At 52.4% G+C, this 142,679-nt stretch overlaps 1 protein-coding gene across 2 annotated transcripts; it reads right to left on the reverse strand.

Annotated features, from left to right (window-relative positions):
- Positions 1 to 2,463: 2,463 nt before the first annotated feature.
- On the reverse strand, positions 2,464 to 46,626 carry CREB3L1 (cAMP responsive element binding protein 3 like 1). Of its 2 annotated transcripts, none has more exons than XM_075545809.1 (12): positions 46,104 to 46,626; positions 21,728 to 21,956; positions 17,744 to 17,928; positions 15,715 to 15,793; positions 13,383 to 13,540; positions 12,366 to 12,515; positions 12,064 to 12,122; positions 11,860 to 11,928; positions 9,743 to 9,842; positions 8,757 to 8,883; positions 3,374 to 3,641; positions 2,464 to 3,156 (listed from the first exon to the last, which is right to left on the reverse strand). In XM_075545809.1, the coding sequence occupies exons 1-12, from the start codon at positions 46,203 to 46,205 to the stop codon at positions 3,120 to 3,122; spliced, it is 1,563 nt and encodes a 520-aa protein (XP_075401924.1). In that variant the 5' UTR covers positions 46,206 to 46,626; the 3' UTR covers positions 2,464 to 3,119. The 2 variants fall into 2 exon arrangements, with proteins under 2 accessions (XP_075401924.1, XP_075401925.1); XM_075545810.1 differs by lacking the exon at positions 46,104 to 46,626 and adding an exon at positions 22,411 to 22,648.
- Positions 46,627 to 142,679: the final 96,053 nt, after the last annotated feature.

Consider the following 142,679-nt stretch of genomic DNA (forward strand, 5'->3'; position numbering starts at 1 on the left):
CTCAAAACATTTGCTTTCTACTTCAGCTCCTCATTTTTCCCTCTCCCTCTCTGCCCCCTTTCCCTCATGAACCCTTGATAATTTATAAATTATTATTATTTTGTCATGTCTTACACTGTCAGATGTCTCGCTTCACCCACTTTTCTGTTGTCTGTCCCCCAGGGAGGGGATTATATGTATACCCTTGTAATCAGTTCCTCCTTTCCACCCACCCTCCCTCCATCCTCCCGGCATCAACACTCTCATCACTGGTCCTGAGGGGCTCCTCTGCCCTGAATTCCCTGTGTTTCCAGTTCCTATCTGTACTAGTGTACATTATTGGGGGCTCTTTCTATTTGAGCCCTTGATATCAGCTCATTTCCCCACTCTCCCACTCTCCCTTTCTCATGAACCCTAGATAGTTTATAATTTTTTTTTCATGTCTTACACTGACTGTTGTCTCCCTTCACCCACTTTTCTGTCATCCATCCCCCTGGGAGGGGGCTATATAAGTCATTGTGATAGGTTCCCCCTTTCTCCCCCCACCTTTCCCTTCCCCTCCTGGTATCGTTACTCTCATTAATGGTCCTGAGGGGGTTATCTGTCCTGGATTCCCTGTGTTTCCATTTCTTATCTGTAGCAGTGTACATGCTCTGGTCTAGCCGGATTGTAAGGTAGAATTGGGATCATGATAGTGGCAGGGAGGAAGCATTAAAGAATTAGAGGAAAGTTGTATGCATCATCGGTGCTATACTGGACCCTGACTGGCTTGTATCTTCCTTGTGACCCTTCTGTTGGGGGGATGTCCAGTTGTCTACAGATGGATCTCCACTCTGCCCTTCCCCTCATTTACATCAATCTGATATTTTGTTCTGGGTCTTTGATGCCTGATACCTGATCCATCGATACCTCATGATCACACAGGCTAGTGTGCTTCTCATGTGGGCTTTGTTGCTTCTCAGCTAGATGGCTGCTTGTTTATCTTCAAGCCTTTAAGACCCCAGATGCTATATCTTGTAATAGCCGAGAACCATCAGCTTTCTTCACCACATTTGCTTATGTACCCATTTGTCTTCAGCGATCATATTGGGAAGGTGAGCATCACAGAATGCCAGGTTATTAGAACAAAGTGTTCTTGTGCTGAGGGAGTACTTGAGCAGAGGCTCAGTGTCTCTGTCTGCTACCTTAATATTTAACATATAAATATATGCACATAAATCTATATCCCTATCCTTATATATAAATATATTTACATATGTACATGCCTGTATTTAGACCTCTATGAATGTCCTTTGTCTCCCAGTTCTTCCCTCTATTTCCTTTCTTCTTGTCCCACTGTCATGTTTGAGTTTCAGTAATTCCTCTCAGCTACATTGCCCTTGATCAAGCTCTCGCAGGCCTCATGTACCTGCCTCAACATTGATTTTAGATCACTTGCTGTTCCCTTGTCCCTGGGACAAGGCTCCCCTCTTCCTTTCCCCTGCCTGCCCCTCTCCCAAGTCCTCTTGGAACTGTCGGTCCTGTTGTTTTTTCCTCTGGATGGTTTAATCCCACTTGTCTTATCTAGATAGACTTGCAGAGATAATAATACACACAAAAACAAGACAGAGCAAAGCAAAACAACAACAACAAAACGACAAAAGAAAAGCCTATAAATAGTTCCAAGTCTGTTTGTTGCCCTTTAGGGATGTTTTCCAGTAAAGCCTGGCCATCATGTTTTCTAAACATTTATCTTTTTATTGAACCCTTAAGATCAGCTCCCCCCACCCCCATGACCCCTTGATAAATTATGTTATTATTATTTTCATATCTCACAAAGACCGCTGTCTGCCTTCCCCCATGGTTTCTGTTGTTGGTCCCCCTGGGCTGGGGGTTGGGGCTGGTTATACATCCATCATTGTGATTGGTTCCCCCTTCCTCCCCTCCGCTAGCCACCTTCCCACTACCATCCTGGTATCGCTACTCTCATTCCTGTTCTTGGGTTCTGGGTGTCCTGTGCTCTTATTTCTTATCTGTACCTGTGTACATGCTCCGGTCTAGCCTGCAGTGAAAGGCAGGGCTGGGGTCATGATAGTGGAGTGAGGAAGCCTCAAGGAACCAGAGGAATATCGTGTGTTTCATCGGTGCTCTACTGAGCCCTGGTTGACCCATCCTTTCCTGGTGACCCTTCTGTGAGGGGAGGTCCCATTGTCTGTAGATGGATTTGGGGTTTCTGTTCAACCCCGCCCCTCCATTCTTAACAGTGTGGTTTTCGGTTTGTTTGGTTTGGATTTTCTGATGCCTGTCACCCGGTCCCAAGGACACCTCATGATCACACAGGTTCTTTGCTGAGTCTGAATTCTGTACCTGGCTGGGTGAGGGAAGCTCAGTAGAGCTACTTTTTCACATATCTCCTGGACGATAACTCCATTTTCCCGCCACAGTCTTCCCTCTCTCAGCCCCCTCCCCCACGCCCCACCGTGAAGAAAGGCTCAAAGTCAGGGGTTGATGCTGCATCTTTTTTTAAAATTTTGCCTTCTGGAAGCATGTGCTGAGCGGATGGATGGAGCGGTTTGGCAAGTAAAAGGGCCCAGCGGCTTGGGCAGCAGCGGGGGGAGGCCAGGGGAGGGGGGGAACCCCTCTTTCCTGGGCCAGGGATCAGCGAAGCCCGCACTAACTTCATAAAATACAAAACCAGGGAGGGGGCGGGGAGGGAGGGAGATTTGTAAAATACAATATCTTAGGGTGGACAATAATAAAAAATAAGGTTCATTATTTACAAACAATTTCTGTTCTTGGTCTCTGTACAGGTGGGAGGTGGGGGAGGGCTGTGTGTGTGTGTGTGGTTGTGTGGTTTGTCTGCATGTCTGAGTGTGTGCCTGGGGCGGGTAGGCAGTGGTGGTGTTGGTCATTGGTGTAGTGGGGCAGGGGGCCCAGGACGTGGTTGGCTGTGGACGGACAATTGTGGAGGGAGAGGTGAGGCAGGAGTGGTTGGTCCAAGGGAACAGTCCGAATGTTGAGTGACAAGGATAGAGATCCCCCTCCTCCTGGGATGGGAACCCCAGGGGGCAGGGGTGCGAGCCGGATCCAGGTTGGTGAGCAAGACAGGGCCTCTTCTGGGTGCCAGGAGGTCTGTGCTGAGTCGTGGGTCGTGGCACGGGTTAGGAGAGTTTGACGGTGGTGTTGGGGCCCAGGTCCCTGGGGAGAGACGAGAAGCCAGGTGAAGTGGGGAAGAAAGAGGGTCATGTAGGGGGGGTGTCCCGATGACCCCCCTTATCCCTCTGCAAGTGGGTCTGGACGTGGGTGGGATGGAGCCTTAAAGGGTGTGGGTGAAATTGGAGAGGGGGGGCACCCACGGTGGGCAAAGGCCAGGTGGAGCCTGGAAGCCCAAGAAGAGAGGAGGCCGCCCACACACCTCTCACGGAGCCAGTCCTTGGGATGGGAGAAGTCAGGGCTTGTGCCGTTGCCCCCGACATCCTCCGGCCAGGCCTCACTCAGGTACTTGGTGGTCTCATGGGTGCTGTCCAGAAGGTCGTGCTGTAGGTGGTCCTGGGATCGTTGCTCAGCTGGCCCCTCGGGCTTGATTTCCCAGCCGTCCGGAGGCTCCACGGGCAGCAGGGCACGGTGGCCGTCCTCCCACGAGCCTGCTCCCTCGTCATAGAACAGGAGGCTGCGGGAGGGCACTGGAGGGGGAGCAAACGGTGAGTTGCTGATGCCAAGGGGCCCCCAGTCTGGCCCCGCTCCTGGCCTAGTAGTTAAGGACGTCAGCCCTGGGATCTCACAGGCCTGGTCTGAATCCCAGCTCACATTTCCCAGCTGTGTGGAGGGTACAGGAGAAGGGTAGGGGCTCTGTTCTGCCCCTGTGAGTCGGACCTGGCTCGATGGCACCTAACAACCACAACATGTGACCTCAGGTCCGCTCTGCATCTCGCTGCCAGCGATCTGAGCTTCCACGTGCTCATCTGTGAAGCAGGGGCACCAGGCCCCACCACCTCTCGAGGGTCCTGAGAATACGAGCGGAGAGGCATGAACTGGTTTCTGGTGAGCACGGCGCCCACGACTCATCTGTTGGTTGGTCTGACTGTGGTGCTTAGAGAGACTGAGACGAGGATGGAGGCGATGTGAGTGGGATTTCAAATGCCAGCAAGGTCCCTCGTGGTGGACTGGTGTCAGCAGAGCTTCTAGACCAGCAGTTCCCAACCTTTGGGGTCGCACGACCCTTTTATAGGGGTCGCCTGATTCATAACAATAGCCAAATGACAGTGGTGAAGTAGCAACAAAAATAATTTTATGGTTGGTGGTGGGGGGGGGTCACCCCGACATGAAGAACTGTATGAAAGGGTCCCAGAGTGAGGAAGCTTGAGAACCACTGCTATAGAGGCTTCTAGACCAAGACAGAGTAGGAGGACGGACGTGGTGACAGCTTCTGAAAAGACTAGCCAGGGAAGAGCTCGTGAATCGCAATAGGCCGTGGATGGATTTAGTGCCAGATTAGCAACCCTTTCGCTTGGAAGGCCCTCCCTTTCCAGCCGGGGAAGCGCCGCCTTCTGAAAGCCAAGCTGGCCTGAACGACAGGGATGGAAGAAAGCTTTCCGGACCTTTGTTTGCTGACGTGGCAGGGCTCAAGAGGAGAAGAAATCAGCTGAGAGCACCCGTGAGTCATCAGCACCTGGAATGTCATGTACAAAGGACAGACCCAGGAACGTTGCATCCTGTAAACAGTGAGACGGACACTTGGAGCTCCACCTGCTAGGTACGAATGAGCTGAAGTGGACAGCCAATCAGATGCTCTCCGTCAGAAATGACACTCTCAAGAGGAAGGGTGTCGAAAGAAGAGTTCAATGTCTCTTCTGAAGTACAACCCTGTCTGGGATAGGATACTGTCCACATCCCTACAAGGAAGATCAGTTTATTAGACAATTCTTCAAATATATGCACCACTTTTATGCACTCAGATGGCCAATGATGACAAAGCTGAGGATTGGTACCAACTTCCCTAGCCTGCGATGGATCAAACATGCACTCGAGGTGCATTGGTAATTACTAGGGATTGGATTGCAAAGGTTGGAAACAAAGAAGGTTCCCCAAACCAAACTCACTGCCTTTGGGTCGACTCTGACTCAGAGCCACCCTATAGGGCAGAATAGAACTGGCCGCGTGGGTTTCTGGGACTGCGATTGGTTTTCGGGAATAGAAGGCCCTGTCTGGCTCCCCGGAAGCAGCTGGTGGTTTGGAACTCCGGACCCTGCGGACGGCCCGCAGCCTAACGTGTAACCACGATGCCCCCAGCGCTCGGCCTAAATGAAGTAAAAGCTAATTAAAAATACGGGAAGGAAGAGACCCAATTGGATGTCAGACGCAACTCTGCAGCGTGCTCTTGAACGCAGAGCCGCTGAAACCAACCGAAGAAATGGTGATGTGAAAGAGCCGACGAGAAGATTTCAAAAGGAAGGCAAAGTACAGGGTTCGGATGAAAGGTGCAAAGACCCAGAGTAAGCAAAACGAAAGGAAGAACAAGCTGGGCATTTCTCAAGCTGAGCGAACTGAAGGGGACCATTCAAGCCTCAAGGCGCGCTACTGCAGCACTCTGGGCAAAATACTGACCGATGCAGGAAGCAGCCCAAGAAGGTGGCAGGAATGCGTGGAATGCAGAGAGAACTGGTCAGAGGTCAACTATTTCAGAAGATGCCCGGGAGCATGTGACCCGGAAGGAAGAAGCCCCAGCAGCATTAAAGGCATTGGTGAAAACCAGGCTGCAGGAACTGGCAGATTATGCATTGAGGCGCTTTGACCAATGGACGCACTGCTAGAATCTCTCGTGCCTTCACGCCAGAAGTTGGGACACAGCTGCCAGGCAACCATGCCAAAGAAAGGTGACTGAACAGAATGTGGACATTTTAAACCAATATCATCGGCACTAAACCCAAGTAAAGTTTGGCGGAAGATAATTCAGGAATGCTGGCAGCAGGGCGTTGATTGCAAACTGTCAGAAATCCAAGGCCGACCCAAAAGAGGCTGGGGAATGAGGACGGTCTCTGCTAAAGCCACATGGCTGTCCAGCACCTTGGACACGTTGTCTGGAGGGGTCAGTCCTTGGAGAAGGACACCAAGCTTGGTAGGGCCACGAGAAAGACCGTCAACCAGATGGGGGACACAGTGGCGGCCACAATGGGCTCAACCATGGTCACAATGGTGGCGATGGCACGGGACCAGGCTGTACGCGGGCAGAGTGTGCGTTGGAATCGACTCAACGGCACCCACCAGGAACAGCCGCCCAGAGAGGGTCCGAGGCGAGGCCAACAGGAGAGCGGACATCTCATCTGACTCACAACACGCACCTCATGGGAGACCCTGAGCGACTCTCTTCCCTGGCTGTGTCCTAGTTCCCCGCTCAAGGAATGAACACAAATAAGCCAGCCCTTGTTGGACATCGACTCTTGGACCAGGCACTGTGCCAGGCAGGCCCTCTAACCTTGATGGTACGGTGACCATCTTAGAGAAACTCCTGGGAAGGAGGCGTTCTTAGCTCCATGGCCACTGAGGTACCAAACCGGGAGAAGGGAGCTGACCCAGGCAAACAATCTAACCAGCTGCCCAGGAGCCGGCTCGAATCGAAGCCAACCCCACGTGTGTCCCAGTAGAACTGCGCCTCCCCCCGCCCCCCACGGTGTCAACAGCTTCTCTGGCAGAAGTAGGTTCCCAGGCCTTTCTTCCTGGGGTGAACTTGAACCTCCATACCCGCAGTTCCCTGCTTGTCCCACCCGGCGCCTCCTGCTCCCTGATGCTAGGGAGCTGTGAGCACTAAGCAGGGCTGCCAATTCGATTCCAACTCATCGCCACCCTACAGGGCAGGGTCGCACTGCCCCAGAGGATTGCCTCAGTTCCGGCTTCTCTCTGTAAGCAGGTGGCTCGGTGTTTTCTCACGTGGAATAGCTGGTGGGTTTGCGACACGGACCTCTCTGTAAGCAGCTGGGTGCCAGCCGCTGCATCATCACCAAGACTCCTCCCCCACGGGACCCATCACTGTCAGTCAGTCCTGACTCATAGCGACCCTACAGGCCGCCTGCTGAGCCACAGGCCGGACAGGGCCTCCCCACCAGGATCCCAAGGCTGTCAATCATCAACAGAACGGGGTGCTCGGTGCCAGGCTATTCGGTCCCTACCCTCCCACTGTCCTACCCCTGACCTCACAGTCTGTGGGAACAGCGCCCCTGAAGTTGTGCGATGCCCCAGCCCTGACCACAGGTACCTCTGTGTACCAACTTATCCCCAAAGTTCTCTCCCAGCTAGGAGGAGCTTCCTCCACCCCCACCCCACCCCCAGTCTAGACACCAGCCAAGCCAGCTGTCGCTGAACTGCCACTGACTCATGGGGGCCCGTCTGGGTGAGAGTAGGATTGGGTACTGTAGGGTTTCAGTGGGTGACTCTATGGGGCTTGATTTCCCTGCCTTTCCTCTGAGGCACCTTTCCGTCAGCAGGCGGACACGTTAACTCCACCCAGGGGCTCCACCTGGCCAGATGTGGGGCCTAAACCTCCTGGCGTTTGCTCTGAGGGGCCCACAAACTTCCTCCTCTCGGCCTTCACAGGGCCCTGGCCCCTCCTGGCCTCCCTCGGGCTCTCTCTGCCTCCATAGGCACTGCTGCCCATCCCCCCTTAGCCACTGTCCTGCTCACACTTTCAGGGAGTGGCCTTCACCCTCCGCCTCTGCTTCCTCTTCCCCTAGCCTCCCACACAAGGGCTTCCGGCCCCTCAAGGTCACCCACATCTCCTTCATCCTCCTGGGTGGGGTCCCTCCGGCTCGATCTTACTCCTCCTTGGTTGCCTCTCGCTGACCTCACATCTGTTTCCTCTTCCTTCTTCTGCTCGGCTCCTGGTCCACGATGGGCAGCCAGGAAGTCCCTCTGCGGGTCTACTTGGAGTCCCTATGAGGTGCCCGCTGAAGCCCACCCTCTTCTAAGAGGGCACCTGCTGGGTGCCTGGCAGCGTGCTCAGAGTTTTGGGTACACGTATGCCTTCGAGACACCCATGGGATGGGGCTTTCTGACTCCGCCGAGTGAGAGCAGAGCTCTAAGGACCAATGAAGAAAACCAAGTATAGAGGGCAGGAGACCCCGACAGGGGTCCTACAGGCAGCGCGTGGCCGCCCCAGGCATGGCTGACCAGTGTGCCTGGCTCTTGACGGTGCCTTGTGAGCCCCTACGTGAGGCCACGGCATCTTCGCTCAGGGCGGGCCAGCGTGGGGACTCACAGAGCTTCAGGCAGCCGCCACCACCTGATCAGAAGCCACCCTCCCGTGGAGGCTCATTTCCTGCCCCTGCTGTCAAATACCCTTGGTGCGTAGGCACTGCCCTCCCACCTCGGGCACACAGGACACAGAACAAGTCCCGAGCATCCTTCTGAGCCCCAAACACTGGCCCCTCCGAGCACCTCAAGCACCCCACACCAAACTCATGGCCACAGATGCCACCCCGACTCACAGAGGGTCGACAGGACGGAGGAGAACTGGCCCTGGCCCTCCCCCAGGCATGGGTTTCCAAGACTGTCACTCTTTACGGGAGTACAAAGCCTCCTCTCTCTATTCTGTGGAGTGGCTGGCGGCTTTGAACCGCTGACCTTGTGGTTAGCAGCCTGACGTCTAGCCCACGATGCCACCAGAGGCTCCTCTAGCTGAACAAAGACAAACCCTCGTCGGGTTTCTGTGCTCCTTCTGCCAACTGAGGTGGTAGGATGTGAAGAGATGATGTCAACCCCACGCAAAAGTTGAGGCTGGGGAGGCTGGGGGCGGGGTAGGTGCTCACTCTGACTGGCCGTGTAGACACTGTCCACAGCGATGGGATCTTCCTTCACAGGCTGGGAGCTGGAGGAGAACTCAGGAAGGCAGGGCACGAGGGAGCCCAGCACCAGGACGAAGCACAAGGCTGCCACCTGTGAGGTGGGAGTGAGAGAGAGCAATGGTCTGATCCACCCTCCTGCTCCTCCCCACAGCCAGCGGGTGCCCAGGCTTCGCACGGCTCCAAGTGCTGTCCTCACCCTCGATGTGAGCTCACTCACCCTCCCTGCAGTGGATGAAGCCTGTGTGCCCCCCGGGACCCCATTGTTGGGGGTCTACCACAAAGCACTGCTGGGGTGACCCATGTGCCTCCCTGCCATGGGCAGCAGGCAGCAGAAGAAAGGGTGGTGAGGGGCGAGGGGTGAGGGAAGGGGGCCCACTGCCCAAGCAGTCCTCAGCAGGCTTCCAAGGGAGCCTGGCCAGCAGGGAGGAGCTGAGATTCCTGGGGTCCAGGTGCCTGCCCCTACCACTGCTCGGCTGCCTGACAGGACAAGAATTGTGCAGGGTCTGGGGTGCCCAGAAGGTAATGGGGGCAACACTCCTTCCAGATCTGGGCTACCCGAGGCTTGAGCCTTGCTGGGCGCTTCTGTGGGTTCTAGGGATTTACTCCACCCTCCCAGCCCCCCTCATTGCTTCCAGAAAGAACTCAGTCCATCCCTCCCAGCAGCTTGCCAAGCCCTTCGCTGCACAGATGTTGGACGTTGCTGCGTCTAGGGGTCCCCCCTTTCCCCCCAGTTCCCTAGCTGGGTTCCTGGAGTCATCGGCTACTGACACCTTGCTAGAGCTGGTCAGGGAGGACAGCGCCCTGGTGCTGGGTGGGACAGGCAGGCAGGCATCCACACCTGGAGCTGGACTGCAGGACCTTGGGACCCCACAGCCTTTTAAACCTCTGCCCACCCCTCGAGGGGGCCGGCCTGAGAAGAGTGGTCCTGGGGTGGTGGGAACAGCACCTACCATGAGGCAGGTCCCCGTTTGGGTGGCGGCCATCTTGTAGGGCCTGGCGATCTTGTTGGTCACCAGCGTCTGGAGTTTCTGCAGCTGCTGGAGCAGGGTCCTGAGGAAGGTACAGCTGTCACCTCAGGCTCTGACCCAGCAGGCACATCAGCCCCGCCCCCACTCAGAGCCCTCCTGGGGGGACCTGGGCTGGCGTGAGACACACGAGGGGACCGTTTCAGTCAGAAGGGAAAGGTCACCTCCTGTGGGGCTCCTCTGTGGAGTGGCTGGGGCACCTGGGGCCCGCCGCAGGCAGGTGACTCTGGACCATCCTGTAGGAACCCAGGGGTGCTCCGTGATGCTCCCGGCCCAAGGGGTGGGGGCCGGTCCGAGGGGGCCAACCACAGTCAGCCCGGGATGTGGTCAGCGGACGGTCTCTTCCCTCCACAAGCCAGAGAGAGAGGATAGCCGTTCCTTTACCCACAACTGCCTGGACCCGTAACAGGGCCGGGGCTGTGGCTGGTGTGGAGTGAGTGCTGCGTTCGAGTTATTATGTTTGTTAATATCATTTTTGTCCCTTTAGTGGTGAATTTCCATGTCATTTTCGTTTGCTGATCGGGAGCACCCTGAGGGCGAGGAGAGCCCTCCCCCCCACACACACTGGAACCCTCGGGGCGCGCAGCTGAAGGCGCTCAGGACAAGCCTGGTGATCAGTGTTTGCTTTAATCAGGTTTGTCCCCCACCCAGTGCGGGCAGGTGGGGCTTGCAGTTCCCAGAACGGACAGCAGGTGGCGAAATAACTCCAAGCGCTTAGCCCTTTTGGGGGCCAAAGAGGTGGGTCCCATTAGGGGCGGGGTCATGCTCCCTCCTTTGCACCGCACCCAGAGACGGGTTTCCAGGTGAATCAGAGCAGCGGCCCGGTCCCCTTGGAGGAGCGGAGGGAGAAGGGAGGAAGAAAAGAGTCTCGCGTTGAGAACCTGCTAAGTACCAGGCTGTTATTTGAAGGACTCCCAGAAAATCGTAATGAAAGACCTACTATCCCGGGCTCAGGGCTGGATACCATCAAGGATTCAGAATTAAATCCCCACCCCCGCCCCGGGAAGAAAGCATGCTCAAATACTAAGCAGCGTGCTGGGCGCTTTACTGTATGGCTTCATTTAATCCTCCCAGTAACCGCCCACACAGCGCTCTGATCACCCCATTGCGCCAAAGACACACACGGCAGAGCCCCCAGAGCTGCTAGGTGCCAGGCACTGGGCTGCCTTCCCTAGGCAGACGTGGGAACGCCAGTCCCCCAAGGGGCTTGTGGACCATGCAGAGCCAACTGCAGTAGGTCGGGGATGTTCAGTCTTTCCCTGGTGACGCCTGATAGGGCGCTGATACACATTAGTGGGTCTCAAACTTTGGGGTGCATCTACAAGACCCGGAGGGCTGATTAAGATACGGATGACTGTGGTACCCCTAGAGCCTCCGAACTGATTAGTCTGGCTGTGGCCCAAGAGGATGCGTTGCTGTCAAGGTCCGGGGTGCTGGAGCTGCTGCCGGTCTGCACCCTCTCATTGAAGTTTCCCCCACGGCCCTGTCTGGCGCCATCCAGTGGCGTCTCCTAGGAAGGGCTGCGTGAGAAGGCCGGGAAGCCGGAGAGAGACGCAGGGCACTACAGGAGGCTGTGGGCTGCAGCAGCCCTGGAGGCTAGGGGTCGCCAGGTGGGCTACCAACCAGAAGATGAGCAGTTCGAAACCACCAGCCACTCGGCAGGAGAAAGACTAGGCTCTCTTCTCCTGTAAACAGTTACAGTCTCCGAAACTCTGAGGGGGGCAGTTCTGCCCTGTCCCATAGGGTCACTGTGAGTTGGCATGGGCTTGATGGCAGGGGGTTTTGGTTAGTTTCGTTTGAGCAGGAAAATGAGTTTTTCTCCGCCTGTAAAGACTTACAGTGTTGGAAACCGGCAAGGCAGGTCTACCCTGTCCTATAAGGTTGCTCTGAGTCGGAATTGAGTCTTTGGCAGTGGGGGTTGGTTTCTGGCAGGCTGCAGGGTCCTGGTCTCAGGGGTCACCGGGAACCCTCTCCTCTGTGTGCCAGAGGGAGGTGCTGCTGAAGGGGGCGGGGCCGGGGGAGGACGGGGTGGCACCACTCACCTGTTGGCATTCTCCAGGGTCTCCACCTTCTTCCACAATTCGTTGTTCTCAGACGTAAACGTCTCCACCCTGTGGGGGTCAAGCAGGCTCAGGACCGGTCCCCAGGCCCCACCCTAGCCCTCCCTGCTCCTGCTGCCCTGGGCCCCATGGCCCCTGCCTCTGGCCCAGACCCCCTGCCCGCCCCTGGCATCTCAGGACGCTTACTTCTTTTCAAGACACTCAACGTACTCCTTCTTCTTGCGGCGGCTTTCCTGGGCCGAGATCTGGAGGGGGAAGCCCCGACATAGGGGTACGACTGTCACACCTCTGCTTGCTGCGACCCCACCACACCCCCCAGGCCCAGGGTTGGCATCACCAAGGCTCAGAGACACCCCCCTCCTCTGAGGAACCCCACAGAAGTGCCGGTCTCTGGCTTTACCTTTTTTTCTTTTTTAAAGATCATTGTATGGGGATTCTTATGACAATCTTGTAACAATCCACACATCGATTGGATCAGAACATTTTACCTTGTTCTTGATTTTCCTCCGGACTCTCTTCAGGGCCTTCTCCTCGGCCTTGGTGAGGGGCAGTTTCGTGGGGATGGGGTACCCCTCTGCGATCAGGGTGCGCTTCTCCTCCTCCGTCAGAAGCAGCGGCCCTGATGTCCCCTGTAATTTCTGCAGGAAGTGGGGGTACACTGATTAGCTGCTGAGTAACCCCGGGCTCAAGTTCAAGCCTGGCCATTTGCTGCCTTCACGGCCTGAGCAGGGCACTCGACTATCAGAGCCTCATGCCCCCTTCTGTAAAAGGGTGGCCAGTGTGAATTAAATCCAATAACAAGTATCCAGGGCACCTTCTGACCCCCAAAACCCAAACCCACTGCCACCGAGTCAGAGTGGCCCCATACGGCAGAGCAGAATGGCCCCTGTGGGTTTCTGAACTGCCGACCTGGAGGCCACAGTCCATGGATGACACACTGTGCTTCCAGGGACCCTCCACTTATGGGAGGCAGTGGTCAATGAAGCCCTCGGCTTCCATCTGAAAGGTTGCTCGTTCAAACCCACCCAGTGGTTCTGAGGGAGAAAGGTCTGGCAGTCTGCTCCTGATGACACCCAGTCACAAGTAGCAAGTGCTTAGGGATGTGCCGGGAGCCCTGCAGGTGGGGCCCATGGGACGGCCCTTTGCAAGCAGGGGTGGTGTCCCTAGAGATCACAGCTTCAAAGAGCACCCCTCAGGTTCCACCCAGGCCTCAGGGTCTAACTCCATGCCTCCTGGGGGCCCCCAGACCGCCTGAGAACAGCCAATAGTGCATCTTACAGGCAGCTTGGGTCACCCCCCACTCCCCCCGCCTCAGGGAATCAAGAATCCTGCCCCTGCCCCCGGTGGGCTTCTCCAGTCTCTCCTTCCTTCCCACTTCCATTTCCTGTCCACCCTCTGGTTCCCTCTGCTAGGGAGCCCTGCCCCAATCCTGCATCCTGTAGGCTCCCTGGTCTATCCCCCTACCCGTTCCCTTGCTCTTTGGTCAGCCGGCCCCAGCTCCTTACATGAGGGGCAGTGAGGAGGGGCGAGGTGGAGATGGCCATGGAGGAGCGGGCCATGGGCTGGACAGGGCTGGACGGGGGCAGAGAGCGGGGGCTCTGGGAGCTGTCGCTGTCACTGCTGTGGCTGCTCGGGGGCGTCGGCGGCATCTGTACCAGGTCCTCTGGGGAGAACGGAGGAGGGCAGGTTAGCAGGGCTGGACCCAATGTTTCCCTGACCCCCGGGTTCAGTTTGGCATGAGCCTGCGGGAGAAGTCAGTGTGGCTGTGTCCTCGATGGTCATACCAGATGCCCCTGTGGTGTCAGAACGATGAGCTGACACCCTAGAAGTCACTTGTCCCCATTTCCAACACCGCTGAGGCTGGGGCCCTGGAAGCCTGGTTCTTTGCTCGGAGTGGCCCCTGGACCCCTGACTTCCCAGGCCCAGGGTCTTTAAGCTTCCCCACAGCGCAGTTTGGACGATTCCAGGAGGCGACTGCAGGCACGGTCCAAAACTAGGTCCAGGGAGCCTGCGTGTGTAGCTGCCGCTGCCCCTGTGCTTCTGTTTCCAGCCTCAGTGGAACAGGGCCCTGGTGCTTCCCCCTTCCCCATGCCCCCCCCCCCCGCAGCCATGGCAGGGGGACAGGAACAGGTGCTGGAGGACCCAGCACCCAGAGGCACCGACATCCGGGTAATTCTGGGGGCCGGGGGCCTGGGCTCTGTAGTACGATGTCACTTGATGTCAATTTGAGACTTAAGAGCGAAGGGGTAGAGTTTAGCCTGTTAATCAGGTTGCAACTTGATGACCTCATTTGGAGGCCGGACCGCGCTCACTCCCTGCGAGACATTCCTGTTGAGAAGCCACATGGAGCTACGCGAGAGCCCTGGAGCTGGAGGAGCCTCGTGGAGACCCCTGCCAGCGCTGAGATGCTTCCACCGCCACTGCATTTGGCGCCATTGCATGTGTTGCGTGAGTCTGAAGAGGAATTTACAGACTGGTATCGGACGTATGGGCTAATATCGGATTTATGGACCTCATCTGGACTGGGCTGGGAAGTCTTCTCAATATTCAACTGCTCTTGCACCTCAAGCTCGCTCCTGTACACATAGGCGTGCCCTCGGATTTATTTCCCGAGTCCACTCGGACTAAGCCAGGCTCTGTGTGCCTCTTCTTCTGATTCCCATTTGCCTCTTTTGGATGGCCTACCATGGGGAGCATTGCACTCTGAGTCTGAGAGACGAGAATTCGAGTCCCACCTGTGTACCCGCTGACTGTGTGACCCCAATTGTATTTACCCGTCTTCTGCAGCCTCACTTCCCTGGTGTGTTGATGCTGGCCGGCAGAAGGTCCATGAGAGGGCGGTGGGTGAAGCAGGTGACAGTGCTTTGCATACGTGGGAGGGGTGTCGGCAGTGTAAGGCTGGGTCCCTTTTTGTCTGTGACCTATCTTATCACCGAGGATCTAGGCACCTTACGGTCGAACATTGGGCCTTTTTCATCTTTCTATGCCCAGGGATGTTTAATCAATGTTTGATGCATTCATGAATTCATGGGTGGGATTGGAGAGATTCAGCTAGCCCCTGACTTTTTGTCCAAGGTTAAGAAGCTTTCTCTGGCTCCTTCTCCCCTGACTAGGCTAGGTGGTCCTAGGAAGCTTCCAATCTTTTCTTCGGGGGCTCTGCTATCTCCTCTTCTGGTGGGGTAGCTGGTTGGTTGTTGGTGGCCTTTGCTTGGGTGTAGGAACTGCCTTCTCTTTCTGCGGCTCCAGTGCTTGGTATTGGGAGCTGTCCACTGGGGGGTGGACGGATGAATGTGTGTGTGTGTGTATGTATGTATCTGTGGGGGTGGGTGGATGGATCCATAGATGGATGGATACTAAGATAGATGGATATGGATGAATGATGGATGGAAAATGGATAGATAGGTATGGATAGATGACTGGATGGATGGATAAGTGGATGGGTGGACAAGGGGTGGGTGGATGGATGAATGAGTGGGTAGGTGGATGGATGGACAGATGGGTAGGCATGTGATGCATGTATGGCTATACAGTGGGCTTCAGTGAGCCAGTGGGTGGCCATGTGGGAAGATGTTGATAATTGGAGTGACAGTTGTAGACTGGGTAAGCAGGGAGTTGGCAGTAGGAGGGGGTATAAGTGGATACAGAATGGGCAAGGGGAGAATAAAGAGAGGCTACACCAGGGGAAGGTGGGAGTGTGTGTGTGTGTGTGTGTGTGTGTGTGTGTGTGTGTGTGTGTGAGGGGTGGGTGGGGGTGGGAGGAGAGGCTTGGCCAAAAGAGAAAGGATGCTCTCTTCCCAAGTCTGGAGAGGAAACAGCCCCTGCCCTGGCCACACTTACCTGGTGTCACTTTGAGGAACTGGTTCACCTCCTGGGGCTCAGCTTTGATCACTGGCAGCTGTGTCATCTCCCCTGGGGCCTGAGGAAGACACAGGCCTAACTTCATCAACTTCCCCCTGGGACTGTTCTCACTCTGTCATTCATCCGGCCCCCCCCCTTCCTCCTAGAGGCGAGTGGGGTGCCCTGCACCATTTGTGGACATGGATGGGCGCAGGGTTCTGGGCACCAGTGTTTGGAGAAGCAACATCATGCCCAAGAGAAGAGAGTGGTGGCCATGTGGCGTTGTTCAGGCTTTCGGGTCTGGGGAGGGTTTCCTGTGGCTGGCTCTGAGAGCACGCCCTTCTTCCTGTGGAACTGGACCCTTCGCTGTGAAGACCAGGTCAGTGTTGGGCTGCCGGTTACCCTAAGTGTACGAGGTAGTGTCTATTATAGCTATCAATGGTACCAATAAATGGTATCAGTGGAATGGTAAAAATGGCTATAATGAATAGCATTAAGAATGGTAACAGAGGAAAGGGAGGCACTGGCTGCATTGAGGGCCCTGAGCAGTTAGAGCAGTGAGTTCTGAAGCCTAAGAAGGAGGCTGGCAGCTCAAGGGGGTTGTGCGTGTGTGCAGGTGGTGAGTGAGGGAAGAGCCACTCCCAGCTGAGGCAGAAAGATGATCGCTTGACCTAGAGGTGGTAGCCTCTCTAGTGTGGCGGGTGGCGGGGGGCAGGTGCTGGCTGGAGTTGTCTGGGAGGAACTGAGCCCAGAGAGACCTAGGCAGGGGGAGATTACCCAGGAAGGAACTTGAAGCCATGGGGAGCCCTTCCTAGATAGAAGCGAGGGGCTGATGGAATGAAGATTTACATTTTTGAACAGCATGGATTTCTACTTATTTCTAAGTCGCTGCTCCAGAAAGGACTTTAAGAACACGCGGCTCCCAACACACATATAAGCGGCGCTCTCCGTGCTGGACTTCAGGGCCATCTCGCCCCATCGGAGAGAGCTCAGGAGATTATGGGATGGCACCCCAGCACCCCAACTGTAGGCAGGTGAGGGAGGACGATAAAGAATCGAGTTGGAAGGGAACTTGGGGACCCTCCGGTCTTGATTCCCGGGAGACACGAGGGGGAAGATGAGGGAACTCGGTCCAGATGGACGACAGCACTCATGTGGGTCACAGCTCCTTACTGACCATGGCAACCCCTGGTCTGTGCTTGCCACTAGGAGGTGGTAGGCTCCCTGGAGAGTGGGCTTTGGGGTGGGGTGGGCACAGCCAGTGGGATTTGGGCCACACCGGCGGATTCCTTCTCTGAGGCACGTGCGGCACATGCCCAACCTCCGAGATCCCCGCTGCTGCCACCCCCTCTATCCCTCCCTCCTGCCCGAGGCATCTTGGAGCTGCTCTTGGGAGATGGTTTCAAAAGCCTGGGCACATTCATAGCCAACCAGGGGCCAGCGGAGCGGCCTGGAGGGGCTGGCCTGTGGTGTGGCCCTCAGGGGGGCGGGGCCAGCCATACGCCATCTCAAAGGAGTTGAAGACAACCCCATCTTGCAGCCTCTTAGGGTGAGGAGCACCTCAAAGTGGGTTCACCCTTCCATTTGACAGAGGGGAGCACTGAGGTTGAAGGGCAGGAACGACAACACGCCCAGAGCACCAGTGAGGGGAAAGAGCTGGGGGTCAGGCGGGGTGGGCAGGACCTCCCCTTCCCAGAAGAACCTTTAGATATCAACTGTGTCTTTATAGCCAAACGCCATTCTCTCTCCATGTGCCCATGGGGGCGCACGGCAGGAGAACAATGAGTTAGCAATATCTGTTTCCCCACTGCAACAATTGACATGCAGTCCGATTGTTTTCTCCAAGGGGTTCTGGGCTTTACACTCAGGCGAGGGTGGCAGGGTTGGCGAATGCCAGGGCCCCCAAGGCCCACACCGCTGCCCGCTCACAGAGTCTCTGGGTGCACAGGCTTTTGGCTATGCCCTCACCAATGACCTGCCTGTCCTCCTCTTCCCCCCCTCAGTCCCCCAAAGCAAGCCCCAGGCTCACCTGGTGAGGGACAGGCAGCCTGGACAGGGGGCTGAGGCCCAGCAGTGGGGTGGTGGCCATGGCGGCGGCGGCAGCCATTGCTGAAGAGGCAGCCAGAGGGTCCATGGGGGGCTCCGGACTTCGCTCCTGCTTCACCATGACGGAGCCCAGCTTGTGGCCCAGCACCCACGCACCATGCTCCACGTCTGCCAGGAGGGGTACGGCCCAGGGTCAGGGGGCTCCAGAGCAGCGGGCTCAGCCCTCTCCAGCCCCAGGCGCTGCTCTGGATGACCCAGAGAGACTCAGGGAGGCACTGGGAGGCGAGGAGGAAAGGGCAGGCTGGGCTGGGGGTGGTGGTGGTGGTGGCGGCTGGGGAGGTGCGGTGAGCTGGGGTGGGAGCCAGTGAGGACATTCTTGCCCTGGGACAGCTTACAGAGTGGGCTCAGCCACCATATCCTCCTGACTGGCTGTGTGTGCTTAAGCAAGCGGATTAACCTCCCTGAGCCTAACTCCTCATCTCTGTACGGGGAAGGAGCCAATCCATCCTGGCGCGTGTGTCGGAGTCTAACGGCGGCTCCGTGGACTTCCCAAAGCAGATCACCAAGGGGGTGGGGGGACAGTGTGCTTCTGTGTGAACTCCAATCCCCTACCTCGCTCAGCGTGTTAACTGCTAGCATCACCAAAGGAGTTTGGGGAAGGGACTCACCCCTGTCGTGGGGTCACTTTCCACTCCTAGCGACCCCATCAGACAGGGTGGAATTGTTGCTTGGGGTTTTGAGACTGTCAATCTTTACAGGAGCCAGCCTCACCTGAACAGTGCCTGATAACAGGTCAGTGTTTACCAACTAGTCTCTCTCTCTCTCTCTCTCTCTCTCTCTCTCTCTCTCTCTCTGCCAGCAAGTTGACACTGACACAACAAACAGGGTAGAATTGCCTTTCTGTTCAGAGGCTGCACACCTTATCCAGTAGAGCGGCAGGTGGTTTTGAACTGTTGGCCTTGCAGTTAAACTCAACCCATGACCCACTGAGCTGTCGTTCAAGCAATCACTGTTTCGCAGAAGCCCTTTGCTGAGCGAGGTGCCGGGCGCCCGAAGCCATCGCAGTCAGTGTGAGTTAGGGAGAGGACGACGGGGTCCGGGACTAGCAGCACGGGCCCAGCTTCGAGGGTGGGATGAGGAGCTGTGATCTGATCCTGGAGTTAATTAGAAGCGGCGTTTCCCAAAGGCCCAGACAGACACTATTAGAAAGATCACTTTGCTGCTATGGAGACTGGGTTGGCTGCAGGCAAGATGGCAGCATGGCGGAGGCCTGCAGGGCTGTTGGCCTCCTTCCAGCAGTGGATGGCGAGGCACGTGGAGAGGGCAGAATCAACAGGACCTGGGGTCCCAGGAGTGAGGGCGGGGTGATAGGGTGTTGGGGGGTGGTGATGGTGGTGACGGTGATGATTGAGGGGGGGGGTGATGGTGATGGTGGGGGTGAGGGTGGGGTGTTGGGGGTGGTGATGGGGGGTAGTGATGGGGAGGTGGTGATCGTGGGGAGGGGTGTTTTGGGTGAGGAGGAGCCCTAGTGGCACAGCGGGTTGGGCGTGGCACTGCTAACTGAAAGGCTGAGGGCCAGGACCCACCAGCTACTCCTCGGGAGAAAGATGCAGCAGTCTGCTCCTGCAGTGGTGGAAGCCTCAGAAACCCTGTTCAGCGGGCCCTGTGGGGTCGCTGTGAGTCTGTGAGTGGACAGCTGGGTGGGGAGAAGGGTCAGCGGCTTGGCTGCCTGATACCACTTCAGAGCCAGGCCCCACCCAGTTGGGAGCCGGAGTGCCCCGGCTGTGGGCCACGGGCTGCCCCTGAGTTCCAGGAACACCCACCATCATCCCAAATTACAGGACCAGGCTGCAGGCCTCCGGGAAGCTGCCCCCTGCAAAGGGCCCACAGACAAATTGCTCTAAAAATAGACTTGGGGTGGCCAGGGAGGAGTCGAGTGGCCGGGCGGCCTGGCCCTGCAGGGGTGGATGGAGAAGCCGCCTGGAGCTGGGGACCTACCCTACATCTATGCCCTTCCCTGCCCACGCCCACCCCAATGCCGGAAGCTTGGCTAAGGCCAAGGCGCCATGGGAGCCCTGGACAGCCACAGCCCTGGGGCTGTTTGAAACCCAGAGGATGTCCTTGCCCTCATGGGGGTGGTGGGGGGTGAGGGTGGGGCTGGACAGGGACCTGCTGTGCCCCTGGGGAATCTCAGAGACCTGGAGAAGCATGTTCACACACACACTCCTGTCCTCCCAGCCACCCTGTGTGGCAGGGACCTCCCTTCTCCCCATTTTTTAGACAAGAAAACCAAGAAACTGTTCAAGAGCTTTATCCTAGGGGTGGTGGTGGGGAGGGATGGGAAATTAAAGCCCTGTCCGTTGTTTTACTGGCTCGTATTGTCAGTACTTGTTGCTGACCTATTGGTCAATAGGTTTTTAGTGAACATTTTCTTGTTGCTGCATGTCCTGGAGTCCATTTTAACCCTGATGGGGCAAGGGCTATGCACTGGCCTGCTAACTGCAAGGCCAGCTGTTCGAAACCACCAGCCGCTCCTTAGGAGAAAGACAAGAAGGCCTCTACTACAGTAAAGAGTTTCCGTCAAGGAAACCCGTGAGGGCAGCTTTACCCTGTCCTGTAGGGTCTCCGGGAGTTAGATCCACTCAATGGCACTGGGTTTTCTGGTTCTCTAGGATAGTCGGGTAAGCTTTCGACCGCTGACCTAACCGAAAGGTTGGCAGTTCAAACCCACCAGCCGCTTTCAGTAGGAGAAAGAGGAGGCTGTCTGCTCTCTGCGTACACATGATCTTCCTTTTGTAGTGGAGGAAGACAGAGGCTCAGAGAGGTTGGGTAACAACTAGGGACACACCATGACCTGCCTGGTTCCAGCCCCAACCGTGGGGCTGTCCCTTGTGGCTGGCACAAGTGGCTGTGGGAACTATGGGAGGCTGAGACTCAGTCCTGCTCTGTCGTTTGCTGCAGTCTGGCCAAGTCAACTTTCAGTGAGGGGGCGTGGTCGTTCCACTTTTCTTGTTGGTTAAAAGGGGATTATGCCCACAGGATGCTCACCTCACACTGGGAGAAATACATGAAACCATGACCTCAAAGGCACTTCGAAACCTGACCCCCCCAAAGCACACCCACTGCTGACGCACAACAACTCAGGATAGGGTTTCTGAGACCGGAAATCTTTATGAACACACACAGCCTCTTCTTTCTCCTGATGAGTGGCTGGTGGGTTTGAACCGCCAACCTTGCGGTTAGCAGCCCAGTGCCTGAACCACTGTGCCACCACCCTGGGGCGTGCTGCAGAAATGCCTTTGTCACTCCCATGGGTAGTTGACAAACTAAGCCTTCCAAGGGTAAAAAGACGGTCCACGCTCCCCCTGAGAGCACATCCATCCAGGACTCCCTGTATTTGAGAAAATGCCCCAAAGGCCATTTCTGGGTGGGATGCAGGCTGGAGTTCTTAAGGACATGAGAGGAGGGACTGAGAGTGGAAGGGGAGGGCAAGGACCTTCAGGGGCAGGGGTCTCCCCCGGGTAACACTGCAGAGGGCGTCCCTGTGTGAGGAGGAGGGGAGGCTGTAGAGTGAATGCAGCTTGTCCACATTTGTTATCCTGTCACCTGGCTGATTCCTCTCAGCCCCTTGGTTCTCAGACCTGAGAGGGGCTGGAGCCTCCTGGCAGGCTGGCCTCCCCCTGGGGGATCCTGGGTGGGACTTGAGAATTCACCATTTCCAACAGTTTCTGCTGGTCTGGGGAACCACACTTGGTAAGCCACTGACCTAAGTCAGCATCGGAAAGTGCTTGTATGGGGCTGATCAGGGGGAACACAAAAAAAGGGCACCGCACTCCATGAAAAGAAGGTGACTCTTTTCGGAGTCTCGGGGAGTCTCAGCCTGGAGGTCCTCCTCAAGGTCCCCTGCGGCCTCTCCCTTCCTGAGCTTCTGGGCCTGTGATGTCTACAGGCCTTGCCCGCCTCGTACCTTGGGTGGCGTCCTCCATCTTGATGGGCACCAGGGGACTGTGAGGCGCCGAGTCACCGCTCAGGGAGTAGCTGTGCTCCGCCTGGATGCCCGGCGTGGGGGCGTCCAGCTCCATGTCCAGGAGAGGGTTCTTCTCATCCAGCACGGGGTCATCAAAGAAGCTGCTGAACAGGTCACTGGAGAAGTCCCCCATGTTCTCTGCAAAGTGGTCCAGGTGTTCCGGGAAGTGCTAGGGAAGGAGGAGTGGCAGGGAGGAGTTGGGATTCATCATCACTGGGAAAGGGGGGCAGTATCACCATGCTTACCACCCCGATACCCCCACTGGGACTCCAACCCCCCCTTACTGTTCCTACTATCGCCATTATCAGCTCTCCTGACTAACATCACCAATCCCCATGACTATGGTGTCTGCCTCTGTTCTTACCATGATCATCACCATGACCTCTCCCACAGCGGCCCCTCCACCCCTGCTCCAACCCCCCACAGCAGCACCAGCCCTGACACCATCCCCTCACCATCTCCACTGTCATCCCCATCACCCCATCCCTCTACAACCTTCAGTATCAACCCCCCCCCCCCCCCCCCCGCCACCGACCGGTCCTCTCCCATCAGCACCACCAGAAGAACTCCTGGACACTGGGCTCTAGTCCCGGGGCTCTGGAACCCCGTTCAAATCCCTTTACCAGCCTGAGGCTGCCTCTTGGTGAGTTCTGCTTTCTTCACAGGCGCGATGGGTGTGAGGGTTAAATAGGAGAGGCATGGTCTGTCTCTACCAGCAAGCACACCCCAAAGGCACTGCCAGGAGCTTGGGCTGGGATGTCAGGGGAAAGGGAGATGGTGGTAGTGGGCTTCTCGGGCCTCTTCCTGCCTCCGTTGCAGCCCCGTCCTGTCGGGACCTCCAGTACCTTCCTTTCCCCGGTCATTGCTGAGGCCAAGACACTCAGCGTTGGAGCTTTTTGCTTGGTTTTGAGTTCTGGCCTTGACACTGCTAGCTATGACTCAGTGCTGTTCAGACGGTGGGTGGTGACTCACTTGGATTGGGAAATCTATCTAGTGGGTCACGACCAGGATTTAAGGGGGGAATAAAAAGCTGAACCAAACAGTGCAAAAAAAGAACACCAGAGTTCACTACACACAGTGAAGTGTAGGCGTTTTATCTCCCTGTGTGTGTGTGTGTGTGTGTGTTGCTAATGATGTAAAATGCATTTCTTATAACGGACAAAGTCTGAAAAACTTGGGATCCTGTGGTCAAGTTAATCAAGCTCTCCCTGCTTCTCAGTTCCTCCCCGCTCTGTGCTGTAGAACGATCGCGGCTTCTGCTGGTTGGGGTTGCTGGGTGGACGGAGCGAGCGAGTTCGTGTGGAGAACCCCAGGCAGTCCCTGACACGCAGTCATCACTCAACACATGCTACCTTCGACTATCAAGGAAAGCACCCGGGGCCGGCACATAGTAGGTGCGTGTACATGATTTCCTCTTACTCTTTTAAGAATATAAACATGCACGGAATGATAGGGCCACTCTGTGTCAGAATCAGATTCCAGCAGCCTTGGAATGAACCTGGTGGCAGGGGGTTTTCAGGAACTCTGGGGGGCAGTGATGAGTCAGAGGTAGAATTCCTTCCTGGAGACCTGGGCTCGATGCCTGCCTGGTGCTCTCTCCTGCAGCCCCCACTTTCTGTCCGTGTGTCGCCATGACTCGGAACGTGTTTCAACTTCCAGACTAGGACCGATTAGAAGGCAAGGCCTGGTAATCTACGTGGGAGCAATCAGCTGGTGACACGAAAGCTCTGTGGTGCACCATGGTCTGAGCTCACTGTCATGGGGTCCCTATTCGTGGGCGAGGAGAGCGGCTATAATCCCCACCAAGGAAGTGTGACCAGCGAGTGTTTCTTATTTGCTGAATGACAAGGAGGGCAAGGGGAGGAATTGCCAGAGGCCCTGGGGGCCCACCTGGTAGGTGCCTAAGGACTTGCTTCTGAAGAATGGCCCAAAGGTCTGACCTGGAGGTGCTTGCTCGCCACAAGGTGGGTAGTTTGAAACCACCCTGGACCAAAGAGGAGGCTTGGCACTCCTGTAAAGAGTTACATTCTCAGAAACCCACAGGGGCAGTTCCACCCTGTAGAACCATAGGGCTTGTGGGGATGGGGGAAGGGTCCCATCCAGCTAAGGCCTTCAGGTGGTGCGGTGGTGAAATGACGGGCAGCTAATGATGGATTGTCAGTTCAAGCCCATCAGCCTCAAGAGGGCGAAAGATGCACTCTGCTCCGGAAAAGCAATTCAGCCTTGAAATCCCGCAGGGCAGTTCTACTCTGCTCTGTAGGGTCACCACGATCTGAAATCGACTTGATGGTTTGTTGTTTTTTTTTTTTTGGTCCCAGCCCAGAAGGGATGGGCAGCGAGGCCTCCTGTCTGGAGACAGAGCTGAGAACTTCTAGATCAGGCAGTGGAGGAACACAAACTTTGGAGTCAGACAGACCTGCCTTCAACCACCAGCTCCTCTAATGACGGAGCTTCGTAACCTTCCTGGGGCTCGGGGCCCTCCTCTGTAAGGCGGGGCCAATACCAGTTCTTGCCTCAGAGGCTTGTCATGAGGATCAACTTTGTGTTCGGTGCTTAGTCGGGACCTCGCTGGATGATGAGGATAAGGGATAGATACGTATCAAACACTTGGAACGGCGCATCCTAGGGAGAATGTGCTCATGCCATTTGTAGTAGCTACATAATTTCACGTCAACTTGATAAAAGAATGAAGGGGTGGAGTCTAGCCTGTCAATCAAGGTCACAGCCTGATGATACCTCCTTGTGAGTGTGGCCTTCTCAGGAGGATTCTGCCATCAGAAGAGGCGGGCCACTCTCTCTGTGCTACACAATCCTGTTGACAAGCCACAAGGAGCCACGCTGATGGCAGCCAGAGCCCTGGAGATGCTTCCACCACCACTGGATCCACAAGGCTTTCCACCCACTGGCCTGTGATCTTCCTGCATTCGGCATCATCACATGGCTGTGTGAGCCTGAAATTTATAGACTGGTATCAGACATCTGGGCTAATATCGGAATTATGGACCTGATTTGGACTGGGCTGGGATATTTTCTCAGTATACAATTGCTCTTTGATATAAAGCTCTTTCTTTCACACACACGAGTCTCTGGATTTGTTTCTCTAGTCAACCCAGTCTAACACGCCATTGTTATTGAGAAAACAAGTCCAAACTCTGAGCCTGAGCCAAAGTCTGGGACTGAAGCAGGGTGGGCGTTTGATGGCTGCTCCCCTCCCCAAGTGACGTGTGAGCAGAAAAGCCAGAACAAGCTAGTTCAGAAACCCATGAGCTCAGGCCTGCCTCCTTCCCAGACACTAGGAATCCTCCTCCTACAAGTGGTCTGAGATCACACGCAGGGAAACAGCAGGCCGCTCACTGCTCACTCTTCTCCCAGCTTTAGCAGAGGCAGGTGAGTCATGGCCTGACACCTCCTGAGGCCATTCATTCACCTGCTGGGTCCCAGGAACTGGCCCATGCTTTAAGCCAAAACAAACCCCAAATGCCCCAGTTCCTGCTGAATCCATTCTAACGCCATTCGGTGCCCTATAGGGCTTTCAGTAGCTGATTCTTGGGGCAATAGATCACCAGGCCTTCCTTTAGAGACACTGCTGGGTGGGCTTGTATGGTGAACCGCTGGGTTAACATCCAAGGGCGCTGGCCATTTGCACGACCCAGGGACACCCTGGCCCCTGATGAAAAGAAAGAAAAACTGACAAAATCCCAAGCCACTGCCTCCAAGTGGACTCCAACCCCCCCGACGAGCCCCTGGGCTATAGAGCAGAACTCCCCCACAAGGTTTTCTTGACTGTCATCTTCACAGAGCGAGGAGCCCTGGCAGCGCAATGGTTAAGCGCTGGGCTGCAAACAGAAAGGTGGGCAGTTCAAACCCACCAAGAGACTCTGTGGGAGAAAGACCTCTCCATCTGTTCCAGTACAGGTCACCAGACCTTTCTTCCGCAGTGCCGCCACCGTGTCCGTTCTAACTCCTAACCTTCTACTTAGTAGAGGAGCTTCAACTTTTCCCACCACCTAGTGATCTTGACACCATAAATATTGGTGTAGGGGCAGGTCTTTGAATCCCAGAGGTCAACGCCTTCAGGATGTCATGCTCAGGTCAGAAGGCCGGCTGAATACATCTCTAAAAACACCTGTAACCCCACGACACCAGTCACCTGGTATAAAGTCCCAGTCCCCTTGAGGACTCAGCCAGGTCTGTGCTAGCCACGCTCTCTGCAGGGCCTGAGCCTACCCAGCTGGGGACACCGGGTCCTCCTGCACTCACTATCTCTGGGCCCCCAAGGCCTGGTGTGAGGCCTGCTGGGAGGGGTGGTGAGATCTCAGTGAGTCAGCTAGGAAGGTATTTCTCCAGCAGCTGCTTCTCAGGCGATAAGGGTTTGTCACGCCTCTTCCTGAGGCCTTGGAGAGAGTGATGCTTCCTCTAGTCAGAGCTGAGGTCCCTGAAGGCTTCTGCTCCCAGCGGATGAACCAGGACCTGCTGAGAGTTCCTATCTGGGGTGTCCACCAGAACCTGCAGAGGGAGTTCAGTTGGCCCCTTTGTGAGCTGCCGGCACCCCACCTGCTGGAAACAGCAGTCAGAGCCCAGCAGGCTGGAGTTCTCAGGTCTTGGGAGCCAAGTGGAAGGGGAGGTTGGCCAAGGGGCAGGCAGGGCGTGGGTGGAGGACGCCAGGCCGCTCTGGGCCTCCTTGCTCAGGCCTTCTTTTGTATTGGGTCAGGTCTGGGGACAATGGCGGCAATGACCTCCCCCAGGTCTGATTCGACCACTGTAAAGGGGCCGCCCCTGGAGTGCTTTGTGGGCCCCCTACCTCCATCTGGAAGGGATTGCAAACAGTTATATGATCAGTGGTTAAGCAAAAGGTGGAGGGTTCCAGTTTCAGTCCACCCATGAGGCACCCTGGAAGAAAGGTCGGGCAGTCTACTTCCAAAAAAGTCAGCCTCCGAAAACCCACTCGACACATGGCTTCCAGGCAGTCAGAGGGGACTCCAGGGCAGTGGGCTGTGTACTTCCATCTGGGGCCTGGCTATCAGGAGCTCGGTTACTGCTGACTTATGTCACCAATTTTGGGACAGATGGCCCCTGCCCTGTCAACCTGATGGCTATTGAGGAAACGGTAGCAGTAGTGAGCTGTTGCTGTCATGGAAGGGGTGTGCCCTGGGGTGTGGGATCTCCTCCTTGTCCTCAAACATAGTTCTCCCTCTACCCATTTCCTCCCCAACGCTGGGCCGCCCACCCTGGACACCTCAGCCCCCTCCCCCCCCAGCTTCCGCCCTCTATCCAGTTCACACACCCAAAGTTCGGATTCGAGCTCAAAACTCCCTGCCATCGAGTCAATTCTGGCCCAGAGCGACCCTATAGAACAGAGGAGACCGGTGGAGAAAGCCTCTTCTGTCTCCCCACGGAGCGGCTGGTGGTTTCGAACGGCTGACCTTGCGATTAGTAGCCCAAATAGTGACCACCATGCCCCCAGGGCTCCCTCAGACTACCCAAGGGGCATGACGTGGGGGTGAGGGAGGTGGCAGCAGTCTACAACGAACAGGGCCTGGTGCGTGGGGCGCTTGGCGGGGCGAGGCTTCCACGGGGGTGAGGGTTCTATGGGGGTGCCATTCCAAGCAACGGGGGTGGGAAGCCAGAAAAGGAAATATTATGATTTGTTTCCCTCCTCGTTAAAGACTTTTTCCTACAGTCGTGCCAATAAAAGCTCTTTTCTCGGCGGCCACGCGGAGCCGGCGCCGGCCCCAGCGCTCCGAGGAGAGTTCCAGGGCCGGCCTCGCCGGCAGACTCCCGCGCCCTCCTCCCGGCGGCCGCTCCCGCCCAGCCCGGCTGCCGTGGCCCGTCGGGGGCGCCCAGCGCGGCTCACCAGAGGTTAACGGCGGCGGGGCGCCCCTCGCCGGAATCCCGCCTGCTCATTGGCGGGAGCCGCAGAGCGCCTGGCCAATGGGAGGAAGCTGCGGGGAGGCCGCGGCGGCAGCGCTGGGGAAGCCAGCGGAGCCGAGGGCGGTTCCAGGGGCTTGGCCTGCAGCGCGCGCGCCCCCGAGGGAGGCGATTTAGGACCCGTCTCAGTGTCCCCTTCGGTGTCATGGGCAGAACAGAGGCAGAAATGACCCTTTGAGGTTCCAGTGTCCGGCTCATGATGTCCGCGCTTCATGAAGATGAATTTCCACCCACCCCACCTCCTGGAGTACCAGGGGCGCGCTGGGGGCGGGGTGAGGGTAGCGGAGAGGTAGTGGGCACCGGCAAGCTCCCTCCAGTCCCCTTCCCCTAGTCCTATTGGGTGGAGAGGAGAGGAGAGAGAGAGAGAGAGAGAGAGAGAGAGAGAGAGAGAGAGAGAGAGAGAGAGAGAGAGAGAGAGCGAGAGAGAGCGAGAGAGCGAGCTAGAGCTAGCTCTGCCATTGGCAGAGTCTGTGATTGGGTAAGAAAGGGAGGAGATCTCAGCCAGCCCCCCCCCCACACACACACAGCTGAGCTTTGGGATGGGCGGGGAGCCTGAACCCGGGTGTTACTTTTCGAGGAGGGGAGGAGAGCTCTTTGACTCATTCCCCAAAGCTGGGCCCACAAACACCCTCCCCCAGCACTGGCCCATACATTCCCGAATGCCTACTTGGTGTTGGGCTCACTAGAAAGTGGCCCCCATTTCAAACTGCAGGGCTACAGGGCTGAGGCACCACTGTGCCCAGAGCAGGGAGCGGTGCTGAGGTCTGGGGAGGTGTCCCTCTGGGTCCCCAGTTGTCCAACAAACCCTCTCTGTCCTTAAGTGCTGCCATGCAGATGGTGGAACCCAGGACTCCCCTTCTCAGAGCTGACCTGTGATGGAGAAAGGGCATTGGACTCAAGACTCCAGAGCCCCTAGTTGAAGGCCCAGCTCTGATGGGTCTCTGGTCTGGTCCAGCCTTGAGGCAGGGCCAGGTTGAAGCCGGTCAGAAAGCGGGCTCTTTTCCTTGGGCCTGGCCTCTCTGTTTCCTGGGAGCACACAGCTTCAACCTCCAGCCTCTCTCCTCGCCCCTGTTCCCTGCAGGTGCAGGGAGTTTTCCCCAAAAGTGTGTGTGTGTACCACAGGCACATGCTCCAGACATGATCTGTGAGGTTACTTCTCTGATACCACACGGGGCGAGGGGTGGGTGGGTTTTACACCCCTATGGACACAGTCAGACCACTCCCTGGTTCATATGTTCCTGCCTGCAGATACCAACCAGAAGCTCTTGAAGACTGATACAGGCAGGCACTAACATAAGCTCAATAAGGACACGCTCATGAGATGTGATCCACACACAAACATGCAGTCACTCTTAGACACACAGATGTCCGCACGTGCTCACAAACATGCAACATCTCCCAGCATCAAAGAAGGGGAAGCTGACTTCATCAAGCCACAGGCTTGAGCTGATTGAGTCATGCCAGGGAGGGAGGCCTGGGAGTCACAATGTGGCCTGGGGTTGGGACTGGAGGACAGGGCAGAGGGAGCATTTAGGTGTGGATGAGGCAAGGAGCCGCGGTGGTGTGACCTGCTAACCATAGTGGTTCGAACCCACTAGCCGCTCCCTGGGAGGCAGATGAGGTTGTCTACTCTTGGAAAGATTTACAGTCTTGGAAATCTAAAGGGGCGATTCTATCCGGTCCTAGGAATTGGAATCGACTCAATAGCAGTGAGTTTATTTCTGTTTTTTAAGTAGGTGAGGTTATTAATGGTTCAAACTTACCAGATGCTCTGAGAGAGCTGAGACTCTGCTCCCATACAGATTGACAGTCTTGGAATTCCCACATAGAGTCACTAGGAGCCTGAGTTACTTTGTGACACAACAGGGAAGGGCATGGAGGTAGGTAGGGGTGGGGTGGGGGAGAAAAGCAGTGCCCAGCTGCCACTATCCATGAGCAATGTCCTGGGGAGGGGGCATAGTCTCTGCAGCCCCCACCCCTGCCTGCCCAACCCTCTAGTTCTCCAGTCTGGCCAGAACCAAAAGGCCTCCAGCAAACAGAGAGTCAGCCTGTAGGGCCCTGGCCAGCAGCTGGCATCTTCTGACCAGCAGCCCCTGAGCTGTGGCCCAACCCAGGAGCGGGCGCCAGGCCCTGTCTGGACAGGAGGAAGCTATGGCAGTGACTGTTGGGCCTGGGATTAGCTGTGACTGGCATCGCTGAGTGACTGGTTGCTAGAGGGAGACCTTGGTCCCCGAGGCAGTGGCTGGAGATCCCTTTGGGGACAGGGCTGGTGCTGGGGGCTCTGGAGAACGAGGGCATCCAGTCACAGTCACTCAGTCTCTCAGTAGTCAGTCTCTACTGAACACCTACCGTGTGTCCCGCCCTGTGGATACAGAGATCAATTTCCTGGCCGCAAAAGGCTTCCTGTCTAATGGAGTGACCACTCTGCCTATGAGGTCAGCTCAAGGCCTGAACTCAGATCCCCTTCAGGGCATCGTGCCCTTGCATCAAGAGGATCTTATACACCAAAAATGACCATGCCACTCCCCTGCTCAATGTCCACCGCAGCCTCCCTGCAGCCTTTAGGACAGAGTTCAAGTTCCTTGGTGCAGCTTGAAATGACACAGCCAGCTGCTGCAGGTCTTGACTGAAGGCAGTCCTCATCTGGAACCCCAAAGCCCAGCAGGGTAGGCGCCCAGCTGTTTGTTGAGTGAGTGGCTCAAATGAGCAGGTGAAGGATGGAGGGTGTCAGCGAGCTGAGCTAGTGGACAGAGGCCCTCATTCTTGTGGCATAGCCTCTAAGAATGGCCGGCCGGCCGGAATTCTGCTCCGGTGCCAGCCTGCTCCTGCTGCAGGCGGAGTTTCCAATTCATCAGGATTCCTTCCTTTGGCCCCTCCCTAGTAGGACTGCCTGTCTCCTGCCCATTCCTTCTCCCCAGCCTTTTCATTCTTAAACCTGAGCCAGAGCAGGCAACCGAGTACCACAGCCTAGCCGCACTCCCTACGGGGAGGGGGACGGAGGAGCCCCCAGGCTCAGGCCAACCCAAGGGTCTGAAAGTAGCCCCGGGGCCAACCTGCTGGGTGCTGCTCCCAGGCTCCAGGCCAGCCGAACGGTCCTGGGCTGGAACCGACCGCCCAGCTCTGGCTGGGATTCTCCTGGCCCTGGCCCCGGCCCTGGCCCTGGCCCCGGCCCTGGCCCTGGCCCCGGCCCTCTCCCTGAGTTCACTCGGCCTGTCTGAGTTGTCCTCAGGCTTTGCTTTTGGACAGTCACCTCTCTCTCATTTACTCTCTTCCTGCAGGGAAGGTGTGGGATCCTTGGGGTCGGCTGGGGATTCGGCAGGGACTCCAGCCCCTGGGAGTGGGGCCTCTGAGATTCCATTGTCACCAGATGCTCCCCAGCCAGATGCCTCTGCCTCCCTCCCCCTCCCAGTGTGTGACTAAAGCCTGCCCCTGTCCTTCTTGAAGAGTCTGACGATGGCCAAAAAAATAATCATGACAATTTTAGAGCCAAAAGGAATTTTGGCATCATTTGGTCCATTGCTTCTCATTTGCCGAGGCAAGATGCTTCAGTGGTTTCAAGCAAGGAGGCAAACAGAGCCGGTTCTAATCCTAGCTCTGCTTAGGGATCGCCTGGGGCAAACTCCTCAACCTCTGGAGCCCTGTCTGTCTCAGCTACTAGGAGCCCTGGTGGCGCTGTCAGGTAACTGGTAGGCGGCTAGGCACCAGGTGAGCAGCTGCTCCGCAGGAGAAAGAGGAGATTGTCTGCTCCCTCACAGATCTATAGCCTTAGGAACCATACATGTAGGGTCCCCCCAGCCAAACCTACTGCCAGGAAGTCCATTCTGACTCAGGACGACCCTGGTTGGGTGGGAACTGACCCGATGGCAGTGGGCTTGGCTGTTACTTACTCGACCAGGTCGTTGCGACATGAAGGAGCATTTGCAAAACTGGTGGCACAGTGGTTACAAACTTGGACTGCTAACTGCAAGGTCAGCAGTTCTAAACCACTCCTCGGGAGAAAGATGGGCTCTCCATGGCTGTAAAGAGCTGCAGTCTTGGAAACCCATGGCGCAGTTGGACCCTGGCCTCTCAGGTCTATCTGAGTCTGCTTAACTGGATGGCAGGGAGTTTGGGTGTTTGTTTCATGCAAGCCAAGATGAATAGCCGGAATGCCTTAAATGCAGCTACTATGATTCTGAGGTGCCCGGTGATGCAACCGTTAAGTGATGCTAATGGTAAAGTTGCGGGTCAAGGTCAAGCCCACCCATCAGCCACTCCAAGGGAGAAAGCCACAGCTATGGCTCAAGATTGCCGCTTAGGGAAACTCCATGGGGCAGTTCTCCTCCGTCCCATAGGGTCACAACGAGTCAGGGAATGGGCTCAAGGGCCCGCAGCAGCAGCATTCTTTTCGGAGTCCCTGGGAGGTGTAGTACACAATGCATCTAATAGCCGCTCTGGTTCCCCTACGATGTTCGGCTGCTCACCCAGAGGTTGGCTATTCGGGGCCATCCAGAGGTGCCGCACCAGAAAGGCCTGGCGATGGGCTTTTGAAAAGTTAGCTGCTTGGGGAGGGAGGCAGGGGAGGGGGGGGGGATGAGGAGCTGATACCAAGGGCTTCAGTAGAAAGAAAATGTTTTCAGAATGATGATGGCAACAGATGTACAAATGTGCTCGACCCAATGGATAGATGGATTGTGATGTACTAGCCTCCAATAAAATGATTTAAAGAAAGACAGAAAAGTTAGCCACTGAAACCCACCCTCCTCCCCCAACCAAAACCAAACAAATCTCTTCCATTTGGACTTAGTTGACATTTCACTTAGATGGCTTTAAAATCCCCCACACTATTTTATCTGACAGGCAGCACCTTCTAATCTCGTCATTCCCCCTTTGCTATAGCACCCTTACCTTCCGTGTTCCCTTCCTGGAGGTGCATCTAGAGCAGGGCATGATAGACGGAGCCAGAGTTCGTAATTGGACCTAGAACTTAGTGTGAGCCCGACACCCATTCCTGGATCTCTCTCTAGACGTGTTTTATCTGCTGCAGAGGCCTCCTTGTTAATTTATGGGAGAGAGTTCTCTACCTGGGGCATAAAGATCTGCCAACATTGTCATTGATTAGTTCCCGGGACTAATTTGTAAAACACTATTGAGAGAGGGATATCGGACCAGCGTAGGCTAGCTACATATGGCTACACCTGGGTTATTAACTTTTACAGAATAAATCCTTATGTGGTGGGATGCTATTTACACAACCAATGGGAGTTGGTTGTCAGGGAAATTTTCCCATAATATTAACTGACAATGCCAATCACAGGTTTCTTGGAATAATATATATCTTAATACAGAATATAGGGAATTGATATACTAAGTCCATCTTTATCTACCTGCTGACCATTCGATACAGTTGGCATCACTGTCTTTTGCTTCATGATCTCTACATTAGCTCCCAATAATGGTTTTGAAGAAAAGACAAGGACAAACTCATTACCATCGAGTCAATTCTGGTTCATGACGACCCTGTAGGGCAGGGTGGAACTGCCCTGCGGGTTTCTGACGCTGCAGCTCCTTATGGGAGTAGAAAGCTTACTCCTTTTCCCCCATGGAGCAGTTAGTGGTTTCAAACTGCTGACCTTGAAATTAGCAGCCAAACTCATAAGGACCACACCAGGAGGACTGTCCGCGGAGCATAGTACTACTCTGACACATGTGGGGTTGTTGTGAGTCAGAATCAACACAGGGCAACTGATGATGCTTACTGACGAAGGAAGCTGAGACCCAGGGAAGGGAGCAGACTCCCAGGATCACACAACTCAAGACAAGCAATCATTTCTGGAGTTCTTTCCTCTGTCGCCATCTCCCAACTCAAGTGGAGGCAGAAGAGGAGAGAGCAGGGAGAGTCATTCCTGAGTGGGATGGGCAGGGCCATGGGCCTTCCCTCCTGCCTCTCATAGCGGTGCACAGCCCACCTCCAGCAAAGGCGACCTTACCCTCCACGCCCTGGAGGCCTGCTACCCACTCAGTCACTGGGGGAGAGGGGTCTGTGCAGACTCCAGCACTCCACTCCAAGGTGGATCCCTGGTCAGTGGGATCCCTCAAAGAGTGGGGGGGGGGGGCGGGGGAGACCCTGGATCCTGACATCACAGAGCAGAGAAGCTGGAGCCACAACCCTGCAGGCCAGCTGGGGGCCTTCCAACCTTCCAGATGGCTACGGAATGTGCTGAGCTGGGGACTACCTCCATTCCCCCCCCCCCTCAACTCCTCCTCTCCTCATGCTTACTCCAAGCTCCACCCTCCCCCCCTCGGCCCTTCTGCTCCTATCTCTCCCAGGGAGGGCCAGTAGTCCACTGGCCTCTGGTCCCAGCATGCTCTCAGACCTCCGAAGGGGCTCTGGCAGCAGGGACCCTCCTCTTCTGCACACACCACGGGCTGATCTTGTGGGATAGGGGAGCTGGGAACCCAAGCTGAGTGGAGGAGAGAGTTCGGAGCTGTGCGTGCCTGCCAGATTCCAATGTGGAGCTGATTAGTGAACCTGGAAGGGAGCGGGGTGAAGTCTTTGGGCAGCAGAGGGCAGGGTTGGGCCTCCTCTCTGGGGGGTGTGGGGGGTGGCTGATGAGGGGGCTCTGGGCCATCCTACCCCAGGGAGGTGGGGTGCCTGGCTGGGCTGGACTGAGGAGGGCTCAGATTCCTTTAGGGTCCAGGGCTTTGCCTGAGAGCAGAAGGCCCTGAGCTAGACAATTGGGGGATGGGGAAATAGTAGGAAACGTTATTAAGGTCCTGGGGTTGGGCCAGGGGGCAGGGCTGGAGTGTCCAGTCCTCATCCCCTACTCCTAAAGAGGGGAAGCCTGACCCAGTGTGGTGGGGATTAGTGCCAGGGGTGAACTGACATCCCTGTCCAGCGTGAGAGCCACATCAGGGCAGAGGAGAGAAGGGGCTGGGACAGGTGGTTCAGGGAGGATCCAGAATGATGTCTTTCCTGTGGGTAGGGGGTCTCTGAGCAAGAGAGAGAGACGTGAGGACCTCCCTACCCCCACCCCATGAACTTCAGACTTCTGAGCACTGAGATAGTTTAGAGGAGGTGGGGAGCCCAACTTTGAATAGCTCCGGACGTGGCTCCCTGCAGTGGCCAGGTGAACATTCCAGCTTCTTCACACCTCTCACTTCCTTCCCACTTCTCTCCGGTGTCACTGGACTGACCCTGCCAGTTCCTTGACCTGCGGTGAGTTCTCCAGGGCCTTTGCTCATGAGGTTCCCTCCGTCTGGGAATGTTCTTGACATTTTAGCTCCTTACTTAGGAGCCCTGGTGGCCTAGGGCATTCCTCACTGACACCACCCGCCACTCCTTGGCCGAAGGACGAGTGAAGGAGAGTCACAGCCTGGGACAACCACAGAGGAAGTTCTACCCTGCCTGATAGGGGACCTTTGATGGCAGTGAGTTTCTAGCATCCTTCAAGGCCAAGGCCAACCCAGCTGCCACTCCCCCCCAGGAAGCTTTCCTACATCAGCAGCCACTCCCCCTCCTACCCTCACACCCTCTCAGAACCTCTTGCAGGCTGCAAGGTCGCTGGCCAGTCCTGCACATGAATTGTACACAGTGGGGTTCAGCTCCCCTTCGGAACTTTGACCTCCTGGAGGGCAGGATCCAGGCCGGATTTATCCTTGAGCCCTCCTCCGTAGGGCTGCACAGGACGCCCAGCAGAGCACGACACTGAATAGCCATGACAATCAGACGGTGACACCGATAGCCGGTATTTACCCGCCAGGCCCGGGTCTAGCTCCTTACAGGCAGTATCTCACTTAAACGCCAGGAGATGAGGCAGAAAGAGTTGTTGTTGGCAGTTTTCATCGTGTGAGGCCCCTGGCTCATAGCCGGCCTGTGCACAACCGAATGGAACGCTGCCCAGTCCCGCGCCATGCCCGAAATGGACTGTGTGTGGGGGGGGGTGGGGGGGGTGTGAGGGAGGCGTGTGTGTGTGTGTGTGTGTGTGTGTGTGAGGTTTCTCACGTTTAGAATTGGTAGACCACCAGGCCTTTCTTTCTGGTCTGCCTTGAGCTGGAAGCGCCGCTGAAGCCAGTTCGGCATCCTGGCAACAAGTGAACAAGCCAGGATTTGAACCTAAGCACGCTGACTGCGCTATCACAGGCACCTGTTCCTGCCGCCCTATCCCAGTCTGGAGCGCAGGGCCAGAGACAGGAAGCATGGGAGCCCCAGCCCCGTGTCCTGGGTCCACATCTAAGGCGCTGCTTTTGCTTCTTCCTTGGCCATCCCTCTCCTGATGCCCACAAATGGAGTCCTGAGAAGGGGCCGTGGGCTTTGGGCATGTATTGAAAGAATAGAGAGAGCAGCCAGGCAGGAAACAGAGTCCCACGGTCAGGGGCAGCACAGGGAGGGCGAAGTGGGGGTGGGCGGCGGCATTTCTCCAAGGGCTGTCCACTGTAGAACCTTCCTTTCAGGCAATGACAACAGTTATCGGAGTCAAACAGCAGCAGGAGTTGTCCTTTGGAGGGGACGTCCTGCGCGACAGGCAATGTACTCCGTCCCCCGCGAGTCACTATCGAGTTAATTTCAACTCATGGCGCCCCTCCAGGTGCCAGAATAGAATTGTGTCCCTTAGGGTCTGCCACGGCTGCTTTGGGGCGGGGGGTGGTGGTGGTGTGGGGTGGTGGTGAGCCATTGCCTCTCTCTCAAGGTGCCTCTGGGGGGACTTGACTCTCCCACCTTTGGGGTAGCCGCCAAGTGTGTTAAGAGTTGTACCACCGCGGAACAGCAAGGGAATGGAGTGGCAAGGTCCCCAGGGAATGCTGAAAGTGGACTTTGGGGCCAGGGCGTGGTGCCCCAACAGACTGGACTGGAAAACACTCCTAAGGGCCAGCAAACGATCCCTGAACTAACTACAAGCTTTTCTCTTGTGAAAAAAAAAAAAAAAAAAGAGTTGTACCACCTAGGGTCTCCCCGGCCTTCTCTGCGAAGCTTCCCTAACCAAATAGATGCAAAGATGGTTCCACTGGAACCCTGCGGTTTAGGGTCATCCCATGGATGGGGAAATAAGAGGCGAAGACGCTCACTCAAGCCTATACGGGTGACAAATGGTGACAGCCAGGGCCAGGGCCCGTGCTTGCTCCTGAGTCTGTGAAGTCCTGGAGCCAACCGGTCATGATCACGCTGCCCCCTCTAGGGCTGGGTCGACAGCCCGGTACTGGTGCGGGAGCCCGTTGTCTCCCTGAGGGCCATGCAGGACTTTCTTGTTCAGGACTTGTCCACCACTGGGTGGTTCCGGGTCTTCAGCATTCCTTTTGCCAGCTCTTGTGGCTCTGGGAGAGCAAGGTAGCGCGGGGTCCGTTTCGTAAGGGATGTGGTGAGTATCCAGGTATCCATTCGCTCATACTTTACAACTCACCCCTATGCATTATGCATATTCTTTTATGAGCACAATCTATTTCATAGCAAACAATGGCCATCAAGGGGACATCGGAGGTAGCTGTGGGGTTCGGCTTAAGATCCATGACTCGGATAGTTCAGTCAGTAAATAAAAGCCACTAAAACAAATCAATGAGAGGTGGAGGTGTCCTTCCTTCTTCTACCCATTCAAGCCCCCCTCACCTCTTCCCTCAGGACCTTTCCTTCCCCACCTTCCAACTCTCCAGCCATACTCCCATTCATCCTCTAGCACCTCCTTTCCAGTCCTCCCTCCCACCCCTTCCAACTACCTAGCCAACCAATAAACAAGCATTTCTTGGACATAGTATGAGCCCCTATCAACGGACCTACTTCAGAATAACAGAAACAATTGCTTATAAGCAAAAAAATGAGTTGAGTTCAGCCAGGCCCAGAATGGGAAGTGATTTGTCCAAGGTCAAACAGAGCAGCAAGTCAGGGTCAAGAGGAGAGGACATTCCAGGCAGAGAGAAGGACCCGGGCGGAGGCTCAGACCTGTCTTAATTCTGCAGCAAGCCCCTGCTACTGGCTTGAAGCTCTTCCTGGTCTCCCTCCACCAGGGCCCAAAGAGCCTGTTGACTCTCGCTTTTGTTGTTCTCTTGGAAGGGGAGGAGGGGCCCAAGCCCTGCTGTCCAGCTGTGATGCTGGACCACACATCCTAGCCCAGATGGGTCAGCCTCTCTGGGATGGGTGAAATGGCTAAGAGCCCAGGCCCCAGGAAACACCATGGGGCTGTGGGGGTGGGGCACAGGGCTCTCTCTGCCCCTCCACCGGTGCCCCCTCTCCCCCTCACAGTAGGGGATCCCGTTTTCGCTCTAGTTCTCAAGTTGTCTGCCCTTGGGGATGACATGGCGTGTCTAGGCCACGGACACCAGGATTTGTGACATTCCCAGGAAACCAATACTTTTGATGTGAGCTATGAGTCAAGCGTTCCAGGCCGCAGCCTGCCCCTTGAGCTTCCCCTGAAACACACTCCCACCCCAACTTTCCCCTGAATTCTGGTCAAAGGTCAAGAAGCTTCCTCTTGTTCTGGCTTCCCCTGGCCTGCTTCAGGAGGTTGCGTGGTGTTCCAGCCAGAGCAGTGCTCAAAGTCTTCTCGATTTAACTCCACCCACATCGTCCTCCTTCCGCCTGCCCTCTGGAGAGTGGAGACTTCCAGAACAGCCTGTTCTCCGGCATTTGGCACTCATTTCTTGAGGGAGACTCGGGCTAACCGGGTCCTGAGAGGGCTGCTCTGGGAGGGTCTCAGCACCAGGACTTGCAGGAGGAGACGGAGGGGTGTCCTTTGTTCTGCCCTCCCCAGACCAGGCACAGACAGACCCTCCTGGGAGCGGCAGAGAAAATCTAAGGGCTAGGCAGGTGGGGAGTAGCAAGCACCTTCAGGCCAGGACGAGGAAAAGATGAGGGTAGGGTGTTGAGAGGCTTCCCTCTTAGCCCAGGCCATGCACTATTCTAGGTAGGGAGCTGACTCTGCACCCACAGGTGCTCAAAGGGTAGCTGTGGGTCAGGACACAGCCAGGGCCTCCTCTGGTCTCCAAGATCCCAAGGGTTCCTTGCGCTGGAGGGCAAAGTTCAAACCAGCATCAGAATGAGATAGAAGTGTTCCCTCCCCTCCTGAAGGACGGCCTGGCCTCTCCTCTCTGTTGAGGTGCCTGCCAGGGACCCCCTTGTTGACTTTGTTGCCGTTGTTAAGGGTTGTCAAGTTGGCCCCTGACGAGCGGTCACCTGTCATTCCCTCACTGTGTCCACCTCTGTGATCAGGCTGGAGATCAGATCATTTGGATCCACAGGGTTTTTCCTTTCTTTCGGCTGAATTTGGAAGAGTCGATATCCAGGCCCGGTGTTTCCTCTAACCCATGCTAATCTGGAAGCTCTGCGGTTCAGGCAATCAGAGTAGGGGTGCATTGGCTGGAAATGGAAAGGAGTCTCCTGCAGGGAAGGGAAGAATTCTATCCCGCAATCACCACCACCCCACACTTTGCCAGCTGGGATGAGGAAGCTTGGCAAGGAAACTACCTCCTTGAGGCTCCATCAGGACGCCAACCTGTGTCCCTGCGGATCCCTCCTTTGTCTGTGAGTACCTGGGCAGGCCCTTCTTCATCCGGGTCACCCTGGCACCAGAGTGGGTGCTCCCCAGGGCCTACATGATGGAGGAAGGAATGTGTGTGTGTGTGTGTGTGTTAAAGCTAGTGAACCCCCAGCTGGTCCAGGGAATCCAGAGGGACCTCAGAGCAGAATAGGGTGCAGACCTCACTTTTGTGGGAACTCGCATCCCCACCAACTCTTGGGCTGGCCAGGCCAGGACCCTGAGACCCGAAGGCCCCTCTTGGAGGTGCAGTACACGCCACGAGCACTCAGGTCTGACTGTTTGGACTGCCCCACTCTAAAGACATGCTCTTTACAAATCCAGTACGTCTTTGACATAGGGAGAAGTTCTCCACAACTTGACTGGCCCTGGTTCTGTCCTAGGCCCAGGCCCAGTAAGATGCACCCACTGCTGTGGCAAGGATTCGGTCTCACGGCCACCCTACAGGACAGAGTAGGGTGACTTCTCAGAGTTTCGGAGGCTGTATATCTTGGCAGGAGCAGATGGCCTCCTTCTTCTTCTAAGCTACTGGTGGGTTTGAACCACCCACCTTGTGGTCAGCAGCCCAGTGCTTTACCCATGACACCACCAGGGCTGCAAAATAAAGGTGGGCATGACTCTTGTCTCTGGCGCAGGCGGAGAAGGGGCCGGCCACTTGGCGCTCCTTTAAGCCTTTCATTGTCGGGTCTGCTGCAGGCAGTCAGGTTTGCCGACGTATTTTCTGTGTGAGGTGTTGCTTTTGTGGGACGGTACAGGCTCACTGGAAATGAGTGTTTCCATTTGTGGAGCTTAACTCCACATCTGTGCCTGAGAACTTTGTCCTGGCTTATCGCATGAGAGCAGAGTTTACGAGCGTGAGGGCCAGTTTGGGTCAAGATACTGCGCTGGTTTATGGCGATGACCAAGGCTGATGTGATGGCTGTTCTTCAGGACCTTCTTTCTTCCTGATGGCAAACAGACAAGGAGCCCTGACAACTGAGGAAAGGGCTCTGAAGGAAGCAAAAGGCAGAAAAAAACAAGGGCCTCCCTCCCTGGGGTCTGGAGTCTCCTCTGAAGAGGTGCCCTCTGAGCTGAAGGCAGAAGGAGGAGATGGAGAGACTCTGGAGGGAAAGCATTCTAGAAAGTAGCCATGGCTGCTGCCAAGGTCCTGCGGCTGGACCAGGAAAGGCCTGGTTTATAGCTGGGTGTGTGTGGATCCGGACATCCCAGAACAAACCGAAGGAAGGGACACTCTGGAAGGTGGATGCCCCTGAGCCAGTGCTCAAGGGGAGACCTGAGTCACCAGTTCACCCCCCACCCCACCCCGCCCCCTGTGAATCAGCACCTCTACAGTGCCCATCCAGGACTGCCCACTGGGAGGAATGACCTTGTAACAACAATTCCTTGGGAAGTCGGCCCAAACCTCCAGAATCCCAGGCCCAGTAGGGTGGCTGGACCCTGATGTCTGGGACGGAGGGGCATGTAAGCCCCTTTCCTCCTCCTCCTCCTCCTTGTGCAGTGTGGTGTCCAGGCCCTCTTTCATCCCATGATGAGGTCTGCTTTGGGTGCTGGGCACTGTCCTAGGTACTAGGGACCGAGTCTGGAAAAGGACAATACCCTTGCCCTCATGGAACTTGGTCCCACAAATCAAAACAGAACCCCCAAATCCCTGGGCTCAAACTGAGTATTTCGGGGGAAGGGGAGGGGTCCTGGGAAGGGTCCCTTCCTGAATAGTGGCTGTCATTCCCCCCCACACCCCATTGGCTCACACAGTTTGTGTCTGACCCCCTCCCCGCTGCTTTCAGTACCCCCTTCCACCCAGGGCTTCAGAAGAAAAGTCTGGCAATCCACTTCCCCCAAACAGGCTGCAGTCCTTGAAAATGATACTCTGTGAGTCGGGGGCCACTCCAGGGTGTCCTCTGTTAGCTCCTTGGAGCTCTGCGGGCAGAGTAGACAGCATGGAGCTGCTAACTGCAAGGGTACCATCGGTCCATCAGTTACACAGCCGGAGAAAGGAGGGGCTTTCTCCTCCCATCGAGAGTGACAGACTCAGAAACTTCCAGGGCGGGTTGCACCCTGTCCTGCAGGGTCTCTCTGGGTTGGCATCAACTGGATGGCAGTGAGTTTGGTTAGTGACTCAGTGCAGATACTACTCTGAGACCTCAGGTCCCTGCCCCCTCTGCCCTCTTCTCTGTGGGTAAGGATTTAAAGAGAAACACGCATGTATATGCGCTTCTCTTCTCAGGGCTGTTAAAGGGCCACACACAGACTCAGGACCATCCAAACACACATACTTCTCTAATCTCCTGAAATTCCCCACAGCCCGGGCTTGGGAGGTGGGGGGTGGGGTGTTCTGCTTCTCTAATTAGCTCAGGGGAGGAGGGGCCTGGGGAGAGGCTTTAGCTCTCACACCTCCCTCCCCTGGGCAGTCCCTGGGTCCCTGTCATGCCACACCTGGCCTCCCAGCTGTTGGGAGGCTGAGGAGTGATCTAGGCAAACATCCTGGCAGTTTCCGGCTGCTCCCTCTGAGACAACACAGCGAGCTGGTCTTCCTCCACCGCCCCCCAGCAACGCCCTCCCAGCTGGGGCTTCTCCAGGCTCCCGAGCCATTTCCCTCCCCCTGGGCCAGAGGAAGAAGGCAAGAAGCAGCCAGACCGCATGTCTCACCCAGCAACATGACCCGTTCTCCCTCTGGTCCTCCATTCCAGTTCTCTGACCAACAGGCCCTCCCTCACAGCTGCCCCAGGGCTGGCGGACCGCAGGTAGAACAGCAGAGGGCTCCTGGGCAACCCTTGGTGGGGCAGCTGGTCCATGCGCTGAGTGGTTCTCCAGGAGGTTGGAGGTGCCTCAGAAGAAAGATCTGGAGGTCCACTTCCAGACAAAGTCAGCCCCTGGGGTCCAGCTCTACTCTGACATGCCTGGGTCACCAGATGTTATGACTGAATGTTTGACAGCTCTTTCTGTTCCCTTCTCCCCAGGACAGCCTTAAAGGAGCTGTGGTGTTGTAGAAGGCTACCTGTTGGGCTTGATACCCAATGGTTAGCAGTTCGAAACCACCAGCTGCACCTCGGGAGAAAGGCTTTCTATGCCCAGAAAGGATTCTCACTGCCATCGAGTTGATGCAAACTCATGATAGAAACTGCCACTGTGAGTTTCTGAGTCGGTCACTGTTTACAGGAGTAGAAAGCCCCATCTTTACGGTGCGGCTGGTGGTTTTGAACTTGGGAACTTGTAACCGCTACACCACTGGGCTCCCCTGGAAGGAGTTAGTCTCAGAAACCCACAGGGGCCGTTCTGCTCTGTCCTATAGGGTTGCTACGAGTCCGCATTGACTGGTTAGCAATTTTTTCCCTCTCCAGTACATTTTTGTCTTCTGTGTCCCCCCACCCCCAGCCCCCATTTTATGGGGAGCGCTACAGATAGTCTAACACTCCGTAGTTCAACTAGAGCAAGTGTGATTGTACAACTGTTGCCATTTTCAAAGCATCACCTCTCTTTGGTACCAGCTCCCAGCAGTGTGTCTTTGAGGACAGTCTGATCAGGGTCTCTGAGACAGTGAGGAGAGTAAAGAAGCCCCCACGGTTCTCAGGAAGGGCACCCCGCAAACCAAATTACAACACCGGAAGGGGTCTTCAGAGAGCAAGATCCCCAAATGCACCCGATGGGGCTGTGCACAGTCACTCTCCTGCCCCTCCCCCGCCCCCCTCTGCCCCAAGAACCCCTTTTCCACAAAGCTGTACACAGTTACAGTCACGGGGTGCCCACAGGGGTCGCTCTGAGTCTGCAGGGTCTAGATGGCAGTGAGTTTGCTTTGGTTTGGTTTTGTATATAAAGTGAGCCCACACTTTACTTATTAGCTAGACACTGAGAAGCAGAGCATGCTCTTCCCCACTGGACGGCGGCCTTTATCAGGATCTTACAGAAGACAGCGATCCCCTCCTGCTTGCCATCTTCCAGAGGAAGAAGTGGCACCTCTGTCACCTCCCTAACCCTGCACAAGGTTTCTCTCAGCTGGTTGCATCAAGAGGAAGCTGAGGGTGGCATTGGCCTGGGATCCCAGGAGGAAGGGACCTCAGACACCCAGATGGACACCCTCTTTCTAGGATGCGAAATAGCCTGCTTTTTCCTTCCTGGAAAAGGGAAAGTGAGTGACTTGGTTTAGGTCACACAGTAACGCCTAGCTGAGCGATCCTCACCACCAAACCAAACTCATTGCTGGAGTAAATTCCAACTCACAGTGATCCTACAGGGCAGAGCAGAAGTGCCCCCCTTGTCCCCGCCCCCCCCCCCCACCAAGTTTCCAAGGCTGCAAATCTTTATGGGAGCCGACTGCTATATTTTTTTCTGGAGAAACAGCTGATGGGTTTGAACCACCAACTTTCAGGGTAGCCACTGACCACTCATCCACTGTGCCACCAGGCCTGTTTTTTACTACTGCCCCCTCATCCAGCCTCTGGGACAAGTGAATAATTATGGACTCAGACTTCAGGAGCCCTGGGGAATAGTGGTTATGCATTGGGCTGTGAACTTCAAGGCCTGCAGTTCAAGCCCATCAGCAGCTCCTTGAGAGAAAGAAGGGGCATTCTACTTCTCTTAATAGTTCAGTCTTGGAAACTCATGGGGGCAGTTCTACCCTGCCCTTATAGGGTTGCTATGAGTTGGCATCAACTTGACGGCAGTGAGTTTTTCAGTGAATTTTTCTGTCAGGCGTCATGATTGGTTCTTTACATTCATATTTCTTGCCAAGTCTCTAACACAGTGGTTCTCAACCTCCCTCATGCCGCGACCCTTTAATACAGCTCCTCATGTTGTGGTGACCTCCCAACCATAAAGTTATTTTCGTTGCTACTTCATAACTGTCATTTTGCTACTGTTATGAATTGGGCACTCCCAAAGGGGTCGTGACCCCCAGGCTGAGAACTGCTGCTCTAACATAACGCTCCGGGGAAGCTTCTAAGAAGCCCATTTTGAAGATGAGGCAAACAGGGCCCCAGGAAGAACTGTCACTTGTCTGCATTGACCTTGCTGGGCCGGTTGCCAGAGTCTCAGGGCAGGGTTTCTTGCTAGCTCCCCTCCGAGGTCCCCCGTCTCCCTCTATCTGGCCTGGCCTCATAGGCACAGGAGGTTCCCCGCCAGGGCTTCCAATCACCAGAGCCCTGGTGCAGGCCACCACCATTTGATTTCCTGCGCTGGACGGGGGCCCAGATGAGCAGCTGGCCGCGCGGAGCTGAAAGGAGGCGAAGGAAGAGGCTGCAGGCTGCAGAGTTCATTCAGAACAAAGTCCCACTCAGAGCTGCTGAGGGCTGAGGGCTTGGGGGGAGGTTGCAGGGGGCTAACCCCAGCTCTTTGACCGTCCTTGTCTGTGACAAATCCCTTCCCTTGGTCCAGTACTTCCCACCAATCCCAGGAGTGTCCGGTCCCCTAGTCCCTGCTGCTTCACTCCTTGGCTCCAGGCCAGACGTGTTCTTAGAGAGACTTGATCCAACTTTCTCCCATTTTACAGACAAAGCAGGTAAGGCCCAGGGAAGTGAGTGGGGGGCCCGGCCCATGCTGGGGAGATGGGGGCAGTGCCCCCTCCACTGTCCATGCCAGTTCTCTCCTTCCTCTTTGACTTGTGGGGAGGAGCCTTCCTCCTGGGAGCAGGGTGACCAGAGCAACTGACCTAATGGAGATCTCACACCCCATGCCTTCCTAACTCAGGTTTGGTCTCCAGCCTCCATTTCCGGATCATCAGTCTAGGGGCCTGGGGCCATTTAAGGTGTCCAGGTCTGCGCTCCTGAACTCTTAGGGACTCTATAGACCTGGTTCTGGTCCCCAAGTTTCCTTTATCCTCAGAAGACAAGAGGTCAGCAGGGAGAGATCCCTGGAATGAACACTGGGGATGAGGGAGACTGATGGCTCCCAGAATAGGGGGCTCCCACCAAAGTCCCCAAGTAGCCTTCTTGTCATGGGGTAGGCCCTCCTGTACTCAAATAGTTCCTCTTTTAAGGAGTCCATGCACGCCCCCTCCCCCCAGGGCCTTAGGGATGAGGCTGAGGAGGGAGGGAGGAGAGAAGGGAGTGGTGGGGGAGAGAAGAAAGAAGCCACGTTTCCTTAGGGAGGGAGGGAGGGAATAAGCCCAAGACAGAGATCATCAGCGCAGCGAGACCTGAGGGGCAGAGACACAGAGCAGGGACCGAGAGACACAGATGAAGAGAGAGGCTTTGGTCCCCTGAATGCCAGTCTGTGCTGCCCTGAGCTGCCGGGGATGAGGGTGGGAGGTACACTCAGGCCCGACTCTGCAGCAGCTTGCGCGCGCGCGCGTGCGCGCGCGCGCACGAGACGACAGCACCCCGAAGTTTCCGGGTCTGGCTCGCTCGGGCCCCCTGGGGCGCTAGGTCCCAGTGCTCGGGAGGCTCCACTGTGCGCCCTCAAGTGGAGAGCCAGACCCGGAGCCCCGCGGTCCTGGAGGGCGCAGGAAAGGGCACGGCCACTGTGTGCCCAAGCTGGTCCCGGAGGCCCCAGGCGAGTGGGGGCACAGCGAGACGAGGGGATGGGGACACTGGGGGTCTCGAGCTCGTATCGCAGGAGTAGAGAACCCCGACGCCTCGACGTCCCTGTACCGTAGTTCGAAGGCTAGGACCAAAGGGTCTCTGGACGGAGCCCTCGGGTGCGGTGCGCTGCGGCCAGTCCCGAGGTTCTGGCCTCGGTGCGGGGTCTCGGCCAGCGCCGGCGGAACTAGTTGTCAGATCTCAGCGCCCGGAGCACGTGTCCCTCCCTCCAAGGCACTCTGCACCCCTAGGCCCTCCAAGGGACCCTCCCTGTCTCCTGCCCGTTGATGTGCAGTCCGGTCCTCCCTGAGGGCCTCGGCGCGCCGCAAAGAGGGGTACCGGGGGGCGGGAGGGGGTGCGCAGAAGCCCCCATCTTACCGCATTGTTGAGGAAATCCGACTCGTTAAGATCACCCAAGTCCAGGAAACTGGATCCCGGGAACATTCGGTCAGCCGGGAAAGGGTCCAGGACGGCGTCCATCGTGGCGGGCTCTAGGGACCCCCTTCGGCCAGGCTCCCCTCACTCCAGGGCGGCGGCGCGCCCCGCTCCGAGCTCCCGCCTGAGCGCTGGCAGGCGGCCGGGGGGCAGGACCCGGGCGAAGCCCCCGGGGAGGGGCGGGCGGAGGCGGGCGGCCCCGACTGGGGGCGCGGGGCGCGGGGCCTCAGGGCAGCGGCGCCGAGCGGGTTGGGCTCAGGGGCCCGGGGCGCACCGCGGGCATCTAGCCGACTCCTCCTCCAGCTGCTCCTCCCGGGGCACAGCTGGCGTCCATGGGGAGACCGGGGCTGGGACTGGGGGTGTGGGGGTCCCCCGAGACTGGGTGGCCCCTGGCACTCGTGCCCGACCTGCTTCTCCCTCTGCACGGCTGCTGTCACTTTCCCCACTGTGAAACCGGGAACCCCAGGCTGGCTAGCCCAGCCGGTCAGGGCGCCACGCCTCCACATCAATATTCACAATAGCTTAATATTCATGAAGGGAGGGCAGGGCTTGAAGGATCAGCCCTCCCCTTTTAAAGAGACATCCGCCGCTTAGTCTCCCTTGCCAATATCAGTTCTTGGAATGGCCTAGGTTTGCCGCAAAGACATCCAGGAGCGAAACGCCGCTCCTGGGACCTTGTTCAGGCCTTGCTAACAGCTCTTCTACACGCTGCGGTGGGAGCTGGCTGCGTTGTTTTTGCTCTGCCAGCTTTATACTAAAGCCTGAACAGAACACCCCCCCACGCTCAACAAGGACCCCTGGTGGGTGGTTAGCACTGGCTGCTAATCTCAAGGTCAGCAGTTTGAAACCACCACCATCTCCATGGGAGAAAGACGAGGCTTTTTACTTCGGTAAAGAGTTACAGTCGCGGAATCTCACAGGACAAGGTAGAGTCACGGAATCTCTACTTTGTCTTATAGGGTCACTGCGAGTTCAGAGTCCACTCTTTGGTCTCTCACCGTAGATCTTGCAACGGGAGACGGGTCCGCTGCTTTTTCTTTTTGGCTAATATTCAAGTTTCTATTTATTTTTTATTAGTTGGGAATTAAGCCATACATATCATTTCATATTTCAATGATGTCAGGGAGAATTGTACCATTGTCACCACAATCATTTTCCAGACATTCTCCTCTACCTGGACTCCTTGACATTGTCTCCCTTTTACACCACGCCCCCCCTCCCCCAACCACCACCACTTGGTCAGTTTCTTAAATAGTATCTTTCATCTCTCAGCTCAGGTGTCTCTACCTCCAAGAAGCCTTCCCTGCCTCCTGGCCGGGGCAGTCAGCACCCCTGCACACTTACAGAAAAGCAGCATGTACTTGCCTTGGTGACACATCTGTTGTGACTTGCTCACGGGTCTCCCAGCATTGGAGTTTGAGAGCCTTCTGGGCAAGGCCTATATCCAACCTCCCTGTGGGTGACAGGGACAGCAGAGAGGAGCAGAAGGCCCCTCCTCTCATCACTCAATCACTAAGTCTCCCTGCTAATTCAGCAGAGCCCCTCCTGGGTGGTGTTAACTGTCAGCTGCTGGACCCCTAGCAAGAAGGCTGGCAGAGGTGGGGGGGGTGGGGGGCAGGGGAGAAGGTTTTAGCAAGCTGCTCCTGAACAGTCACCCCTTGAAACTCAACGGAGCAGTTCTGCCCCGCACACCCAGGGTTGGCATAAGTTGGCATCAATGCAATGAACAAGGACAACAGTGACTGAAGAGCAGAAGGCAGGAGCACGGTGGCTTTGGAGGCTGGAGGAGCCAGGATCCTGGCTGGCTGACTGCACGCTCTAGGGTCACCGGGCCACTCCCATGCCTTCTGGACCCATCAGCTCCTTGGCCTGTTCCGGTGCACAACTAATCTCTTAACAGGGTTGATAAACAATCCCAGGCACCTGAGCAAATGGAGGTGGCATTCCCTCAGAGGGCCGGGCACACCGGCTGCCATCCAAAAGTCATTAATAGGATTAAGTTTGTCCCTCTATGGGGGACTTTTCCTTAATTTTGAAATCCCAATGCCTTTAAGAAGTAGAGATGTCACAGTTAAGCCATGGACGTCACTGAACTCTCTCAGTGCCATGGTGGGAGAAGGGGATGCACTGGGGCTGAGACAGAGGCAGCTTGCTTGCCTGGGGTGTGCCAGTGGTTTTCTCCCATCTTGTGACTAGCGGGCACCGTTCTGGGGCGGTGGTTCTGACCCTCCAGGTTTTACCTTAACAGTGAACTGTGGGTGTCCTGGAGAGCGTGTTCTGAGAAGCTGGGGTTCTAGTTCACCAGCAATGCTACCTTGAAAATTTCAAGATGCTACAAAACCAACCCCACTCCACCACTACCCGCCAAGCATCCTAAAACCGTGTTGATCCTGATGGCAGCTACCTACAACAGCTGCAACAACCTTTACCAAAACCAGTGTTCCGGCCTTTCTTCCATGGGCCTCTCAGTGGTTGTGATCCACCAACCTTTAAGCCGGCAGTCCAGAGTGCAAACCACAGATGTCAGTGACTCCTCACCCACCCACCCCCACCAAACAGCAACAACAAACCCCACCCCCCTCTCAAAACATCGGTGGGCAGAGTTAGGATACAGAGGTTAAACCTGTTTACCCCCTACCCCCACCCCCCTACCCCACGGTATCTCTCAGGGGGACCAACTGAGGACCGTTCAATGTGGCTGATCCTTTTCAGGGTGTGGGGAGTAATCTCTGGCTCAGGGAACAAGCCAGTCTGTCGTGAGTGAGCCTGTGGCAGCAGGTGTCTGGAGTCCTGGCTCCTGAGCCCGCGTCCCCGCAGGCCCCCAGGAGGAACAAAAGTGCCCCTCTGCCCGAGGTGGGCTGGAAATTGTGCCTGTGTTCCTCCCACTCTGCTCTGTAATTAGAGACACAGGCAGCATTTAAGTGATTGGGGAAGATTATATAGTTTTAAATAAATAGGATTAGAGTGTCTTCTCTTTCCTGATCCTTACCCAGGTGAACACCCCAGTAAACCATTGAAAATAACCCTGGGGAGACACTCTGGTTCCGGCACCTCCTGGGGAGTCTGAGAAACAGGAGCTCCCAAGAGGAGCCCTGCGGGGCTGGGCAGGCGCTGCGGAGTCTGGCATGTGCCGGGGAGCATGGTCCATCTCTTCAGGCATGAAGGGACGGTGTGGCTTGGCAGAGATGGGCACGGCAGGGGACTTAGTCATGTGTGCAACAAGTCTTATTCAGCGTCTGTTGGGGACAGTCCCTAGAACAGACACTTGGAGATAGGATAGGATAATGATTTTAGGGTGACAGCGAGGGTGTGGGTGCTGGGGCAAGGGAGGGAAGGATGGGCCAATCATTCTTAAGAAGACAACTTCAGAGAGTGATCACGGGCTCTGAGGAGAAGAGGAGAGTGGGATAGGGCGGTGAGGGTCGGGCAGGCCTCTCTGAAGAGGTGAACTGAGCTGTGAGCTGGAGGAGTTACGTTTGGGGTGAAATGGAGGGAAAAGCATTCGAGAGAGAGCTCAGCACAGCGGAGGGAAGGAGAGAGAAAGGCCTACCGGGGCAGGGCAGGCCGGGCCCTGGGAGTGAGATGTGGAATTTGAAACCCCAGGACCCTACACATACCTTTGGGCGATACTTCTGCGCCAGGTGCGATTCTACACAAGTACTGACAAGGATCCCAAGAAGGGTCCTCTGAGCAGGATGTGGGCAGCCCAGAGGCTGTTTGGGATTTTCCTGGAGGGGAATCTGGTTGGGTTTGGACCCAACATGGAGAGTCCAATCCCATCCCTGGGTCTGGTCCCACCACCCAGCCCCACTCAGGTTCCTTCTAGACGGGAAAAGATAGGGTCTACGGACATCAGACAGCTCCACACCCTCAAACACTCTGGGAGGGGGAGAGAAGCGGGGACCCAGCTCTGGGCTCAGAACACTGGGGCACGCTCTCCAGCAGCTGCACCAGCTGTGAGGCACAGCTTCATGCATAAAGCCACCCCAGCCCAGCCATGACGCAGGGAGCTAAAGGACAGAGATAAGCTTTCTGTCGAAGGCACTGGAGGTCAGGCAGAGAGGCAAGCTGCCAGGCTGGGCTGCCTGAGCCGGGGAGGTTGGGCTGGCGACTGCCACAGGGGTCACTGTCCTTCTCTGGGTCTCAGTTTCCAGTTCAGGACAATGGAAGAGGCGTCCATTCATGACTCCCACATCTTCCCAAGGGGTCCAGACCAGGGCAGGGCACCTCCCAGGGACAGGGTGGGAGACCTGGCATGGCTGGAGGCCAGAGGAGGGTCGGAGGCAGGGTGTTTACACTGGGTAGGCCAGCCCCGGGTGGTGTCCAGAAGGTCGCCCAAAGTAAACCTGCCTTGTTTGCCAGGCCTGTAAAGGAAAAAGCACTTTGGCAGCTCTTACAGGAACTTCTGAGAAATGAAAACGTATTCATCCTGGAGATTAGGCCGGCTTCCGGGGTGCAGACCGGGCCCTTTGTTCCCTCATGGCTCTTGAAAAGTGGGCTGTTCTCCCTATGCCCCCTGCTGGGGTGGCACCCTGCCAAGGGCCGTGTGGGGGCCTGGGGGGTGACCTTCAGACCCCAGGCTTTTCTTTATCCCCTGGCCTGTGGTCCCTTCCCTGCAATATCTAGAGTCGTAAAAAATAGCTGACACTTGTTGAGGACTTGCTTTGTGCCAGGCACTAAACACTTCTATTATCTCGTCTAATTCTTGGGCCGAGTTTGTGAGACAGGGATCGGATTTCACGGATTCGAAGATGTACAGTTCTTTTCACATTTCAACCGCTCTGAAGCCAGACGATGTCTTCCAAGCCGGGGTGTGTCTGAGCTTCATTGGCAACGAGTTGCTTTCCTGCTTAGCGTTTATAAATTCATGGCACATTTTCACGGTGGTAGAAGGTGCTTGGTCGTGCCGTGGTTAAGGAGATCAGCTGTGCTCTCGAATGTCGAGGGTTTAAGCCCACCGACCATTGGCAATCTTGCTCCCATAAGAATAAAGCCTAGGAAACCCAGTGGTCCAGTTCTACTCTGCCCTCTGGGAACACGAGGAGTAGGAAGTGACTCCACAGCACACCACCACCTCTACCACCACCACCTCCACCTCTACCACCACCACCACCTCTACCACCACCACCACCACACCACCACCACCACCTCCACCACCTCCACCACCACCACCTCCACCTCCACCACCACCACCTCCACCTCCACCTCCAACTCCACCTCTACCACCACCACCACCTCCACCACCACCACCACCTCTACCACCACCAACTCCACCTCCACCACCTCCACCTCCACCTCTACCACCACCACCACCTCCACCACCACCTCCACCACCACCACCTCAACCACCACCACCTCTACCACCACCACCACCTCCACCACCACCTCCACCACCACCACCACCTCGACCACCACCACCTCTACCACCACCACCACCTCCACCACCACCACCTCTACCACCACCACCACCACCTCCACCACCACCACCTCCACCTCTACCTCCACCACCACCTCCATCACCACCACCACCTCCACCACCACCTCCACCACCACCACCACCACCATCACCACCTCTATCACCACCACCACCTCCACCACCTCCACCACCACCTCTACCACCACCACCACCACCACCACCACCACCACCTCTACCACCACCTCTACCACCACCACCACCTCTACCACCACCACCTCTACCACCACCACCTCCACCACCTCCACCTCCACCTCCACCACCACCTCTACCACCACCACCTCCACCACCTCCACCTCCACCTCCACCTCCACCACCACCACCACCACCACCACCACCTCCACCTCCACCACCACCTCTATCACCACTACCACCACCACCTCCACCACCTCCACCACCACCACCACCTCTATCACCACCACCACCTCCACCAGCTCCACCACCACCTCTACCACCACCACCTCCACCACCACCTCTACCACCACCACCTCCACCACCACCACCACCACCACCTCTACCACCACCACCACCACCACCACCACCACCACCACCACCACCTCTACCACCACCACCTCTACCACCACCACCACCACCTCTACCACCACCACCACCTCTACCACCACCACTACCTCTACCACCACCACCTCTACCACCACCACCTCTACCACCACCACCTCCACCACCACCTCTACCACCACCACCACCTCTACCACCACCACCTCTACCACCACCACCTCTACCACCACCACCACCACCTCTACCACCACCACCACCTCTACCACCACCACCTCTACCACCACCCCCACCACCTCTACCACCACCACCACCACCACCACCTCCAAAATCACCTCTACCACCACCACCTCCAACATCACCTCTACCACCACCACATGACTGAGGGCACCTGAGAGTCAATGAATCTATCCCCAATGGACAGATGAGAAAACCGAGGCTCTGAGAGTTTCCATGGCATCTTTATTTTACAGACCAGGAAACCGAGGTCGTGCACCACCGGAGGGACGGCTGAGGTGACCCAGCTTCAGTGGGGCCTTCTGCTCCTCATCTGGGGCCCTTTCCATTCACCCCAGATGAACTGGGGCAGCTCACTGGATACAGGCAGGAGCCCAGGGGAGGAGCCTTTCAAGGCCCAGGGCCTTCTGATCACAAGTGAATCACCAGCCGCCCTGCCTGGGAGAAAGGCTTTAAAGATAGATTCCCCCCCCCCCCCTTCTTTCCCTTCTCCAAATTCTCTGAAGCCTGAAGTTCCTTAAGGACTAAGAAAACAGTTGCCTCCCTCTTGCTCCTTTTCCTGGTAATGATTTTAACTTCTCTTTCCCTGAATTTCTGTTCTACTGTCCCCTTTCTGGACTGGAGATGGGCTCGCCCTTGGCCCTCGGTCCATCAGCGCCTGGGGAAGGGCTCCACCCGCTTCCTGCTTGGAGCTCAGCTCTGGGCTCCCAATTCACTCTTCTTTCCAGCGGCTGCATTCACCTGTACCAATTCTGCCTCCAGACGCGCCTGGACTCAAGCCACCCGGCCCTCCCTCAAAGACACGGTCCTGCATCCCCTCTGGCTCCCCAAGTCTGGAGTCAAGGATGAAAACTCCACCGTTCCGGCCTGCCTCAGGGTCCTCATCTTCGTAGGGACATGCCCTGAGAGTCCTGTCCACCTAATGTTGGCAGAACTGGCATTAGGGACTAAGGGGAAAGGCAGGGGCACGGGCATGAGGGGCCCAGCGTAGTCGCTGCCCTTGCAAACTCCTTGCTCACCCGTGCCTCCGTTTCCCTAGCCTCCAACTTTCCAAGGCGGGCACAGCCAGTAGTTTTGTCGCTAGGAAGCAGAGAGGCAGTGTTGGCGGGTAAATCTATGGCTTTGCGAAACTCATCCCGTGTGTGTGGATTTGACTTGCATTGTGCGCCACCGGGTTTCCACTCTGCGGATTTTGTAGAGATCATAGGGCAGAGACTGCCACGCCTTTCTTACAAGGTGCCTCTGGGTAAGCCTTCTGGGAGCAGCCGAGAGCGGCTAACTTTGGTGTTGCCGGTTCAGAGGCCCCTTTGCTAAAATGCAGCTGTTAATTCACAGGGGGCTGACCACAGCCAAGTTGAAGCGCGTGGCTTCAGAGTCTTCCCTGTAAAGTGACCGTTTGGGCCGGCATGACCTTCGATTCCATCCGACCAGCTTCTACAACTGCGATTCGGCTTGCCTTCTGCCCCGAAAGCAAACGTGGGCCTTGTGTGTGTGCGTGCGCGCGCGCGCGAGCCCATGTGTCCTCTGGGCAGCGATTGGCCGGCGTGCGGGGTGGCGAGGCCCTGCGTGCGTGCACACACCAGCCTGACGGAAGACCCGGAGCTGCGGACTCTCTCGGGCCGGCGTCCCACCTCGGCGGCGGCCGGCTGGGGCATGCTTCTGCGGAGAGAGCATGGGCTCCCACCTGGGGCGTGCCCACCCCGCCACCACGAGGAGCCGCCACCGCCGCGGTCCAGCGTGCGGCCGCCAATCTGGTTTTCATCTTCTTCCCGTCGGCAGCGGGAGTGCGGGAGCGGGGGGGCGGGGTGGATGGGATGGGGAGGGCCGGAGTGGAATATTAATTGTACTTTGGCACGTGGTGGTGGGACGCAGCAGCCTGAAGCTATGTGGGGAATGAAGTGGGGAAGCCGCAGGAGCAAGGCTCCCTGGGTGGGGGTGGGGGCGTTTATTGCCTGGCGTGGGAGGGGGCAGAGCCTCCGACTCAAAGGGGGCGGGCAGGGCAAGGATTTGGGGACAGCAGGGAAGAGACCGGGGATTCACACACTGGCCTAAGGAACCTTGTTGGCACACTCGGCCCCTAACGAACAGGTTGGCAGTCCCCACCCCTCCGATGACCATAGAACCATCCCTGTAAACTCTGGTGGTGGAGGGAGTGGGAGGGATGGGGGTGGGGTGGGGGGGCAGTTCTACTCTGGTTCCTATAAGGCAAAATTGACTCCTCGACACCTAAGAACAAGAAGGGGCCCTCAGTCTGTCCGGCGATACAGTAGGTGCCCCACAAGTGGTTGCTGAGGAGCAGGATGGCTGGCACGCATTGTCATGCCCCTTCCCTGGGAGAAGGCAGAGGGTGGGAGGGTGGGTCAGGAAATGGGTCCATAATTCAGCACTTTGCGCACACAGACGCTGAGGTCACGGGCAGGCCTTTTATTTCAATCTCACGAAGACCCTAGCGGAGAGTGTCCGCGCCCTTTTGGGGGGAAGAAACCCTTTCGTTCGCATTCCACTCTGTGCCCCCCCCCACCCCCACCCCAGCCCCCTCTGCTCCGCCCTCTTTCGCTTCTCTTGCCCCTGTAGGACGACTGACTCTTACCTTTGACTACAGGGTCAGAAAATCTGGTTTCCTCTGGGAGATGTTTTTTAAATTCAATGGGACTCCTTCTGAGTTTTGTCGCCTGGAGATGAATTGGCCCAATGGGGTCTCAGCGGGACACAGATGAATCCCATCCCTGCCTCCATCTGGTGTTTTTCATCTCTTTCTCTCCTAAAAATACTCCAAGTTCCTTGTCTTTGGGTTTCCCGAGTGCTTTTAGAGGCGAAACCGGCCTAACATAGGATTTACTTATTTAGGACGAGAAACTTGAAGCTCAGAGAGGTTGTGTTAGCTGCCCAAGGCCACACAGCTACTGAGCAGCAACATTGGAACTTGGGTGTGTTTGAGGAAAACTTTCCACCACCCCAGGCCCTGGCAAGTTTTGTACAGGAACCAAGGGGCGTTCTGGAGAATGGGAAGGAGTCTGTGGCCTCCAGACTCAGCTTTTTGCTCACTCTGGGCCTCACCCAGTCTCCCCTCCCAAAGGAGCAGCCCAAGGTGGTGGGCCCAGGCTGTCCCACGGGCCCAGGTGGGGGACTGCCACCTCTGGCATGCACACAGAAGGGATCCTGGGAACCCCCTGTTCTCAGAGACAGGCCCTGGGCCCTGTGGCTGAGCAGAACAAACAGAAAACCAGCGGGGCTGGCCTTGGCAATCAGCAGTTAGAGCAAATATATATTCCAGATGCGCTGGGGAACGTTTCTGGAGCCCAGAGAACGCAAGGGCGGACCAATTCCCCAGAGAAAAGTAAATGGATGTGGTCCCAGGGGAGCCACATTTCTCATCTCCGTGGACCCCAAGGACCCCCAAGGACCCCAGGCTCAGACAGAAGACTGGGATCATGGTGTGCGTTGTATTCCCTGAGCATTCCTGCACCACCTCGGCCCACCCCCACCCCCAGACATAGGAGTCTCTCTTCCCTGGGGAAGCCACTAGGCAGTGGTTCTCAACCTGTGGGTCGAGACCCCTTTGGGGGTTGAACGACCCTTTCACAGGGGTCACCCAATTCATAACAGTAGCAAAATGACAGTTATGAAGTAGCTAGGAAAATAATTTTATGATGGGGGGGTGTCACCACGATAGGAGGAACTCTATTAAAGGGTCGCAGCATTAGGAAGGTTGAGAACCACGGCACTAGGGTCTGGTGGCTCAGAGGCTCTTTGGTGATGACTTGGGTTCCCAGGACAGGCCTTACACCCACCCACCAGCAAGTTGGTAACTTACAGGGACTGGCACCACACTGGCGCCCTAGCCCCTCAGGAGCCCCCCAGGGGAGGTACCAACAATGAGGGTCACCCAGTGTCACAGGAGCCCAGTCATTCTGGGAGCTGCCAGGGAGGTGTGTGGGGAAGGGGAGTCCCTTAGAACCCAGGGCAGACTATCAGGACCCAGCAGGGGACCCAGTGTGCGCATGAGCCCCGGTATGGGGCTGTCTTCAGACTCAGTCATGGCTGGCCTTGGGGAGAAATAATCATAGAATGATTTTCAAGAGCTACTCTCTCTCCTGGTATCCTCTGCCTATCTCGGTCTTTGGAATCTACAAGGCACACCTGTGAACCAATAAGACTATGAATGCTGGAAAAAAAAAAAGCACAGGCAAAGGCTATGAAGAACGAGAGGCTTCATTTATACAACAGAGCATCTATCATGTCCAGGAATAGTAGGACCCAGGTCCTCGACCGCATCAGGGCTCCACAGAATCGGATTTTGATGTGGAATGTCGAGAAAATTGTACATCAGAGCTGGAACAAAACATCGGAATCTGACCCGACGCACGTGATCTTTGTAAACAAAAGCAGCTCGTGTTTCGATCGCTTGGCGGTAGTTGGCGTTGTTAGTATGTGTTGCTTAAATCTTTTGCAGCTGTGTTCCATCCGTTTTGCTATAATTTTCTTAATTTTTGTGGCTTTTTGTACTGTTTTTAAATTAAAAACATGGGCCTTAAAAAGAGTTTTTTGAAAAGAATCATTATGATAAGGAACTGGTTAACCGTGTCATCGATATTGTTGATGATAATTTAGTAAACCCTTTTAGGAAACAGTTAAGGAAACTCCAATAAGCCACCAGTTGACTTGTGGAAGGGGATTCCTCTTCCACACAGTGACTCCCTATCCCTCCTCTCCACGTCCGTGTCCACAGAGCCAGATCCTCATCAATCTCAAGGTATGGGCCATAGTGTAGTTGTTAAAACTTTTTTAATGCTGTGTTTCTTATTTAAATTATATTATTTAACTCTGAACTTATTTACTTTGAAGTTTCTGGGTAACGTTTTGTTTAAAAAGGCAAGGTTAGGGTAAAAAATTGGTGGTCGAGAACAGATTAATCCAGTTTCAGTTATTTCCTATGGGGAAAATTGATTCAGAACTCGGTGCTCCTTCTAGAAAGGATTATTATTGAGGTCTGGGGTTCTAGTGGACCTGTACTACGCATTTCCTAAATGTTTTCTCCCTATACCCCTTGAGAACAGGCTCGACTCCTACCCAGTTTTACTGTGGTCCAGAGAGATGAAGTACGAACTTGCCCCAAAGCAGTGCCTCTCAACCTGGGGGGGTTGAACGACCCTTTCACAGGGGTTGCCTGATTCATAACAGTAGCAAAATGACAGTTATGAAGTAGCAAGGAAAATAATTTTATGGTTGGGGTCACCACCACATGAGGAACTGTATGAAAGGGTCGGGGCATCAGGATGGTTGAGAACCACTGTCCCAAAGTCTTTCAGGGACTTGGTCTGATTTCATCCCCCAGCTCTTGAGGGGAAGGCAGCTAATAAGGTGGAATCATCTCTACTCAACAGAAACACTCCAGAACACCCCAGTCTCTAGGTGGAGGTGGGTTCTTGTTTTTTATGGAGAGAATTGTTGAATATTCACATGACTTAAAAAAAAAGTCCTATCCCCTAACCACAAAGTTCCCATCCTTTAACCAAGTGAGGAATAATTACTTTTATTACTTTGGGGGTATCCTTCTGTGTATGTGTTTGTGTACATGTATATATGTCAACAGACCTTATATTTTTTTCCTTTTTGACCCAAATAGAGCATATTATACACAACTGTGCTAGTTGTTTTCTTTCACTTAATCTGTTTCGGAGATCTTCCCATGTCAGTCCATAGAGAACCTCCTCATCCTTCTTTTTCTTTCTTTTAATGGCTGCATAGCTACCCATTGTATGAATGTACCAGAATTTATTGACTTATCCCCAACGCATGGACACTTGGCTTGCTTCCAGTCTTTTAGTAGAACAAACCACGCTGTAATGATCGTCTTGGTCTACACCTGTGTGTCTGCGGGATGAATCCGCCCCACGTGGGGTTGCTGCGTCAAAGAGAATTTGGGTTGGTGAGGTGGAGAAAGATCATCCAATATCTGGTGTCCATTGACACCCACTCACCAGCAACATGGGACCTGACTCATTTTCTACAGGGTCTCAGCCAGAGGACGTGGTTGGCTGTGGAATTTTGTCTAAGCAAGTAGGTAGGAAATGGTTCCCCTGCTATGTTTTCTATTTGCCTCTCTCCAATTATGGTCAAGGTGAGCATAATTTTGATGCTTAGCTCTAGAATGGTTCGCCTCGAGTCGGGATCATCTCAAGGACCCTGGATGCTTTCTTTTCTGTAAAGCCTATCCTGACTCTTGGACCTTTTGAAAACTGTCCGTGGGTCATATTGATTCCTCAATGCTCTTTACATAGGAGGGAGACAGTGATCTGAATTGCAAGGGCAGTGGGGCCACAGTTTGCACATCCCACAGTAAAGTCTGTAGAGACAGAGTCCCCACCCTCCTAGCCTCCTGTGGAAGCACAGTTTCGCACTGGCCGGGTTTTTATTGAGTACCTATGTGTGCCAGACTCACTGCCAAGGCTTGAGACCAGAGGTGAATAGAGCCCTTATGTTGCTCACAGCCTGGCTGGGGAACCAGGTGATCAATCAGACACATTGCAGTCCACATGCATGTAGCTCAGGGATTCAGAAGGAGGGCTTGGGGAGCCCGGGGCTGCCACCCCTCCCTGTGGGCTTAGCTGTCAACCACTGGTGGCAGCAATCCTCTGCTCCAAGAAGACGGATCCTAGGGACTTATTTACCACCTGCCCCTTCTCCATGAGCCTGTCTTGTCTATCCTGCCTCTGAGTTGCCACCTTCCCTGTGCTGGCTGGCACCCACCATCTCATTCGACCCCACTTGTGGTTTTCTGGTGTACCTGCTTCCAAGAAGGACCCGTGCCCAGAAGGATCATGACCTCTTTAACAGCAGGAGGGGGGACTTTCTTTTTGGATCCCTTCCCTTAGCCCCTGACGTCTGGTGACTTTCCAGCAGAAGTTTGTTGGCTGATTGATGGGAGGATGTGCTGGTTCTCACTGAGTTGACTCAATTCCTGGTATCCCCGGTGTGCAAGGCAGGACCTCGCCATAGTGGTTCCAAGGCTGGTGCCTTTCAGGGGCTGTTCTCCAGGACTGTCTTCCAAGGTGCCTTTCGGACCCCCAACCCTTCAGCTAGTTGCCAAGGGATCAAACATTTGCACCACCCAGGTTTGATGTTTTACACACACACACACACACACACACACGAAGCTCACTGTCATCGTGTTGATTCTAACTCACCCCAACCCAATACAGGCGGTTGGAGCTGTGGATCTTTACCCAAAATGCACAGCATTGGGCAAATCTGCTGCACAAAACCTCTTTGGAATATTGAAAAGGAAGGATGATGTTCCTTTGAGGAATCAGGTGCGCCCGACCCATGTCGTGGTATTTTCCGTTGCTTCATAGACATGAGAAAGTTGGACGTGGAATAAGGAAGATGGAAGAAGAATCAATGCCTTTGAATTGGGGTGCTGGAGAAAGTATGGGCTGCTAAGAGGACCAACTGATCTGTCTTGGAAGAAGTGTGGCCAAGAGTGCTCCTTAGAGGCAAGGATGGCAGACTTTGTCGCATGTACTTTGGACATCTTGTTTGGAGACACCAGTCCCTGGAGAAGGACAGCATGCCTGGTAGAGGGCAGCGGAGGGCAGGAAGGCCCTCAAGGAGACGGAGGGACGCAGTGGCTGCAACAATGGGCTCAGGCACAGGGACCACTGTGGGGATGGCGCAGGACGGGGCAGTGTTTTGTTCTGTTGGGCGTTAGGTCTCTGTGGGTTGTATCCAGCAACAACAACAACAGTGGGTTTGAACCAGTGACCTTGCAGTCAGCAGTCCAACACTTAGCTAGCAGTGCCACCAGAGCTTGGGATTATATCACAAAAAAACCCCACTCATTGCATTGAGTTAACCCCAATTCACAGGGATCCTAGAGGACAAGGCAGAGCTGCCTATGGGAGTTTCTGAGATGGAAACGCTCTATGGGAGTAGAAAGCCTCTTCTTTCTCTTGAAGAGTGACTGGTGGTTTTGAACTGCTGATGCTGTGGTTAGCTGCCCAGTGTGTAACCACTACACCACCAGTGCACCTCAGGGATAATATTAGGGAGGGCCCAAGCCATAGTCCACTTGGACTGAGGCGTGACAAGCAAGGGCAGGATGGTCCAGATCAGGAATGGGTGGTATGCCAACCTTCAGGGTCCAGCCAGCAAAGAGTTAAGATTGCCCAAGTTTTGTATATGAAATGGCCCCAGAAAAAAAGAAAGAGAGAAAAACTGTGCAGACTAGCAATTGAGCCCTGTCTCATTCTCGTTCAAATGACATTGTCTGAGCTTCCCCAGCCTCGCCTCCTGCACTAATTACAGGCCTTCCCTGCACTGGGAGACTGGGGCTGGGCGGTCCTCATTACAGGCTCCCTTGCTGCACGGAGCAAACCCCACGGACCCAAATGTCTTCAGGAGAGGCCCAGGACTTCCTCTGATGTGCCTCTCTGCTGCTGGCCAGCTGGGAAAGAGTTAAACACCTGACATGACCTGGAGAGCTAGGCCAATATCTAGAATTGGGGGCCCTGCCCAAGCTAAGCTGCCCCCTCAGTGGCTCCCTTTGTGCAGGCCTGGACCCCCCGTCTCTGCTCTTTGCTCCCTGAGATGGCTGCAGCCGGTGCTGTGTCAGGGCCTCCTCACTGTGGTCGCCTGCCTCTCCCTGTGGCCTGTGGAGACAGTGCGTTCCTGAACCTTCCATTTATCTCCAGGCCTCGCCCCTCCGAGCGTGGCTTTGATGTGGGGTCTGCTCAGAGGGGAAATCACGGGGTTCTGAGGCCTGGTCTGGACTCTGCCCACGGTCCCCAGCCCTGGCGGGGCCCAGAGGTCTCCTGGTCACCAGGGCCAGTTCCTGAGGGTGACTTCGCAGACAGGACCAGAGCTTTTGGCCTTGACCTTGGGCAGCTGCCTGGGCTCCCTGGGTGGAGAAGGCTCAGGAGAAAGAGCTTTAGTGTCACTCCGTAAGGATTGTCACATCTGTCTCCACCAGACTGAGGGGAGCAAACATGAGTAATGGTAACAACTGCCAATTCCATGATTCCACGTGACCTAAGCACCAGCTGCCGGGTCAAGCCATCTTCTACATACAACATTACCTCATCCGTCGAGCCGCATGCTGTCACTCGAGACTCATTGCAGTTGGCTGATTCCAGCTCATAGCGACCCTACAGGACAGAGTAGAGCTGCCCCTGTGGGTTTCGGAGGCTGTAACTCTTTACAGGAGCAGAAGGCCTTGTCTTTCTTCAGAGGAATGACTGGTGGTTTTGAACTTCTGACCTTGTGGTTGGCAGCCCAACCTGTAAGGAGAGCTAACAGAGGGGCATCGATCAATGTCTTCATGTAACCCTCACTGCGGGGGCTCCTGCTCTATGGAGACACACCCACTGCAAATCAAGCAAATTCTGACTCCCAGCCACCCTGCACAGAATTTCCAAGGCTGTCAATCTGAACAGGATCAGAGCCTCATCCTCCTCCCTCAGAGCAGTGAGTCGGTTCAAACTGCTGACCTCGTGGTGAGCAGCCCAATGCATGACCAGTTCTGCCAAGGTGATACTAGTGCGCAAAAGGGGCACCTGCCTCCCCCTTACCCCTGAGAGAGGGAGGCGGGTCATATACATCTGGTTGATGCCGTAGACCATATCCTGATGAATGGAAATATAGCTGAGGGGGACAGGGCCCCCCTCCCAGCTACAGCGGTCAGGGATGGCCCCTGCGAGCAAGTGCGTCTTTGGAAGATGCACTTCAGGAGAGACTCCTAACACAGCCAGGAGGACACGGTGGACAGTGGCTGGGTTATGTGGGGCCCTCCCTCCCGGGGAGGGAGTTTGGGTTTTATCCGGATTGGGATCGGACTGGCTGGTGGGTGTGAGCATGAGCATGGCGTGTCGGATCGCTGCCCCAGGGTCGCAGGCCGCTCAGGCTCGCACCTCGGGGATCCGAGGGCGCACACAGGCCCCAAAAGCCTTGAGAAATGGCCCGCTCACCCAGGAGAGGCAGGGAGGGATCATACCTCAGTTTCTTCTGGGAGCAGCAAAGGACCTGGGCAGACTAAAGGCCCAGCTGATTCTGGGAGAGTGGGCGCTCCATTCTGTTTCTTCTGATGACTAGTAGTGGGACGGGGAAAGCCATTTATACCCCCGAGTCCCGGTTTGTTCCTCAAAATAACTGGCAAGAACTAGAGCTGCTTTGTCTGTCAGCCTCTTGTGAGGATCGAGGGAGACCCTGTGTGGGAAAGGACTCTGTGCAGGATCCAGTGCCAGAAGAGGCTGCCACCTCAAGCCACCTGGCCCTGCTCCCCATCATGGCCATTGGCACGACTGCTCAGAGGTACAGTGGCACAAGTGTGTCTTTGTGACCACCTGCCCTGCCCTGTGCAGCAAGGCACGCTCATGTCACTTGTCTTGTGGGTGTAGGTCTGTGTGTTTGGTCACTTGTGCAAACTTGAGCTACAGGGTTTGCAGAGGGGGACTGGAGACCTAGAAACCGTGGGTGCATTCTCTGCCCCACCTCCTTGTGACAGTGTGGGGCTTGTCTCTTCCTGCTGCCTGTGGGCTCTGGGGGCTAGGACGGTTTCTCTTCTCTTGCTTCCTCAGAGCAGCCTGGTGTCTGGCATAGAACTGGCATTTGATTTAATAGATGTAGGAGTGACTCATTCCCCCAGAGTGGTGCTGAGCTGAGGGCATCAGATTCACTTTGCCTGGGACCCCACTTCTCTCTGGGTCCCCACTCCTCTATAAGCAGGGTGATTATTTCCCTTCATTTAGCCAGGCCGAAAGGAGGCACAGGGAGGGCTAGGACTAACCGCCGTGGGCAATGCTAAGTATCCTTCAGGAGGGTACTGAAGTGCCATTGGGGTGTGCCGGGGGAGGGGGACAGGAAGGCATCACAGGGTAGGGGTTCTTGATGTGGACCTTGGAGGATGAATAGGAGTTCGGGAAGAATCATGACAATGTGATCACCCGGTACTTTGGCCACCAGCTGGGTGTGGCGGAAACCCAGTGAGGCAGGGAGGCCAGGTGTCCTATAGGTCTGGAGAGGGTAGCCAAGGGCTAGATCCGCCAGGACCTGGAGGGACCACTGTGACAGGCTCTAACGGTGCTGCTGAGGCAAATGGGCATCGCTGATGGGCAGGAAGGAGAAGGACATGCCCAGGATGGCACTGGGGATCACGTGACCGGTAGAAGGTGAGCGAGAGGCTAAGGCATGAGTCCAACGAGGAGGTTGGTGGTGTGATCCGAGCAGGCTAGGAGAGCCCCGACAGAAAGCGATCATGGCCAACAGGCACAGAGCCCAGGCCATGTGCTAGCCAGGCTCAGCAGGGGCATTAACAGACAGTACTGCATTTTGCCCTCTGACCTGCCCCACGAGGTGGGTGCTAGTCATATCATCACCATTATATCAGAGAATGGGGTGACAAAGGCTCAGTCTCACAGCTGCTAAGTGGCTTCGGCATATACCGATTGACCCATGACAGGCTCTGCTAAGTAGAAAAGAGCCTGTGGCCGTGGATGGTGGGAACAAGGGTTGGCGCCCAGAGCTCTTTAGGAGGTGGGCTCCCCAGGATCCCAATGTAGGAGGAGAGGAGGATGCCTGCCTTTTCGACCCGGTCAGGGGGATCAACAGAGGACCCAAGTGAACGAGTTGGGTTAAGGCCCCTTCCAACTAAAGCTCTGGGCTTCAGGGAAGGTGTCCAAACCAAAGAAGATTCCAGCACTATCATTGTGACTGTTCCCATGGGCCTCCCCCCGGGGTCAGGACTTCATGAGAAGGCTGGACTGAAGCGGGAGCCATCACTTCCGCTACAGCTCCCCTTGACAGAGTTCTGGGGGAAGGGCCCACCCTGCTAGCTTAGGCCCTGGAGGGGCATTTCTGCCTTCTCCCTTGTCTTCCCAGGAGCCAGGTCCACTCAGGCCAATTGGATTCAGATGGAAGGCGGGGGACACAGTGTTACTGTGTGCACGCTGTAGGGTGGATCTGCTCAGCACTGGCCATCTCAGGGCCAAGCCCTGCACTGGCAAAGGTGGCCCATCTCCTTGGGTCCTGAAGACTTCCATATGGGGGTGGGGATGGAGGAGGAGCCGCCCGGAGGGGGAGCTGCTTCCTATGAAGTGGTTTCTAATCTGCAGGTGGTTCCACCCCGTGCTGCCTCTCCTGGATCATGGTTTGAGATGCTGGCCTCCCTGCTCACCTCCCCGGGGGCCAGCTCGTCAGCTGACGTCAGGAGATGACGGGGCAGCTGTGTGCATGCATCTCTGCGGAGTCAGTCCCCAGCCCTGGGCGCCTTGGCCTCCACCTGCAGCTTCGCTTTGTATTCTGCAGGTGGGGTGTTGGTTTTCGTTTTTAATAAACAAAGCTGAACCTGACTCACAACTCCAGAGAGGCCGCCTTGTACGCAAAGCCAGCAGCGTCACCATGGCAACAGAGCCATCCGGAATGCTTGTAAATGTCACTCTACAGCGACCCTGCAGATCCCCCCCTCCCTCCTCCCCTCCTCACCCCCACCCCCAGCACAGCAGCCAGGCCTCCTTGTCTGCCTTGTTTTTTTCAGGGAAGGGTGGCTGGGTCCCACAAAGCAGGGACTGGAGGGTAGGGCCCTGTGGCTGTTCTCACTCATCCTCAGCTCACCTGTGTGCTACTTGCACACCTTTCTGGAAGGAGCCGTGAAAATCTCTTTCATGCCTGACCAGGCACTAGGGGTCGAAGTTGAACTGTCATTTTGGAATCTTGCTATCTGTGAATTCTAGTTGGATGGATAACATTGTGTTGCCTGGAGTTAAAATATATACTTACGCTTGTTGTTAGGAGTCGAGTTGGTTCCAACTCATGGCCCCCTTATTCACAAGGAGGCAAAACACTGCACTGTCCCGCGCCGTCCGCACAACGGTCCTCATGTGTGTACCCATTGTTGCCGCCACTGTTGGTCCATCTCATCACGGGTCTTCCTCTTCATCATTGACCTCTACTCTGCCAAGCGTGACAAATGCCCTTTTCAAGGGACTGGGGTCTCCTGCTTTGGAACCTGAGTGCCACTGTTGGGTAAGTGCCCAAGGCTAAGCATGAGGTCCCTGGTTCAAACTCACCAGGAGGAAGGTGAGCTCCTCTCGGTTCTCCTGAAGATTTGCAAAGCCGCTGAGAGCCTACATACCGTAGCTGTGAGTCAGAATTGACCAGATAGAAGTGGGTGGGTTTCTAGTTTGGTCTATTGTGATAACAAGTTCCAAGTATGTGAAATACACTCTGGCCATCCTCACTTTTTTTTTCTTTCAAATAAGTCATTTTACTGGGGGCTCGTATAACTCTTACAAAATCCATCTATCCATTGTGTCAAGCACATTCTTACATTTGTTGCCATCATCATTCTGAAAACTTTTTCTTTCTACTTGAGCCCTTGGTATCAGTTCCTCATTTCCCCCTCCCTTTCCCACCCTGCCTCCCTCGTGAACCCTTGATAATTTGTAAATGCTTATTATTTTTTCATGTCTTACACCGACTGATGTCGTCCTTCACCCACTTTTTTGTTATCCGTCCCCCAGAGAGGGGGTTTATATATAGATCATTGTGATTGATTTCCCCTCTCCTCTTCCTACCTTTCTCTTGCCCTCCTGGTATCACTACTCTCATTATTGGTCCTGAGGAGTTCCTGGATTCCTTGTGTTTCCAGCTCTTATCTGTACCAGTGTACATGCTCTGGTCTAGCTGGATTTGTCAGGTAGAACTTGGATCATGATAGTCAGGGGGAGGAAGCATTAAAGAACTAGAGGAAAGTTGTATGTTTCATCAGTACTACACCGCACCCTGACTGACTCTTCTCCTCTCCATGACCCTTCTGTAAGGGGATGGCCAGTTGCCTACAGATGGGCTTTGGGTCCCCACTCTACACTCCCCCTCATTCACAATGACATGAATTTTTGTTCTTTGATGCCTGATACCTGATCCTATCAACACCTCGTGATCACACAGGCTGGTGTGCTTCTTCCATGTGGGCTCTGTTGCTTCTGAGCTAAATGGCCGCTTGTTTATCTTCAAGCCTTTAAGACCCCAGACGGTCTATCTTTTGATAGCCGGGCACCATCGGCTTTCTTCACCACATTTGCTTATGCACCCATTTGTCTTCAGCGATCTTCTCAGAAAGGTGAGCATTGTGGAATGCCAATTTAATAGAACAAAGTGTTCTTGCATTGAGGGAGTACTTGAGTAGAGGCCGACTGTCCATCTGTCACCTTAGTACTAAACCTATACATATGTGCACATAGATTGATTTTCCCATCATACATGCCTGCATTTAGACCTCCACAAGTGCCCTTTGCCTCCTAGTCACCCTCACTGTTAAAGAGCGCTCTAGCTGTCCTTCTTTCTGGAGAGACCTGCTTGTTCTTTTGGCTTCCCATGGCACTCTCAATGTTCTTTTCCAGCGCCACACTGCACATGCGTCAATTCTCCATGGGTCTTCCTCAGTATGAGGAAGTTAGTAATAATCACGGTGTTGTTAGTTGCTGTTGGGTTGGCCTCCCTTCGTAACGATCTTACAATACCAGAATGGAATGTGGCCTGGTCCACGGCCATCTTCGTGAATGCTCGGGGTTGATAACAGCGATTGTTGGGGGCTGTAGAATTACCACCTACTGATGCCTGAGTCAGGCAGATGGGGAGATGCTTGACTTGCCCCATTTCTAACTCCTCCTGGAGTTACTTACCGAGACCCAACTTTAATTAAGAAATTAATTTTATTATTTTAATGATACTATCTAGCATTGATTGAGTGCTAGAAACGCTGCTAAAGACTTTAGCATTTAATTTCACACGAGAAGCACTAAGGTCATTCCTATTTTCACAGGTGGGAAGACGAGCTTAAAGGGCACGGGCGTCATTTGAATGGTTTCTCAGCCACCAAGGGATGGAGCTTGGGGTCCAGAGCTGTCTGACAGGTGTCCCATCATTTCCTTATCACCTAAGGCCTTCAGTCAAGGTTCAAACTATTCTGAGATTGACTGCTTTCGGAGACTGCCCCCACCCAAATTTTGATAGTGGTCATCAGGATCAGCTAGCAGATTAAAAAAAAAAGAAATCCAGATCCTAGTCTTAGTTGTTGGTGAAAACAAGTCAGATCCAATTCACAGTGACCCTACCAGGTACAAGAGAACACAGCACTGCCCGGTTCTGGACCATCTTCCCGATTGTTGTACTTGAACCCATCGTTGCATCTCCTGTGTGAAGCCATCTCACTGTGGGTCTTCCTGTGCTTCTCCACTTTACCAAGCACAACGCCCGTTCCCAGGAACTGCTCGCTTTGGGTAGTCTGTTCAAAGTGCGAGAGACAGGCCTTCACCGTCCTCACGTTCACGGAGCGTGGCTTCGTGAGTGCCTCGGGGAGGTCATGGTGTGGTCAGCGTTCTCCGAGACGGTCATGAGATGGTCAAGTGCAGCCATTCTTCTCCAGTCTTCCTTACTCACTGTCCAGCTCTCACGTGCACAGGAAGCAATCAGACCTGCGTGGGATTGTGTCAGACGTCCTCAAAGCGGCATCATTGCTCCTGACACCTCCCAGAGGTGTTGTGAAGCAGATCTGTCCAGTGGAATATGTCTTGAGCTCTTGATGGCTGCTTCATGGCATTGATTGTGGATCCAAGTAAAATGAAATCATTGACCACTTCCGTCTCTTCTCCATTGACAATGGGTTTCTTTAGGGGTATGGTTATACTGTTTTTTAATGTTGAGCCTTCTTCCTTTCCTGATGTCAGTCTTTTTTCACATAGTCTAGTGTGGCAGTTACACAATGTGATGTCAACTTGATACATAAATATAGGGGTGGAGTCTAGTCTGTCAATCAGGTCACAGCCTGATGATGCCTCCCTGTGGGCGTGGACTTTTCATGAGAATTCTGGGAACTCCTCTTTCTCCCTGGAGGCGGGCCACACATTCTCGCTCTGCTTCACTTTCCTGCCGTGGAGCCACTCAGAGAGCTGCTGGAGTCACGCTGAGACCTGAGGACCCTGGAGATGCTTCCACCACCACTGGATCCATACGACTTTGCACCCACTGGGCTGTGATCTTCCTGAATTTTGCATCATTGCATGAGCTGCATGAGACTGAAGAGGAATTTGTAGAGTAATATTGGACTTATTGACTTGTGATGGACTGGGCTAGGATGTTTTCTCAATACAGTTGCTCTTTGGCGTAAAGCTTTCTCTTCCATACTTATGAGTGTCTCTGGACTTGTTTCTCTAGTCAACCTGGACGAGTCAACATCCAGCTTCTCAGGGGATTTGCTTAGCATACAGGTTAAACAGGTATAGGGAAGAGATACAGCCTTGACACACACTTTTCGTGATTTTAATCACGGGATCCCCTTTTCTGTTGGAACAATTGCCTCTTGGATCTATGCACAGGTTCTGCACGAGTACAACAAAGTGTTCTAGAATTCTCACTCTTTGCAATGTTGTCCATGGTTTGTTATGATCCACACATTGGAATGCCTTTTCAAAGTCAATACAACATAAGTAAACAGCTTCCTGGCATTCTCTGCTTTCAGCCACAATCCATCTGACATCGCAGTGATGGCTCTCATTTCATATCCCCCTCGGAACCCAGCTTGAATTTCCGGCAACTCCCTATCGACGGACTGCTGTAACCATTTAATTTTTTAAATTAACTTTAGCAAAAATGTACTTATCTGTGCTATTGATGACATTGTTTGACAACTCCCACACTCAGTTGGATCACCTTTCTTTGGAATGAGCACAAATATAGATCTCTTCCTCTCTGTTGGCCAAATCTTCCAAATTTCTTGGCATGCACTGGTTGCTTCCAGCGGGGCATTAGTTTGTTGAAACATTTCAACTGGTATACCGTCACCCCCTTGTTTTTCACCTGTGCCTTCAGTGCGGCTTAGACTTCTTCCTTCTGTTGTCATCTCCAGGTGCCCTCGAGTCAGTTCTGGCTCGTGGTCAGCAGCATGAGACCCTGCCTGGTTCTCACCACTGCTCTGTGTTCCAGCCCACCGTTGCAGCATGGTGGCCATCCGCCTCGGTGAGGTCTTCCTCTGTTGCGCTGACCTTCTGCTGTAGTCTGGGCCCATTGAGATGGAGGGCATCTGATTTCTAGGTGTGGGCCCCTGGATTCTGCATGCAACGTCAACTGTCCATTTGAGTCTTTAGGGTTAATGGGGCTTGGGGGAGCGGGGCAGGCACTGTCTTTCTCTGTGGCATCCTTGGGACCTGACAGAAGGAGCATCTCCGAATAGGGTGGTCAAAAGAGACTTATTGATAGGGCAAGATATGACAAAATAACGAGGTATAAATTACCAAGGGCATATGAGGGAGGGGGGAAAAGGGAGGGAGGGGGGGAAAAAAAAAGAGGACCTGATGCAAGGGGCTTAAGTGGAGAGCAAATGCCTTGAGAATGATTGGGACAGGGAATGTATGGATGTGCTTTATACACTTGATGTATGTATATGTATGGATTGTGGTAAGAGTTGTTGGAGTCCCTAATAAAATGTAAAAGAAGAAAAGAGAAAAAAATGATTAGGGCAAAGACTGTGCAGATGTGCTTTATACAATTGATGTATGTATATGTATGAACTGTGAAAAGAATTGTATCAGCCCCAATAAATTGTTAAAAAAAAAAAAAAGAAAAGAAAAAAAAAAGAAAAAAAATGGAAAAAAAATAAAGGAAAAAAATGTCGAAAAAAAAAAAAAGAGACTTATTGACCTGAATGAAGAATGAATTGGGCCTCCCAAGCCCGTCCAGCCTTTCAAGGGCTAGGTGACCCCCTGGGTCCTAAGAGCTCATGTAGCCAGATGTCAGAAGTTCCCCAACATTGAGGCAGAGGAACCTCTGAGCCTAGTGCTCCAGGCCTACACCGTCCCCACCCCCACCCCCACTGCCAACCATGCTCACTCCCTTGACTTCCTCTGTAGTGGGAGCAGCGGGGGGCACCTTTATCCAGGAAGTTCCGTTTGTCATCAGGAAGGAACTCTGCCCTTTCAACCAGTTTCTGATGAGGATGCTACTCTAAGTCCCTGTGTTAGTCTGGGTAGACTAGAGAAACAAATTCACAGACACACTCATGCGTGTATAAGAGAGAGCTTTATAGACAAGGGCAACTGAATACTGAGAAAGCATCCTAGCCCAGTCCAGAGCAAGTCCATAAGTTTGAAATGAGTCCATATGTCTGATACCAATCTACAAATTCCTCTGAGCCCATATGTTCAATACCAATATATAAATTCCTCTTCAGACCCACAAAACACATGCAATGATGCCGAATGCAGGAAGATCACAGGCCAGTGGGTGGGAAGTGTGGATCTCGTAGGGTTGTAAGCATCTCAGTGCTGGCAGGGGTCTCCATGTGGCTGCCCCAGCTCAGGGCTCTAGTGTAGGTAGTTGCATGTGCCTTGTCAGCTGCAATGTCTCTCACGGAGTCAGGAGAGAGAGAGAGAGAGAGAGAGAGAGAGAGAGAGAGAGAGAGAGAGAGACTCCCGCCTCCTCCAAGGAGGAGTACCAGAGTTCCCAGAAACCTCAGGAGAAGATCATGCCCACACAGAGGCCTCATTGGCTGGGACCTGATTGATAAGTTAGATTCCACCCCTTCACTCTTCATCCTCAAGCTGACAAACGAGTAAATGACCACCACAGCCCCCAACAGTCTAGCTCAGCCCAGCCCTCACTGTGGGCGGGCAGGCTGGTGGTAGGAACTGAGAGGAAAGTGTGGTGTCTCTCCCTCTGACAAGTTCTAACCATAAAAGCCACCCCAAAGCACACCCACTACCATTGAGTTGACGCCAACTCAGAGTGACCCAATAGAGGGATCCCAAGACTGTGTATCTCTATGGGAGCAGACAGCCTCAACTTTCTCTTACAGAGAGCGGTGAGTGGGTTTGAACTGCCTCCACGGCAGCTAGCAGCCCTACTGGACTCCTGGTTCTAAACACAGAAGAGGCTTTTTCAGAACACTCAACTGTCAACTCATAAGAGGCAGCAGATCTGTAAGGAATGACATCTGCACTTGATTGGATAGTAAGCAACCAACCCTTAAGGTGAAGACCTTTGAAGAATATTTAATGGGAAAATATTCACACAAGAATAAGGAAAAAGCTTTCTAAAGCTACATTATATACGCTGGAAAGGTGATGATGATGTGTCAGATACATTGAATTTTCCTGCCCCCCAGTATGTAGTAGTTACATCATCTAGTGTCAACTTGAAACTATGAGGACTGAAGGGGTGGACTTTAGCGTGTCAACCAGGACGCAACATGATGATCTCATTTGGAGGCACTACGGAGATAAATAGCTCGCTGGAGCTGGGACACAGGCTCACTCCCTGGGAGACTTTGCAGCTGACAAGGCACATGGAGCTACGCTAGAGTCCTGGAGCTGGAGGAGCCACGTGGAGGCCCACGCCAGCGCTGAGATGCTTCCACCGCCACTGGATCCACAATACTTCCCACCCACTGGCCTGTGATCTTCCTGCATTCAGCATCATTGCATGACTGCATGAGTCTAAAGAGAAATTTATGGGCCAGTGTGGACATATGGGGTAATACTGGACTTATGGACTTGATCTGGATTGGGCTGGGAAGTTTTCTTAATGTACAATTGCTCTTTGATACAAAATTCTCTCTTACACACATATGAGTCTCCCTGGATTTGTTTCTCTAGGCTGCCTGGATTCACATAGAACCCTAACCCTAAAGCTTGGGACTATGAATGTGGATAGGGAAACAGGTTGTTTCTGGGGGATCTCAGTGAAGTCCCAGCAGAGTAGGGTGGGTCCTAGTCCTAAGCAGCCCTCACAGGCATACAAAACTAGCACAAAAAAATATTCTATTTTCAGTCCTCCTGTGCATGTGAAGGTTGGGCAGTGAAGGAGGAAAACCACAGCAGAATGGAAGGAATTTGACTGATGGCGTCGGTAAGGAATATCGAATGTACTTTGGATTTCCAGAAGAACAAGCACATCTGTCTTAGAAGTACAGCCAGAATGTTCCTTAGAAGCGAGGATGGTGAGCCTTTGTCTCATGGACGTTGGACGTGTTGTCAGGAGAGCCCAAGATCCCCCAAGAGAGGAAGCTCCCCAGTGAGATGAGTCCACCCAGTGAATGCCACAATGGTCTTGGCCGCAGGGCCGGGCGGTGTTTCGTTGTTTTGTGCATGGTGTCCCTGTGAGTCAGAAGCGACTCGGTTTCCCTAACATCAACAAGTCCTAACCGTTCCGGAGGGATGTCTTATTCAAGGGGAGGACAGACTTCCAGGAGGGCCACTCACTTGTACAGAGTCATACACAGATGTCGTGTGAAGATACCCCCGGGGACTCAGAGATGGAAAGACAGGGAGATCAGAGAGAAAGCATGGCCCTGGCAGTGCCCTGACTTTGAACTTGCGGCCTCTCAAGCTGTGGAACATAGACTTCTATTCGCTAAAGCCACATGCTTTGTGACCTTTTCTAGGGCACTAAGACACCCTCCCCCTATCTCCTCTCCCTTGTTTTCAACTTGAGTGAATGCCTTCGACAGAAATCTACTCGCTCACCATTTAGGAAGCTAGAAGTCTGAATTCAGGGCATGAGCTCTCCGGGGGAGGCTGTCTCTCAGTCCTTGTCTCGTGTCTGGAGGCCTGCTAGTCGTTGGAGAGCTGCGTCTGTCTTGACCTCCATCTCCCCTTGCGTGTCGGGGTCTAAAGGATGCACTCTGCTCCCAGCTCTTCTTCTTGGGTTGTCCTGAGGCCCCTCCCTCTCTGCTCACTTCTCTCTCCTAAGATAAAAGGCGATGCAGACCATACTCCAGGGACACCCCCCATCAGATCAGGGATGTGGCCTGGGTCAAGGTGTTGCCTTCCACCCTGTCCCTTCACAAACTGAATTGATGCCATCGGATCCCATCGGGGAAACGATTGCATAATCACATCACTGCCAAATCACCGAGAATCACGACTCAGCCAAGTTGACACGTGTTTTGGGGGGACACATTCACTCTATGATATCCCCTTTTGCTGGAGGTAAACATCACGTCTCCCAGCAGCCATGGGTCAGTGGAATCTAAGCAGACGAGCTCATGTGAATTACAGGAGGTGCCCTTTGAGGAAGGACCCTTTGTTTCCTCTTCCTCTGGCTCCAGGCATGTGACCCACACAGTCATCCTGGGTCTCAGGGAGGATGCCCTGGGTTGAGGGTGGGAAAGTTCCCCCTTAGAAGGATCCTTGGACCCCTGTTATCACGGCGCTGCTGTGCCAGCCCGGGCTGCTGACCTCTGGTTTTCATTTACGGGAGGGGGAATGAATGTTGGGGTGGGGGTGTTAGCTATTGTGGGTTTCCTGTCACCAGTCGCTGAGACAATAATAAGATATATTGTCCAAACCCCAAACCAAGCCCACTGCCATCATGTTGATATCGACCCATCGCCACTCTGTGTAAGCTTTCTGAGGCTGTACATCCTTACGGGAGCAGACAGCCCCAACTTCCTCCCGAGGAGGCACTCATGGACTTGAACTCTTCACTTTGTGATTACCAATCCATTGCTTACCTGACAGCCAGGGCTCCTGAGGTATTTGGTTAGGTAAGAAAAAACTGCAAGTTAAAAAAATACTTCACTAGTGGGAAGTGTACAATTCTGTTTCTACTTTTAGTGTGCGTGCATATAAACATATATACACAGAAATAATATTTATAAACACATAGACATCTATCTGTATGTATGTGTATATATAATATATATACACAATATATATAAGTCATATACATAAACGTCACTACCATGGCGTCATTTCTAACTCATAGCAACCTCATATCTATACCTACCTAGGAAACAGAGGCCCAAAAACCAATCTCCTGGCCATCAGTTCATTCGTCCTCCGAGTGCCCCTATTAGGACAGGGTAGACCTGCCCCAGAGATTTCCAGGCTGTATAGTTTTACAGAAGCAGGCTGCCACATCTTTCAAGTACCATGCAGAAGAAATACTGAAATGTTGGCAAAGGTTATCTTAGGCTGATGAAGCTACAAGGATATTTTTAAACAAGGATTTTATATGATAGTTTGCACTAATTTTTCTGCAATAAGAGTATATTTTCAACAAGAAAAATTAAGGATAAAAGTAATAGTTTTCTTCTTCATATTTATTGTTTAAAAAATCATTTTCCAATAAACCTAGGTTTATCTCATTTATTTAAAAGTGTATGTACTAGATAATATTTTCAGAACACAGAGAAGTCTCTCAGCAGCAGTTACCGACAGCAGCAGTCTGTGGGGCAGTGGTCAGCTTCTTCACTTCTGTGGCACGGGGGTGGGGTGGCAGGTAGGGGGGGCGAGATTTGACTCCAGGCCCATGCCCCTCCTGAGCTGCCGCCCGCTGTTCTTTCTGCGGCTGCCCCCTCTGCCAGTGGAGGCTCCCACACGGCTAGGCTGCAGATCAAGTTTCAGAAAAACTACAAAGAAAGGCCCAGCAAACTACTTCTCAAAACTGGCCGGTAACATTCTATGGTTCAAACCGGTTTGATCTGCTACTGATCATGGAACTGGCTCGAGGCCTGACAGTGTATCCTTCCGTTCGGATGACCTTGGCATGCAGGTCACCCACCCGCTCACTGCCAAGGAGTTGACTCCACTCACAGGGACCCTAGAAGACAAGGTGTAACTGCTCTATAGGGTCTCCGAGATGCAAATCTTTACGGGAACAAACTGCCCCATCTTTCTCCCAAGGAGCCCCCCGGACAGCAACTAGCACCAATCGGAAAATGAACACACAGTCCACCTCCCAGGATCGAAACGATGACGACTTTGTTCTATCTCATTCCAGCCTTACAAACAATCAAACAAAAAATAAAACCCCAAAGCAATCACTGTCAAGTCGCCATGACACATTCTTAGCCCAATCATTAAAAAGCACTCAAATTAGGGAATCGCCGGCCAATCTGGGACAGCCCAGGGTGTCGCCGGGCCAGAGCGGGCGACATTCGCTCAGAGACCTTTAACTGCCGTCTCTCTGCAGGCTGGCTCTGAGAGACTGTTTCCAGGCTGGCAGGGCCTGGCATCAAGGGCGGCAGCTCTGCCAGGCGCTTCCCCGGGAACACCCAGCAGCAGGCAGGGCTGGGAGAGGAGGGTCCAGGGAGTGCTTCCCTCCAGAGGTCAGTGGTGCCCAACTGCTGTTTACCCAGAGGGTGGGGCCTGAGTCTCCAGGCCCTGTGGCCTCTGCTCTCAGGGGAACTGGCCCACGGCTGGCCACAAGCAAAGGATGGCGAAAACCACTGTCTCCTGCCAGGCTGAGTGGGGGATTCTGGGAAATGAGGGCCCTGCAGCTAGGTGGTGAGGTGGTCCATGGAGGTTATGGGGTTCCCGACGGAGGAAGCGAGGAGATGACGACGAGATGGGGAGCACTCAACATTTATCAGACACTTGCTTATGGGGAATAGAACCCTGGTGATGCTGTGTGTTAGGTTGTGGGCTGTTACCCACAAGGTTGGCAGTTCAAACCCACCAACTGCTCAGCAGCAGAAAGGTCGCTAGGAGTCAGAGTATGTTATTAGCTGCTTTGTCCCATGAGACACCAGGCCTGAGGTTTCAAGTCTGAAAACTACTCTCTGGAAGTGTTTGGTTCTGTCTCTGAAATGCCCGTATCAATGTCCCCTATAGAATGTATTACATATATGGGCTACCTGCAAGTACCACATAACTATATAGACATAGGACCAAGCATCTGGAGGAGCCCCGCTGGCACAGTGGGCTGTCAGTGTTGAAAAGCCAGGAGGTTACTTTGAGGGCGAACACGCCTGGCCCATGCCAGGGTGTTTTCAGTCACTTCAGACGCAGGTAAAAGTTGGCTTTGAAGAAGGAAGCTCAGAGAAGAATGAAGGCGTTGGAAGGATGCGCCGGTGAGGAAGACTGAAAGTGCCACGGGCCGCCCAAAGATCAAACAGATCCGTTCTGGCAGAAGTACAGCGAGAACGCTCCTTAGAAGCAAGGACGGCGAGACCTCGTCTCACCACCGCCTTTGGACGTGTTGTCAGGAGAGACCAATCCCTGGGAAAAGACATCATGCTCTTAAAGTCGAGAGACAGGAAGAAGAGGAGGGGCTTCAACAGGATGAAGTGAGACAGTGGCCATGATAGACTCGAACAAAAGGACAATTGGGAGGACGGCTTGGGGTGGGGACAATGTTTGGTTCTGTTGTACACAGGGTTGCTATAGTGGGAACGGGCCCAACGACACCTAAGAATAAGCACATGACTCGGAAGTGACCTGCGAGCAGTGGGTTTGGTTGGGATTTGGGGGTACCTGAGGCATAGGTGCTTCCATGGTAGAATTCTCCCCTTCCCCGGGGGGATATGCACAGCTACAACCCAAGTGGAGGCTTGCCTGGTACTATGATGCTGTATAGGTTGAGTGGAACTTCCAGACTCAGAAGGACCAGGAAGAACAGCCTGACAATCTAGTTCTAAAAAACAGCCCATGGAAGACCTACGGATCAACCCGAATTCCAGTCCATAATACAGGTTCCACTAAAGCATCTAAGTATATGAGTATGAATATTGGGTACATAGGTGAGATTTTCTACTCCCATAAATATTTTCATTGTTGGAAATCACAGGAGAATTTCCACCTGTCTTATAGTTTTTTAATTTTTTATGATATGTGTGCATAGATAGAAATATCTGTAAAGCAAACTCACTGTCATAGAATCTACCGTGTCCTGTAGGACGGCGTAGAACTACTCCATTTGGGCTTTTTAGACTGTAGAACTATCCAGTCTGGCAGCCTCCTCTTTCTCCCTTGGAGTGGCTAGTGGGTTTGAACCAGAGATCTTGTAGTTAGCAGTCCCATATCTGCCCGCTGTACACCAGGGCTCCTTCAGAAGTCTTTGTAGAGCTATACCTGTAGTTACGTGGCTGCATGCATGTAGTTCATACACGTCATACAGCGAATAGAGGTACAGATACTTTGTATACATAGTTTTCGGGTGTGAAGACTCAAGTCCATTTTCTAAGGCAGCGGTTCTCAACCTGTGGGTCGCAAATCCTTTGGGGGTCGAACAACCCTTTGACAGGGGTCGCCTGATTCATAACAGTAGCAAAATGACAGTGATGAAGTAGCAACGAAAGTCATTTTATGGCTGGGGGTCACCACCACATGAGGAACTGTATGAAAGGGTCACAGCGTTAGGAAGGTTGAGACCCACTAGTCTAGGGGGATAACTCGGTTAACAGGCAAAGCCCTCTACTTATACATCTCTGTGTTAGTCTGGGTACTTTAGAGAAATCCACAGAAACTCATGTATAAGAGAGAGTTTTAGATAAAAGTTAAGTGTGCATCAAGAAACCATCGCAACCCAGTGCTGCCCAAGCTCACAAGTCCAACATGAACCCATTAACCCATATGCCCAACACCAATCCACAAAGTCCTCCTCCATCTCACAAAGCAGACACAATGATGCCGACTGCAGGAGGAAAGCCGAGGCAGTGAATGTGTAAGCATCTCAGTGCTGGCAAGGGTCTCCACATGGCTGCTCCAGCACCCAGGGCTGCATCAGGGTAGGTCCATGTGGCTTCTCCTTGGGGATGTCTTGCAGGAAGCCAGCCTTGCAAGCTGAAAACTGGCTAAGGCAGCTGCACCCTCGTGCGACCATCACAAAGCAAGAGCCCCGAGAACAAGCAAGGCGAGGCTCACTGAGCCATTTATCCCTCTGCCCTTCAATTAATCCCACATGTGTTTATCGGCCAGGTTGGCACCATAAACTACCTCAATCGTCATGTGATGAATAGTGGCTGGGGTCTTAAAAGCTTACGAGCAGCCATACAACTACAGAAGGAAACCAAAGGAAATAAGGCCCAGTAGAGACTAATCTCCAACGCGAACCACAGCTCCATCTACCCCGTGGCCAGAAGGCCTAGATGGTGCCCAGCCACCTCTACGGACCCATCTGATCAGGGTTGATCCTGATAGGAGGGGAGGAAATGTGCAGCAGAGCTCAATCTCTTACAAGGAATCCCGACTGACTGGACTGGCTGAGACCAGAGTGTCCTCCCCCGCCCCAGGTACATTCCAAACCTTAACTGAAATGAGCCCTTAAAGTCACCTGTTAGCTAAAGAACAGATTAGATCATAACATCAAGAACATCAGTGATGGATAATGCGCTTTTTGAAAACAAACAAACAAACGAAACCAAACAGCAGGAGGCCAAATGGTCCAAAATGACTCTGGCGCTCCGGCTGAGAAGGTGGAGGTGGCGGCAGGGAAACTGGAGAGACAGAATGAATGGGACCAGTGCTGTCATGTGGACAGTGTCACACATCGCATGGAATCATTTGTGTCGAAAGGGCGGAGTGGGGACCTCCTCTGCCATGTCCATTCTCACCGTGAAATGCTTTTCAAAAGAGCAAGAGGAGACCTGTGGGTCACAGCGGGGGTGCAGGTGGTGGGCGCAGGACCGGGCAGCGTCTGTTCCGTTTCGCACGAGGTTGCTGCAGGTCTGGGTCTACTGGACTAGGCATCCCCAGCATCTTTCAGATGAAGGCACTGAGCTTTGAAAGGGTGAAGCCAATTGCCCCACAGCCTCCCTAAGTCCACGCTGAGGGTCAGACGGTCTACAAGGCTCCCACCGTAGCAGGCTGTGTCTCCAGGCCCAGGAAGGAGCCAGGGGCGGGGACAGAGCCTCCTTACTCAGGCGTTGGCATTGCTCAGAGCCCCAGACAAGGCTTGGGTTCACTTGGAGGTTGATTTCCGGGAGATGGTAGGCCTTCTCTGGGGCTGGGGTGTTCTGAAGAACATGACCTCATTTAAGAAGCCCTGGTGGTGTAGTGGGCTGCTAACTAGAGGGTTAGCGGTTTGAATCCGCCAGCCACTCTGAGGGAGCAAGACGAGGCTGTCTGCGCCTGTAAATGCTGACAGCCCTGGAACCCTTAGGGAACGCTTCTACCCTCTCTCAGCAGGTCGCCCTGAGTTGGAATCCATACAGCGGTAGTGGGTTTAGTGTGGAGGGGAGCCTCACTTGGCAGGAGTAATCATGGGCCTCCTTATTAGCTCCAGGGCTCGGAGCGGCTGGGAGAATCCGAACTGATATTGGAAAGAGTCTCCATGTCCTGTTTCCTTGACTTTGTGGCGAGCACATGCCTTGGGGGCCCCAGCCAGGTTACCAAGAAGCAGCCTCCAGGTGCTGCTGGGAAAATGAGCTAGGGCAGCACCTGGCCCTTCCAGCCAAAGCCCAGCCCTTCCTGAGTCCCCTGGGGGGACAAGGCAGGTGTGCCTGGTGGTACAAGTGGTTCACCTGCATGGCTACTGACTGACAGGTGGGCAGTTCAAGTCCTCTGAGAGGCACCGCATAAGGAAGGCCTGGCAGTTTACTTCTGAAAAATCAGTCCCTGAGAACCCCATGGAGCACACCTCTGCTCTGACACCCTGTGGCTGCCATGAGACAGGATCGATTCAGTAGCCATTGGTATTGGGCAAGGTGCCCACCCTCTCAGGCCTGTCCCTTCGTTCCAACATCTGTCATGCAATCCCCAGGTGGAACAGGCCTGGAGGCCCAGACGGGCTCACACATTGATTGGCTCTGACAGCCATCCATTTCTCGACGCACTGCCTGTTGTCTTGATTCAAGTGCCAGGGGCTGTGCCTTCTCTCTGCCAAGGCCACGGGCAGCAGAGCCACGCATGAACCCTGCTTGAGGACGCCCTGCGTGTGTGGTCAGGCCTGAAGTCAGAGAGTGTTGGTGGGAAGCCTGGCTCTGTCCTGCACTGTGTGGCCTTGAGCTGGGTTTCTCCACATCGCTGGTACTCAACGCCTTTATAAAACGAGGAGGTGGCCGGTGCTCGATACCTACGTCAGTGTGCATGTCAGCTGAGATGGAGCAAAAGGAGGACCAGCCCAGGCAAGAGCTGCCACTGAGTGTGTGAAGTCAGGGGACGGCGCTCATACTGGGAGGGAGGAGACCAGGAGCTTCCCACCTCCTGGTGCTTCCTGGGAAACTCGTTCCCACTGTCCACCTTCCTGGCTGACCGTCCCCCCAGTGGGTCCACCTTCCTGGTTAGCTGTCCCTTACTTGCCCCCACCCTCCTGGCTGACTCCCCTCTGAGCCTCACATTGCCTGTTCTGCCCTTGTTCTCTCCAGGGCCTCCCAAGCAGGTCACCAATTCCACTAGGACTGCCGGTATTATGATCCCTAACAATAACAACAGCAATTACAGTTCCCAGTTACTGAGCGGACTCTGGGCCTGCACTGTGCCAAGCAGTAGCTTGCTTTGCCGTAAAGGGATCTTGTCACTACTCCCACAACCCAGACAAAGATGCTGGCGGCGACCAGAGAGGTCAAGTGATTTGGTGAGGTCACACAGGTAGGAAGTGGCCTAGCTGGGATTCTGTTGAGCAGCGGGTTCTCAACCTGGGGGTGGCGACCCCTTTGGGGGGTCAAACGACCCTTTTACAGGGGTCGCCGGATTCATCACAGTAGCAAAATGACAGTGATGAAGTAGCAAGGAAAATGCTTTTATGGTTGGGGGTCACCACCACATGAGGAACTGTATGAAAGGGTCGTGGCATCAGGAAGGTTGAGAACCTCTGCTATTGAGGCTCAGACAGCATGAGAGGCAGAACAGAATCATCAGGGGGAGGGGGACATTTGCTGGTCAGTCCGAAGTGTGTGTGTGTATGTGTGTGTCCGCGTGCGACTTCAGGATCTTCAGACTTCAGCCCTGGAACCTCAGACCGACTCGTCGGAAGAGACACTGGGGGCTCTGAACAGGAGCCCAGAGAGGCCTCTTCTAAGACAGCACATTGTTCGCCCTCGCGGGTCTCCAGGCTGAATGGCAGAAGGTTTCCTTCAGAGGGAGTCCGAGGGAGAGCCGTGGACATCCACAGCTGCCCTCATCTCCTTGTATGACTAGCCAGTTGGGGAGGGATCTAAGAAGAATTTTCTAGAATGAGGTTCATGAGATTACTGAAGTGATTTAGGTTGGGGCATAGAGAAAGAGAAATGGCTACGTTTTATCTGGTACAAGAAGAAAACGCGCCGTTGGGCAACAAGTATACAGAGAGTTATGGATTCCTTCTAAGCACTGGGGTCCGTGAGGCATGGGGGTTCAAGGAGGACCGAAATGTGCTCAGGTATGATGTGGCCGAAGATCAACTCAAGCTGGCTTTCCCAGAAGGACCTCTGCTGGTTCACACACCCCAGAGTGAGGAGGGAGGGTGGGTTTCAGACATATTCAGTCCAGGCCTGAGATTACTCCCCTCTGAGGCCCTCAGCTCTGCTGTCTCCTGTACTGAGCCCCACCCTTCAGCGGGCAGCAGGAGGATGGCCAAAATCCGAGGCCTGGCAGTGCGGCCTCCAGAGGAGGAGAAAGAGAGAAGGTGGTCCCTTCACAAGACACTCGAGAACTAACTTTCTCAGAGACCCTCATCACACCTTTCCTTTCATGTCTTTGTCTCTAAGGCCAGATGGCCAATCCTGAACCAACTCCCGAGGCCAGAGGATGCCGGGCTCTGGGCCGTGTGCAGATTATGGCAAAAGTTGCTGTAAAAGAGACTGCAAATCTAGAGTATGAGGGAAATACAATTTTTTTAAAAATCACTTTCCCATAGGAGTTCAGAAAAAAACCCAAAAACGGTCAGATGGAAAGACGGAAGCTCAATCATACCCAGCTATCTTCAATATGTGATTTTCCCCTCCTCAGGGCCAAGGATGCTGCTCCAATTTTTAGCATCTCTCATGGAAGGGAAGAGTCAGGGAAGGGCCAGGGAAGTGTGCTCATTTTTTCTGTCTCTATCTCTCTCTGTCTTACACACACACACACACACACACACACACACACACACACACACACACTCCTTTTGGGGATACGGCTTAGAAGTGGTTCAATCACTTCAGCTCACAGTCCATTGGTGAAACTCAGACATTCTGCCACTTCAAGCTGCAAGGGAGGCTGGGAAATGTAGTCCTTAGTGAGACACGCTTTGCGGTTGGCCAAAGCCAGTTCTGTGATTCAAGAGGAGCCCTGGTGGTATATTAGGGTTATGAACTGGGCGGCCAACTGCAAGGTCAGCAGTTTGAAACCAGCCGCAGCAAGATGAAGTTTTCTGTTCCCGTGAAGAGTTGCGACTTGGGAAACCAAACTCAGTGCCATGAATTGAATCGATGCTAACTCAGAGTGGCCCTCTAGGACAGGCTACGTAGGATAGGGTAGACTGCTCCACCGTATGGTAACTCTTCACATCGGGTCACCATAATGTGGCATCAACTTGATGGTAATGATTCCGTTGCTGTTGATGATTAAAGAAAAAAGGATTCCTGGTGGTATGGAGGTTAAGGGGTTTGGTTGCTGATTAAAAACCTGGCATTTTAAACTCAATGGCTGCTTCATAGCAGAAAGAGCGCAGCCTTGGAAACGACAGGGCAATTCTATGCTGTCCTATAGGGTCGCCGTGGGTTGGAAACAACTCCCATGTCAATGCTTCGTGTGTGTGTGATTCAAGAAGGACCCTCTGGGCGGAGCTAACAGTTAAGGGCTCACCTGTTCACTGAAAGGTGGGTGGTTCAAGTACCCCCAGAGGTGGCTCCGAAGAAAAACTGGATAATCTGCTTGACAATGACAACAGCCATGGACACCCTGTGGAGCACAATTCTGCCCTGAGGCAGGGGGAGGAGGGTTGTCATGGGTCTGGGTGACTCACCCATTGGCAGCTGATTTACAAGTCCCTGGGCGACACCAGTGAGTAAGCACGGGCTGCTATTGGACTCCACTCGGAAGAAAGGTTGATCTACACAGGTTCGCAAACTTATTTGTAGACAAAAAAGTACTCAGCGTCCCTTGGGCAATGAACTTTTGTATGACAGTCTCTAATCCAGGATGAAGTATAGCTATCTGCATTTGCAACACCCAGGAATGGTCCATGGAGAGCCCTGGTGGGGCAGTGGTTATTCGTTGGGCTGACGACTGCCAGGTCAGCAGTTCAAGACCACCGAGGGAGTCCGAAGGAGAAAGATGCGGCCTTTCTACTCCTGTAAAGAGTTACAGTCTGGGAAACCCACGAGGAGGCTACTTCTACCCTGTCTGATTGGGTCGCTATGGGTCAGAAGGGACTTGATGGCAGTGAGCGGGATCGTTCCAGTGCCCTCCAGGGGGTGGTATCACCCACTTTGAGAACCGCTGATCTGAGAGGTGAGCTTCTAGAGCAGTGGTTCTAACCTTCCGCATGCTGTAACCATTTAGTACAGTTCCTCGTGTGAAGGTGACCCCCACCCATAATATGATTTCCGTTGCTACTTCATTCATAACTGTAATTTCGCTACTGCGATGACTCGTCATGTAAATATTTGATATTCAGGATGTATTTTCAGGGTTACAAACTGAACATAACTAAAGCATAGTGATGCATCACAAAACAGTACGTAATTATATATTGTGAACTATTTCTTTCTAATGATAAATCAATGAAATTTTGTCTGGAAGCATGGTGTAGCATAGGCAACAGTCTTCACGCCGGATACTCATCTGTGGGTGGATCTGCGTGTGGGTAGACCTGCCTGGAGACAGATAGAGGAGCGGTGTCTCGGTTCCTAAGAGCATGGGAAATATGTGTTTTCCCATGGTCTTAGGCGACCCCTGTGAAAGGGTCGCTCGAACCCCAAAGGGGTCGCGACCCACAGGTTGAGAACCACTGCTCTAGAGTAAGCATTCTAGTCTGGGTGCAAATGGGCCATCAGGACCAGTACTGACTGAACGCAACTGGTTAGCTTTGGTTATTTTTTTGTATGTTTTATCCCATTAATCCCCCCATAAATGTGGTTCCTTTTTTCGGTCCTCTGCCAACCTCTCTCCATAATTTCCTGTCCCTGCACCCCCGTCCCTGGCCTCCTCTGAGTCTTCAAAGCCTTATTCTTTGGTGTGAGACCACTTCTCCTCATCAGTGGTTTTCCCTGTAGTGATGGTGTCAGTAAATACTTGTCTCTATGACATGACCTTGTGCTCTAGCTTCGTCCATGGCTGGTGGCGTTTCAGAGAATTGTCCCTTTGATTGATGTAGAATAGTCCCTTGTGTGACTAGACGGGCGTTTTTATCCACACCTCGATACTCGGAGTTCTTGCTCGCGCCCATCTTTGTGCCGTGCTGGGCGTTGCTGCAGTAAACACCGGCGTGCCCATGCCTGTAGGCGTTGCGTTCTCTCTTTCTGTAGGGGATGCCCTCTAGGATGGCAGCGTCGTGAGGTACTTCCGTTTGCATTTGCTGAAGGAAGCGCTGTGCTGCTTTCCAGAGGGCTCTCCCAGTTCGACAGCCCCACCGGCGGTCGATGGATGTTCCGATTTCTCCACGTCCTATCCAGCAGTAATATTCTGTTTCTAAATTTTAAAAGCTTTTGTTGTTGTTGTTGCTAAGAGTGTCGATGTGAGGTGGTACCTCATTGTTGTCTTAATTTGTATCTCTCATCTGGCTGCGTGCACACAGACATTGCTTCACATGGGTGCTGGCTGGCTGGCCGGCTTCATAAATTGTTCATGCCTTCTGCCCATTTTTGGTGTGCTCTGGCTGTTGTTGAAGAAGGAGACGGTGGATCAGACTGGGCCAGGGCTGCCTTGGCTACTCGCCGAGTGGCCGGGGCCTGGGTTCCTAAACCAGCTCTTGGGAAGGGTGGTGGGAACACCACTGGCTCACTGAGTGAAGCCCTGTGCTCCAGGTGTGCTTGTCTTCTGTAGCGTACACGGTGCCTTCCGTGTTTTTGCATTTTCTCAGGAAGCTGGGCGAGGGTCGTGGGTGCTCTGGGCCTCGGCGGGAATGGGGCAGATTTAAACAGACACCTGGAGGAAGGAAGGGTGTCAACCCTGAGTCTGACAGCAACAGATCAATTGAGGGCAGGTGGAGTCCAGAGAAGACTTCTTTCAAAGAGTGTCACTAGCCACCCAGTCAGTCCCGGTCTCTGGAGGTTCTGTGAACAAAGGCGGGGCAGCCACCCCCCCCCCCCCCACCGTCCTTCCCCAGACTTGTGATTGGTCGCAGATGGCACGGTTGGGTTGTCCTAGAAAAGTGTAATAAGTTCAGTTTGGCGGCGCCTGGGAGAATATGTTTCTAAATAGTTTGTTTGAGGAAAGGCATCGAAGACAAAGGGGACAGGGAAAGCCAGGAGGTGTGATTTCCCCCCCCCACACACACGTGGGGTATGGCCCACAGTCAGGCCTGGCTGGAGAGTGGGAGGCTGGCCGCTCCTTTGGGATCCATCATGAAGAAGCCACGAGGGAAGGAGGTAGGCCTGTCTGACCGGCCTCTGGAAGGGGGGATGGGGGGCGGGGAGATCTCTGTCTCTCTCTGAGGTTGAAGCTGGAGGATGACTCCTTAGGAAGCTATTCCACACATTCAGCTGAGTAATGCAGAAAGCCTGCAGCAGGGCTGTGGCGGTGGGAAACACCGCAGAGACAAAGAGACAGGGCGACCACAACGTTGGTGGCAGAGTTGACAGAACCTGGCATCTGGCTGGCCGAGTAGAGGGTTGTGTGAGGACAAGGAGGGTTAAAACTATGGTTAAATATGATCTTGGGTTGACATGCATGTTCTAGAAACCCAGAGAAGGGGCACAGGACAAGTCAGTTTTGAGGGGGAGAGGAGACGCTGACTTCCCACTTGGGTCAGCTTGGACCATGACAGAGTGTCTTGGGTTCCTTGAATATACAACATTCTCAAGACTGCTGAACATTCAGTTCTTCTTCCACGGACACTCCCTCAACCTCAAATCTCCAATTGGCTACTCCCTCCTTTCCTTCAAGATCATTTGACATTCTCCCAACCCCTCCAAATAATTGCCTGACCCAGGAGAACTCTCTTCCTACCGCTTCTCTTCATGTGTGTCTCTAGGTGGTTGGTTAATATCAGTGCTGCCCCAGTGTGTCTGCAGTCTCCATGAGGGCTGGGACCATGTTTGCCTTTTACGGTGCTTCGTTCTCAACACCTGGTATAGAGTTGGCCTTTAGACCGGCACTGAGGACACCAAGAGCTTTGTAGGCGACGCAGGCAATGAGGCTTCCACGGGGACAGACAACAGGACTCTTCTCTAGGCTTGTATTACTCTAGACCAGGGGTTCTCCACTTCTCAGATGCCTTCAGGATGGATGGAGACATTTTTGATGGTCATGACTGGGAAGGGAGGCTGTCCCTGGGATCTCACAGGTAGAGGATGGACATTGCTGCTAAATATCTCACAAGACACAGGACGGGCCCTATAACCAAGAACGATCCAGACCAATATGTCAACAGAGGCAAGGTCAAAACACTCTGCTCTAGAGATGGGAAAGCCAACTGGCAGAGCAAGTTCCAATTTGGCCTACCATCGGCTAAGGCCCGAGAGGGTAAGCTCAAGGAGCGTTTGGGGGCCACCGCAGCAGGAATTGCAGACTTGCGATGTGCGGCCAGCAGCCACCCTGGGCTAGGCTCTCAGTCAACGGCCCCAACACCTTGGGCCGTTTCCCCTTAACTGAACTCCCAGCCCTCAGCCCAGCCTGGCCCTCGCGCTCGCTGACTCATACCCTTGGGTTGCTCTCAGTCTTGGGTAGAAGTGGCCACCACACTCTTCCCACCCCATCTGCCTCGCTGATTATTTTCAGCTTGGCTTGCAGAGGCCCAACGCTACAATTACTCCCCAACCTCAACGGCTCCTTCTGAAAATAACCTTTGGGTCTAAGAAAACCTCAGTCTGGTGGGCTGGTTTTTATACTAAACGGTTAAAGTGGGTGTGGGCACAGGGCGGGGGAGGATGAGGGAGTGACACAATGGTACAATTAAGAGGAGAATCTTGCAGAAGGGGAAGGGAAAGCCAGGGAAGGGAGGGAAGGGGCGCGGTGCGAAGAGCTGCTGCAGAACGCAGACCTCTGTGCTGGGCAGGGGTCTCTACCTTTCAGAAGCCGCAGGTCCAAGCTTTGTTTCTGCCCCCAGTGGAAGGCTCTGTTTGTCATAACCGCCCCTCCTCGCTCCGATCATCGAGGCTTGGGAAATTCACGTCTGCCTGGGGCCACCAGATTGATTTGATGGGTATGCCAATCTTTATCCAAGTGAGTGACCAGATTTTCCAACCCCAAAATAGGAGCCACATGGTCTGACACCGGATTCTTGTGCTCTTTCCAGGTGGGAAAGGCAGTCTGGGAAATGTAGTTTCCATGCTGACATGTGACATTTCTAAGCATTCTTTGTCATGGTTTATAGAGGAGAGGAGATGGGGTGTTGGAGATTAGGGATCTCATGGAAATCAGGGGTTATGGGTTATTTCAGAGAGAAGTTCCAAGGTAGCACAGTCAATGTGCTAAGTTGCTCACCCAAAGGCTGGAGGTTTGAGGCCACCGGAAACACCTTAGGAAAAAGCCCTGGTGAGTTACTTCCCGAAAAATCAGTGCTGGAAAGTTCTGTGGAGCACTGGTCTACTCTGACACCCTTGGACATCTCCATGCCGAGGAATGGGCTTTTAGTTCAAAGAAGAGAGTGAAATGCTTGGAATGAGAGCCTCTGTCCCATGCAGGGGGGGGGGGGTGCAGATGCAGTGGGTGGGGAGGGGAATACTTGGAAGCATTTTGAAGAGGTGCGCTTCAGGAAAGGTGTGTGTCAGGGCTGCAACCTCTCACCATCCTTGTTCAATCTGTACACTGAGCAAATCCTCAGAGAAGCTGGATGATACGAAGAAGAGTGTGGCATCAGGATGGGAGGAAGGCTTATTAACAACCTGCAGTTTGCAGATGACACCGCCTTGCTTGCTGAAAGCGAGGAGCGATTGAAGCGCTTGCTGATGAAGATCAAGGATTGTGGCCTTCAGGACGGACTACAGCTCACCGTAAGGAAGAACCAGAGTCTCACAACTGGACCAATAACTGGACCATCATGATCAGTGGAGGAATGGTTGAAGTTGTCAAGAACTTTGTCTAACTTGGATCCACAATTAAGGTTCACGGAAGCAACTGTCACGAGATCAAAAGCTCTATTGCATTAGATAAATCTACTGCACAAGACCCTTTTAGAGTATTGAAGAGCAAGGATGTCACTGTGAGGACTCAGGGTGTCTGACCCAAGCCATGGTAGTCTCCATTGCCTCCTATACAGGGGAAAGGTAGACACTGAGTAAGGTAGACCGAAGAAGCATCGATGCATTTGATTGTGGTGTTGGAGCAGATTATTGAAAGTACCAGGGACTGCTACAAGGACAAACCAATCTGTATTGGAAGAAGTAAGGCCAGAGAGCTTCTTAGAGGCCAGGATAGCATGACTCTGTCTTACTTACTTTGGACATGTTGTCAGGAGAGACCAGTGCCTGGAGAAGGATGTCATGTTTGGTAAAGTGGAAGGGCAGCAAAACAGAGGAAGGCTCTCAGTGAGATGGCTGGACCCGGTGGCTGCAGGGCTGGGCTCAGGCACGGGAACCATTGTGAGGGGGGCCCAGACTATGCAGAGTTTCCTTCTGCACAGGGTTGCTGTGGGTCGGGGCTGACTCGATGGTACCTGACCGCCACCAGGAGCAGAGAGAGAGACTGTGAGGTGAGATACGGAGAAGCAAGCAGGAAAGGGAACAGGTTCCACAGGTCAGTTCAAAGTTCAGGTTAGGGTCAGCCAGACTTGGGTTCAAATCCAGACTGAATTCACGCGCTGGGGAGCTTAAGCAGCAATCGGACCCCTTGGGGATCCGTTCCTTCCTTGGTTTGAATGAGACAGTGGAAGAACTTGCTTCTGCAATTGCCGAGAGAATGAACAGAGATGGCGTTTGCAAAACGGAGGCCCTCATGCTTCGTATGCACCCCGTAAAACACGAAGAGTGAAACAGGAAGGCCAGAATTGATGTGTTGGAACTCTGACGTTAGCGAAAGGCACCCAGTCCACCATAGGCTACCAGGAGAAACGCACCTGCTCCGGCCTGGAAGAAGCACAGCCACGATGCTCTTTAGAAACAAAGAAGACAAGCTTTTCAGCTCGATGACTTTGGACGAGCCGCCAGCCCCGTCACTGGAAAAGGACCTCTCCCTGGGTGAAGAAGAGGTTCCCTGAAAACAGGGGACACTGTCAGTGAGATAGACGGACACAGTAGCTACAACCACGGGCTCACGGATGCCAGCGATTCTGAGGCCGCTCCAGGACCAGGCTGCATTGTGCTCTGCTAGATGTAAGGTGGACATGAGTCAGAGCTGCCAACTCGACAACAGTGACCACGACAGAAGCAGTTGTGGAGGAACGCTGCCATGGGAAGCAGCCTCTGAGAACTGGAAAAAAGCTGGTGCTCTGTCCTGAGAGGTACTTTTGTGGGTGACTACACACTGTGTGTCGTCAGCTAGCCCCACGGAGGCGTCTAGGAGGCAGGCTCCACTGGCCCTGGCCCCGGTTGTCTCATGGTCTCATGGGAGGCCTTCTGTGATGACCCTCTCTGTGCTTGTCCGCATCACCTGAAGCTGGAAGTGGGCCCGCCTTCTTCTGGGCGGGTCCCATTTTTAGCTCACGCCCACCTGGTCGGTGATGGAGAAACAGCTGTGAGTAAGGCACACACTGAGTCCGTGGCATTGATCCAGGGAAGTCCCACATGCCAGAATGTGGAGGGACCCAAGTCCAATCTTTGGAGGGAAAGGACAGCTATAGGGAAGAGACTGTGGAACTAGGAGGTTGGTGGTGAGTTGGCCCAGCAAGGACGGGCCTGTAAAGAAATGACAGGCATGTGGTTCCTGAGAAAAGGACCAGGCAGCTCCGGAAAGGAGGGTTTGGCCCAGAGAGAGACGGGTGTTGGGGAAAACTGACTCTCGACCCAAAATAATAACAGCGAACACATTCACTGTTCTAAGTGCCGAAGAGCCAGGAGGTGACTTTGAGGGCTCCGGTGCGCCCGACCCGAGTTCATTTTCAGTGGCCTCCTAGGCAGATGAAAGTTGGACGGCGAGGAAGGAAGACTGAAGAAGAATTGATGCCTTTGAACTCCGGTGCTGGGGAAGACGATCGAAAGCATCATGGACTGCCAGAAGAGCCAACGCATCTGTCCTGACTGCAGCCAGAATGCTCCTTACAGAGAGGATGGCGATCACATCCTTCCTACAGGTCACACTGTTAGTGACAGCAGGACTGATATTTGAGTCTGTTGCCCTGGCTCTAACTCTCCTTTCGCCACTGCTCTGTGCTGCCTGCTTCCCAGGGAGATCTGCATCCAGACCCCGACATCTGAGCTTGGCTTTGAAAGAAGAGTAGGGGCTAAATAAATCATTGGGTCCTGTTAGGGCCACGTTAGCAGTGGGGCTCAGGCTAATGGAGTTGGCATCCTGGCTCTGTGGTCCTAGGCCAGTTACTTTCCTCCTTTGTGATAGGGGACCAGTCCTCAGAATAGGACATCAGATGTAATCAAGTAGAGGGTCCGTGGAATAGAAGGACTGACACAGTGGCTGCATCAGTGGCCTAAACCATACCTATTCTTGTAAGGATGGTGCAGGCCGGGCACCAAAAATCACCAAAGACCTGATGCTGGAGAATATGTAAAGTGCCTAAATGGTCGTTGTACCCACCAGCCCCCCAGTGATGGTCATTTTACCCACCAGCCCCCCAATCTATATTAGTTGTTATCATCATCATCATCTCTGGAGTTCTTTTTTAAATGTTTGTTTTAATTTTAATAAATCCTTTTTATTTGGGGGCTCTTACAGCTCTTATAACAACCCACCCATCCATCCATGGTGTCAAGCACATGTGTACATATGCTGCCATCATCATTTCCAAAACATTTTCTTTCTACTTGAGCCCTCCCCTTCCCCACCCCCCACCCCCATCTCTGGAGTTCTAAGAGTGGTGGTCAAGCACAGGTTAGCTCACAAAGATACTTTAAAAAAAGTATTTTCCCTCAGAAACCACACTCAGTTTGGACTCAGAGAGGCCCGGCAGCCTAGGGTAGACCTGCCCCGGGGTTTCTGAGCGAATCATTCTTTATGAGGGTAGAAAGCCTTCTTTTTCTCCCTCTGAGCAGCTTCAAAAAATTAAGCGTGATGAATTTATTTTCCAAAAAATACATAAAAGGAGTCCAGGTAGCATAGATGTTACAAGTTTGACTGTGAGCTGCTGAGTCCGCAGCTTGAAACCATGTGCAGCTCTGTGGAAGAAAGACTGGCTTTCTACTCCTGTAAATAGTCTTGGGGAGACAGGGGTAGGGGGGCCGCGGGGGGGGCACTATGAGTTTTCATTGACTCGATGGCGCTGAGTTTGAGTTTGGTTTTCTTTAAAAATGCACTCCGAGTGCATCTGCGCTGTGGTTTCGCTAATGTGATTGCTTCGAGCAAGGCCACAGAGGAAAAAGGGTTCCGTGTAAAGAAAGACCCAATTATAAGTAAAGTATGTGCACAAATGGCTGGGATATTTAGGGAGTCCGTCTGTGACGTCGCCCTGCGCTTCCTGCTAGTGGCCTTCATTCCGCTTCTCAGGGGACCCACCTCCGCCCACACGAAACTGCTCCGTAGGGTTTGGGGCTGTGACCTTTGGGAAGCAGACCGCCAGGCCTTTCTTCCGAGGCACGTCTGGGAGTGTGCCACCTGCCAAGTGCTTAACCATCTGTTTGCTACTCACAAAACCGTGCCAGGTTGCAGAAAGGAGGCAGGGAAAATATTGACCAAGGCCCAATCCAAACGGTACCACCCTCCTCTTTCCCCTTTCTGCGAAGTTAGAGGCGCGGCCCCGCTGCCCTGCCCGGGGACCCCCACCGCCTGGCGGGTTGGGGGGCTTGGGGAGGGGAGGCCGAGGCCAGAGGCCAGGGGCTGGAAACCGAAAGTCCGCTGTCCCGGCTCGATCCCGGCCTCTGATTTTTTTGGATCACTGGGTCAATCAGTCAGCCAATGCCTCGGGAGAAGTTTAATTAAGCTCAGATCGTGCCGCTCGAGCTGCCAAAGGTCGCCCCGCCCCGCCCCGCCCCCAGCACATCTGGTGAAAAGCTTCTTCGCGGCGGGCAGGGCCGGGCCGCGGGCCGCGCATGCGTGCCCGCCCCGCGCCCCGCGCCCCGCAGCAAGCCTCGGCTCCCAGGCTTCCCGAACGGCGTTGCAAACTGTTGCATCAGCCTGCAAGCAGCCGGCTGGGCCGCCAGGGTTTCTAGGAAGATAGGAAGGGTTTGAGATGCCCTGTGGTCACCTGGGAGCGTTGGCCGTCACGCACGGTGGTTACACCCCAGTGAAAGGAGCCCCAGAAACTTGCCGCTTGCTCTGATCTGGAGGGAGGGGGCCGTGGCCGCAGGTGGAGCTGGCGGAGCTCTGCCGCGCCTGCCCCCTCCCCGGTGCCCCCTCCACTGCCCCGGGCTGGACTAACTGCACCGCTTTGGTAAAGACAAGGGCCCTGAAGGAAGGAGCCGGGCTCGGTTTCCCTGCCTAAGTACACGGATGCCCCCAAGGAATTTCTCACTCTGTCAAAGTGCAAAACGAATTTCCCCCAGATGAGCGCAGTTGCTGGTTCCCAAAAGGGTTTGGAGTGAGCCCAACAGGAATGTTCAGTGGTTTCCAAATGTCTTCACCCACAGCAGCTGGACACACAGCCTTCGCGCGGCACAACGCTGGCCGCTAGGAACTTCATGGTGGGTGTACACACGGCCCTCCGTCCTTTACAAACAGGCCCCCATGTTATGGAGAAACCGGACTCCAGCCAGGGACTGCACAGGGGATGGGTTCCCTAGAGTTAAATGGCTCTGTGACTCCTTCCTCTTCCTCTCTGGGTCACACAGGCAGAGGAAAAAAAAAAAAAAGCTCTAGCTAGGCAGGTTGGGATTGTGGGATATGTGTGTAGAATATTCCAGAAGAATGAACATTTGAATCGGAGCCTACTTTCTGAAGGGGTTTTCTTGGACACAATCTGAATTCTTCAATCGAATGCTCTCTTCTTGGGACTGGATCAAGATCACTCCATGTTAATGGGCTTTCCAGAATGATGAAAACTGGCGATTTACCTTAAACATTCGGGTGTTGATGGTGTCAATCTATTCCATTTGAGGAATCTTGAGAGCTAAAACAGGCCCAGTGTTCTTCCTTGCTCTCAGTATTATGAATCACTCAATCCCAAGATTCCATTTAAAAAAAAGAAAGACCTCAAAGCCTCAGAAATATTATCTGACGTGTCCCTTGCCAGACAGTCGGTGTTGTTTGTTTAAGGCAGTATTTCCCTCCGAGCAGTATTGTGTCACGCTGGGGTTTTCATATAACACATGCTCTGTAAATGTGGCCTGAGCTATTTTGGTCATTGTCCACCATGCTCTCAGGAGCTGGAGGAAGGACAACCGGAAAACAATGGGAAGGGTTGCCGCAAGTCCAGGAACTGGAATATTCCCAAGTCCTGCTCCTGAGCGTATGGTTGCTGTACGCCATAAAGTCCATCCTGACTCAGAGCGACCCTTAGGCGCCCAGAGTGTCCGAGAGGGTTCTTTAGGCTGTCATTTTTATGGGAACAGATTTCCCAGGTAGTTTTAAAAATCATTTTATTGGGGGCTCCTACAACTCTTAGCATAATCCCTACATACATCAATTGTAAACACATTTGTACATTCCTTAACCTCATCATTTCTCAAAATATTTGCTCTCCATGGAAGCCCCCGGCTTCAGCTCCATCCCCCAGGGCTTTCCTCCCAAGGAGTGGTGGTGGGTTCAAGCCCCTGACCTTTCGGTGGGCAGCGTGGGCAGCCAAGCCTTTGTATCAGGCTTTTGACCTTCTCCTGGAAGGCCCACCAAGGCAGTGTTTGCTAGGTGGGGTCCTGGGATTAGATGTGTGGCCCTAGGGAGTTTCTAGGAGCTGATAATATGCTTCCTATGCCTGACACTACTTCCCAGACTGGAGAAGTGAGTCCTGAACTATTGCAGAGTCTTGGCCAGGCAGGAAAAAGTGGGCGCCCGAGGTCAGGAGCCTTATGGGAACAGAAGGCAGGGTGCCCACAGGGGTGGGGGGAGGTGTGGGGGTGGGGGTGACAGAGACTTCTCTTTCATCTGCTGCACCCCTGGTACCTACCTGTGTGAGTTCTTATTTGTCAAATGAATGCACAGCAGGCCATGGGTTGTTGGAGGCGGTTCGGTTCTCCTTGGTGATGGGTGATAGACATAGGGCAGTTGGGTCAGGCCTGAGAAGTATCAGGAGCAACCCATTGGCCTTAGCAGTTAATCTCTTTCACCCAGCCTGGTGGCAGCAAGGGACACAGTGGTGAAGCACTTGGGCATTCACCCCCTCAGCCGCTGCTCCGTGGGAGAAAGATGTGGCAGTCTGCTCCCACAGAGATAACCCTGATGTGACAGTTCGGCTCTGCCCCATGGGGCTTCCATGAGTCAGAGGTGACTCAATGGCAGTGGAGCTTTGTTTTGGTGTGACATCATCAACTATTGCCTCACCTTGACTGAATTCCCAGAGCAAACTTCTGGAAAGGCAAGGCGTCTGAGGGAGAGCGTATGGCTGGAAAATCCCCAAGAAGCCATACTTTCAAGCCTTGAGCCAAGTGGTGGCCCAGATGGTTAGACGACGCAGACACACAGGAAAAGCATGATTTTTTGCCCACCTGGCCCGGCTGCTCAGACTGGAGACACCCTATGGAACCCAGACGCAGACAAAGCTCCTGTTCTACGGGACTTCTGATGGAAATTCCTTGTGGAAAGTCTGCCTTTGAAATGTTTAAGACACCTCATTTAATCCTCATTTCCATTTCAAGTCAGTCCCTCCAGCCTGAGAATCCTACCACGGTTTAAGTTTGTAGCTGGCCTTCTTTCTGTTTTCCCCCCTCTTTTTTTTGGGGGGGGGTGTTACTTATGTGCCAACTGAAAGGGCGGGGAGAGCCACATTCATTTTCAAATAAAACACAAATAGCCAAGCTAGGCTGGCTTAAAGTAAAAACCACAGAAGGGGATTCTTTATTTTTCTCTCGGGCTTTTCAGATTTTCCTTGAACTGGCTTGCCTTCCTCGGAGCCCAGACATCGAAAGTGAGTGGGCCTCTCCGATGCTCTCTTCCAAGCCGAAGCTTAAAGGCCTCATTCCTCCTTGCCTCGCATTGGAGCTTTCGGTTTTACCTTTAAAAATTTTTTTAAATTTATTTTTTAGATAGTTGGGTCCCATGTTGCCACTTAGGAAGATATGAGAGCCCCCAATTCACATGTGTCTTTTCTAAGCACTCTTTAATAAGAGTGATTTTTTGGGTGTGGGGGGTGGGGTTTGTTTTTTTTATGTGTCATTTTCAGTTTTGTCTCTTAGTTCTTCTGTTGGGCGAGCCCTTGGGTGGCAGGGAACACTCGCAGGTGGCCCGGTTAGGTGGCTTCCCAGCCTGTGACCAGAGTGACACCTGCTCAGTGTTGTCCTGGGAACGAATAAGTCGGGACCCATCAAAGACCCTGCACAATGCCCGGTACAAAAACAAGCCCAGGATACACCGGAGCGATTACGGAAATTGTGGTGCTCCTCCCTCGGCTCCTGCCGCAAGCAGCGCTTCGCTCGATTTTTGGAAGGGGCAAAGACAAAACACACAAAAAGAATGGTCTATCCCAATGGTCTATATTTTGAATCCTCAAAGGGCCGGCCAGGCCAGAGGGGGATCCAAGGGCGAGTCGGACTTGTAAACACCTGGGCCTTTTTATGCGATGGAATCGGCGGCGCAGGGGTCGAGGGAGCCCCAAAGGAGGGCGACAGGCACCCCGGAGGAGGGGAAAGGCAGGTGCAGGGCTGCGGAGAGCGGCCAGAGCGGCGCGGGCCACGGGCACCGAGAGGCGCGGGCTCCGCGGGCCGACGCCGTGGGGCCGAGGCGCGTGCGGCAGCGCCCTCTGCCGGCCGCTCGGGGCAGGCGGACAACCTCTGCGGGCCGGCGGGCGGGCGCCGCATCCCTGCCGCTCCTCCGCCCCCGCCCCATCCCGTCCAAGGATCGCGCAGTCGGGTCCCGGAATGGGATTCCCCGAGACCTCTCCATACCCGACGCCTGCGGGGCCATCAAGGGTGGTGCCCGCCATTCACCTGGGAACTGGAGCTTGCAGGAGCCCGCTCCAATCTCTGCAGGGAGATTTTGGGAGGCAGGGTGAAAGCCTTCGGAGGTAGCATCGCCCATGACCGAGACCGCGGGTTCTGCGGACGGCGAGGAGCCCCGGGTTAGCCTTTGCCACGTCCATTTTCTAGCCAGGCGACCTTGGGCAAGGGCCTTCATCTCCATGCGCTCGAGTCTTCTCGTCTTCATTCAAGATGGAGAAAGGAACCCCGACTTCCTGCGCTGTCATCTTCCTGGCCTCAGTTCCTAGGACCCGGCAGCCTGGGCTGGCATTCTGGCCTGGCCATCGGCTAGCTGTGTGACCTGGGGCAGGTCGCCTAACCTTTCTGTGCCCCAGGCGTCCTGCAAAACAGGGAGGATAATAATAGTACTTACCCCCGAAGCCTGCAAAGCGCTACACGCAAGTGCCTGGCACAGAGAAAGCGCTCAATAAATGGTGGCTATTATGGTTGCTGCCGTTGCTGTTCTATATTGTCCTTAAAAGCTCGAGCTGGCGGCTATTATTAGGCGCTTTCGTGGGTCCGGCGGTAGCTTTCCGGGCATTGTTAAAATCCCTACCCTGCGCTCACGTCCTAAGCAGAAGCCCAAGGCCAGCCGGCCTCGGCGAGTTTGGCAAATGGAGATTCCCCGGGTGGATGGCCAAGGCCGCGGCCGCCGGCTGCGAAAGCCGGACCTCCCCGCGGAAGCCCGCGCCGCCGCCGCCGCCGCGGGCGCCTCCATTAGCGCGCGCCGGAGCCGCGGTGACGTCGCCGGGCCCGCGGGCGGCGGGGAGGAGCGGTGCAGGGAGGCGCCGCCTGCACTCGCGGGGAGGCCCGGGTGCCGCGAGGGCCGGGGTAGCCCGGCAGTCTGCACCGGGCGTCCCGGGCCGCGCTCCAGCCGCGGGTGCTGCCCGGCTCTTGGTGGCGGCCGCCACCCAAGGCTGGTGGGAAGGCGCTGGCTTAGGTCGGCTTTCGCGGCCGGCCTGCGCGGGGCGCACGCGGGTCCCCCTGCGGCCCCGCGGGGAGATCAGAGAGGCCACCGGCCGGGCGCGTGTCGCCCGGTGCCCGCCCAGGGGGTGCGGGGCCGACCTCCCAAAGGCCGCTCTGCCTGCACGGGCCTCCTCCTCCCTGTCCTCACCTGTTCTCACCCGTCCCAACCCCATTCGTCTTCCCGCAGCAACGGACTCCGTGTCTTCCCTCTTCTCTCAGTGGTTCATACTCACCCATAGGAGTCGCCGCCCACTCCCAGCTCTCTGCAGCCCCTGGCTTGGGGCTGAGCTGCAGCGGCACCCATCGCACCGCCTGCTGGACAGTTCCACTTGGCCAGCCCTGCACCCACCCCAAACTCACCACTTAGGGTGCCCCCCACCCAGTGATAATACACCCCTCCCTCCTTCAATCTGGTCCCTTGCAATTCTCTCCGGAATACTTCTCCAGGCACCTCCGCCCTTGCCCCCCTCCCTTTTCCCGGTTCACTATCCCAATTCCAGCCTTTGACTACTGATACATTCCTGGCTTACAGGATCTCCTTGTCTGCAGGCCTGCCACCTTCAACCCCTTCCTTGGCACGTAAACCCTATGCCATCCAGTGACTTCCTATACACAGCAAGGACCTTTACAGGAGCCTCAGCTTTCTGCCTTCAAGTCGCTGGGGGTGGGAGTGGGGATGTTGAATGGCTGACCTTGGGTTAACAGCCCAACCCACAGCGGGCGGCTCGAGGCTCCCTTTACTTAGTGAACTATTTACAACTCTCCTTCACAGCCTCCCTCTTCTGAAGGCTGCAGACTGGGGCTCCAGCCAGCCCCGCCCGCAATCATTCCCTCTCAACGCCCTCCCCCCAATCGTCCTGGACCCCTCCCCTCCGCCGATTTCTCTCACACACCTTAAGATGGAGTCGTAGGGTTGGACTTCATGGGGGGGGCGGGGGGGCGACACTATTTAAGGTCTCCATGCATCTTTGTGGGAGCTCTGGTGGCATATTGGTTATGCATTGGGCTAGTAACCACAGGGTCAGCTGTTCAAAACCATCAGCCACTCCTCTGGAGAAAGAGGAGGCATTTTGCTCCAGGAAAGAATGGCAGAGTGAGAGAGAGAGAGAGAGAGAGTGAGAGAGAGAGAGAGAGAGAGAGAGAGAGAGAGAGAGAGAGAGAGAGAGAGAATGTGTGTGTGTGTGTTGCTGCTGGGCCCTGCATTGACAGCTTCTCCCCTTACCTATTCAGCAGCTTTCTCTTTCTTCACTCATCCTCCCGCTGAGTCACCTCTTTGAGAAGGTCTTCCCAGATCCCCTTTCCACCCAACAAGACAGGCTATACCATGAACAGTAACACCTGTGAGCAGCCTGATTCTCGAACCATCCTCACCTTCAGGACAACACTGACCCCAAACCACAGGGCAAATGGAAGTGGGGAACCCTGGGAAGAAGTGGGGAGATGGGTACTAGGTCAAAGGGAGGGCAGCGGATGCCATAAAACACATTGTCTACGAATTAGTCTTTTAAAATATTTTATTTTCCTAGCAGTTTTATTGGCACATAATTTGGATATCCTATAATTGAATAGTTCAACCTTTCAGTTCTATCCAGGGCAATGGTACAATCCCCACTAACTACATCCATCTCAGAGCATCCTCTCCCCCAACGCCCTCATGGCTGAGTCTGTGAATGATTGAATGAGAAACTGATTTGCTCTGTAAACTGTAATCCAAATTATAATAAAATATTCACACACACACACACAGAGAAAAGAATGCCTTCCCATTCTCATTTGCCACAAACAGTGGTTACGAGTCCGTTTCAACCCACAGCGCCCTCACGTGTGGCAGAGTAGAACTGCACTCCATTGCTCTTCAAGGGCTGCTTTGCAGAAGTGGTTTGCCAGGCCCTTCTTCTGAGGTACTTTTAAGTTTTTGGTTAGCAGTTGGCACCACCCAGGGACTCCTAATAGGTGGGTAAAGGGTCTCTGGGCTCCCAAAGCCTCTGTATATGCTGCTTTTGTCGTATTTGGGGAAGAGATGGTCTATGAGGCTCTACATGGTCTGCCCTGACCCACCTCCTCCTCCCCAATCCCTTTCTTCCTTTGCCCTGACATTGACAGTTTCCATTCCCATCCTGGGTCTTTGCATGGGCTGGGGTTGTTTCTCTGTCTTCATTTATTTAATCTTCCACTCTCATTCTAAGCAGAAGCCTTCCTTGATGGCTTACGGACTGAGTCAGATCTTTCATGGATAAGCAAAGCCAAGCCCAGACCCATTCCACCTATTCCGATGCAATGCAAACCTAAAGGACAGAGCAGCAAGGCCCTAGAGGGTTTCCAAGGTCAATGGGTTACATACAGCTCACTTGTCAATTAATAGCTCAGGTCTTAACCAGGGCTCACTCTTCAAAAAAGTTTCACTGCCATCTAGTCAATTCCAATTCATAGCAACCTCCAAACACAGGGTAGAATTGTCCCTGTCAGTCTCCAAGATGGTAGCTTTATGGGAGCAGAAAGCCTCCTCATTCTCCCACAGAACAACTGGTGGTTTCGAACTGCTCACCTTTTGGTTAACAGCCCAATGAATAGTCACTATACCATCTGGACTACACACACACACACACACACACACACACACACACACACACACACTGCTGTCTAGAGAACAAACCAATGATACTCTATTAGGTATAAGAAAGAGCTTTCTATCAAGAAGCAACTTTACATGGAGAAGGCTCTCCAGGCCAGCCCAACTCATGTCCACAGGCCTGATATTAGTCACACCCTCTGTAGACTCAAGTCGCTTCCAGCCAATGATGTCAAAAGGTGAAGCTCACAGGCCAGTGGGGGCAGAGCCTTGTGGGTCCAAGGCCAGTGAGAGCATGACAGGGCCCTGACAGCTCTCAGGGTTGGTTGACCCACACTGGGGGGGGGGGGGCTCCCCTGGAAGCAGGCACAGAGCCCCAGCAAGCAGGAAGATAAAGGGGCAGTTCCCAGTGCCTCTCCCATTTATACAAAAGGCCACCCCCCCTCCTAAGGAGGTGTCATCAGGCCACCATTTGATCAACAGGTTGCTCTCCACCCTTACAGCGTCGCACAAATTCCAGTTGACATAAAATCTAACTGCCACACAGAGTAACACCATTCCCCACTCGTCAAACCTAAAGGTTTGCCATATTTTCTTCAGATCTTTATTTAAGCCCTAAACTGTCAGCTCTGGATGGGCACCTTTAAGCACATTGGTGCTGGTTGGCCTCTAAGGAATCCCTTCCTGCAGTTGGGCTTTGGTCTTTCCTACCCCCGTCCCCACCCCCGCACTCGATATATTTATGTCTGTGAACTCTTTGCAGACTCTTCTGGGAAGCTTAGAAATCTTTAAGGAGTGGCAACATACGTCTACGTACCATTGCGCAACTTGCCTTTTCACTCAACGTTATGTTTTTGAAATGCTTCGCATTGATGCCTGCAGCTCTCTCAGCTTTCCCAAAGGAAGCGCTTGCAGGAAGGCTTATTAACAGCCTGTGACTTGCAGAGGACACACCTTGCTTGTTAGAAGTGAGGGGGACTTGCTGAAAAAGGTCGAAGATGGCAGCCTTCTGCACGGATGACAACTCAGTGTACAGACCTGGACCAATAGGAAACATCATTGGAGTTGTCCGGGACTTGGTCTTCCTTGGATTCTTCATCAATGCTCAGGAAGCAGCAGTCAAGAGAAGGAGCAACGCATTGCACTGAGTCAATCAGCTGCGCAAGACCTCGTTCACTTATTGAAAAGCAAGGACTAAGTGTGCCTGGTCCAAACCATGGTATATTTCAGTCACCTCACATGCATGTGAAAGGCGGGCATTGAATACGGGAAACCGAAGAAATGGATGCATTTGAATGCTGGTGCTGGTGAAGAAGAAGGAAAGCACCAGGGACTGCAGAAGGACAAACAGACCTCTCTTGGATGAGCTACAGCCAGAAGGATCCCTAGAGGCAAGGATGGTGAGACTTTGTCTTACATACTTTGGACATGTTGTCAGGAGACACCAGCCCTGGAGTAGGACATCATGCTTGGTAAAATAGAAGGGCAGTGAAAACGAGGAAGGTCCTGGGTAAGACAGATGGACACAGTGGCTACCACAGTGGTCTCCAACATAAGGACAATTCTGAGGATGGCACTGGGCCAAAGAGTGTTTCATTCTGCTGTGCAGGGGGTCACTATGAATTGGCACCAACTTGACAACACATAACAGGCCGAACAAATTTGGGAACCTATTGTTCAGATCATGGGCCCTACTGGCACAGTTGATGCATTGTGTTGCCAATGTCAAGGTCAGCAAGTTGAAACCACCATCGGCCCTGCAGGAGAAGGATGAGGCTTTCTACTCCCATAAAAATTAACAGCCTCAGAAATCCGCAGGGGCAGTTCTACTCCATCCTATATGGTCACTATGAGTTGGCATCGACTTGATGGCTCTGACTGGGAGCTTTTTTGGGTCTAGATCTGGGGTCAGCACACTGTGGCTCATGAGCCATCTGCAGATCTTCCAGCTAGTACATGTGGCTCTGGAGGGAAATCAAAAATGAAAATAAAACTTACTGTTTCATTGTCAGATAACAGTGATCTCATTTGTTGGTAAAAATATGTTCATGGCTACTCATTTTTCCCCCTCTCTCCCTGCCCTCCTCCCTCACGAACCCTTGATAATTTATAAATATTATTATTTTGTCATATCTTACACTTCACTCACTTTTCTATTGTCCGTCCCCCAGGGAAGGGGTTATATGTAGATCCTTGTGATCAGTTCCCCCTTTCTACCCCACCTTCCCTCTACCCTCCCGGTATCACCACTCTCAGCATTGGTCCTGAAGGGTTCATCTGTCCTGGATTCCCTGTGTTTTTAGTTCCCATCTGTACCAGTGTACACCCTCTGTACAACCTCCGAAGGTTCTAGAAGAAGATCCTGGCCTATCTCTGTTTCTGGTAGCTCCAGACATTCCTTAGTCTGCAGACGTATCTTCCTGTGGCGGCCTCCCCACTGTTGGCCTCTCTCTGTCTCTCCTCTTTATAGGGCGCCGCTGCAGTGTGGCCTCGTGTTAACGGACCTAGTTGACCCTAGTGTGGCGTCAACTGCCACTCAGAAAGACTCCATGAGGCTCCAAAGGACTTCAATGGCTGGGTTTTCAGAAGCAGGTCACCAGGCCTTTCTTTGAAGGAACCTCTGGTCGGTCTTGAACCTCCAACCTTTCAGTTGGCAGCCAAGAGCATGGACCGTTTTCACCATCCAGGGCCTTCCAATGGGCTTCATCACATCTTCAAAGATCCTGCTTCCGAAGAGGGTGTCCTGCGGAAACACGGGAAGCCTGGGCGAGTGTGACTTCCATTCGAAAGGAGGAAGAATGTAGTAGACAGATAACGGGAGGGAGCGCTTCTCTGTCTTAAATGAACTGAAGTCCGTTTCGATGTTTCTGGTCCTACTTTTATAACCACGCAGATGAGTGCTGAGATCCGATGGGCAAGGAAACTGGAGGGCGTCTCAGGTTGGGCCCCTTCTCTTCCACAGTATTTCCCCTTTAATTTGGGGAGTGAAATGCGCACAAAGAAGGACATACTATTCCTAGTTGCCCGGCCATCACAGCAGTGACACTCTCCCCATCAGCAGCCCCTCCCCATCCAGACAGGTGGCTCTTTCTCCAGCTGATTTCCTTGCCATTCACCCTCGTCCCCCTGTCCCCAGCCTCATCCTAGTCTCATAGGATTGTTCTTTTTCTTGTAGCTCTTGCCTCTCCATTATAATAATGGTGTGTTGAAATATTGATCTTTATGAGACGACTAACTTTGCTGATCATCACGTCTTCCGAGGCCGTCCATGTCACCAGGGGTGGGATAGCTCATCGTTCTTGTTCAGAGATGCATACGAGTCCATGTGGGTTGGTGCGAGTGTTTTATCTTGCTAGTGCATATTGATCCCATCCCACCCACCCCTGCATCCTGTACTCTCGTACGCTTTTCCTTGTTCAATCTTCGTTCTTGCTAGCAGGTGTTCTGAGTCCACCTGCAAGTCATTGCGACCTCATGGGACAGAGGAGAACAGAGGTTCCAGGCTGTCGTCTTTATGGGTGGTTGGTGAAAAGGGGGGAGAAGACCCTCGGCGAGAGCCTTGGCTGCAACAACGGGGTCAAACCTTACCACCATTCGGATGGTGCAGAGCGGGGCAGGGCTTCGTGCTGTCGTCCGCGAGGACACTGTCCGTCAACAGCGCCTGAAAACAACCCTCTTGCTAAGAGAGGCTCTTTCCCCGGGAGTCACAGGGTGGCTTTGAACCCCTAACGGTTTGGTGAGCAGCTGAGCGCTTAACCATGGTGCTGCCCAGGCTCCTTAACAACCCTGATTAGGTCAGTGTCACTATGATTCTGCTCAGAGCTGTCTTGCCACGGATTTTCCAATCTACTCCTCCGGGGACTCCAGGTCTTCCCCACCGCCCTCACCACCATCACCCATGACGGCAGTGGGAGCCAGCTGAACTCTCCAACGCTCTCCGGCCTCTCCACTCCTCTTCTGGTTCCCTTCCTGGGAAAGGAGTTGACAAGAAGGTCAGCTTTGGAGAGGCCCAGGCCCCCCTGAGGTTGCTTTCTGGTTCAGCCCACCAGCTCTGGTTACAGCTCCTCTTGGCTCACTACAGCGGGGCCTTCTGGGGAGAGACCCGGTGTTGGCGGTTGGTCACTGTGACCCTAATTGTTCTCTCTGGTGGGCTCACGTTGCAGGTTCCCCCGCCCCCCATGCAGCCACCTGCTTTTCTCATGCCATGATGAAACCCTAGAGGTGACCTGGCCTCTGCAGAGTGTTACCTCGATCAAATAGGGCTGCCCTGAGATTTACCATTCCTGCAAGGCCAGGGCTGAACAGGAAGGGGGTTTGAGCACAAACCCTGCCCTGTTGGGGTTTCCCCCTCCCATGGGCCAGCGCACGCCCCCCACCCCACCCCACACCCCACACCCCACCAGCACCAGCACCACCATCTGTCAGAGACTTACAACAAATCTATCTTCCTGGGCCCTGCTTTCTGATAAAGAAAAGCTCATCCTCCTGGACCTTTGGGGAGCACTATTTTAAGAGAGGCCCCCAACCCGATGGGCTGGGTTCTTCAAGAATTTCTGAATGAGATATGAATGAGTTTCAACCTGAAAAAGCAAGCGTGATTGTCTTCGTTTTGTAAGTAGATCAGAGGTCGCACCCTCCGTGGCAGATGTATGAAACAGATGTAAGAATTCTGCCTTTGTCCCTGGCTCTAGCTGCCAAATCCCACCTCTGACAGCACTGACAAGCCTCCTCTCTGTTGGCCGACTTCAGCCCAGAGCTGTGGCGTTGGCTCTATCTATATATATGTTTCCACTTAAGGTTTTGAATTCAATGTATGGTTTCTACGCCTTTGATATGTCTGGAATTTATCAAAGAAAAAGAGAAGAATGATATTTGATGCTTTTCAGGGCTCACATTGGGACTGAGCCTTAGACTGTGTGTCAAATGCCAATAAAGAGAAGAAGGGGTGAAAAAAAAGCAAAAAAGCTTTCTCCACAGATTTTCCAAAAGTTCACTTTTATTCTCTCTCTGGAAAAAAGAAAAAAAAAGAACTTTGTTAAAATTAAGCAATGTTCTCTTTAGCCGTGGTGGTGAATAAGTCACCACCTGATCAGTATGCTACTGTATGGCTGACAATGGCCCCACTGCTACAAATACAAAGGCAAACTGCTACAAATACAAAGGAAAACTGCTACAAATAAAGGGAACTGATACAAAGGAAAACTGATACAGATACAAAGGAAAACTGCTACAAACACAAAGGAAAACTGCTACAAATACAAAGTAAACTGATACAAACACAAAGGAAAACTGATACAAATACAAAGGAAAACTGACTCCTTGGAAACTGGCCACCAGTTCTAAGGCGCTTCTGGGTGTGTTTGAAGTGAGTGAGTGGTCCAGGGCTTACACTTGACATTGGGCCACCCAGGAGCTCCCACAAAAACCCTGGGAAGTTGTTTTTCTTCGTTTTATGGGTACAACTGGGCACCAAGAGTTGAGGAGAAACGAAATAGAAAACGCAAAATAAGAAAAGAAATGTATTATGCTCAAAATGACTGAATGCGTCCCGCTGTGCTGTGATCAGTGGTTATGGCTGGTTCCAACTCGGGGTCAGCCTGTGCACAACAGAACGAGACACGAGACACGGGACCAGTTCTATCCCGTCCCTACAGGGGTTAGGTTGGAATCCATTGTTGTATCAATCTATCTCGCTATGGGGCTTCCTGCTTCTCCCCAATGCTCTTTTTTACCAAGCAAGAGGCCCTCTCCAGGAACTGGTCTCTCCTGATAGTCCAAATTATGTGTGAGATGAAGTCTCAAACTCCTCGCTTCTTCTGAGACAGATGTGCTTCTTCTCCGGACAGCCCATGCACGGTCAACCTTCTTCACCAACCCCACAATTCAAATTCTTCAATTCTTCTCAGGCCTTCTTTATCTCTTGTCCAACTTCCACATGCACATGAGTGATTAAAGCTACCATGGCTTGGGCCGGGCACACCTTCATCCTCCAAGTAACATCCTTGCTCTTCAACACTCTTTTTTTCTTTTAAAAAATTTATTATTAGTTGCTCTTCAGCACTTTCGAAAGGTCTTGTGCAGGAGATTTTCCTCAATGCAACACGTCTTTCCATTGCTTGACTTCTGCTTCCATGACTATTGCTTGTGGATCCGAGTGAAATAAAATTCTTTACAATTTCAATCTTATCTTCCTTTATCATGGTGTTGCTCACGAGTTCAGTTTGGAGGATTTTAGCGTTCTTTACATTGAGTCATAATCCGCCCTCAAGGGAGTATTTGATTTTCATCAGCACGTGCTTCAAGTCCTCTCGGATTTCGGCAAGCAAGTTTGGGTCATCTGCTTATCGCAGGCTCTTAATGGTCCTTCCTCCAATCCCGGTGCCACATTCTTCTTCATATTGTACAGCTTTTTGGATTATTTGCTCAGCATACAGATTGAATAGGTATGATAAAAAGATACAATCCTGACCCACCCCTTTCCTGATTTTAAATCATGAATATTCCCTTGTTCTCTTCTTGGCCTATATATATACAGGTTTCAAATGAGCACCAGGAAATGTTCAGAACTCCCATTCTTCTCAATGTTATCCATAGTTTGTTAAGACCCCCCCCTCCCCACACCCACGCTTTCTTCGCATAGCCAATCAGACAGAAGATGTTTACTTCTGGCATTCTCTGCTTTCAGCCAAGATCCATCTGACGTCAGCAACGATATCCCTTGTTTCACATCCTCTTCGGAGTCTGACGTGAATTTCTTGCAGCTTTCTGTCGATGTACTCTTGCACCGTTTTTTAATCACCTTCAGCAAACTTTTACTTGCAAGTGTTTTGATAATTATTGGATAACTTCCAATTCTGATGGATCACCTTTCTTTGGAATTGGATTTCTATGGATCTCTTAGAATCAGTTGGTTAGTTAACTGCCTTCCAAATTTCTTGGTGTACACAAATGAGTGCTTCCAGCTTGTTGAAGTATTTCACTTGGCATTCTGTCAAGTCCTGGAGCCTGTTTTTGACTAATTATCTTCAATGCAGCTTGGACCTTTTCCTGCAATACCATTGATTCTTGATCATGTGCTGCCTCTTGAAGTGGCTGAACGGTGACCAATTCTTATTGGTACAGTGACTTGGTGTATTCTATCCATCTTATCTCTATTAGCTTTTATTTTTAAGCTGAATTTACTCTGATTTAGGATCAGTTTGTTCAGTAAGGATTCTCTCAAGGTGGCAGGAGGTGTGCATGTATGGGCTGATGGGTTGATCTGACCATGAATTCTGTAAATCTGGTGGCATACCTTGGGGGTTTTGTTCACCAGGATGTGCTCAGTAACCAGAGAATCCAAATCTAAACTTTTAGGTTCAGTATTACATTCTGCATTTTTAAGCGTCTGTAGCAAAAATTCAGCACTTTCTTTGACCCACCGACTGTGTCCAACCCTGCTGTTTGGCCTGGGCGTACCGGCCCACTCCTCCACTGAAGCTTCAGAACAGCACGCAGTGCTTCTGCCAAGTGACATCTTTCAAGTACTTGATAACGTTCTGGATAGGCTTCTCCTCGATGACCTGGGCAGGTGCATGGGTGTTCTTAAAGTGGACCTGAAGATTTGAACTTCTTGCTTTGTACAATTTTGGGGGATTTCTTGGGTCAAGTGGGTATCAAACCACTTTGGCAGATCCCCTCAGTGTGCTCCAGAGGGAGGAGGGGCCCATCCATCTTCTTTCTATGCTTATTGTAATCTCCATATTTGTCCATGGAATCCTTTGATCTTAGAACTCGAATCTTGAATTTTTCTTCAGTTTTTGAACTTGAGATACGCTGAGTATGTCTCCTTCTTTCTGGTTTTCTAACTCCAGGTTTGTGCATATCTCATTATAATCCTTTGTCTTCTTGAGCTGCCCTTTGAAGATTTCTGCTTAGCTCCTTTGTTTTATTTTATTTTATTGTGAGTTAGGTGAAAGGTTTACATTTCAGACCATCAACTTTGCATTTAACAGCCGAAACCACTGATCCACACCCCGTTCCGGATTCTTTCCCACCTCATCCCTTTATTTCTCTGCCCCTTCTTAGGGATCCCTAGCCTCTGTTTCACCCAAGTCAATACCTGTCAACCTTCTGGTCCATTGCTTCATCTTCCCATCTTGGCCTCCCTCCCTTGGGAACCTCCAAGGGGTTTTCCTTGTGGTATGAAAGTATTTGACTTGGTTTTTCTCCTTATCCTAATGGTCTTATACAATATTGGCCCTTTGAGGATTGATTGGCTTCACTCGGCAGAATGTTCTTCAGGGGCATGCATACCATGAGGTGCTTCGTGGTTTCATCCCAGGCTTCCACTGATGGCTCTGTGGGCTGTTCAGCTTCTTACTCTTGTGAGCATGGGAGTGCATGTGTCTGTTTGTGTCATGGCTCTTACTTCTTTAGGGTAATACCAGGAGCGGTATTGTTGGCTCATAGGGAATTTTAATTCCCTGTTTTTGCGGTGATGCCATGTATTTTCCGCAATGGCTGTACATATTTACAGACTTACCAGCAGTATAGGAGTGTTCCGACCGCTCCTTAAGCATTTGCTGTTTTCTGTTTTTGAATCAGACTGTCATTGTCAGTGTAAAGTAATAGCTCATCATTGATTTGATGTGCATCTCGTGGAACCTAAAGCTCCTGAGTAATTTTCATGTTGGCTAGCCATTTGGACATCATTTTTGGTGAACTTTCTGTTCATGTCTTTTGCCCACTTATTAATTGAATTGGTGTTTTTTTTCTTATTGCGATTTTCTTTAGATTTTAGAGATTAGTTCCTACTCAACCCAGACTGAAAATTCTCTTTTTACTCATTGTGGTAGTGACACAATTTCAGGTCAACTGGATAAATAGAGTGAATAGGGTGGAGTTTAACCTGTCAATCAGATCACAGCTTGAGTGTGCCTCCTGGTGGGTGTTGCCTTCTCATGTGGATTCTGGGAACTTCATCTCTTCCTTCCTGGAGGCGGGACACACTTTCTCTGCTTGAACTTCCTGTTGAAGAGCCACCTGGAGCCACACTGATGGCAGCCAGAGCCTTGGAGATGCATCCACCACCGCTGGATCCATGGGACTTTCCTCCCACCGGCTGATTATCTTCCTGCATGTAACAGCATTGCATGTGCTGTGTGAGTCTGAAGATGAATTTGTGGACTAATATTGGATTTATGGGCTAATATTGAACTTATGAACTTGATCTAGAGTGGGCTGGAGTGCTTTATTGATGCATAATGACTTCTTGATATAAAATCCTCTCTTTCACATATATGAGGGTCTCTGGATTTGTTTCTCTCGTCTACCTGGACTAGCACACTCGTTTAATGAACTCTTGATGCACATAGTGTCTTATTTGCAGTAGGTCCCAGTCATTTGTTTTGTCTTCTCCTGTGCATGCTTCCTTCGTTATGTTTGATAGTAAGTTTGACCCTCTAGTCTTATCATCATCATTGATGATCTCTGGGATTTCCATTTAGGTCTTTGATCCATATTGAGCTTGTTTTTGTTCATGGGGTATGGGTCATGTGTTATTCTTCTGTGGATGTGATACCATTTTTCCAGCACCATTTGTTGAAGATGCTTATCTCTTTCCCATTTCATGTTCTTTAGCCCCTTGTCAAAGATCAGTTGTCTGTAGGTGGGTACATATCTTTTTTTTTTGGGGGGGGGGGTTCTCTTCTGTTCCATTGGTCTATGCACCTATCATTGTAGCAGTACCAGACTGGTGTGACAACTCTGGTGATGTAATAGGTCTTAAGGTAGGATGGTGAGAGGCCTCCTAGCTTATTCTCCTTAAGAAGTTCTTGGCTTATCCTGGGTCTCTCCCCTCTCCATAGAAAGTTACTAATCAGTGTTTCTATTTCTTTGAAGAATGGAGTTAGGATCTAGATCAGAATTCATTGTGTTCATAGAAAACTTTGGGTAGTATTGACATTTTCACAATGTTAAGCCTTCCTATCCATGAATATGGGACATTCTGCATGCATGTACGTCTCTTTTGGTTTCTTATAATTGTGTGCTGTAGTTTTCTTTGTGTGTCTTTTGCTGCTCTGGTTAGGTTTATCTCTAAGTATATCATCTTTTGTGGGGTTACTGTAAATGGGATTGTTTTCTTGATTTCTTTTTCAGAGTTCTCGTCCTTAACATTGGTCTTGCAAAACTTTATCATATGATGGCTAGCTTCGTTTCTATCACCCAGGCTACATTTCCCAATGACTTTTCCTTCTTTGTTTCTGTCTTTCAAATTCCTACTGCCAATATTTATCGATATATCTTGCTGCATGTTAGATCAATGCAGACTAACTAATGTGGTAGAATTCTTCAAGTTCCTCATCACCGACTTTAATGATTGGTGTGTAAATCTGAAGGATAGTTGGAGCTCATTTCCTGTCACACACGCCCCGGTTCTTCAAACTAGCTCTTGACATGTTCTTTCTTGGTGCTACGTGCGATGCCCTTCCTGTTGAATTTATCAGTCCTGGCTTAATCCACCATGTGATTATCCAACGCAGAATGTCTACTCTCTGACTATTTCAACTCATTAAGCAATGCCTAGGATATCCATTTTAGGCATTCCATTTCATTTTTAACAATTTCCAATGTTCCTAGATTCATATGTCAAACATTCCAGTTTGCAGCTGCGTCTTCTCATTTTGAGCCATGCCCTATCAGCAAAGGAAGGTCCCATCCCCATCATTAAGGTCGCTTCTGCTTTGGGGAGCCAGCCCTTCTGCACTGGCATTTTGAGTGCCTTCCAAGCTGACAGCATCATCTTCTGGCACTGAACCTGACAACGTTGTGGTACCAGTCATGAGATTGTTAGTGACTGATGGTGGAGGATGAAGAAGGAACACCAGCAGATTCCTACTCTCAAGAAATGTATCGTCTGCAAGAGAGCAGTCCTTTTCAGAGTCGCCTTGAGGGACAGTGAGGGGAGAGCTGAGAAGATGCATACATATAAATAAGGGAAGTGGCTTCAGTCTAATTCAGTCCAGAAACACGTACTGAGTTTCTAGTATGTCTTAGATGCTACACCGTGGGCAGGGAAGGTGGCTCTTCTGCAGGTTATCGTCTAATAGGAAAGTCAAACCTTAATCAAACAATCACACCAATTTAATCCTGCAACGGAGTGCAGTCAAAGTCACCCCAAACAAAGGGAAGAGATGAGTCACAGCCTGGTAGAGGCTTGGCACCCAGACTACATGAAGCACTCCTACAGATAATAAAAGACAAGCCCGTAGCAGCGCTGTCAGATAAGTCAACAGGCGATTTAATAAAGAGAAAACCAAACAGCCAATAACCAAATGACAGTGAGCACACGCTTACTTCCAAAATAAGAGATTGCAAATCAAAACACTGAAATGTCATTTTAAAACCATCCAAGGGGCAAAAAAACGTTAGTCTGATGTCACCAAGTGTGGTTGACGATGCCGGTTATGAGCACTCTCCCCCTCTGCTGTTGAAATGTCAATTGGTACAACCATGTCACCCATTTCGGTGACCTGAACCTACCATAACTAACAATTCCACTCCCAAGTATCTGCCCAGAAGGCTGGCTTGCATACAGGGAGCTGAGTACAAAAGATATTCAGGTAGAATTATGTTGGAGGGGGGAGTGCAGAGTGGAGCCCCAAAGTCAATCTGTAAGCAATTGGACATACCCTTACCAAAGGGTCGTGGGGAGAAGACGAGCCAGTCAGGGTGCAGTGTAGCAGCGATGAAACATACAGCTTTCCTCTAGTTCTTTAATGCTTCCTCCCCCCACTATCATGATCCCAATTCTACCTTACAAATCCGGCTAGACCAGAGCATGTACCTGGGTACACATAAGAGCTGGAAACACAGGGATATAGGACAGATAAACTCCTCGGGACCAATATTGAGAGTAGCCATACCAGGAGGATAAGGGGAAGGTCGGGGTGGGGGGGAGAAAGAGGAAACCGATCACAATGACTTAACTATAACTCCCTCCCAGGGGGATGGATAACAGTTCATAGGTTTTTTATTCACCGGTTCATCTGGACACTTGTTGAGCATCTCGCAGCCTCAGCACCTGTGCTGCAGGCCGGTGGTGGCTGAGCATGAGGTCCATTGGCCAGGAATCAAACCCTGTTTGCCTGCATAGAGATTTTTACCACTGAGTCACCCTGCCCTCGTGCCGCTCAAGGGCAGCAGGTAAACTGAGGCAGCCGAAGGGGAAGATAGTGTGGTGAGAAAGGATGAGAAACAGCAAAGAGGAGGAGGCGAAGGGATGAAGGGAGGGAGGGAGGGAGGGAGGGAGGGAGGGAGGGAAGGTGGAGGGAGAGAAGGGGAGAGAGAAAAATAGACTGTCATTGGTTAGTTTGTGTGTTATGATCCAGACGCTGGGCTGAGAGCTTTATCCACTCACTCTCATTCAATGCTCGCAGTAACCCGATGAGATGAGACTGTGATGTCCCTGTTGATCAGATAAGGCTGATCAAGATCAAGTCGTGGACTCAAGGCTTCACAGCTAGAAAGTGATGGAGCTGACCCAAGACTATCTGACCTCAGGGCGGCTTCATGAACCCTCTATACCATATGTCAATGTATCCATCACATGTCTACCCCTCCTCCTGGTCATCGAACGACAGAATGGAAAGCTGCCAGAGACCCGGGAGGTCAGCTCACACTCCTTGTCCCTACCTAGATGATAGGGAAGACTTTGTCTCTCGCCCCCTGCTGAGCCGGCCCCTCCCACCTGTCTCTCCCATCTTCTTGTCCCCGGGTCACTGTGCCTGACGCGGACATTGAGCTCAGTAGATATTTGCTTGAACGGATGAATGAAATACCTCTCTCATTTTGCTGAGAAGGGAATTTGGAGACCAGGCAAGGGCAGGGACTTGCCCATTGCCCAAACTAAACTCACCGCCCTCAAATCGAGTTTGACTCATGGTGACCACCCTATAGAACCTAGAAGAGCTGCCTCCCAGGGTTTCTGAGCCTGCACACCTTTACCGGAGCAGAAAGCCTCCTCTTTCTCCCCCAGACGCACCCCACTCCCCCACCAGAGCCCCTAACTTGCCCACCCTCTGTGGCCCTTGCTTCTTGCACTGGGCACCCTTGAATTTGCTCAGAGGTTTCCCTTTATAGAGTCTCATTTTATCCTGGCAACCACCGCGTGATCGCTATCACATACCATCCATTCCCGAACCGTCAGTGGGACACGGCGCCAGTCTATGTCACAGCCCGTGTGACACGGTCACTCATCAGCTGCCTCTGTGTGTCAGGGTGGCCGCTGTGATGCTTGGGATGAGGTGTGGAGACGGAGGCTCCGAGGGACAGAGTGACTTGTCCCGGTCTGAGAGCTACTAGGGGTCAGATACGTGCGACTCAAACTCATTCTGGAGCATGCGGGGACCCTGGGCCCTGTGATCTGATGGGGTTTGTTTGCTCGTTGAAATGAGAGTCTTCATTTGGCTGGTGACACAGCTCTGCCTCTGTCAGATTCTGAATACTGCATCGGAGGGGGCGGGGTGGGGGGTGTCACGATCTCTCTCCTTCACAGCCATTTTCCCAGCATCTCACACCCCTCTGCAGGGCACATGAAGCCCCCCCCCCCCAAATATCTAATAGTGGGAGGGCGGGAGGGGCTGCATGGGGAGGCCCTGGACAAGTCCGGAAGACACGGGCCTGAGTTAGATGCTGTTCAACTGTGGCCACTCCTTGTTGCCACTCCAGGGGAGGTGAGAGGCAGGTGCAACGTGGGACAGAAGGCTGTGTAATTAGATGGGTCCTGAAGCAGGCAGGCAGGGATCGGAATCCCACCGTTGCCAGCTACTAGCTCCGTGACCTCAGGCAAGTTATTTCATCTCCTGAGTTTCTGTCTCCTCCTTGGTGGACCGGGAAGCATGCAATATCACCTATCTCGGGGGACGCTGGGGAAGACTAAACAAGGAAATGCAAGAACTTAGTACAGTGTCTGAGACCCAGGAAACGTGCCGTCCACCCTAGAGACGTGCGCGGGCCGGGTGTCTGATTTTCCTGCTCTCGAGTGAAACCCCACAGGCTGGGAATTGGGGGACTGAGTGATGGAGACGCTCGGGGCAGGCTGGTGGTGCCAGCAGGCAGGTCTGCCGCAACAGACCGACTTTTCAAGGATCATGTCCACAGAGTGAGGGATGGGTGTTGGGTAGGAACCCTGCACGCTGCGCCGGCGTCAGCTGTGTTCTTCGAAACTGGATGCTGAAGTCCCCACTTCGGCTCCCGGCGATGGTGGCCCTGTTTGGAAACAAGGTCTTTGATGACGGTCTCAGTTCAGTTCCAATGAGCGCAAACCGGAGTGGTGTCCTTCTTTCAGAGAGAGAGAGAGAGAGAGAGAGAGAAAAGATGGCCACCCCACAGGAAGATGAAGGCAAAGATGAGCATTTCGCTGCCACAAGCCAAGAATACCAGACTCACCAGCTGTCCCCAGACAGTGGCAAAGAGGCATGGACGTTTCTTCTTTCAAGACCTCAGAAGGAATCCACATAGCCAATTGCCTGACTTTGGACTCCTAGCCTCCCTAAGCAGAGACCTGCGAGCATAACGGTTATGTGTTGGGCTGCTAACCACAAGGTCAGCAGTTCAAAAACCACTGGCTGCTCCGAGGGAGAAAGAGGAGGTTTTCCACTTCCCTGACAAGTTCCCATCTGGGAAATGCCCAGGGGCAGTTTGACGCAGTCCTACAGGGTCACTGTGCGTGTGAGGGGGGTTATGTCAGCGAGTGAGTGCGCCTCCATACCCGGGGGACAGTCCACCCCTGCTCTGACCTCGGTTATAGCTACCCTAGGGCAGGACCACAGACACTGAGCTAATTGAAGGGATCAGAAGCATTTACCTCAGCCCTAGGCAACAGAAAAACACCCAAGCCCCTGGGGCAGAGAGGACGGTTTTCCAGGAAAATGGAAACGATTCTAAAGAATTCCAGGCGAGTTTTTGTCCAAGACACAAAAACACAACACAAGCATGCCAACCAACTGGAATACATTGACAGGTATTTTCAAAGGGGTGTGCCTAAAACAGTGTCAGGTCCAGATGGTTTCACGGGCGAATGCTACCTGCTATTTAAATTGTTCCCGAGCAGACGGGAAGCAGGACAACTTCCAAATTCCTTTTCTGAAGGCTGCGCCGCACGGTATGGAGCCTGATAAGGCGGGCACACTGAAAGGACGCCTCCAGAGGGGCCGCGAGAAGCTGTGCCGCGCGGAGCCGGCAACCACAGGGAGCAAAATAAGGCTTTCCACTCACACCGTCATTATTGGACATTGTTCTGCCGGGCAGGCTGCACAAGCATGCAGCAGAAAGAAACCCAACGTGTGAGGAGGGCCAAGGAGAATTCAAGGTCATCGCTCCTTTGAGAGGAGAGGCGGCCAGTCTAAGGAGCTCCAGATGATCCGTTCAGGAATTCCCCCCTAAAAGAATGCGATATCAGTGGTCAGCAAGAGGAAATGACAGGTGGCATGGCTCCGGAGCAAAGACCTGGCTCTCGCCTTCCTTAAAGAGTGACCGTCTCAGAAACCCATAGGCCCTGTGCCGGAGCGTCGCTATGAGTTGGCATCGACTGGATGAGAGTGAGTTTGTTTGTTTGTTTGTTTGTTTGTGGAGATCTCATAAACAGGACTCACTTTCTGATGGGGAACTGGCCACCGGTTAGACAACCCATCCGAGCCAAGATCCCGTTCATTGGAAGAGCCTGCCCAGAGTGGAACTATTAGAAGTGTGAGGGATTAATAAGTGACCTCCCGATAACACGTCGGTTCTCGCACGGTGAATCCAGTCTTTAAAACACACCGAAAGTGTTGCCTTTGGAATATGGTGGGCGCATTCTCGAGAGCATCAGGAAAAATACAGATGCGAGAAGAGCCTTGGGGGGGGGGGGGAAGACCCTGAGGACTCCTTACCAGACGTGAAGCCGTAGCTCAGCTGCAAGTCTACGCAAAGAAGCACCACCACAAAATCACAGGATCTTCATTGAACAAAAGTATCAAAATAGTAAGCTAGTCCTTCCTGACCTATAGCCTCCGTCTCAGTCTATATACTTTGGAAGGGGGAACCTCTGGCTCTCGAGCCCTTCTGTGAAGAATTCACTCTTGGTTGGCAGCATTTCAAAATGACAGCCCTCCGCAGGAAGGAGAAGCAAAATCAGGGAGCAGGGCGTGGGGGTGGGGGTTGTTTGTTGGGGGAAGGGTGGGTGGTTGATGAGTAGTTTAAACTGTGGACTTTAAAGTTGATTATCTGAAATGCGAACCCCCACCCTCAATTACAATTGTATTTTTAATGTCTTTTTTAACGGCATTCTTGAGACTCAAATCGTGTTTTTTTTTTTGGGGGGGGGGGGCATGTAGTAGGGGGTGGGAAGAAGTCTGAAGTCCGAAGGGGAAAAAAATCAGAGCTGAAGGGTGGCGGAGGTAAGCATTCCCAACAAAGGTATCATAGGACATTCCTTGACGTTTTCTTTTGAAAAATTAAAAAAAAATTATTTATTTTTTCCTTGCCATTTTCAAAGAATGAGCAGGCATGTCATGTAAATGGAAAAAAGTTGTTTAGTCCAACTTTTCCTGACATTTTTTTATCACCAATGCAGTTACTCGTGTTTTAAAAAAACTTCCCAATAAGCATCCCACTCCCCTTCCCCCCCCCTTCCCCTTGATTGTCTGTGTCATCAGAGAAAATCTATCAAGATTGCCCCTCAAAGTGCAGCCACCATACCTTCTGAGCTGACCTCTCTGTCTTGAATTACACTTGGCCGAGTAGATCTCCTTGGATGCCACCGTTTTCATTAGACCTGGATCTCTGGATCACACTGGTAAATCCAAGTCCCGTGAATTCCATGACATTGTCTTCATTTGCTATGATCTGACTTCAAGGGCTGCTGGGAAGATCAGCTCCCCGGGCTAGCGGATCTTCCCACCGGGCTGTGGGTACCCCTTGAGACAAAAACTTGACGAGACGGAGATGTTTGCTCAACATTGAAAATGGCAAACCGTGTGAGATCCCAACTTCAGTAGCTACCACATCGGTGGTGATTGTAGTTCTTCCTCCACCGGTTTCTGGACTTCTGAGACTGCTTCTTCCTCCATGGAAGCTGATGGGTCTTCCTTGACTTGCCTCAGCTTGGAAATCTTCATGACCTTCCTGAAAACAAAACAAAACAAAAAACCCGAGAGGGACAGAATAATAAAACAACCCCACTGGTTGGCCTGGAGTTGGTTCCTACTCCTGGGAACGACGTACTAGAGTCAAACAGGACATCATATGATTTGCACCAGCTGAAGTTCTAGAGCTACATCACCAGACCTCTCTTGGGGGCACCTCATGGAAGATGTGAACCTCCAAGTTAGCAGCCCAGTGTGCTAACCACTGACATCACACAGAGTCTCTGGGAGGCAAATTCATGGCCCCCAGCGATGTCTGCTTCCAAAGCCAGAACCTATCCGTAGGTTAAGTTACATGCTGAGGAGAATGAATAGTGCCGATAGCATTAAGGTTCCTAATCAGAGGAGGTTAAAACAGAGACTATATTAGACGGTCTGGGTGGGTCCAACACAATCCTAAGGGTCCTCAAAAACAAATGCGGGCAGCAGAAAAGGAGGCTCAGAGGGATGTGTGGTGAAGAGAATGCCACCCACTCTCATTGACTTTGAAAACGGAGGAGGGGCTACCAGCCAAGGAATGTGGGCAGTCTCTAGGAACTGCAAGGGCCAAGGAAAGGGATGTCCCCCAAGAGAACATAGACCTGCCCACACCCTGGTTTGGGCTCAGGGAGACCTCTGAACGGTTGTACTAAGAGGGTCACAGAACTGTACGATCACGAATGTGTGCTATTGCTTGTGCGCCCTGGTGATTGCACCTGGCTGTTCTTCTGGAAGAAGGCTGGCTAATGAATGGGGTGTAATAGGACATAGCTTCACAAAGAAAGGGCAGCTCGATGTATAAGGACATGGAAGTAGTTCCCAAGATCTGCTGGTCAGCAAGCACAAACGCAGAGAACCAGAAGAGAGTACATGTGTGTTCCCTGTAAAAAGGAGGCACAGCTAACCATCCACCGAGGTGCTTCTCTGTGTTTAAAACATTTCTGGAAGGTTTCAGCAGAGATGTGCTTGACACAATGGATGGATGGACTGTGATAAGAGCTGTATGAGCCCCCAATAAAATGACTTAAAAACCCCAAAAACCTATGGACTAACAACAATAGCAGAATGGCAGGAACCTCCTGTCCCCCACCCCCTCCACTATCTTTCCAGAAACTCCAAGTCAAATTGGCTCCCCCAGTGGTGGGCTTTGACGGTGGCTCCCTCCCTAGCTCCAGGTGTCTGAAGCTTGCTGGCTTTGACCGTCCAGAGGCTGAGGACCTCAAACAAGTTTCCTCAGTGAGGCTCAGTGGACTTGGAGCCCAAGATCTGGAAACTTCTCTGGGGCTTAGGAAAAACTTTGAGATCTGGGGTGGGGGTGGGGCGGGGGAGTTAGCGGTTCTAAAGTACAGAACTGCCACCATCATGAAATGTCTAGGAAATGGCACATGTTGTTTCCTTCATCGTCTAGTAAATTTAGCACGTGCTCTTCAAATTGGAAAGCAGTCTGTCGGTTGGACCCCTCGCCTCTCTTTGCAAGCTTCCCAAATATGCCCAACAATCATTGAGAAAGGATGGCCCATTAGAAATCAAATGAGTTGCCAGCCAGTTGTAAATGAAATGAATACATTTAGCCAACTTCAACAGCAACATTATTTTTTAAAAGCCTTTCAAAAACTGGACAGTTATGAGTTAAGATGGACTACTTTGGAGTATTTTTTACAAAGTGGAACTTCTCTAGGGACCTTGGAAAATCTTTTAAAAGAGCTCATGCTTGGGAGATCATTCTCACATTCTCTCTCTCTCTCTCTCTCTCTCTCTCTCTCTCTCTCTCTCTCTCTCTCTCTCTCTCTCTCTCTCTCTCTCTCTCTCTCTCTCTCCGCCACTGGGTTGATTCCAAGTCATAGTGACTCATAGGACAGGGTCGAACAACCCTTACGGGCTTCTAGGCTGTAGCTCTTCTTGGGAGCAGAGACCCTCATCTTCCTCCTGAGGGCAGACTGGTGGTTTCGAACTGCTGTCCTTGCAGTTAGCAGCCCAATCATAATCTGCTATGCCACAGGACCAGTCACAATGTAGCACAATGTGTAGGATCTCAAACTATTGATCAGTAATACTTTATTTGCTTGCAATCCGTTGAAACAAATTCACACATGTATTGGGGGGGGGGGGAAGTCACGTTCATCAGCTTACTGCATCAGAACAACAAGAGCATAATTGCCTTTTCTTTTTTCTTTTTTAATAGTTTTTGGACTTTCTATCTTTCTACAATGAAAATGCACTACAATCAGAAAAACAATTTTTAGTGGTTTAAATTTTTTTTACTTACTACAAAAGTAATTTATGTTCATTATGGGGGGAAAAATCACAAAATCCATATAAGCATAAGGAAGGAAAAGAAACATGCAAATTCCACCCACCCAGAGACAGCCACTGGGCCTTCCAGACCCTGTTTAGGCATACATAAACATTTATATTTTTATCACAAAATGGGATCGTTCTGTACACAGCACTGTTGTGAAACCTGCTTCTTTCCTTCACGATGTACATTGAGGATGTTTTCTAATGTCAGCAGCTCATTTCTCTAAGGCGATTTGAACGGCGGCACACACCACCCAATGATGAAGACAAACCCACTGACCTAACCTCGGCATGAGCCCTGGTGGAGCAGTGGTTACACATCAGACTGCTCAACGCCAGGTCAGCAGTTCGAAACCACCAGCTGCCTCATGGGGGGAAAGACAGGCTTTCTACTCTCATACAGAGTTAGCGTCATGGAAACCCTTAGGGCATGGAAACTCCCTGGCAGTGAGTTTGGTTTTAGACTTAATCTCAAAATGTTACCCCTTGATGTGGCTTCTACAAGGTTGGAGGCTTACTACCCACCAGCCTCATTCCTTGGGAGAAAGATGAGTCTGTCTGCCCCCATAACAATGTCCAGCCTCAGAAACCCTACATAGGCGTGCTGTGGCCGGATATGGACCCCAAATTGTCAACGATGTTGGTTTGGGCTATGCTCCTTCGAAACAGTGCTAATCAAACACAGGCTAGCACACATAAGCATCCTGCTGATCCCTGATGGGTCAACGGTTACGCAGTTGGCTGCCGACAGAAAGGTTGGTGGTTTGAACCCACCGAGGGGCTCTATCGAAGAAGAGACCTGGCAATCTCTCCCGCAAAGATGAAACACTAGGAAACCCTAGCTGGCTGCCGTCCGTCAGATTGGGTCTCTACGAGTCAGAATCAGCTTCATAACAAGACACAAAGGACCTGAATCGTCACGGGGAAATCCTAGACCAGGACCACTAGGCATCAGGCTCCGCGTCAGGATTGGAGGAGGCATCTTAACAACCTTCTACATGCAGAGGACACAATCTGCTTGCTGAAAGCAAAGAGGACTTGAAGATCTTGCAAAGGAAGATTGAGATAATTTATTGTGCCAACCTGGCCGATAAACACATGTGGTGTTAATTGAAGGGCGGAGGGATAAATGGCTCTGTGAGCCTCGCCTTTCTAGTTCTCCAGTCTCTTGCTTTGTGATGGTCAGACCAGGGTGCAGCTGCCTTAGCCAGTTTTCTGCTTCAGCTGGCAAGGCTCACTTCCTGCAAGATATTCCCAAGGAGAAGCCACATGGACCCACCCCGATGCAGCCCTGGGTGCTGGAGCAGCCGTGTGGAGACCCCTGCCAGCGCTGAGATGCTTACACGCTCACTGATTTGGCACTCCTCCTGCAGTCAGCATCATAGTGTGTGTTTTGTTGAGATGGAGGAGGACTTTGTGGATTGATGTCGGACATATGGGTTAATGTTGGACTTGTGGGGGCTTGGGCAGCACTGGGTTGGGATGTTTTCTTGATGTGCACTTAACCTTTATATAAAACTCTCTCTTATACATGAGTTTCTGTGGATTTGTTTCTTTAAAGTACCCAGACTAACAAAATCATCAAGAATTTCTGTCTTCATTGTGGATCGATTATGGCTCAGGGTAAAGAAGACCAAAATCCTCACAACGGGACCTAGAGGGAACATCAGGATACACAGGGAAAAAGGCGGAAGTTGCCAAGGATCTCGTCTTTCTTGAATGCACAAGCAATGCTCAAGAGGCAGGAGTCAAGAGATCAAATGATGCATTTTATGAGGGAAATCTGTGGCACAAGGTGCACGGTCTTTTCAACCGTCTCATATGCCTGTGAGAGGTGGACATTGCATAGGAGGACTGAAGAAGAATTGGTGGTTTTGAACTCTGGTGCCGGCCAAGAATATTGAACGTCCCACAGACTGCCCAAAGAACAAGCAGATCTGGCTTGGAGGAAGTACAGCCAGAAGGTGCCTTACAGGATGGCGAGACTTCTTCTCACATACTTTGGCCATGTTGTCAGGAGAGGCCAGTTCCTGGAGAAGGGTGTCCTGCTTGGTGAGGTAGAGGGAAAATCCTTCCCCCACCAAAAAAACAAACAAACAAAGAGAAGGTTTTTGGCAGGATGGATTGACACAGTGCTTGCAGCAAGGGGCTCAAACATAAGAGTAAATGGGAGGATGGAGCCGGGCCAGCCAGTCGTTCACTCTGTGGCCTGTGGAGTAGCCGCGAGGCTGAATCCATTCAGCAGCATCTCATGACAGCAGCCGCTGGCCGATAGACAGGTATTTTGTGACCCATGCCAGGCACAGAGACTTTATGGGTGTTAAGTTGTGGTTCCTGCTTGGGAGGGGGGGTTTCCTGGTTCAAGATGAGATAGTAGCAGTACAACAAAGTCTGGGCCGGCCAAGAAAGGCTTCTCTGGGATGGTGACATGGAACTGGGCCTTGATGACTGAGTAAGAGCTTGCCAGGCAGACAGGGTGGGGTGAGCGGGGAGACCTTAACAGACACCGAGATTAGGACAGGAGACAATGAGAAGGGAGCATTGGTTCAGGTGTGTCCTGGGCTGAGTACTTTTATATAACATTTCTCCTTTAACCCTCACATCCACCCAGCCAGGTAATGCTTATCATTCCCATTTTCCAGCTAAAGAAACTGAGGCTACAGGGCCTGTTTAGCTAGCAGTAGAGCCAGGATTTGGACATGTGCATCTTCAACTTACCTCCACCCCTCTCAACCCCCCCTCCCCACGATAGGGAAGGAAGCCCTATACCCCCAGGGGGGGTAAGGATAAGATCAAATTGCTTTTCTTCTCCTCTGATCACTTGGTGGAAAAACATCATCCTGAGAAGGCTCGCGCGGGGCGAGGCCACACTGAGGACAAGCCCTGTTTGGACTCTTCCTACAGCCATTCCGTAGAGTTTTAAAAAGGGGTGGGAGGATTTGGCTGCCCAGCTGGGCCCTTGTCTTTCACCGCCACATGAACAAGGCCATACTCTCTCTCTGTTGTTGTTGTTGCCAGCTGCCACGGGGTAGAACCCACGTGCTATGTAACCCAATGGCCGGTCCGCTATCATACCCATGATCAGAAGTCACTTGCCAAACCTTTCTCCCTAGACCAGTGGTTCTCAGCCTCCCTCATGCCGCGACCCTTTCATCCAGTTCCTCATGTGGTGGTGACCCCCCAGCCATAAAATGATTTTCGTTGCTACTTTATCACTGTCATTTTGCTACTGTTATGAATCATCTTGTAAATACCTGCTATGCAGGATGTATTTTCATTGTTACAAATTGAACATCATTCAACATCATTAAAGCATGGTGCTTACTCATAAAACAATATGTAATTATAGATTATGAAATATTTATGTGTTTTCCGATGGTCTTAGGAGAACCCTGTGAAAGGGTCATTCGACACCCAAAGGGGTTGCGACCTGCGGGTTGAGAACCGCTGCTCTAGACTGTTAGTCTGGAACTTCTGCTGAAACCTGTCCAGCATCAGAACAGCACACAAGCCTCCTCTGACAGAGGGGCGATGTCTGTGCTTGAAGTGCCTTGGCCGGGGATTGAACCCGTTCTCCCACATGGAGGTGAGAATGTGACCACTGACCCACCAACACCCCGTCTACCCTTTCTGTTGCCGTGTGTGCTCTTGCATCAGTTCTGACTTACAGCGACCTCCTAGGACGGAAGAGAGTGGCTCCCCAGGGTTTCCTTGTCGGAAATCTTTATGGGAGCAGGTCACCAGGTCTCCTCCCCTGTGGTGTCCCTGGTGGACTCAACCCCATGACCTTTCATTTCACAGCTGAACACATTCATTGCTCCACGAAGGCTCCTTATAGTGTCTCTAACCGAGAACCACTGCGGTCTGCTTGGTCCTGACTCAGAGTAACCTTGTGGGACAAAGCGGAAGTGCCGCACAGGGCTTCCAAGACTAAGTCTTTAAAAGCACACCTTTCTCTCTGGGAGCAGCTGGTGGGGTTTGAACTGCCAACCTCTCAGTTACCTGCTGAGCTCTTAATCCCTGTGTTACCAATTCTCTCTCTTGCCACTGCCTCACTTGTGTTGGCACAAAGACTGAGTAAGGTTCTAAGGGATGGTGCATTCAGTGGGGTTAGCGTGGGAGAAGTGGAGGCCGAGGGCTGGGGAGGTGGGCTGAAGACAGCTGGGCCGTGCAAAGTGCTATCTGTTAGGCGCATGACACGGTTCCTGAGAAAAGGACCAGGCAGCTCCGGAAAGGAGGGTTTGGCCCAGAGAGAGACGGGTGTTGGGGAAAACTGACTCTCGACCCAAAATAATAACAGTGAACACATTCACTGTTCTAAGTGCCGAAAAGCCAGGAGGTGACTTTGAGGGCTCCGGTGCGCCCGACCCGAGCTCATTTTCAGTGGCCTCCTAGGCAGATGAAAGTTGGACGTCGAGGAAGGAAGACTGAAGAAGAATTGATGCCTTTGAACTCCGGTGCTGGGGAAGACGATCGAAAACATCATGGACTGCCAGAAGAGCCAACGCATCTGTCCTGACTGACTGCAGCCAGAATGCTCCTTACAGAGAGGATGGTGAGGTTGCATCTCCTGTGCACGGGACACGTGATTAGGAGGGACCAGTCCCTGGAAATGGACATCAGGCTTGGTAAAGTGGAAGGTAGGAGGAAACGAGGAAGACTTTCGATAAGACACAGTGGCTGCCACCGTGGGTTCACACGTAACTGCCATGGTGAGCACGGCACGGGGCGGGGCAGTGCTTCCGGTGGCTGTGCAGAAGCGCCGCTCTGCGTGAAGCCTACTCTACAGCATCTAATCACGTTAACAACAGTCAGATCCTCTGCTCGCCAGACCTTGTCTAAACATTTAAACGTGTTTCAACTCTCTCAAGCCTTAAGAACCCAAGCCACGGACCACTGAGCTAACGCCTGCCCATGGTGACCCCTCGCATGTCCGGGTGGAACTTTTCTCCTTAGCCTTTTCCATGGTGGAGCTTCCGGGGCTCCTCTGGGTGGCCTCAAGCCTCTCATCTGACAATTAGGAGCCGAACTCGTTACCTGTGTGCACCACCCACGGGACGCCAGTCCTTGTGAGGTCGGTACTATTGCCATCTTTGTTTGCCCAGGGTCAGACTGAAGCACAGAGAGGTTAAGCAACTCGTCCAAGGTCACACAGTAAGGAGAAGAGCCATGGCTTGGACCGCGGCAGTCTGCCCTTGACTGTGACGCCCGCTGCGTTGGGCAGGGCTGAGCCAGCCCGATGATTGCCTCCCTGAGGACAGGGGCTTGTCAGTCTGCTGAACTGCTGGGTCGCCCTCTCAGAGCTCAATTTCTCGTCCACAACCCACTGCCAGTCAATGTGTTATCCGTGATTCAATGAGGGAGAGAGGAAGCTGAATTAAAAGAGGGGCAGGGGTATGGAAAGGGTCGACCGAGAAATGTTTCTGCATCACAGTCTCAGAATTTGGTGACGGGATGTGGGCGTGAAGGGAGACAGGGGCGGGCTCTGCAGTGGATGACTCAGGAGGTCTCAGCTTGGTGGAACAGAAGGACAGTGACATCATTCCACGAGGCTCGGCTCACACAAGAAGGGGCTTGGGGGAGAGAGTCATGCGTGGTCCTTGGGTCTTGGTGCCAACCCTGGAATCTCATGTGAGATGCCGATCACGTCTGCTCTTCGGGTTCCTAGAGCCAATCGAACAGGTCTGAAAATGTCTCACCTGCTAACTAAGAACCTAGTTTAATCTGCCAGTTCCTAAAGGCTTGTGGCTGTTAGATGCTATCAAGTTGGTTCTGATTCGTGGTGACCCTATGTGCTGTTGAATGGGACCGTCTTTGGCAGCTGTACCGCTGTTGCCATCACGACACCAGTCCTTCTCCTCTAGAATTTTCCTCTGTGTTTCTAGCCCTCTCATTTGCCGAGCTTTAATGTTCTTCGCCAGGGACTGGTTTGGGAAGCCTGGTGGCATCGGGTTACACCTTGGGTTTCTAACCAAGGATCAGCAATTCGAAACCACCAGCAGACAATAATGAGGTTTTTCTACTCCTGTAAAAATCAACAGTCTCCAGAGGGAAAAAAGAGGAGCGGGTACCAAGGCTCAAAGAGAAAGCAAATGCTTAGGAAACGATGAAGGCAACATATGTACAAATATGCTTGATATGACAGATGCACAGATTATTATAAATGCTGTATGTGCCCCCAATAAAATGAACTTAAAAAAAAGTTGCAGTCTCAGAAAACCCTAGGGAAGTTCTACTTCATCCTATGGGGTTGCTATGAGTCAGGATCAGCTCCCTGGCAGCGAAGGGGAGACTGGTCTCTCCTGATCACATGTCCAAAGTATGTGAGACGAAGTCTTGCCACTCTCCCTTCTAAGGAGCATGCCGGCTAGATTTTTTCAATGGCAGATCTGTCTGTTCTTCGGGCTGTCTGTGGCATATTGAATGTCCTTCGCCAAGACCCCCCCCCCCCCCATTCAGAGGCAGGAGCTCTTCTCCAGGCGCCCTGCGGCTTCCACACGCATCCAAGATGCTTGGGTGTTGAGATTTGGCTAAGCGTTGTTTTACTAGATCCTAAAATCATTCTGTGGCAGGACTACAAGTGTACTTTCCCAGTGATGGGCTATCTTCACGTGAGTTATTTCCCTTCAAAACAGATCAAATGAGGTCTTACCTCACACCGTTGTTGAATCTGGGAATGGCTCAGCACAAGGCGTCCATCAAGCCGTTGGCCAGGACTGCAGTCTCTGAGGGCTTACTGAGGACTGGAGGCTCCGCTTCCGAGCTGACTTAGGTGGCTGTTGGCAGGTGGCCTCAGAATTTCACCCCAGGCCTGCTCATGCCCTACCTTTCCCCAGACGGAGTGGTCCGAGAGCCGCGTGGGGAGAGAGGGCAACTAAGATTGGAGTCTTTTTGTAACAGAGTCTTACCAGTGTGACACCCCATTAGCCCACTCAATAGAAGCAGCTCCGCTGGCTCAGTCCACACTCAAAGAGAAGGGATTTCAAAAGGGTGGAAGCCAGGTGCAGGGACCATGTAGGACCTTCTGGGACGCTACGTACCATGAATGCCCTTTCCACTCCATCATCCCGCATCTTGTTTTTATCTTAGCAGCTACTCCCTGGCCCCCCATAAGTAGGAGTATTTTATGAACTTCATAAAGTTGCAACGAGACCAGTTTGGGCGATTTATATCTTCTGTAGACAACAGCATTGAACTACTTAGCAAACCAGGAAGTGGAAAATGGTTATAAACGGATCCAATTACGTTCTTTGCCAAGGCAGTGTAGAACGCAACATGTAAAAATGGACTTAATTAATTAGACAATTAAACTTATTTCTGCTTAAATACATTTAGGTGTTAATTGGGAAACTGACTTGGAGTTTATTTTAAGGTGGATTCGCTATCTTGACTCTGTCCTTCAAGAGGTAATCTCTGTTTCATGTGCCAGGAAGATATGCCAGGTCTTACTAAGAAATCACGTTTGGTCCATTGTCAAGGTTCCTCTCCAGATGGGACTGATCAGGGTCAGACTGGCCCGGAGGGCAAAAAGACATTTGCTTTGGAAGCCCCATGGAGAAGAAAATCTTTCTGCTGCCTGAGGCGCCTTTCTGGAAAGGCAGAACATTCCGTGGGAAAGGTGTACAGACGGTTACACGTGGGAAACACAAGGAGTCCTGACATTTCTGTCACTCGCTACCTCTGTGACGCTGGGCACGTTACTTCTGCTCTTCAGGTTTCAGCTTCTCCATCTGTAAAGTGAAACAGAAGGGGCAGTGGGATGATGGCTCTTTCCTTTGGTCATAAAACCCCACCATTTTCAAGAACAGGGGGCAGGGCTCTCAACAGAAAGCAAAAATAATATGCAAGGTTTTGTTTTGTTTTTTAAACAAAAAAGTTTCTCAGACGTGTCTGTTCACTGGAATTTGCTTCCCAGAGCGCCTTCTAATCTGGTTGTTAGTCCGGGTTGACTAGAGAAACAAATCCAGGGACACTCATGTAGGTGTAAAAGAGAACTGTAGATCACAGAGTGATTGCATATTGAGAAAACACACCAGCTCAGTTTAGATCAAGTCCATAAGTCTGATATTAGCCCGTCTGCCTGATACTAGTCTATAAATTCCTCTTCAGACTCATGCAGCACACACAACAATGCTGAGTGCAGGAAGATCACAAGCCAGTAGGGGAAACGTCTTGTGGATCCAATGGTTGTGGAAGCATCTCAGCGCTGGTGAGGGTCTCCACGTGGCTCCTCAACAGAAAGGTCAAGTAGAGAGAGAGTGTTGTCCTCCTCCAGGGAGAAAGGAAGTTCCCAGAATCCTTATGAGAAGCCCACGCCCAAAAGGAGACATCAATCATCAGGCTGTGACCCGATCAACAGGGTAGATTCCACCCCTTCACTCTTAAATCTCTTGAGTTGACTTGAGATTATGACTATGTAACGACATGTAACTACCACACTGGTCATACATGTTGGAAGGAATACATGCTTGCTTACACGTTCCCTTCAAATCCGATGTGCATGATTCGGTCAAAGAGAATGGTCAAGGGGACGTCGGTGGACAAGAGTGGGGAGAGAGAGCAGCAAGTGCTTGACAAGAAGTCAACCCATTTGCCCTGCAGCATTCCAGAAAGGTCCAGGAATTTCAGGAAACTACGGGGAGAAGAGTGAAGAGAATTACAGGAAAGCCAGGCTGAGTGAATGTTGGTGCCCTCTCCTCCTCCCACCCCAGGTCCTCCTCCACGCCCATCACCCTCAGACAGGAGACTGGCTGATTCTTCTCTGGAGAAACTCGGCATCCCCAGAGGGAAAACCCAACATGCTAAGCGATCACCTCATAGTGAGCTCCACCAGTTGACGAGCCCCACTCACACAAACGGGGCTCCCCGAGAGCTTTTGGTGCCTCCTCCTGAGTGCGAATGTTCAGTCAAGGATCACCCCATACGTGAGGAAAGCCCCCCTGCGGGGGGAAGAAGCCCGCGCAAGGCAGACAAAAGAGGCTGCCAAGAAAAAAGATGAGACAGGAAGCAGAAGAAAGTGTAATCATTTTCCTGGATGAGAAATTCTTCACTCGGGTTTCTCGTCCCCAGAAAGACTTCCACTGACCATGCTATCTAAAGTCGAATCCCCTGCTACTGTGAACCCCTCGCCCAGCCTGACTTCAGAGAGAAGGAACAGAGAGGGCAGGGGAGATAAATAATCTGTACAATTTCCCCAGAATTAAAGGTGTGAGTTCCCGGTGTGAAAGAATCCATCTATTTCCAAGCACGACCCATGAGAGAGCCCCACTGAGACACATCAACAAGGAGCCCGGCGGCACCGTGGGCAAGTGCTCAGTGGCTGGTTGAAAAATCAGCTGTTCGAACCCAGCAGCTGATCCGCAGGAGAAAGATGCGGCGTCAACTTGCAGCCTCCGAGGCCGTGGAGCGGTTCTTCTCCTCCCTGCAGGGTCTCTGTGAGTCGGAATGGACTTGACAGCAAAGGATGGGAAGTGTCAGGACCCCAGGGATGAAGGAATAAGTGGAAGATCCTAAAAGCTTCATATATATATATATTCCCAGATATATCCATATATATATCAGACTACTCCATTAAAACATTCAAAGGCTGAAGGAAAAGTTACAAGCTATCCAAATGCTGAGGGAAACGGATTACAACCTGAATTTCTCTATTCAGTTCAATGATCAACCGAGTGTTGGAGGAAATAAAGATGGTTTTAGGTATGCAATTTCTCCAAAAGGTTTTAGGTATGCAATTTCTCCATTTTTGGAAGAATAAACAGAGAGAGAGAGAGAGAGACACGAGGCCCAGGAGGCAGGAGGCCCAAGGCAGCTGAGTGGCCAAGGACGCCTTCAGCCGTGGAAGGCAGGAACATTCCGTTCAGCTAGAAGACGAAAGACAGAGTGCCAGGGTGACAAATGGAGTGGATTGATTCTCCGAGTTGCATGCTGTGTAGAAATGCTAAAAGGCTATTAGAAAGTCCGAGAGAAGTTATTGTTAGGTCTCCACAATCCCAAGAAAACTTTCCTTAAAAAGCGAGCGTGCTAACTATTGACTTCGTCTCGGCAGAAAGAGAACCAGAATGCTCCAGCTCACTGACGCTGGAAAAACCCACCCCAGAAAAGGCCAACCTGCTTGGCAAAGTAATGGTCAACGCAAACGAGGCCACCTTCACTGAGACAGAAGCACAATAACGAGCTCAGACAGACAATGGCCAGGAAGACGGCCCCGAGCGAGGCCCGCTTCCTTCCGACATGCGGCAGGTCACCGTGAGTCAGAGCTGATTCCGCAGCCGCTAACAACAGGTTAACTTCAGGGAAAACAAGAATTTGTACAAGAAGGGACACACATCTTGGTTCAATGGCGTGAACCTCACCTAATCATAGTAATGCCAACATTAAATGTTAGCCACGAGTTCTAAGTTCACTGGGCCGAAGATGAGCGCAAGTCATGCCTTCGGGGAGCCAACGCCTCGCCTGTGATGCCGGGCTATAGAGGACGCATCAATCCGGCGCATGGAGCTACAGCGGGCTGCGACGGTCCTCTGGAATGACCAAGATCAGCACCAGGGGGAATGCACCCCAGATGGAGAGTGGCTGCTCTCAGGAGAGGAGGAGGAATGTAAGGACAAGGTGTGCCATTTTCTACCAAAAAAAACCAAAACCAAAACCATTGCCATTGAGTCAGAATCACAGAGTCGGACCACTCGGAGGGTCTCAGACGCTGTCAATCTTTCCTGGAGCAGACCGCCTCGTCTTTCTCCAGAGGAGTGGCTGCTAGGTTTGAACCTCCCACTCTGTGGTTAGCAGCCCGACACCGAGCACACTGCACCACCAGGGCATGCCCCAATGCTTTTTACACGCAAGGCGCTTTGACTGTTCTTCTGACTTTTAAAACCAAGGACACGATCGCTTTATTGGGTGTACAATGCCTTTGCTGGTGGCATAGGGGTTACCTGTTGGGCTGTTGACCGAAGGTCAGCACTTTAAAGCCACCAGCCACTCCATGGGAGAAAGACAAGCGAGGTCTTCAGCTACCTGTAAGGCGTTAGTCTCAGAAACCCAGCGGGGCAGTTCTGCCCTGTCCTGTAACACTGCTAGGAGTTGAAATCAACTCGCTGGTATGGAGTTTTGCATTTTGAGTATATCACACACATGACCAATATACTTAATAAGCAAGGTAAGCACTGGCTTGTTTGTGCTTATTGATCTGTCATGAACAATTTTATATCAAAGATGTGATGAAAGAAAGTGAAACTGTCAATCCTCAATTAATGAGTAAGCACAAGCCAGCCCATGCTTACCTTGCTTATTGGGTAATCCGGCATTGATCTTGTGTATGGACCATTTACATTTACCAGAATGAAATAGCAGCTGACACTGTACTCTGAGTGTGTTTTGAGGAGACTGGGGAAGACTGCCCTGCTCCCCATTCTCTTCCTTGGGTATCAGACGGCTCTCCATTCTGTAGTGATGGTGTGGAAAGAGAGCGAGGGACTTGGAGTTAAGGAACTAGGGTTCAGATGCAGTCTCTGCCTCTTGTAGTTTCTAAAGCTCCTCTAAGGAGCCCTAGAGGCACGGTGTTTACACAAACCTCAAGGTCAGCAGTTGGAAACCACCAGCCACCCCGAAGGAGAAAGACGAGGCTTTCTACACCCACAAAGAGTTACAGTCTCTGAACCTGACAGGGAAGGTCTACCCTGTCCTATAGGGTCACGGTGGGTAGGAATGAATTCAGGCTTGATGACAGTGCACGAGAAGGCTGCTGTAACAAAATTACCACTAGCTTTAACAGAAGAGAAAGTCATTTTTTCTCACATTTCAGAGGCTAGAAGTCCATGTTCAGGGCACCAGTTACAGAAGAAGGTCCCTCTTTGCTTATGCGTCTCTCAGTATCTGTGTTGTTTTGTCTGCTGCTTGTCAGCAAGGAGAATTCAACTCATGAGAACCTCATGTGTGCAGAGAACCATTCTGCAGGGTTTTCCAGGCTTCCTTTTGGAAGCATGTAAGTCCCAGGCCTTACATCTGAGGTACCTAGGCATGGGTTTGAACCTTCAACCTTTTGGCTAATAGTCTAGCACTTAATCATTTGTACCACCAGGGACTCTACTTCTGTGGCTGTAGTTTCTGTCATGAGACACTACTAAAGGGATTAGATTTAGGACCCAGTCTACTTTGGCATATAGAGTGCTGATGGTGCTGTTAGGTAAGCATTGGTCTGCTAACCACGAGGTCGGTGGTTCAAATCTACCAGACTCTCTATGGGAGAAAGATGAGGCTGTCAGTTTCAGAAAAGATTTCCAGTCTCAGAAGCCCTATATAGGGTTGCTAAAGGTTGAAATTGACTAGGATTATTTGCTCAGCATACAGATTGAATATGTATAGTTAAAGGACACAACGTGGATACACACTTCCCCCGATTTTAAAGGATCCAATATATTCTTGTTCTGTTCAAAATGACCGACTGCCTCTCGGTCTGTGGACAGGTTCCACGTGAGTGTTCTGGAATTCTCATTTTTTGCAATGAACTCCATCGTTTGCTATGATCGACGTAGTTCATGTCTCAGCACAGTCAACAAAACATAGGTAAACATCATTGTGGTAGTTACATAAGCTGTGTCAATTTGGGACTTGAGAGGATTAAGAGTGAAGGGGTGGAGTCTAGTCTGTCAATCAGGTTATAGCCAATGAGGCCTCTGTGTGGGCAGGGCCTTCTCCTGAGAATGCTGGGAATTCTGGCATTTCCTCCTTGAAGGCGGGAGACACACTCTCTCTTGGCTCACTCCCTGAGAGACTCTCTACTGACAAGACACAACACGCTTCACTGATAGACCCCATGCCCTGGGAACTGGAGGAGTCACGTGGAGACCCCTGCCAACACTGAGATGCTTACAACGCCACTGGGTCCAAAATATTTCCCACCCACTGGCCTGTGTTCTTCCTGTATTCGGCATCATTGCATGTGTTTCGTGAGTCTGAAGAGGATTTTGTAGATTGGTATCAGACATATGGGCTCATATCCGATTGATGGACTTGATCTGGATTGGGCTGGGACATTTTCTCAATATTCAATTGCTCTTGTATATAAAACTCTTTCTTGGACACATAGGAATGTCCCTGAATTTGTTTCTCTGGTCTAACCAACTCACACAATCATCTCTCTGGACTTCTCTGCTTTCAGCCACCACCCACCTGCCATCAGCAATAGCTCGTGTTCAGTGTCCTCTTCTGAATCTGGCTTGAGCTTCTGTCAGTTCCCTGTTGATGCTGTGGTTGTTTTTGAATTCGCTTCAGCACAAGTTTATTTGCAGGTGAGATTAATGATCCTGTTTGATCATTTCCACATGCTATTGGATCACCTTTAACAACCAAGGAATTCCCATATCCTTATGCTCAATGCCAACCTCTCTCCCAAGCTTCCCGTTCATGTTGCTTGTGGGTATTTTTATATCTCCTCCGGCAACTTTGGAAAACACTCAAAAGCACATGTTGTGAACAGAAAGCTTTATTTCTCACCTCAACCTTTTCCTGCTTCTGTTTGCTCCATCATGGGTAATACTGTCCCCTGCCTTTCCACCTCCTAAGTTCCCAACATTTTGGCCTCTCCTTGCCAGCTCTGGATCCATCACAAATAGAATTCATTCCTTCTTTGAAATGCGGACTAGTCCACCCTCATCGTTACTGACACTGACACCTCCCGGGGTGAATCATCTCTCTTGTAGCATTGTTGTTTGGTGCCTTTGGGTTGATTTTCAGTTCCTAGCCCTCTCAGCGTTGAGGAGAACTGCCCCTGAGCGTTTCCTTGCCTGTAATCTCCAGGAAAGCAGAGGTCTAGGGTTTTTCCTTTGGAGTCACTGGGTGACCTGGAACCACCAAGCTTTGGTTTACCTGTCAAACGCTTAACCACTGTGCCACCAGGACTTATCAATGAGGAGTTTCTTAACTGATCTCCATGTGATCACTCTCTTCCCTCCAGACGAGTCCTGTCACCTAAAAAATGATCAAACCAGATCCTGACATTCCCTGGCTTACAAAACCTTTACCAGAATGCCAATAAAAATACATTTCCAAGTGTATAAACCCCAATGCCAATGAGGATGCTGTGAAATAGGCAATCTCACCAATAGCTAATAGAAATGTGTAGGACCTTTTAGAATGGCATTTAGGGAGACATCAAAGGAGCTTAAATAGATTTCACTTCCAAGATGCGAAGGAAATCACCCCATCTGGGGAAAACGCTTCCCGCACAAAGCTGCTTATTGCATCATGATTTATATAGGGGGAAAAACCATCAGGAACAACCGAACTAGATTCTGGGTGGTCTATTATACAGCCATTCAAAGGGATGTTTGCTCATAGAAAAAAAGACAACATAAAATATTCCCAAACATTCCTAGTGATTACTCCTAACTCGTGGAGATTATGGATGAGTTTAATTTTCTGTATTTTCCCAATTTTCTACCATAAATTACTATTGTAATTAGATAAGAAATATATTTTTAAAGGATGCTTTGAATAAGTTTATAGTCATAGTGGTGGTGGGTGGGGAGCTGGATACTAAATTGTGTATCATGCATAACCACAGTACAGACACACAAGAACATGAGGCAACCCGACAACGCGTGCTGGGTGGGGGTCCCCAGCTGGCGGCACTGTGTGGGGACTTTTCCTTGTTGATTCTGCCTTTGTTGTTTTCTAATGCCAGCGCGAAGTGCATGCAAGCACACGTGCACACCCTCCTGTGAACAGTTATCACTAAGAAGCAGAGGGCAGCCCCAGGGCGATAGGTTGCCAGTGACCACCACTGTGAACTCGAACACAGGGGCAGCTGTGAGGATGGCTGAGGACCAGACCGGGCAGGGGTGCCTTCTGTTGGCACCGACTCCTTGGCAGAACCAACTCCTTGACAGCAGCACACACACACATGCACACACACATGTACATGCACATAAAATCTTCCTCGGTGCAGTTTGTACTCACGGATTCTTTAAAAAAAATTTTTAAAAAGAAAGAAACGACATTCTTTGTTGCCCTTTAGGATTTAATACAAATCCCCTAGCACGGTCTGTCTACCATCGTGACCCCGCAGTGACATTCTAAAAATTCATGTGCCGTAGCAGGCATGCTTCAAGCTTGCCATGTGGTGGTTTTCCGTGTCTTCCCCAAGTAGTGTCACCATCACCATGATCTAATTGCGGCACGTCTTCATCGCTTCCCTCGCCGCAAGCCGTGGCAGCAGCCAGCCTGCTAATGCGCTTTCTGTCTCTGCTGCTTTGCCTATTCTGGGTGTCTCGTGTAAATGGAATCATTCAATCTGTGGCTTTTTTTTTCATTCCCTCAGCTTCTTTTCAAGGTTCATCGTGTTTTCAAGGTTCCTAGCACATGCCAGTACTTCCTTCATTTTTAGGGTTGAATAATCCACCATTGTATAAATACACCACATTTTGCTTATCCGATGATCATTCAAAGCCTTCGTGCATTTGAAATTTGTTGTTGGTAGGTGCTGTTGGGTTAGTTCTGACTCACAGGGACCCAACACACAGCAGAATGAAACACTGCGCCATCCTGAGCCATCCTCCGTCACTATGTTCCAGTCCATGGCTGCAGCCACCGTGCTAACACATCTCTTTGAGGGACTTCATTTTCTTCATGGACCCTCCACTTTTGTTTTTTTTAAATCATTTACTGGGGGCTCATACAACTCCCATCACAGTCCATACCCACATCAACTGTACAAAACACATTTGCATATTCGTTACCCTCATCACTCCCCAAACACCCGCTCTCCAGGTATGGCCCTGGCATCAGCCCATCACCTTTTCCCCCTTCCTCCCCACCCTCCCTTCCTCATGGATCCCCGATAATCTACAAACTATTATTTTGTCACAACCCCCACTGTCCAAAGTCTCCTTCCACCCACTCCTCTGTTTTCTGTCCCCCAGGGAGGAGGCCATATACAGATCCCTACAATCAGTTCCCCCTTTCCATCCCACCCTCCCTCCACCCTCCCGGTATTGCCACTCTCACCACTGGTCCCAAAGGGATCATCCATTCTGGATTCCCTGTGTCTCCAGTTCCTGTCTGTACCAGTGTACTTCGTCTGTTCTAACCAGATTTGTAAGGTAGAATTGGGATCATGATAGTGGGGGGTGGGGAGAAACATTTAGGAACTAGAGGAAAGTGGTATGTTTCATTGTTGCTACACTGCACCCTGACTGACTCGTCTCCTCCCCTCAACCCTTCTGTAAGGGGATGTCCATTTGCCTACAGATGGGCTTTGGGTCCCCACTCCGCACTCCCCCTCTTTCACAATAATATGATTTTTTGTTCTTTGATGCCTGATCCCTTCGACACCTCGTGATCACACAGGTTAGTGTGTTCTTCCATGTGGGCTGTGTTGCTTCTGAGCTAGATGGCCGCTTGTTTACCTTCAAGTCTTAAGGTCCCAGATGCTATATCTCCTGATAGCCGGGCCCCATCAGCCTTCTTCACCACATTTGTTTATGCACCTGCTTTGTCCTCATGTTGGGAAGGTGAGCATTATGGAATGCCAACTCAACAGAACAAGGTATTCTTGCCTGGAGGGAGCACTTGAGTGGAGGCCCAATGTCCATCTGCTACCTTAATACTAAACCTATCAATATATGCACATAAATCTATTTCCCCATCCTAATACCCCCCACTTTTCTAAGCCTAATGTCCTTTTCCAGGGACTTGTCTTTCCAAAGGACGTGCAGCAAAGTCTTGCCATTCTTGCTTCTAAGAAGCATTCTGGTTGCAATTTTCCAAGAGAGGGTTGTTTGGTTTTCTGGCTGTCTACAGTATTTACCGTCCTTTTCACTGGCATTGTAATCCAAATTGAGCAGTTCTGTAGTCTTCCTTATTCCCTGGTTGTGGAGTGGTTATGCATTGGTCTGCGATCTGCAAGGTCACCAGTTTGAAACCACCAACAGCTCCAAGGGAGAAAGACTGGGCTTCTACTCCTGTACTTAGTTACAGACTCAGAAACCCACAGTCAGTCGCTCTAAGTCAGCACTGACTCAAGGACAGTGAGACTTGCAAGAGAGATTCACTGGCCAGCTTTCACATGTATATGAGGTGGTTAAAAAGGTGACTGCCTGACGTCAGTCCACGTTAGCGCTCCTGTGCGGTACATTTACCTAGGGTGCAGTACGTCCTTCCATATTTTTACTGCTGTTCCCACGAGCATGGAGTGTAGATCCAAGCAAAATGAAATCTTTGACGACTTCCATCGTTTCTATGTCTATTACGATAGCATCTATTGGATTTTCATTTTCTTTACGTTGGCTTGTAGTCCATACCGAAGGCCGCAATCCTTGATCTTCACCAGCAAGTGCTTCCAATGCTCCTTGCTTTTAGAAAGCAAGGTGTGTCTTCTCCACATCAGAGGTTGTTTGAGGCTTTCTCCAAGCCCGATGCCGGGTTCTCCTTCATGCGGTCCAGCATCACGGATCATTTGCGAAGCATGCCGATTGAATGTGGATGCTGAAAAGATGCAACCGTGACGCACACCTCTCCGGATTCCAACCCCTGCAGGATTCCCTTGTTCTGTTCCTACAACTGGACCTGGATCCATGTGCCAGTTCCCCATGAGCACAGTGGAGTGTTCTGGAAGTCTCATTCTTCTCAATGTTGTCTATCGTTTGTGATGATCCACACAGTAGATACACAATTTAAAATGATCCGCAATATACAATTATATCATAATATGCCACTGAACATGAGGTGACTGATATTTTAATTGTTGAGTTGAAAGAATTCTTCTACATTCTTGATACAAGTCTTATGTAAGGACTTTATCTCATGCTACAGGCCTTCCTTTCATTTTCTGGATGGTGTGCTTTGAAGCATTTGGATGAAGTCCTTTTAACCAATGCCTATGGGCCAACTGTGAATATCTAACTGCAGAAGCATAAAGTTGGGGGGCAGCCTTGATGGCAGCTAACCACCACCAGGTGAGGGGAGACAGGCAAGTGTATCAGTCAAAGGGAACAAGCAAAGGTCTTGAGGCTGGGCAGGTGGCGTCTTCACCAAGCGAGAGGAGGGCAGCATGCACACAGGGAGTGAGAGGTGAGAGTAGGCAGGAGCTCAGCTCAAAGGCTGGAGAACCCCGGACATTTCTGGATCTCACCAAAAGAACAGGAGGCGCCTTGGCCACAAGGCCCTCTGTGCTTGGACAGAATTTGAGAAGATCCCTCAGATCCAATTATTATTGTTAGTGTTGTTGCTGATGATGGTATTGAAGATCAATGCTTGCATCTGTGTATGGAAAGCTCTTTTCAAAGTATTTTTCACATCCTCTGTCACAGCCCTGAGGAGCCCTGGCGGTCTAGTGCTTATGCTTTGGGTTGCTAACTGCAGGGTCAGCAGTTGAAGACCAACAGCTGCCTCAGGAGAAAGATGAGGCTCTCTTCTCCCATGAAAATGGATCATCTTGGAAACCCCCAGGGGCAGCTCCACCCTGAATTCTAGGATTTTTTTCCTTTTTTCCCTCATTTTATTGGGGGCTTGTAAAACTCTTATCACAATCCATCCATCCATCCATCCATCCATCCATTGTGTCAAGCACATTTGTACATCTGTTGCCATCGTCCTTCTCAAAACATTTTCTTTCTACTTGAGCCCTGGGTATCAGCTCCTCATTTTTCCCCTCCCTCCCTGCTCCCTCCTCCTTCATGAACCCTTGATGATTTATAAATTATTATTATTTTGTCATGTCTCATACTGTCTGACGTCTCCCTCCACCCACTAACTGTAGGGTTTCCATGGGTGGGAATCGACTCAATGGCAGTGAGTTTGGTGGCGATCTCTGCCCCAAGGAAAGCTGACAACCTCAGGAAATGGCGTTCTCTTATCACAAGAATGCTGGCTCCTGAATCCCAAATCAGGGTATGTGGTTGGGTCAAAGGGCTTTGCTTTTGTCCCAGTCCCGTATCTACAGAGGCAGACATGCCAACCACAGTGAATTACACACTGAACAAACCACCTCAGTGAAAAACAGCAGCTTGAGTTGCCCTTGACGTGAAACACTACTGCTGTACGCTAGCCTCTCTCCAAGATGGGCGTGACCGCCTCGTGTCACGACAGTGCTTTCAGATTCCACCAACACACAGCGTGGGGTCTGACCGTCCTTTTGAGGGGAGAGCAGGGAGACAGAAGGAAGGCTGAATTCTTGGGGCTCAAGGGCTCAGGGGTCACTTCTTTCTGAGCAGAGGGTTTTCTTCATTGAGACTCCTGGGGGCTGCCCTGGTGGACCTTGGGAGGTGAAGAAAGAGCAAGAGTAGCCACTGCGTGCCTGGGTGGAACACAGCCAGGGAGGCCGGGGAGAGCAGAAGGAGGATCGGGAAGGCAGGACAAAGATGCTCCGTTGAAAGGGTAATAAAATCAGCATGCCCACAGAGAACACTAAAATCACGTTGTCTCCCGGAGCAGAGGGAGTCGATGTGACCTTGTGAAAAGGCGTGCTGGGCCTGGAGGAAGTCCCCGTTAGAATTCTCTTGGAGAAAAGCAGGCTGCCTGCGGAGAATGGTCAGGAACGGGGTGGGGGCGGGTTGCGGGGTGTGTGTGTGTGGACTAGCCAGTAAGCAAGGTAAGCTTGGGCTGGCTTGTGCTTCCTTACTGATCGGTGATGAACGGGTTCACATGAACTGTTTACTACACACGAGTCAGGATGAACAAGGAAGCCCTGCTTGCTGGACACTTCGGCTCTGCCAAGGGCAGGGGGGACTCGGAGCCCACGCCGACTTTGGGGTTGAGTTGGGGGAACCGGCTGTTAAGTGACACTGGTCACTGAGGTGGGCGGCTGGGCAGCCACCCCGCGGAGAAATCACGGATTTGCATTCCTTACACTTTCTTTTTCCACGTTCATCTGTGCAACAGCGTGCTCTACGCACTCGTAGTAAGGTTCACTCTCTCCACAGGCATAACAAATTAGATGGAGCTCTGCTCATTGTTAGTGATTCATCTCATGAAACTCGTTATACGTTCGAGGCAATGCTATCTTTTTAGTTCCTGTTGACTTCCGTAAACAAACAGAGCATAAAGAGCAAAATGCCAGACAACCACCAGGGACACGCGGTCATTTACTTCAGCTTTGCGTTACACCCAGGTTCCCACGACGTATTACGAGGGGGGTATGCACTTCCGGAAAGTGCTCACAGAGCGGAAAACAGGGTCAGAACAATTGCTGTAAGCTCAGCGGACGCAGAAAGGGGTTTTTCCGAAGATGAACTCAATCTGTTCAGGGAAGAGAAGTCGCCTGTTTCTCATACAGCAAACACAACGACTGTTGTCTAATTGGCCTTCCTCGGAAGGAGCGGGAGTCTACTTCTCCAGTGAAAAGATGGCCAAGTATAAACCACACAGCCGCGATGCTCAGGGCAAAGTGAAGAACATCGCCAGGTTAGGACGCCCATGAAGAAGCACTACGGAAATGTCTTAAATGGTTCTATTGCTTTTGTCAGCTATTTTTCCATGCATCTTTTAAAACTCTTATGACATAGTTTAATTTTTTAAGAATCATTTTATTGGGGGCTTGTACAACTCTTATCACGATACATCCAACCACTGTGTCGAGCACATTTATACATTTGTTGCCATCCTCATTCTCAAATCATTCTCTTTCTAGTTGAGCCCTTGGTATCAGCTTATAGTTTAATTTTGATTCAAGTCTTTTATTATTCTTAATTAAGTATTGACCTGTGAAATCATAAACTGCCTTTTGATACATCTTTTTTTAGTACTTAAAAACAGTTGTGCAATTCTTTGAAGCCCAACACTGGCCAAGCTGTGTGCCCTGGAAAAGGCTCTGGTTCTCTGGAAGTTGCTGTGGGGTTTGGGGAAAGACAGCTGCCAACCAGATCTAGAAGCAGAATCTTGGATGAGGTGAGAACAAATAAATAAAAAGTGAAATTGTTCACCCAAACTTCGCAAGGAAGCACCAGTCAACCTGTGCTTACCTTGTTTATTGAGTAATCCAACACTGGTCAGAAATGAGAGGCAAGAGGGTGTGAGGAGCCTCAGGGAATTTACAGCCATCAGTCTTCAGACCTGGGAGCATCCGGGAACCCTGTTCTTCCCCTTGAGTATTGTGGTAGTTACATAATCTCCTGCCAACCTGTGAAGGGGCGGGTCTAACCTGTCAATCAGGTCACAGAATAATGACCTTATTTGGAGGTGTGAAGGAGATAAATAGCTCACCGGAGGCCAGACACACCCACTCTCTGTTTCACCTTCCTGATAACAAGACACATGGAGCTAAGCCAGAGCCCTGGAGCTGGAGGAGCCACGTGGAGACCCCTGCCAGCGCTGAGATCCTTCTACCACCACTGGATCCACAAGAATTTCAACCCACTGGCCCGTGATGTTCCCGCGTTTGGCACCATTGCATGTGTTTTGTGAGTCTGAAGAGGACTTTATAGATTGGTATTGGACATAGGGGCTAATATCAGACTCAAGGACTTGATCTGGACTGGGCTGGGATGTTTTCTCAATATTCAACTGCTCTTCTATATAAAGGTATTTCTTATACACACATGAGTGTCTATGGATTTGTTTCTCTAGTCAGCCTGGACCAACACAGGTGTTATGTCATAGTTGGCATTGCTTGGATGGGAAATACAAGGCCGAGGTGTGATTTTGTAGCTGCTTCCTGTGTGAGTGACAGACAGGAAGTTCTCTCAGTTGAGGACATGTGCTGGAGGGCCCCCAAGGCCTGCTTCCAGGCAGGAGAAGGTTTTCCCAACGAATGATGCTCAGGAGCTGCTTTCCACCAGGACATGTTGTTAGACGCTGTTGATTCAGTTCCAACCCATAGTGACCCAATTTGCCACAGAATGAAACACCGCCGCCCAGTCGGACCATGCTCACAATTGTCGGAGTCCACTGTTGCACGGACACAAAGGTAAGAACAAGTGTGGGCGTAGGTGGCAAGAACTTTGCAGGAAGCCATGGCCCCTCCACCCCAAGGGAACAAGTGATTGACGTTCCTGTTACTGGCTCAATCGAATCCTTTTCTCCGTATGAGGGTATTGTTGTTGGGAGCTATTGAATCTCTTTCTACCCACAGCGTTTTCTCAGCTGTAATCTTTACAAGGGCAGAGAGCCAGGTTTTTCTGGTGCTGAATCCCGGGGTGCGCTCGAACCACCAACTAGTAGCCACTAGAAACCACTAGTAGCTGGGAGCTTAGCCATTTCGCAGTGATGGAAACTGCCAGAACACTCTGAGCTTTTGAGGGGGAGAGAAGGGTATAAGATGAAGGTCATTTTGCTCTTGACCCTCCTGGTCCTAGGTTCCCAAACTTCCTTGGTTGGCTTCCCGCCCCCCTTTCAGAAGGAACATTACTCCGTGCGCCCTGGCAATTAAAATGTCAGTCCTACAGGCCCTGTCCAAGACACAGTGTCGGGTCTGCATTTGCAGTCCCTTCTAGACCATTCCAGCCCACATTGCTGGGAAACATTGCTGCAGATCAGGGATGGGGAATCTTTTTGTCTGCCGAGGGCTAGTTGGATATTTATAATATCGTTCACAGGTCATACAAAATTATCAACTTAAAAAGTAGCTGTTGTGTTGGGTCAAACATTTAATGACCTCACCCCTCAGGATGGCTGGAACGGCTTCTCTTTGGTGAGGTGTGTGAGCTGGGCAGGGAGTGATGGTTTGAGAAGCCTTCTACAGCCCTTGGGCTGGATGCTCCTCACGCCCCTCTAGAGCGTCCTCCTTCCTTTAATTCCCGAGCACCTGCTCTGGACCTGTCACTCAGCTGAATACTGGGAGGGAAGCAAATGTCCGGGTACAGCTATAAGAGCTGCCACCAGAGGCCCAGACTGAGCAGACTCAAGCTTTGTTCTGGTTTTCCGCTGGGATTTAATACATATAGCCTCATTCCATGTTCCAATCACGTCAAGGAGAATGCGCAATTGCTACCACAGTTTCCGAACATCCTCGCCGTCATCTTCCTTTTACCACCCCGCCCCCCCCGCCACTGCACCCTCCTCCCCCACAAACCTCGTATTCTGCTTGCTGTCCCTCTAGGTCCATCAATCCTGGGGTTCATGTACCAAAGCACAGCTTCAAGAGGGGGACCTCCATTGACATAACAGCTCTGAGATACACTCTAATACGAACCAACAAAAACCAAACAAAACGGTACACCCCCCAAACACAGGACACTTTGGAAACCAGAGCAGGTCCAGCCTGCATCATAGGGGACCTACAGACAAAGTTTCAACTGCCAAGGTCAGATCATGCCTTTGATCTTCTAGACTCCTCTCTCCCAAGCACTCTGTTTAGTGACCGCTGTCCTCCCATCCCTCGATTTTAGAGAGGGGAGTTCCCTGGAGGTTCCTTTCCTATGTAGTCCCACAAGCGAGCCTTGGGCTTCCATGGTCGTCTGCACCCCGG

The sequence above is a fragment of the Tenrec ecaudatus genome, chromosome 4 (assembly GCF_050624435.1).
Source record: "Tenrec ecaudatus isolate mTenEca1 chromosome 4, mTenEca1.hap1, whole genome shotgun sequence".
NCBI classification, from domain to species: domain Eukaryota; kingdom Metazoa; phylum Chordata; class Mammalia; order Afrosoricida; family Tenrecidae; genus Tenrec; species Tenrec ecaudatus.

Coding starts and splice junctions, on each gene's coding strand:
- CREB3L1 (XM_075545809.1), bottom strand. CDS start 46,205: ATGGACGCCGTCCTGGACCCTTTCCCGGCTGACCGAATGTTCCCGGGA. Junction 13,541..15,714: donor GTTCCTCAAAGTGACACCAG/GTAAGTGTGGCC, acceptor CGTTCTCCCCAG/AGGACCTGGTACAGATGCCG. Junction 3,642..8,756: donor TGTCTACACGGCCAGTCAGA/GTGAGCACCTAC, acceptor CTCCCCCTCCAG/TGCCCTCCCGCAGCCTCCTG.